This window comes from Parasteatoda tepidariorum, chromosome 8, assembly GCF_043381705.1.
Source record: "Parasteatoda tepidariorum isolate YZ-2023 chromosome 8, CAS_Ptep_4.0, whole genome shotgun sequence".
NCBI classification, from domain to species: domain Eukaryota; kingdom Metazoa; phylum Arthropoda; class Arachnida; order Araneae; family Theridiidae; genus Parasteatoda; species Parasteatoda tepidariorum.
This window is the reverse complement of record NC_092211.1, coordinates 66,983,185-67,111,932: the sequence shown is the minus strand read 5'-3', so window position 1 is coordinate 67,111,932 and position 128,748 is coordinate 66,983,185. Positions and strand designations below refer to the sequence as shown.

Genomic DNA, 128,748 nt, shown 5'->3' with positions numbered 1-128,748 from the left:
CTGACCTCTGTTGTCGCCAATGGCTCAATTTTAAAATATAGTTTTTCTTTTACAAATTTTCGGATATTTTCATATGAAGGATAGTATTAAGTTTGAGAATTAAAAATTTTTGTTTAAAAAAGTTGTTAAAAATTATAATTATTATTAATACTTGACAACAGGAAGTTTTCAATTAAAGGTTGAAAATTTTTTTAATTATGTTATTTTTTAATTCTGTTATTTTTTTAATTATGTTTTTAATTACCTAATTCATATAACAGTATTTAGGAATCTATAAATTTATGCTACGTATGATCGTTGCAGAATAACCTGTACACAATATATGTAAATAAAATATATTTTAAAATTGTGCATTTTCTATTAATTGCATTCATTATTCTTATACTGAAAAAGTATCAAGGTATCTATGACCTCCATAATAAATGAAGTATTTACGGACTTTTATATATATAAAGGAATTGAATCAATTTTTCACGAAGTTTAAGATCTCATCCCATTGAAAAAAAAGTTATTTAATAAATATTTTTTTATGATAAATGCTTCTAGTAATAAAACAAACGCGATATAGGTCATTGAAGAAAAATCCCTTCATTTGTACATTTTTCCCTTCTTGAAATTATTTCACATATTTCTTTTTTCACTAGCGAATTTCCGATTACTTTAAAATTTTAAAAATATCGATTTTTTCATTTGCAAGAAATTTTTACTTTAAAGCGTGATAACATTTTTGAATACTCCAATTTTTTTTCTAATAAATAATATGTTTTGATCCTCTGCAGAGGGGATGGCACCCCCGCTTCGGTAACCCAACGACCTGTACGCGAAGTCGAGCACTTTACGGTAGAACAATTTTATCGAGGACCGATACCGCCTGTCCTCGGTCTCTTCGCAGGCTAATCAAAGTGGTCACCCATCCGCACACTGACCGCAGCCAGTGATGCTGGACTTTAGTGATCTGCTGGGAACCGTGTCTGAACGATCAGTCCACTGCCGGATCAGTGGTAGAAAGATAGATAGTACAATTCAGAGAAGCACAGCGTGAAGATACATCCAGTGTTACAACGACATTCGAACCCGCTACCTTTACGCTACACAGCGTTTAGCGCCTCTTATTTATTGTGTACCAATGTACCCAAAGGCTCGTGTGCATAATTCCATGTGTGACTTTTGTCAAGTTGGAAATTAGATAGCTTACGATAGAGAAAAAACATTACAAAGATTCATACAAATTTATGGGGTGAGTTTGTTCTTGTGTTCTTTCCCATCCGTTAAAAGCACTGTAGCGTCCAGGTCGCGGGTTCGCATTTCGCTGTAAAACTGGGTGTATTTTTGTGCTCTGTGTCTTTCAACTTGACGAGGGCTGATAAACCGTTCTTTGTAAGTGAGCACGCAAGCCTGCATATGTTGATGTAACAATAAATAAAATAAGTACTTTCAGTCATACTCAGACGGCGTAGCCAACGTCTGAGCTAAGGACTGTTTCCTTTTATTCTCACATTACAGCACGGGGACATTTATTTGTATATTCTCCCGCAGTTGGTTGATCCTAAAGACAAAGTTCCCAGTAGAACACCGAGGTGACTGACTTCGGTCAGGAAGCAGGTGGTTGGCCACTTTGATCAGCCTGTGTAGGGACCAAGGGTGTGTGGTATCGATTCTCGTTAAACTGTTTTACCGTACAGTGCTCGACTTCGCGCGTAGGTCGTCGGGCTACCAAAGTAGAGGAGCCACCCCCTATGCCGAGGATCAAAATTGTGTTGTGCTCGAATCATCCTCAGGGATGTTTCCTAGACCATCGCCAATAGCTCATTGTGCAGCTCTAGTAGATAAATAAGTACCTGCCTAATTGTATATCATTGTAATCATATGGTGGGGTTCAAACCTGCTACATCCATGTTGCAGGAATACAGGCTTAAGATTGATCTCAGATATTTTTTTCATAAAAATAGAATAATAATTAAAATAACTAACATTTTCATGATTATATTGCTGAATGAGAATATTACATTGCTGAATGAAAATATTATATTACATTGCATAATTACATTGCTGAATTAAGAACATACAAAATAAACAGCATGGAAATAAAAGTATTAAAATGTAACCATTTCGTGATGATCTATTATTTTGAGCCTGAAAACAACAACAATACTTTATGGGTAAACAAAAAACAAAGATAAAACTTAATATTTTTGAAGTTGCAATACATTATCGAAAAGTTATTAAAGAATAAATTTTTGAATATATATCTAAAATAAAATCATCTATTTGCTACAACCGGTCGATATTTATTTTCCGGATTGCAGAAACCTAAGCATGAACGATTTGTAATCGTGATCAGATGTTTACATTTTATTGTTGTCACGAAAAGCAATAAAAGATTTCTTCAAGGAACGTTTTTACGAAAAACATGTTTACCATTTTTTAAAAAAAATATAATACGAAGGGTTAGGATTTTCTTGTCTGTATTTGTTATCGAATTTATCGGATTCAAATAAAAACATTTTTTTTGAATAAAAAATCTCAATAACAATCTCAAAGGAAAGTAATTTTTATTGCTTTCATTATTGTAATATGGCAATAAAAAAGGGTTTACCTTTTTAAAGAAAATAAGCTTTTTGTCAGGATATTAGAGGGGATTAAATTAGATTTGAAGTTCAGTATAAAATGAAATAAGAAAAAAATATGTGAGGAAAAATAAAGCGAGATAAAATAGAAAAGTATATCCAAAAGTAACAAATGTATAAGATAATTAATTAAAAAAATTAAATGCATAGTAGTTAGTTGTTAATCTTCAATCTGAAAAAACAATGCTTTTTTTATTTATTTATTTAATTGAAGCATTGGATCGAGCAGATTAACAAATTCAATACTTTTCTTATCAAGACATATCTCAAAAAGATATTGATAGACTTCAGGCATTATAATGGTAAGCCACATTTTAAATGGTTCAAGCAATTGTGAAAAATGCCACGATTTCGTAGTTTAAATATTAATTTCCTACCCCAAATATATGTATTTTTTTCTTTTAATTTTTGACAAATATTTTAAGGATATACATAAGCTATCACATTATTAGTTACATTAGTATTTAGTTTTAAAAATATACTTTGGAAGTTTTTATTGTGCAGAGGAAATTTATCGTCAACTTTTCAAGTACCTGTCTGGAAACAAGTCCAAGGAACAATTTCAGGAATCGACCGGCTAACTATATGATTTTTGGGGTTGTATTCTTTCATATACAACCATAATGATATTTGGTCCTGTTCTATAGAAATTAAGTTTAATTTTAAAATTTGTAATTGCGCACTTGTATTTGTACCTAAAACTGATTTTTTATGATTTTTTTTAAATAAAAAGCTTGTTATACTCAAGAAAAATAGTCTATGGTTTTACACTGAAATTTCGTTTCAATCTATTATTGGTAGAAGTGTACTTTATAAGTAAGAAAAGGACGTTTTGTAAGACATAAGACAATTAGTAATAAGGTAGTTTAAATAAATATCATAAAGTAAATGTAAAAAAAATAACTCTTTGCTATTGTGATAAGGCATAATACAATTTTTAGGGGATCATATTAATGTTATTCAAATAAATAAGGAAAAAAATTAACTTTCCTTATTTATTAATACTTCTCAATTAATATTAATAATAATTAATTCAATTACTTCTCAATTAATATTAAATTTGTTTGATTAAATATCATCTAATATGACAAAACCATGAATAATACTTAAGGACGATCCAATCTCTGACGTCATCGCGACGCGTTTCTCGAAGTTTCTACAACACAAAGCAGAAACAGTTGATTCAGTTAGAGTTCCTAGATAGCAAGAACTCTTGATTCAGCAGGGGGGATTAGTTGACAGACTACGGCATATTATATAAATACGGCATTATGGCCTCTGTCATATTTTCCTTTACTTTTCTACGATTATATTTGCAGCATGAGTGAAAGCATCATAATTTTTTGTGATTTATTGTTTTTAAATTGTGTTTTTATGCTTTATTTCAAAAAAATTTTTTATTAAGATTGAATTACGTGAATTTATGATAGTGTGTCGAAAGTTTTTCGTATTATTTATACATATAGAAACATAAAACTTTTTAATCAATTCTAAATTTTTATTTTACAGTTCAGTTACATAATATGTTAAAAGTATTAATCTCTCATATAATAAATTCTATTATAAACAGAGAAAATAAAAATAAAATAGGACATTAATAACATTTTTCCGCAATTTATTTTTTAGCTTAAAATGCGTAATGATGCATGTCAATGTCATTCAAATAAATATGTATTTTATTTAACAGTGAAATAAATTTAAGAACGAGAAAAACGTTGACTTAACAAATCAACATCTATAAGCAATTCATGGAACTAAAATGAAACAAATGACCAAACTATTTTAAAGAAAGCTTTATCAACCCAATCAAAAATAATAAAAGAAAACGATAAATTCATCAATCTAACTGGTAGTTAAGCTTTTCGTCTTAGCGTGGCGCTAAAACCGTTAGGGCGAAAATGTTACCATTTAGTGTCTCAATAACACCTGATCTTTTTATATGCTCTAGCATTAGAGTGGAAATATTTTATATATTTCTCTGTGGAAAAAACTTTAAACTATTGTTATTCGCGATGGCAGCGCTTGAACACGCCCTCTAGCTAGTAGTATGTTTTCAGGCTTTTATTTATTAAGATTATCGTTTTCTTGGTAAGTATTTTTTAATTTTAAATAATAGTTCCAACTAGAATTCAGCTATTCTATTTTTAAGTTACATATTGAAATGCATATCGAGATCTTACAATAATAAAATTTTGTTGTATGGTAAGTCATCTAAAAGTAATGAAGAGATAATCTATGTATGTATTATTTGAAAATAAAATTTTCAAACGAAGAAAATTTCATTTGGAATTCTCCGGATTTATAAAACAAGTGTTATGATTTTTATCATAAAAAATGTGCTACGAATTTTTTTTTCTTTTTTCTAATTTGATGATAGTTCTCTACAGAATGGTTTCCTACGTCTGATGAAGAACTTTAAGGCTAGAAAGAAGAAACAATATGAAAGTTTTTTATTTCAATACGAGGAATTTTTAGAATCTTTTTTTTTATCGCAAGCATTCTTTGTTTTACGTTTTTTAGTTTATAATGATTTTTTTATTGAAACTTTAAATTTCTTGATAAAAATTGTTGTCAGAAAACATTTTTTTGCAAAATTAAATGGTATAACATGTGCTTCTGTATACTATTTGCATGATTTTAATATTTGAAGTAATATGATACAGAAAAGTATGGAATGCAAATTTAAATAGACCTTTCACAGTAGATCATTAAATTTAGCTGAACGATTTCTCAAGTTCTAGGTTTTAACTCTAATTACAAGATTTTTTACAAATATTTTCCGATGTGTTTCGGATGTTTCATTTTTTAAAAAAAAGATATTCCATTTTGTTTTCACTTGCATGCGAATAAAGATGGAACATTACCATGCTACACTGAAAAAAATTTCCAGTGAAACTGATGATCCTGTTGTTCTGCTACCAGGAATTCGTCTCAGATAACAACGCCCCCTATAGATCGTTGCGTTCGCAAATAAGACATAAAATAATCACTTTTAAATTTTTGTTCTAAGACATAATAATGCTACTCAACTATACACAATCAAATAAATATATATATGTAAGAAGCAACCTTTAATTCTTGTTGCATAAAACGTTGTTCTTTTCTTCTTGAAACTAATTATAACTTTATTCAAATAAATAGATATATGTAATGAAAATAAACGTATCTTTTAACTAGCGTTGTAAGAAATCAGACGATTTTTTGGAGAACAAATAAATATTATGAAGTGATCATGAAAAAACTTATCTTTAAAACTTTTTTCACTAAAATGGAAAAGCAAACAATTTAATCAAAACTACTTAACGCAATACGCATTGGAACGAAACACACCTCCAGTATGGCTTAAAAAAACATCACGCGTCAATGGAACTTTTTTTTTCACCACAGATAACAAAGGTATGTATCGTGAAGACAAAAATAAGTGGCGAAATATGGGGATGATGTCTGACGTTTCTAACTTCGTTTCGCACGAAAACGGGCGACTTTTCTTTTACGTCGTGTGGGCGTTTGTGGCAGACAGGTGTTTCCGAGGGATGAAAAGGAAACTCTGACATAGTTATATCCGTATTTGATTCAACGCCCACGCACTTTCTGTATTTTTTTCCTCTTTTTTCTTTTCTGGAAGTTCGCGAAAAAGCGTAACATTTTTATGTTGAGTCAACAAGGAGAATTTCACCTGCGCATGAAACTGATATTGAAAATTGTGGAATTATTAGACAACAGTATTGTTTTACCAAAAGCAGATGTCTGTGATAATTTCTTCGTTGTGAAGCAAAAGACTGGTTTATTTGATTAAATATAAACGATGGGAAGAAATGAGAGAGGCAAGGAATTTTCGATTCACAGTACCTTCCACCAAAGGCAACTGTGGATTACGATGTCTGGAATAACTCCTTCGTTGCTAAGCAACTATGGATTTATTTGATTAAAAATAAATGGTGGGATAAAAAAAATGAGCGGAGCGAGATATTTCGATTCGAGGAAAAAAAGTACGTCTTCTAACATTGAAGTACGGGGCAAAAAAGTACATTAACATTGTTAAAAGTTCAGCAAAATAACACATGTTAAAAGGTGTAACATGGAGAATGGAGTCCTGAGAAATCGAACTTTGAAAATACGACCTTTTTTAAAAAAAATATGGTTTTTCAGGAACTATTCGACCGATTTCATTCAAATTTTGTGCTTCACCATGTTAAATTTCATTCTTTAAAATATATGAAATATTGTGTACCTTACAGTTCAGAAGTTTCTCGACTATCATTAAAGTAAATAATGAAAAATTAAATAAATATTTACTAAAAGTTATTTTTTTGCGTGGAATTATCTTTGGATAAACGAATTTTATAATTGTGATATTAGTTCGAAAGTAGATTATAATTACTACATTATTAAAAAAAGAACCTTGTAATTGCAGTTAACTACATTTATAATAAAGTAGTTGCAGTTTACAACAAAAAAAAATTAGTTTTTCAAACCCCTGCATGGATCTCTAGTAAAGATTTGAGTTGGCAAAATCGTCTGAAAATTTCCTTTGTTGAATTTTTTTACTTTTGTCATTCAATTTTATTTTATGATCGTCGTTGAATATCCGATCCAATTTCGAGTTACAACTACGAATGTTCAACTCTGTACTCTTGTAATTTTGAGCCCAATTCAGAAAAAAAGAGGGAACGAAAAGATCAAGTATTGGGAGAAATTTGCCTTCTCGGAGGATTGCTTTGATGGAACTAACCCGTATTTGCTTTACATGGTGATAAAAGCCACGCAAACCTTACAGCTTAACGGTAAAGGGATTCTAACTCATGATCCGTCTATCACTGAGGATATTTTGCATCAGCACTGTGGTCGGTGCGAGCTGGGTGCGAAATTCGCATCGACCAGCCATGGGTCATCTCATTGGGGGCGAGTGCTTTATCCCCTGAGCCACTACGGCTCATTGTCATTGTATTATTTTCAGTCAAATGCTAGTGGGTACTTAGTTGTGCTTTACAGATTCTTTTTTACCTTAAAATTAGCTATAAATAACTAGGCGGTCCAAAGATTATTACTATTAGAGCTTACCTATTTAATATGTTTCGGTATTATCCCATATTTAAAACACCTTTTCTAGATTTTTAAGCTCTTTTTAAAAATTTTTATTGTTATAATTATCTTGAGATAGCACTATGATGCTTTTGAAAAATTTGCAAATTTGACTGATCCTTAATGATATATGCATAAACGTTAGATATAATAATAATCAACATCATAATGAATCTTTTATTCTAATTTTAATTTTAAAAAGATTGTCTTATATGTATTAGGAACCCTTTTCCTTATAATAAATTACAGCACTTTTGAGTAGTTGTAATATTGAACGCAATACGTAAACTTTCAAACGCCGTTCTCTCAAAACAATTTTTATACTCGCAAATATGATAATTCCTTTATTTTTCAACCGATTTAATAAAAATTTTCATAGTTGTTTATGTTCTTGCAGAACTATCTTATTCTATTATAGTTTTTATTAATTAACTCTTATACCTTACCTTAAAATGTACTTTTTTTCACTGTGCCGCTTTTATTAAAATAAAGTTCTTAAAAAATAAGTATTCAGCTACAATTAAATGCAACACAACAATGACACAAATCCAGCTAATCAACAAAGACATCTTTACTTAATTTATAAATCAAACCATATGAGTTATGGAACAAAATTTTTACAACAATACTTACCTTAAAATGTTAATAATTAAGACACTTTTAAAGGAAGGAAATGGTTAAATTTTATACAAACAACGTAAAATAATTACACTTCTTCGCGTGTTAAAACATCTTGCTGTGCCACGGATTCATCTTCTGAAGTAATTGAAGGAAGTTCAATCGATTCCATGTCAACCACTTCCCCTTGACTATTTCTCCAATCTTCGATTAAGTGGATGTAAGTTCTAATATTAAAAAATAAATTAAATAAATAGAGAAAATTAATAAATATTTTACATAAAATACATTTATTATTACAATTGAACGCATATAACAAAAATATTTTGTTTTATAACCGTCGTTGAACAGCTGACCCAATTTTGGGTTTACGACTATTAATGTTAAACTCCGTAGCCTTGCAATTTTGAACCAATCCAGAAGATCAGGAAGCTTCTGGATCAGTACCCCCAGAGGTTATGAGAACATAGAGGACTTTGTGACTCGACAGATTTTACGTGCATCAGTCAGCATTTACTACACGGGGCGTCTTCGGTTATAGGAGATCGAACCCACTACCTCTTCGACATAGGCCCATTGTCCTGCAAAACCAGGCTATCCCGGCCAACAAAAATATTTTATATTTTATTTTATAACCGTCGTTGAACAGCCGCCCCAATTTTATGGGTTCACTAATGTTCAACTTCGCAGTCTTGTAAGTTTGAGCCCAATCCAGAAGACAAGGAAACTCCTGGATCGAGTATTGGGAGAAATTTGTCTTCGTGGAGGACTTTTTGATGGAGCTAACCCACATTTACGTTACATGGAGAGGAAGACCACGAGAACCTCCCACGTTTAGCCCGACAGCAAGGGGACTCTAACCCCTGATCCATCTACCACTGAGAATATTTCACGTCAGCACTGTGGTCGGTGTAAGCCGGGTGCGTAATTCGTATCGACTGGGATTCGAACCCAGCAAACGCTCTATCCCCTGAGCCTGAGTCATAGCACAGATTTTACGCTTATAAACCTTTTTCAAATTTATTCATGAACTGATTCATATATTCAATGATTTTCGAATTCTTTGATTCAGCCATCATTAGTCGGATGATTCAATATTTATTCCTTAATAGCTGTTTCTCTGGTTCACAAATATGCAAATTCACAAATTTTATGTTCAGCTGATTCATTAAAATGTCAATTAATTGGCGCATCAATTTGATTGTTCATTGTTTCACTTTCTGTCTTTTCTCATTTTTTTTCTATCCTTATTGACTCACTACTTTTATGTTTGTAAAGGTATTTGTAATAGCTGTTGCTATAGTTACACGAATCACAAAAATATGTTATTAAGAGAGTTAAAAACAAACAGTCTTTAAAACAACTTCGTAAGAATTGCATAAACAAGAGAATAAAATTATCCTCATAATATAATAATGGAAAAAGTCAAGATTCTCTGACAAAGTTTTATTAACATAGAAAACCTATCTTGCATTACTTTCATAAAAAAAATTCATTCGCTTAAAAAATATACAAGTTGAAAATAACAGTCGACATTTTTCTAGAGCTCAAAAACAAGCGTCCTTTTTCAAGACTTGCCAGAAGTGAATAAGAAGAAACAAAAGTGATTTGAAAAATAAAAATTAAAGTTGTCTACCAAATATGGAAAAATAAAGGTGAGAAACAGAACAAGAAAAAACACTGTGGCTGAGAGGTGCAAATCATGGTAAAATGCTTTTCCACCCCCTATAGAGAGATAGTGAGGAATCATTGCCGTTATGGTGAAATATGCAAAAATTAAAATTAAGATTAACATTAACGGGTCTAAACTTTGGACTACTCTCCTAACCAGACTGTTGGAACCATATGCTTCCCATATTGCAACTACCCCCTATATTTTCGGAGACAGAAATCGATAAAAAAAAGGCATGTTCATTCCGAGAAAGTACTTGTTTGTGTCTGATTTTGCAACTTAAAATATCGTCTGCACTAATTAACTAGCATATTTGAGGTCCATCCCTCGAACCATTAAGATGGAGTCCTAAAACATAAAGATCCGATCATTAAGTTAAAAGTTATCAAGGGTGGTCTATTTTTTATTTTGTGCAATGTACATTTCGACAAAAAATAGACTAAAAATGTCTTTTTTTTAAAAGCTTATAGAGAAAGAGCGATTTGATTTGAAACCAGCGAAACGTAAATATTTAAGAACTGTTAAAAAAATTTCTTGCAACAGAAAATAGAAATAAAAAATTGTTCTCCTGAATGAAAAATTGTTCTACTTGATTCATAGAAATTGCATAATTTTTCTTAAGAAAATTTTTTTTCGTGATTTTCTGGAATTTTTAGATGTAGTAGATTTCCATAGGATTTCCTAAAAATTCGCACGAATTTTCATCAGTTTATATATTTACAAATCTGAATGATTGAAAATAATTACCATACATAATGTTTTGAGAGACGGAATTCAGAAGAGCTTTTCTGAAAATTAGACAAGCAAACGATAGCAAATAAAAAAATAAATAAAGAGTCTAGAAATTGTGAATCTAATGAGCATCGTGGATGTTTGAGAATAAAGCACAGTTTCATTTATCCTGGACAACTCGAGAAAAGGCTGTTAGTGCTTGATTGGGATATGCACCATAATCTATCCTAATCATCAGATCTTGGGCCTTCAGATTTCCAGCTATTTTATAACGGAAAATACTTCAACTCTTTGATCGAGACTAAAAAAAAGCAGTATAAAATTTTCTCACAGAAAATTCTTCGACTTTTTAGACGGGTGGAGAGTTTTTAAGTGGTCTTGAAGGGGGGGGGGTTGAAATATTGCGAAACAGCGAAGCACTAATAATAACTTTAAAAAAAAGTAAAGTAATTTACTCTTCAAAATTGACCCGAAATTTTCAGACATCCTAATATATGTGTAATTTTTCTACCATGTGACGTAAGATGAGCCATTCAGGGTGTTCTGTAATGGCAACCTTTCATACATAATTTTAGAATCCTTGGTCAAAATGAAGAAGGAAATGCGGCATCAAAGTCACCTGGATTGCCATAAGACGCACAGAGGAGTTTCAAGGTATTTACTAGAAACACTTCCAAGTTTAAGTGAGCAACATCAAACTGGTTTTGATGTTTTCTATTCTGCCCTTCTCACTAGTAATTCAAAAGATTTAGATGGCGTGTATATTTCTCTCTCGTGTCTACTAATTTTAACTTAAAAGGATTATATAAGGATTCTAAGGATAATATATATAAGTATTTCTTAATACATGTAAGAATTCATATAAGGATTCTAAGGATAATATATGTCTAAGGATTTATAAGGATTTCAATATATATATAAGGATTCATATGAGGATTCTAAGGATAATATATGTATAAGGATTTCTAAAGGATTTCTAAATACATATAAGGATTCTAAGGATAAAATATATACATAAGAATTTATAAATACATATAAAGATTCTAAGGATAATATATAATATAAGGATTTATATGGATTTCTAAATACATATAAGGAATTTTCTAAATACATATAATTCATAAGGATTCTACAACATATGCAATAAGAATCCTAAAAATGTATACAATAAGGATTCAAGGATATATAAGGTTTCGAAAAACACATGAGGATTCTGAAAACATATACAATAAGGCCTTTGATTATAACACAGGCTGAATATTCGATGCTCATTATTAAATGTATCAAAACTTTTACAAATCCATAAAAAAAATCTACCTTATGCACCAAATGGTCCATATGATATACAACAAGGCATACGTCAAAATGGATGCGAGTAATATCACTGCAGACACAAAGTGTAGGGTTAACTTGTATTCTTGGACACTGTTAAAAAGAATGCGGTAGAGAAATCTCCATATTAACCATATCAGAACAATGACTGAGGAGGTGAAGGAAGCGAAAGCCAATATGTATTCCATTCGCTTTGTTCTGTAGTTTTCTGTGACAGGATGTACGAACCATTCCAAACAACTCTATCAAAGAAATAGATTTATTTACATGAAGAAACTTCCAAAATTAGTAACATAATATAAAAAATGTGATATGCTTTTAAAAACTGCTCTATGTTCATTAAGTAGTCGAATGGATCAAAAGTATTTGATGACAAGAGAGTTATAAAGTACACGCAAGCAATGAAGAGGGTCAAAATAGTAGTTTTTACTGTTTTAATTATGTTTATCAGAAGATTACAATTAAAAAGAACACATTTACCATCAGACAAGCTGGCGATTTAGCCAGTTTTGATTTTGTTTCAAAATATTATTTTTAACGAAACAATTCCGTGACTAGCAAGCAACAAATTGCTAGTTAAAAAAAGCCAAATCCTTCTTTTTTTTCTTTCTTTTTTCTAATGCCTGGCACTGAACTTTTCCGTCCTTCGCCTAGGAAGATGTCGGAAGTATTAATCATTTAACGTTACCCAGTGGGCACCTGTGAACCTAAGTCACTGAGGCGAGCAACATTACCCACGCCACCCTGCCACAGATACCTGTTTATAGGGTGGGCCACATTCACACATCGCACAATAGAGAACAACACAAGCAGAGAGAAACATCCGTGCCCTGAGCAGGATTCGAACCAGCAGCCATTAGCTTCGCAGTCAGACACGCTAACCGCTCGACCGTCTGGTCGCCAAAAAACCAAATCCTATTTACAGAAAACTCAGTAGCAAAAATTACTAATAACTTCTACCGGTCTGGATTTTCGATCGTTTAATTGTCTTTTATTGTGGGATTTTTCAAATTCCGATATCTTAAATGTCATGTTGTTAGTACGCGCGAATATCGAATTAGAGTTATCACTTTTTGACCTTAGTGATTATCGTTTATTTCTGTTTTCAAATTTCAATATTTGTAATGCAATAATATTGCGACACCCGAAGTTCGAATTAAAGTAATCAAATTTTGATGCTCATGATTCACTGCTATTCTGTCGTTAATCCATGTCGTTTTCTGATCGTTTTCTTGGCAATAATTTTAGCTATTTTTCTCTTTTATAACATTATTCCAATGTCAAAATTCCAATGTCTTTAATAGAATGTTAGCACGAAACGTGAATTTCAAATTTGAGAAATAATTTCTTGACGTACTCAATTTGCGAGGATTTCGTTGTAAATTCCCCTCATTTTAGGAGATATTTATGATTAATTCTTCGGCCTTTTCAATATGATTTTATTTATAAAGAAAAATCCGATTTTTTTCTTAATGCGATGTTTCGACACCTCAATTTTGAATTTGAGTAATGACCTTTTGATGTGCTTAATTGGTGATTTTTACGTCATTCTCTTACTCCATTGCCCGACCATAACAACGATATTTTTAATATATTATTAAGACACTGGAATTTCAAATTTGAATAATCACATTTTGACGTGCTCAATTCGCGACTATGCCGTTGGAAACCAACGTCATTTTTGAATAATTTTCTCGGCACTTATTATAGTTGTCTTACGGCAATTTCTGCACCGTTTTTAAAATCTCGAAATTTTAAATTCGTTATTATTACTACCGACTTATTCGAAATAACGCACTTGAGTATTTAAACCTTCGAAGGAGTATAAATATTTAAAATTGACCATTCGGTGATCGCTTCATTGCAATAAGTCACACAGCAATGATTATGTTGAATTTTCTGCATCGCAAAATGCATTGGGGCACTGCTTTAAAAAATATTTGCATGAAACCTGATTTTGCTAGTTGTATTGAGTATTAACAAATTTTGCTGTTGATTTTGAAAAATGAAATCATGCCCTGTCACTGACAGGGCATGTGTATGGGTAATTGCTCTGATTATGTTAAAAAAAAAAAAAAAAAAAAAAAAAAAAAAAAAAAAAAAAAAAAAAAAAAAAAAAAAAAAAAAAAAAAAANGCATTATTACTATGAAAAGTATCATTACTAATATCATTACTAATCCATTTATTTTACTTACTTTTTGAACTTTTCTAGTTTTAAAAAGATAATGACAAAGCTCACACTTTTTATGTTCTGTTGTTTCAAGCCATAACTCCAAGCACCGTCCGTGGACATATTCTATTGTTCCTGATGAAACAAAATGCAAAAAAAAAATATGGCTTAACTTTGCAAACTTTTTATTCAAAAAAGAAATTGAAACTTTCATTAAATATAGACTTTTTTAATTTTAAATAATTTGTCAGTGTCAACATTCCAGAAAATGTCCCTAAACGTTCATGATAAAATAATAAGAATGGTATCATGATTTATGATAAGTCATTTCTTTTGAACATTCAAGAAAATATCCCCAAATGTTTATGATAAAGTGATAATAATGGTATCATTATTTATGATAAGGCATTTCTTTTGAACATTCAAGAAAATATCCCCAAATGTTTATGATGAAATGATACATGATTTATGATAAGGCATTTCTTTTGAAACATTTCTCAAACTATATCAAACATTACAAGATCCATTTCTAAAATAAAGAAAAATTTTGAGAAAGAAATCTGAAATAAAGTAATTTTCAGAATATAATAAAATATTCTCGAAAATTCGATTCATAAAAAAAAATGCATATGGGTGCATTTTTGAAGAAATAAGTGGCGATCAGGTGGCAACTGCTGACCTTTTTAATCAGATTAAGTCACCTTGTGGCCAGTAACCAAAAGTTAATTCCGCTCTATAGTATCTATACTGTAACTAGCCCTAAACCTAGGATCTAGCAGGACTGGGTTTTTTACATGTGTGTTGAACTGATCTTCACTTTTAGGGTTGCATTCATTTTGTTAAAATATATTTTGATAACAGGCAATTAGAAAGTTTATGAACCACGATGACTGAGTGGAAAAGGCATTGAACTGTTATTGTGTTACTGTTAAAACCAGAGTTTCAAATCCCAGTGGCGGCATGAAACTCTCCCAACTTCGGATCAATGAGTACCAGCTCGTCGTGGAAGTAAAGTTGACCTGTGCGCAATGCTGACCACGTTGACACAATCATGCCATTGGTCGTGAAATCGGAGAACATAAACTTCCCTGGCCCACAACTGGCTCTTGAAGGCAATGCTTTTCTTTACTCTTTGCAAAGTTACTCTCAGAAGAAATAATTGCAAATGCTTGAAAAAAAAGGACGGAAAAAATCACGTCAGCAAGGCTTTAAAATGGTTAAGTATTCAACGCAGTACTACTCTCTCTATCGTGATTGTCAACAAGCAGTTAGTGATAGTATAATTAGTGTCATAAGTTGTACAAAGAAAGGGACAAAGTAAGTTTAGAAGCAAAGATCACAAATTTTTAATCACTACAAATCTAAAATAAAAAGAACAATAAAAGAAAATTGTAATTGAATTGACCAAATTTAAGAATTTTTAGTTCATTTTTGTGATTATAGCTTTTAATTTTGATTATTTTACTCGATTTGGTTAGAGCATCCTAAATCAGCGAAAGCGTTGCCTTAATTTCTTCGTCCATATTGTAAACAAGTTCAACAATGTAGCGATAATCTATTTGCATTGTGGTCAGATTTAAAATTAACATATTTAGCAGAGTTAAGACTATATTTTGAGGCTGCTTTTGCATTATCGTCAAATTAGTCACCAATATGTTGCAACCCGCACAGAATAATATAAAAAAGCTAAGTCGAAATTTTTACTGTGCATATTAGATAACACGGATTCTTATTTTTACGTAATTTCCTTGTTTTATTTTGATATAATATGCATTTTATTCGGATTATAATTTTTTTTATGTTTTACTTTTGCTTTAGTTCTCCTTTGTTTATGTGGTCCCATTTTATTTGGCAGGGTGTTGCACGTAAACACAATTGGCGCAAAAAATATTGCCAGTTTTTGCCAGTTTTTACCGAAGCAGGTTTGCTACAATACTTTAACAAAAAATACTGCAATTTTTATTGGAAAAACAATTAGCGTCCTAAGGTCCACCATGATGTCCATGAGTTTAGTAACTGGGCTTCATCCTAGTATACTTTACACGGAGACATTGGCGCTATTTGGGAAGACGATAAAGTTTGCAATCTGTAGTTGCTGGGTTGAGTTTTAGCCATTTTGCATTTCGGAATTCGTGGTGTGATTTTGCGGTTGAGATTGAAACTTGTAAATTCGAGAGCGTTTTGTTTCGACATTGGCGACATTTTTCAAAATTGTACCAAACGTGTAACCTTTACTAGGATTTTACCCAATAACTGAGACGTACATCCTATAAAAAATACTTAGTTACTTAACGTATTAACCTTGGGCCCTCATTGGAGATAAAACCAGTTTTTCGATCTTACAAAAAGTAAAGCTCATTTCCCAGCAGCATGAGGTCCACTTTCAATGGATTCCGTTCCACGTTGATATCCACGGCAACGAGTTGGCTGACACTCTCGCAAAGAAGGGACTAGACCATCCAGTCCCCTCCACCTCAGAGCTTACATACCTTGAACTTTTTGCAAGGCAAAAGGCCCAGAACAAACAAAAGTGGCTGCTTCCACCTATTCACTACTGGTATAAAGCAAAAAGACCAGGACTCTCTCTATCTCTCCCTGGTGACAGGCAAACCAACACCTGCCTATCCCGACTGGCCAGTGGACACCTGAAAAGTCTCACATTTTCTGCAAATCAAAAGATCTTTCCTCTTTGCCCTAAATGCCAACAAAACCAGGCATCACCTGAGCATATCTTGAACTGTTTAGGGCTGGACTGGAACGACATTCATTCATCTCCCATTCTGGTTTCGGATTTTCTTAATGTCAACGGATTTATTGATCTGGTCTGACCCCGTCAGACCAGATGGGAATTAGCAACAACAACAACAGCGTGTTAACCGATTGACCATTTTCGTCACATCTGATGACCAATTTGGAAGTGGTTCAAATTTAAATATTTCCTCATTTTTGCAATGCAATAAGCTATATTTGTATTTTGTTTATTTTCTTGTGGTCTATTATGTAAAAACAAATTTGAGAGATATTAAAAGGAGTTAGGCATGGTGTTGGCGAAAGTGATCGATGGGATAATGCTTAAGTACCAATATTTGTGGTTTAACGTTAGGAAATACTTTTTAAATAAAAAGAATGCATACAGCGAGATTGGCGAGTGGCACTTTGTAAATGTATATTTTAATTAATAATATAATGTACCTTTGCATTTACACGGTTTCAAAAGTCGGCCAATGTTTGGACCACCATAACAAATCCTACAAGTCGGGTTATCTTCCAGATTACTAGCTTGCAAAGTTGCAGGATATGATATGTTTGGGATTAGAATGTCATGTTCTTTAGACATTTTAAGCTTGATTTCAACGTTTTATTTTAAAAATAAGAATCTAAATACTAAAATCCAAACGTTCGCCCTTTACATTTTTTCCACTTAAAAAAACATTATTTACGAAATTTTAACGAATTGTGTATTTCCAAATTTTACTTACGCTAGCCTTTAAAAATAAACTTCTGCACATGACGGAATTTAAAAAAAAAAATTGTACTTAAATGAACGTTACCAAAGACAATTACTTCAGCTTCTCAACGTGTCGAGGGAGTGACCCTGGTCGGAGTGGGTGAAGTACGTCGAGAGTTTTACTCCTGGTAGGGCCACCCAAGGCGTGAAGGCCACTCCAGGATGCCCAGCTAAAGTCTGCAGGCTCCCATTACCCCACTATGAATAGGTCCACTGAGGTACTCTGGAGGAGAAAAGTGTTTTGTCCTCTGTACCAAGTGCTCTTCGGCCCAGGCATCCCCTGAACATCTACTGGACTGCCTCGGTCTTTTAAAACAAGACCTTATAGAAAGACCCTTACTTATTTTAGACTTTTTGAAGGTGAGCAAACTTATGGACCTTGTCTAGCTAGGCTAGAAATGGGGATTTGAAAGAAGAAGAAGACTTCAACTTCAATTTTTTTGTTAAAATGCCAACAAAAAAGCTACTATCTACCAAAGAAATAAGTGATATTATTTAGTTTTTCATCTGATTAGGGTTGCCAAAAAGTAAGATAGCGTTTTAGTCACCACACTCGGCGATGTTTCTTAATAAACTCCTTTTCTTACTTCACCAAAAAAAATCATGTTCGAAACCTCTCATTTATAGCTAGATTAATGCCGACCGGACTGTGTAGAAGTCAGAGATCTGACCTCACATCAGAAAGGTCCTGGTTTCGAATCTCGGACAAGACATGGATGTTTTTTCATTCTCTGTACTATCTGTCCTTACTGTTGGAACAACATTGGCCCACCTAATATGGTGACCCTGAAAGAGGAGCCAACAAATCTGTCTTACTGATACTTGAATGACGAGTGTCAATTGGGTGGGCATTGGAAAAAAAACAATTTCATTAATTTATTATTAACCTGTAATTAAGGATTTATAAATAATAAAACTGAAATAAATAGTACTTGAATCAAATTAGGCGAAGTGTAGTTTATTGAAAATAATAAATTAACATTAATAAACATAGAAAGTAATTAAAATCACAGCTCCTAAAATAAATAAAAAAAAATTTGAATAATTTCAATTAATTTGAATAATAATGAAGAAAAATTTAATTTAAAAATGAAAAGGAATTTTCCAGTAATTAGTATTCCGATAATTATGGTTTGAAATAGGTAATCTTTAATCCACAAATGGAAAAGAAAAAAATAATGAACATTAAGTAAATTGATTATAATTGTAAGATGCGCGAATATAAGTATGAGCCCAAAATATCAGGAAGTTTAAAAAAAAAATAGGGGTTGGGGGTTAAGATTGAATTGAAAATAGGAAGGAAGTGCTATCTAAATCGATAGAACCAAATACTCTAGAATCATAAATAGGATGCAAATAAAAATTATTATTAATTAAATTAATTCGAATAGTAAGAAACGCAAATTAAAATGAACACCTTTTCAAAAAATAGGGGGGGAGGGGAATTAAATTGGAAAATGGAAGGAAAAATTAGACTTAAACAGATATTCCATAATTCATTAATGAAAAAAAAAACAAATAAAAGTCTGTGAAATTAAATAGAATAGCAAAATGCGCAAATTAAAATATCAATTGAATATTAGTAAGTTAAAAAAAAAATAGGAGGGGGCTATATCGTGAAATAGAAAGGAATTTCTTAGTGCAATAAAAGTAAAATATAAAATTGTTTCTAAGAATGATATTTTATTGAATGAAACTTATTTCTTCTATTTGTTCGTTTGTCGGAAGACGCCTGAAACCTTGACAAGTTTTATTATTCTTTTATTGTTTTACACTTTCTAAAATGAATGTTTGAGAAGAGAATATTTTCATCTTTTATTCTGGAATATTCCATTAGCCAGGAAGTTTTTGTTCACTAACTGTGAAAGCCTCTTAGAAGTTATTTCTTTATCTGATCTATTCAAATCGATGAAAAACGTTTTTGTAAAAATTCGAATAAAATTATTTTTGAAGCGTAACATTCAATTGATTAAATTTCAATTATTCAAATATTTTGCGTGATGGTCACCATCGATCCGTAATGACCACCCTTAAAATTGTTTTTCGAAGGCTCTGTCGTGTTATGATTTGATGTGTTTTTAGCACTTGTTATATCTTTTTACTGTTGTGATTCTGTAACAATTATTTTTAACTGTTAAGAAGCCTTTCTTTCTCCTTCAAATCTAGTCCAGCAGTGCCTAAAGAGTCGGTTCCCAGTAGAACACCGAAGCCGAGCATCACTGTCTGCGGTCAGTAAGCGAGTGGGTGACCACTTTGATCAAACTATGAAAGGACCGAGGTTGCTCGTTCAACTGTTCTACCGTAAAAAGCTCGACTTCACGCGCAGGTCGTCGGGCTATCAAAGCAGGAAAACCATCCCCTCTGCAGAGGATCAAAATTGCAATGGCATGTCTTCGGATAGGGATGTTTCCCAGACAGTCGCCAATAGACCATTGTGCAGCTCTAGGGCCACATAAATAAGGTACCTATCTACCTTCAAATCATAGCCCATTGTGCAGCAGCTCTAGTGCGACGTAAATTAACAACAACAACAACATCTACCTTCAAATCTGTCAAATAGAAGAAGACGGGGAAGGAAAATTTTAAATCTGCATTTAAACTTCTTCATTTAATTTTAGCAAATAAATTGATGATTGATATTTACTATGTTCGCGGAAATTTTCAATGCATGTAAAAAACAAGGAAGTCACTTTATATTCACCTAGAATTCGGGATATAAAGCGTGTGGTATTTTAGATTCTCTTTCGATTTTTTCTGACAAAATTATTCCTAGGAAGTTCCGAAAAAAGCAGTTTTTGATATGCAGTAAAATTGTATGTATTTGTTTCTTTTTAGCTTTTTTATAAATATCTTTGTTTCTGAGGAATTTACGTTATTAAAATTTTTAAGGTAGGTACTTTATTTACGTTGCACTGGAGCTGCACAATGGGCTATTGGCGACGGTCTGGGAAGCATGCCAGAGGATGATCCGAAGACATGCCATCGCAATTTTGATCCTCTGCAGAGGGGATGGCTCCCCTGCTTTGGTAGCCTGATGATCTGCACGCAAAGTCGAGGTCTTTATGGTAGAAATCTATGGGTAGAACAGTTTAACGGGGACCAATACCACAACCTCGGTCCCTTCGTAGACTGATACAAATGGTCACCCACCAGCTTACTGACCTCAGCCAGTGATGTTTGACTTCGGTGTTCTACTGGGAGCCGGGTCTTTACGATCAGGGACTACAATCCTCAAGCATCGTCTAAATCAGCTTTCATTATTTTAAAGTGCAATAAATGTGAAATTTTAAAAATCTAAAAACCGACAAATATATTGTTTTAAATGACTGAATTGAAGCCCTGAATCACGTATTTTTATTGCTTTAAAGTTTTAAATAAAATTCCATAGAAGTTCTAAAAATTATTAAGCTCTAATTTCTCCTCATTTAATTAAATGACTGAATGGAAACCCCGAATCACGTATTTTTATTGCTTTAAAGTTTTAAGTAAAATTCCATAGAAGTTCTAAAAATTATTAAGCTCTATTTCTCCTCATTTAATTAAGTGACCCCTGTTTACTCTAATATATTCATGTTTCTTAATGTCAAATATAATGGTAAGTTTCAACTTACCTTTTTCTACGGTGTTTTCTTGTTGTAGATAGATATTATGGAGATGAGGCGGTGGTATTACATCTTATTAATTCTGAATAAACATTTATTATTTTTAATCCACAATGTACAAAAGATGATTAATTTATTAAAAATGATAATGAATTTCTTTTATTAAAAAGTTAATAACAGTTGAAAGTTAATAACAGTTTATTGCGGAAAGACGCATCTTAAATCTTAATTCCAACCTCCAACTAACTTGAAAGTTTTGAGGGGAAAAAAAGTTATTATTTTTTTTCTGCGATCGCAATGCCATCTGCTGACAGTTTTTATGTGAGGGCTTAGGTCAACCCCTCTATTTCCCAGATTTTTTTTAAAGGTATTGTGCAGTCGAATAATGCTATCTCATCAAAAGTTTGTAAAGTACAAAAAAATGTGAGGAAAATAAAAATCAAAAATTTAAACTAAAACTCAAGATGACGAGAGCCTCTTAAGTTTAGCACATTTTTAGACAGAGCCCTCCATACCATCAGTTCTGAATGCATTGGAACACAACAAATATCTAAAGCCCTGATAACAATAAAGTCTAAATTTAAATTCACCGTAAATATATTAAAGTAAATTTATAATTCTGTCTAGTAGTAGGAATTTAAATAAATTATGCCATATAACGCACTTTTATATTAATACTATTAAAATGTATGTTCTCTTAGCAAAAGAATCAATTTCGGACATGCATGATCTTAACTGAGCCAATGTAACAAAAATAAATGAATAAATAACGTCGATATCTGTAGCAATTGTGGAGAGAGTAGAATTCGACAATGTCTACCTTCATCTATGAAAAGGTACCCCATCATGGAATCAAGTTAATATATCTTATATACTAGGGAATTGTATTTTTGTAGTGGTAGATACACTACAGTACTCCGCCTCCAGAATTATAGCTGTGATAGAATTCGATGAACGGATACCACTAGTTGATTCATTGATGCTTTGTGAGAAGCCGGTAGAGCTGTGCTAAGATCACCGTATGAGTGCTGATTGTGAGAGGTGTATTAAGTTCATGGTCGTGGTTGCTCCTGTGTTACTATTAGCAGTCAAGTGGTATACAGGTCGACGTTGTGTGTGATCGAGACTAAGTAGCAACAGCACGAGGTGGTCAATGTAGCAGTCACAAACAGTAAGTCAACTGTTCAATGTGGACCATCCATAGAAGTAGGCGTATTCAGATCGAAGTGGGCGTTACTGTCAAAATAGACGTGTTTAAACCGAAGTGGAAGTTTCCGTCAAGGTAGGCGTGTCCAAAGGCACATCACGTCCCCAGATCACCAATGTGGTGATGGTAGCTATGGACAATGTCAAACTTCATCTATGAAAAGGTACCCCACCATAGAATCGAGTTAATATCACGTCCGGGTCACCAAAGTGGAGAGAGTAGAATTCGACAATGTCAACCTTCATCTATGAAAAGGTACCCCATCATGGAATCAAGTTAATATATCTTATATACTAGAGAATTGTATTTGTAGTGGTAGATACATTACACAATAAAAATGATAGTATTAAGTATAAAAATAAGACAGTTACTTAATAATCTCTCTCTCTCTCTCCTTATATATNTAAACATAGAAAGTAATTAAAATCACAGCTCCTAAAATAAATAAAAAAAAATTTGAATAATTTCAATTAATTTGAATAATAATGAAGAAAAATTTAATTTAAAAATGAAAAGGAATTTTCCAGTAATTAGTATTCCGATAATTATGGTTTGAAATAGGTAATCTTTAATCCACAAATGGAAAAGAAAAAAATAATGAACATTAAGTAAATTGATTATAATTGTAAGATGCGCGAATATAAGTATGAGCCCAAAATATCAGGAAGTTTAAAAAAAAAATAGGGGTTGGGGGTTAAGATTGAATTGAAAATAGGAAGGAAGTGCTATCTAAATCGATAGAACCAAATACTCTAGAATCATAAATAGGATGCAAATAAAAATTATTATTAATTAAATTAATTCGAATAGTAAGAAACGCAAATTAAAATGAACACCTTTTCAAAAAATAGGGGGGGAGGGGAATTAAATTGGAAAATGGAAGGAAAAATTAGACTTAAACAGATATTCCATAATTCATTAATGAAAAAAAAAACAAATAAAAGTCTGTGAAATTAAATAGAATAGCAAAATGCGCAAATTAAAATATCAATTGAATATTAGTAAGTTAAAAAAAAAATAGGAGGGGGCTATATCGTGAAATAGAAAGGAATTTCTTAGTGCAATAAAAGTAAAAAATAAAATTGTTTCTAAGAATGATATTTTATTGAATGAAACTTATTTCTTCTATTTGTTCGTTTGTCGGAAGACGCCTGAAACCTTGACAAGTTTTATTATTCTTTTATTGTTTTACACTTTCTAAAATAAATGTTTGAGAAGAGAATATTTTCATCTTTTATTCTGGAACATTCCATTAGCCAGGAAGTTTTTGTTCACTAACTGTGAAAGCCTCTTAGAAGTTATTGCTTTATCTGATCTATTCAAATCGATGAAAAACGTTTTTGTAAAAAATTCGAATAAAAATATTTTTGAAACGTAACATTCAATTGATTAAATTTCAATTATTCAAATATTTTGCGTGATGGTCACCATCGATCTGTAATGACCACCCTTAAGATTGTTTTTCGGAGGCTCTGTCGTGTTATGAAAAAACTTTTTAACACTTGTTATATCTTTTTTACTGTTGTAATTCTATAACAATTATTTTTAACTGTTAAGAAGCCTTTCTCCTTTCTTCAAATCTAGTCCAGCAGTGATTGTAAAGACACGGTTCCCAGTAGAACACCGGAGTCAAGCATCACTGCCTGAGGTCAGTAAGCGGGTGGGTGACCGCTTTTATCAGACTGCGAAAGGACCGAGGTTGTGCGGTATTGGTCCTCGTTAAACTGTTCTACCGTAAAAAGCTCGACTTCACACGCAGGTCGTCGGGCTACCAAAGCAGGAGAGCCATCCCCTCTGCAGAGGATCAAAATTGCAATGGCATGTCTTCGGATAGGGATGTTTCCCAGTCAGTCACCAATAGCCCATTGTGCAGCTCTGGTGCAACATATATAAAGTATCTACCTACCTTCAAATCTGTCAAATGGAAGAAGATGGGGAAGGAAAATTCCAAATCTGCATTTAAACTTCCTCATTTAATTTTAGCAAATAAATTGAAGATTGATATTTACGATATTCGCGGTAATTTCCAATGAATGTAAAAAGCAAGGAAGTCACTTAATATTCACCTGGAATTTGGGATATAAAGTGTGTAGTATTTTAGATCTCTTTCAATTTTTTTGAACAAAATTATTCCTAAAAAGTTCTACAAACAGCAGTTTTTGATAGGTAGCTAGATAGTATATATTTGTTTCTTTTTAGATTTTATATAAATATTTTTGTTTCTGTGGAATTTACGTTATTAAAATTTTTAAGGTAGGTACTTTATTTACGTCGCACTAGAGCTGCACAATGGGCGATTGGCGACGGCCTGGGAAGCATCCCAGAGGATGATCCGAAGACATGCCATCGCAATTTTGATCCTCTGCAGAGGGGGTGACTCCCCTGCTTTGGTACCCCGATGATCTGCACGCGAAGTCGAGAACTTTATGGTAGAACAGTTTAACGGGGACAAATACCGCCCAACCTCGGTCCCCTCGTAGTCTGATACAAATGGTCAACCACCCGCTTACTGACCTCAGCCAGTGATGCTTGACTACGGTGTTCTACTGGAAACCGTGTCTTTAAGATCAGTTCACTGCGGGACTACAATCCTCAAGCATTGTCTAAATCAGTTTTCATTATTTTAAAGTGCAATAAATTTGAAATTTTGAAAACCTAAAAACCGACAAATATGTAGTTTTAAATGACTGAATTGAAACCCTGAATCACGTATTTTTATTGCTTTAAAGTTTTAAATAAAATTCCATAGAAGTTCTAAAAATTATTAAGCTCTAATATCTCGTCATTTAATTAAGCGATCCCTGTTCACTCTAATATATTCATGTTTCTTCATGTCAAAGATAATGGTAAGTTTCAACTTACCTTTTTCTATGGACAGCCGTGTTTTCTTGTTGTGGATAGATATTATGGAGATGAGGCGGTGGTATTACTTACATCTTATTAATTCTGAATAAACATTTATTATTTTTAATCTACAATGTATAAAAGATGATTAATTTATAAAAAATGATAATGAATTTCGTTTATTAAAAAGTTTATTGCGGAAAGACGCATCTTAAATCTTAATTCCAACCTCCAACTAATTTGAAAGTTTTGAGGGGGAAAAAAGTTATTATTTTTTCTCTGCTATCGCAGCGCCATCTGCTGAAAATTTTTAGTGTATGAGATTGGGTCAACCCTTTTATTTTCCAGTTTTTTTTTTTTTAAAGGTATTGTGCTTGTCGAATAATGCTATATCATCAAAAGTTTATAAAGTACAAAAAAATGTGAAGAAAATCAAAATCAAAAATTTAAACTAAAACTCAAGATGACAAGAGCCTCTTAAGTTAGCACATTTTTAGACAGAGCCCCTCATACCATCAGTTCTGAATACATTGAAATACAACACCCTGATAACAATAAAGTCTAAATTTAATTCACATAATCTACTCTCGGCATAATATGCTTAATAAATATGCTCTCGGAAATTCTGCATTCAGAATGCATAAGAACATTAAATGAATAAAGAATCATATTAAATACATTTATTTTTAAGAAATTTGAGTATAAAGGCTCATAATTTCACTTCCTCATTAAAAAACGAAAATTTTATGTGCTCACTCTCCGAAACAGTTGAGTACAGACACAATAACTACAACTTTACGAACTAAAAACTGCGTGCCAGGACATTGCTCGAGCGAAATGAATACTTATCTTAATGAGGCTTTTAGTATTCATTTGTAAAAGAGGCGGCAAGGGTTTTAACAACATGTTTTGTATGATGTTAAACAAATCGTAAATAATCTTCAAGATAAGGAGTTAGCCCTTTCTATTCTGTTTCCTAATTGCTCCGTTAAAACTAAAAGCACTTAATAAATTAAAAAGGCTTTGTTTTATGAAAGATTATTGTTTCGTATTTATGAGCGTGAAGGATGATTTAAGAAGTAATATTTTGTATTTAAAATTTTAAAATTTAGTTTTTTTTTGTGACATTGAGAAAACAATATTTTTTGAAATTATTGAATTTGTGCATAAATAAATATACGTTATTAAACCGTTATTTCAATTCTAATGAAGTGAATCAAAATTATTTTGCGCGTGATTATAAAATGTGCTGATCCAAAGATAACTCCATGCGCCAAATAGTTTGTTTATTATCTATTATATCTTATTAATTTATTTAAAAATACCCGAAAAATTTTTTTAAATTGTAAGGTTTACAAATTTTTATATAATTTTAAAGAATGTATTTTTAAATGACAAAATACAAAACCTGAAAGTAATCGGTAGAATAATTTCTGAGTTATAGAATTTAAAAAAAAAGTTGCTTACTTATATTTAAAAGTTTGAGAAAAAAGTAAATTTATTCCAAGAAAGAGCACTTTTATATCTGATATAGTAAGTTAAACTATCGTTTTTTTTTCGTTGTTGAATAATTAACCTATTTAAGTTTAGCTCCTAGAACCATTAAGATTGAGTCTTGGCTTAAAATTTGTAAATGAATGTAAAACTGTACTTGTTTTACACCGATTTTGAATTAAAAATATCATACGGCGCTAATTTAATCTCTGTTGGCAAAAATCGGAATTATTTTTTCTCTTTAAATTTGATTTTCCAGAATGTCTAGTGCAAACTTGTTACAGCAACTATCTTGTTATCAGGCTTTTAACACCTTTACTTTAATTATGGCTACTTTGGGCATTTTTTGTTCTGATGTATTTTTTAGCATATTTTAACCCCTAAATATGTTTTTACACAAACTTATAATTAGTTACATCATCAGTTATAAGCCAGAATAAAAGAACGGATAAACTCTTAGAAAAATCGGTGCTATGACAAACTAAAAAAGCGTGAAAATTTAAATAAACTTTAATTCGGTGATAAATTGAACCCATATTATTATTTTCGCAACTTTAATAAGCTTCTACTTCACCATATAAGGTCATTTAATCTTCAATCTTATATTTATGCTTCAAATTGCTTTCACAGAAAAAAATATATACTTCTTATAGCTTTAAGTTATTATTTCTTAATAAAAATAAGCAACAAAGCACATTTTTTCTAAATCGTAGAGCATGCAAATTTTGTGAAAGCTGGGAGCTAATTTAACGACAACAATAAAAAGAAATTATATACACTGCATTAATGTAGATTTTTTTTCATTGCCTCAATTTCAGACGACAACGGGTTTATACGTAAATATAAAATTTTTAAGAAATTACATATTTTTATTCGTTTTTGACATACGCCAGACTTTATGAAATCTCATGCATTCTTTTATACACCAAAGGTATTCTTTTTTATCGCCAAAGCTCCTCACTAAATTACAATGCAAATAACATTAACATCTTCATTAAATCAACGGCTTTTCATTTTGGAACATTTCGCGTGTCTAAAGCGGCGCGGGTCAAGAAAAATTCTCATTAGCATATTCTACGACCCTGAGCTCTTTCTAGCGGACTCCCAGGAATTATGAATGCAAATGAGATATAGCCCCGAAAACAAGCAGACTGTCGCTGGAAAATTGAATGCATAATCAGACGGTAATCTTCTAACTTAGGTTAAGTTCTGAAGATAAAAAAGGTGAAGGTCTTTGGGAAGATCTGCTTTCTCTTTTTGGATGAATTCACAGAATTGAGAACTGGAGACAGACAAATGCAGATGGATTAGGTGCATGGGTGACGTAAGCCGACAAGTTAAGCTACACAGAGACACATATTAACGTTGGTAAATGGAGATAGATTGGATCGTTGAACGTGTTTGGACTGATAAAAAAGAAAGAACTGGATGAGTTATTTTAGTCTTAAAAAAACAATGAATAAATTGTTATTAAGATATTGATGTAATCTGTACGGTCAATGTTTTAGGCAGGTTATAAATTATGCAAGTTGTGTTATCGTGCTGCGAACAAACGGAAGGAAGTAGAATTTTATTTATTATTTGTGTATAATAATAACGTATTCTGTTTGAGATAATTGAGAATTAACTCGTAGGCGTAACACGCCGCTTGAATTGCAGTAGTGAATTGATAATCATAGCATAATGGAAATGTTAGTTTACCTACTGTAAAAAATACTATTTTCTTTAAAATAATTGTGAATAAGTTGTAATTGTGAATAAATTGTAATTATAAAATTGTAATTAATTAAGATATTGTTGCTTCTATGCACTATTAAAATGAAATCTATTGAAATACACTTAAAATTATTCGGTCAATGTTTTAAGCAGGTTATAAATTAAGAAGGTTATGTTCTCGTATTCCAAACAATTGAAAAGAAGCTGAATTTCATTTACTATTTGTGTATAATAATGTGTAAACTGCTTGATCTAATTGTGAATAAGCTCGTTGGAGTAACACGTCTAATAGGGTGCGTAGCGTTTTTAAAAAGTGCTTAAATATGCTTTTTATATTTTCGTTTTTTAAAAGCCCTTAAAAGTGCTTTTCATTCAAATTTTTTTTGAACATTTCAAATTTTCAAAAACTTAGATTGAACATTTTTCATTAGGTACCAAATATTGTTCTTTGCGAAATTTTGGGAAATTTCTTTTTTAAAAAAAGTTTTTCTCTGTGTATATCTTGTTAAATTTTTAGCAGACTTTTTTTCAAATTTTAAAATTATAATTCTGTTATTAATTGAAATTGCTAAAATATTTTATTTTTATTTTCATTGAATATTTTTAACGTTATATTAAAAACACTTAAGATAACAAAATTAGCACTTAGATAAATCATCATCAGTGTTAGTGAACGGCAGCAAAAAAGGCGATTAGTCCCCTAATGCATTATAAATACTCAAGAATTCAATTAAAATATTTTATTTATTTATATTTCGATCAATAAACATGTCAGGACCGGGATAGCCTGGTTGGTAGGGCACTGGGCCCGTGTCCAAGAGGTCGTGGGTTCGATTCCCGCCGACCGAAGACTCCCCGTGTAGTAAATGGTGACTGATGTACGTTAAGTCTGTCGGGTCACAAAATCCTCCATGCTCCCGTAACAAATCCTACCTCTGAGGGTACTGATCCAGGAGTCTCCTTGTCTTCTGAAGTGGTTCAAAATTACAAGTCTATGGAGTTGAACATTAGTAGTCGTAAACCTAAAAAATGGGTTCAACGACGGATATAAAATATGAAAAATAAAATAAACACATCAATCCCAGCGATGGCTGGTAGCTACGAAATCCGCATCCGGCTTGCACTGACCACAGTCCTGACGTAAAATATCCTCAGTGGCAGACAGGATCATGGGTTAAAGTCCTCTTGCCGTCAAGCTAACCATGAGAGGTTTTTCTCTCCATGTAAAGTAATTGCGGGTTAGTTCCATCAAAAAGTCATCCATGAAGGCTAATTTCTCCCAATCCTGGAGTCCCCTTGTCTTCTGGATTGGGTTCAAAATTACAAGGCTACGGAGTTTAACATTGGTAATCGTTAGGATGGCTATTCAACAACGGTTATAAAAAATAAATAAATAAATAAAAACGTTGAAATATCTGTAAATGTTTTGTTAGTGACTGTAAAATGAACTTGGTATATTTATCAGTTTGCTTTCATTTACTTCCATAAAACCGCGCATCTTGAATCTCATTGAATATAAATATAAAAAGTTGGGTAAGTTGATACATATGTTATCTTTTTTCCCGTTATTTATTCATGCATTTTTATTTTCCTGAATCGAGCTTAGTCACATATAGGAATCCTGTCTATCTCTACCCATCCACAGATATTTCGTTAGCAAGTGAATACTTTATTGGATGAGGTTACCATGGTAACAGCATCGGGACAGCGTGATTAATTCCCTCTTTTCTTGTTTACATTCCTGGGAGCTATGAATTATTCTGTTCGCAAAATTGCATAACACCAATTCCGAAAATTCAGTTCATTCTATGAAAGTTATTAGATTAGTTTGGATACAATATATTCCTTGCCCCTTGGTGAATTAATTTGAAATAGGCAAAATAAATGGGAATTGCTTGTTAAACATTTTTTTTTTCTTTACTGCAAATTTCAGGCGAGGGTTTAGCAATCTTATTGACTTTTAGTTGGAAATGTAACATGACGCTAATACTTTTCTTTATTCGACAAAAAATGTTCTTAAGCGATTAGACTAAAACTACATACGTTCGGTGAAGGTTATTAGACGAGATTTTATAAAATTTATTTTTTGTCCTTGGTGACTGGCGAGTTAATTTTAAAATTATCTGGAGAAATAGGAATTACTTGTTAAACATTTTTGTCTTTTTTATTACATTTTTAAGAAAGGAGGTTTTTAGTAGTTTTATTGTTTTATATAATGGATGAAACTGTAGATGACGCAAATCTTTTTTTTTACCCACCAGGTAATTTCTTGAAATTATTAAATCAAAACTGTATACGTTCTATGAAGGTTATTATGTAACTTTTGATTCAATATATTATTTGCCCTTGGTGAATAAACTTTAATCAATCAAGAAAAATAAGAATTGATATGACAACATTTCGATCTCTTTAATCGCAAATTTCAGGAACAGGTTTAGTTAATTTTATTGTCGTCTATTATAGTTGAAACTGTAGATAATTCTAATATTTTTTTCGGAAAACAGAAAATTATTTAAAAAAAATTTGCTCCAGATTAAAATATTTTAATTTGTAAAGTAATTCTAAGAATAGCACAGCATATATAACATGCTTCATATTTCAGATCATGCTTAACATGCTTCATATTAACATACCTCATATTTCATGCTTCATATTTCAGAAAAAAATCAGTTAAATTTTAATGAATTCAATATTTTAAAAGTAATGAGTTTTTTTTTTCAAATAAAAAATTTTACAAAAATTTTTCTCTTGATCTTCTTATGCCACAAGAATGACCACCAGACTTTTACCAAAGGAATTTTCAGTTTGATCCATCAATTTACAAGAGTTTGTGCAAAATCTGATAGAATTTTGGCTTCTCCAACAATTCTTGAGCAAGAAAGAGGACAAAATATTACAAAGTGCGCATCGGCTTATAGCGGAAAATTTTGTGATATTATTGAAACCAAAGTAGAAACTATATTGAAACCAAAGGTAGTCATTTTGAAATTTTTTAAATATGTTATAGTTTGAAACTTTGACAATGATTTAATAATCGTTAAAATTTTGCTTACTACCTGCTTAAGTTATTTAATTCATGATACCCCGTAAAATCAAGAAAATCGGATTTAGAATGGAACGTATAGAAGCGACCACGAAGCGTTATCCAGAAATATATCACTTTTTTGAAGAATTAAAATAAAATAATGTTCTGATATGATCCAGACATGGCCTTAAGTCTAGGAATTTAATGTTTTCAAACAATGGTTTAAGAAAAAATTCTCTGAAAAGTTCATGTGATTTTAGCAGAATATTCAATATGAATTATTATCTCGACCATTGAGTTGAATTTCTTTTTTCATTACGTAACAGTTGGTCATATGAGGGCATGAGGTCTGGTGCCTATGGTGGAGGGGGTAAAACATCTTTATCAAGCATTAACAATGTTTGTCGAGTTGTTTAAGGTGAACATAGCTATGTATTGTGCTACTGAAACGTTTTTTTATTATTTACTACAAATCTTTCTTTTCGCTTTTTGCAGTCTTTAAATAGTCTAATTCGAATCCCATTGGCCGAAAAATCCCTGCGTATTAAATGGTGACTGGTGCCTGTTACATCTGTCAGGATCCCAAAATCTTCCAAGTTCCCATAACAAATCAATACTTCTGAGGATAATGAATTGGAATTCTCTGGTTCAGGTCAAAATTACGATCTGTGGATGAATGAATGGAGTATGATTGGATCCTCCCTGTAAAACGAGCAGTGATGTGTGGGTGGCTGAAGTCATATTCTTGGTCATAAATGGCACCACTGAAAAAAAAACAAGAAACGCATCTTCTGCAATAAAAATTCGCTTGGTTTCAAGCAGGCTTGCTGGTATGAGCAAGTGGAATAAGTAACAGCAACAAAGAGTCCAATTCGTAACAATGCTTTCCTGAGTTTTATTTTTCAGAATATGTATGCATGATATATTCGAATATTCATTCTGATATATCCATACTGTTCATGTAACACCTACCAAAAGTCGGCGCAAACCTTCCAAACAACCAACTAGAATATTACAACCGCATAATATATACCACATTGTAGCGCTAAGTTGTAGGACACTGATAAGAAGTTGTTAAGATACCGTAGGAGAATGCATGGGAAATTCTCTTTCATCGAGACAAGCAATTAAACATTTAGAGAGATGGAGGGTGTTCCGAGGTTATTGGAACAAACTTTAAGGGGAGATATGAGACATCATTAGGATTCTGAATTGCACGGCCATCGATGTTCGAAAACGCCATGGTGTGGCAGGGAGAAAAAACAAAGAGATACAAGACCGAGAATATCTGAAATACTTATTGGTCAAAGATCTTTGCTCGTGCTGCGATAGATGAAATGTGAAAATGTTTATAAAGATGTTCAAAGTGCTCACCATTGCTAGCGATGCATGCGTTACACCGTCGCTCCATGGATTGGCGGGCTCGCTTAGATACACCTGGATATTGCTGGATATCCACAACAGCGCAGACGACTCTTGCAACCAGATCCATTTCGGAATTCACAGGTGTTGTGTATACAGCACTTCTAAGTGCATCCCAAATAAAGAAATCCATGAACAACAACATTTAGCAGCAAATGAAGGCGTTTCCGACCCTGGGCTGCTATGAAAATCTGAATGTTCTCTCGTTAATTTAATCCAGGGAGGGGTCATGTGTGCTAAGGGGATAGAGCGCTCGCCTTCCAATAATATGCCCCAGGCTCGAATCTTAGCAATGGCTGATTGAATTTTTCATCCGGCTTGCATCGACCACAGTGCTGATGTAAAATATCCTCAGTGGTGGACGGATCATGAGTTAGAGTCCCGTTGCCGTTAAGCTAACCATGGGAGGCTTTCGTGGTTTTCCTCTCTATGTAACACAAACGCAGGTGAGCTCCAACAAAAAGTCCTCCTCGAAGGCAAATTTCTCCCTATACTTGATCCAGGAGTTCCTTTGTCTTCTGAATCAGGTTCAAAATTGCAAAACTATGGAGTTGAGCATTGGTAGTCTTAAACTCATGAAATTGAGTCGACTGTTCAACGACAGTTATAAAATAAAAATAATATAATCATGGGGCATCCTGTATAAGTTTAAGTAAATCTAGACCAAATTATGAAGTTTTAAACGTTGAATTTTTTTTTTCCTTTCCAAATATCAAAAGAAAAAAAAGAAAAAAACGAATGGATAACATAGAGGGGAAGCAATACTGCCCTAATTTACTTATAAACGTTGTCGGGAAATTTTTTTCTCGTCATTTGAAACTTCATGGTTTACTCAAGGTGTACCTGGACTCATATTTCTCTAATCTTTGATTTAAAATTGGAGGTAAAACTAAATTTTCTATGAAAAGTTTCTCCCGGGGGTTATTTGAAGAAGATGCTACAGAGTTGAAGAAATCCTTCTTGGCAAATCCTCTTACGCTTACATTAGTAATTTAAAGTACAGAAAAAATGAGCTTAAGCTAACCCTTCGATACAGAATTTTTATTATTAATGCTTTTTCCATTATTTTGTATTAGTTAAGGTCAAAATAAGTGAAAAATTGTTTTATTTAGCATTTGAATAATTTATGGTATGAAAACATCGGCGTCATTTTTTGCGTTAAAAGCAAAATCTTTCAAACACGGCTCATTTCCAGACAATAATTTTTCATCTTGGCACTTATTTAGATCTAAGAGAAACAGTTATTCATTGTTGAAATTTCTTTAGTTTACAAAATCCTTTATTGATATATTGTTGAATATAAATTAAAATAATTCAAACTCTTTTTTTTTAACTTATATTTTAGTACAAATATAATTCCGATAATCTAACAGATTGTTTTAGTTGCTACTAGAAATAATTTTATATTTAAAAATAATCAAAATATGTTTTTGCTTGCAATTTCTGCTTCAGAAAAAAATACACCGAAGAGCCATTACATTATGACCACCCTGCTAATAACATGTAGGACCACCTTTAGCCCTCAAAACTGCTAGCACCCGCCGTGGCATTGATTCCACAAGGTGCTGATAGGTAGTCTGAGGTATCTGGTACCAAGCGCTCACCAACTGGTCCTGCAATTCCCTCACATTGCGAGGGGGTCGCGTGACAGCACGAATTTGGTTTTCCAAGTAGGACCACAAATGCTCTATTGGATTAAGGTCAGGTGAATTTGGGGGCCAAGACATGACTTGAAAGTCACTGGAATGTTCCTCAAACCAATCCATGACGATTCGACCCTTATGACATGGTGCATTATCCTGTTGGTAAACACCATCCCCCGCAGGAAAAACTGTTGCCATGAATGGGTGAACCTGGTTTGCAACTATGTTCAAGTAGCTTACAGACGTCAGGGATTGTTCTATGAGGATTATGGATCCTAATGTGCCCCATGAAAACATTGTTCCTGGGTGAGAAACCATGAAAACCTGGCTCTTCTGTGCATATAAAAGGGACTCCGGTGTCCCATCTGCGTCAAAGGGGTTAAAGTAGAGCAAACCATTAAATGCTGAAGTTTGTTTTTTCAACATAGTAAAAATGCAAACAAATTATATCTAAGTTGCTTAGGATAACACAGCGGGAAATTTACTCTGCAATATTTTTGCATTTTGATACTATTTTGAAAACATGTTTTCTGCATTTGAAAATTCATTGTTTGCTGTAAGTTTAACTGAACTAATTTTTCTCTTTGCTTTGAATTGTAAATTACTTATGTTGGTGAAGCACACTTTGCTATGAATTGCCGGATCAAGAATCGGGAGAAACTAGCCTTTCGTGGAGGACCTTTTAATAGAACTAAACCGCATTTGCATCACATGGAGAGAAACACCACAAAAACTTTCCACGATTATTCCGAGAGCAAGGTCATTCTAACCTATGATTCGTCTTCCACTGGGGATATTATACGTCCCATTATGGTCGGTGCGAGCTGGGCAAAGAATTCATATCGACCAACCATCGTCGGGGATCGAACCCGGGTCACCTCATTGGGAGTTGGGTGCTCTATTCCCAGAGGCACTCTTTACTTTAGTAATCTTATTTCATTTTATAACCGTCTTTAAACGGCCGATGTTTCTGAATACTAATGCTTCAACTCCGAAGCATTGTAATTTTGAACCCAATCCAGAAGACAAGGAAACTCCTGGATCAAGTATGGACTCTTTGATGGAACTCCTGTAATTTTTGATGGAACTAACCCGCATTTACGTTACATCGAGAGGAACTCCACGAAAAATTCCCACAATTATCCCGACATCAATGGTGATTCTAACCCATGATCCGTCTATTACTGGGAATATTTTACGTCAGCACTGTGATCGGTGAGAGCCGGGTAAGGAATTCGTATCGACCAACCATCGCTTGGATTCGAACTCGGTTTCCTTTATTGGAAGGTGAGCGTTCTATCCACTTAGCCGCCACGGCTCTATTTGAGTAATTAAATTGAACGTAATTTAAATTAAATTAGGACCAGGAAGCATAAATTTGCATTCTCTTACTCTTCAAAAATAGGGGGTGAGGGCCGTCTTAGGATTTTTCTGCATATGTATCAGTTTAACTCAGAATAAATAAAAATTGGTCTGGATTCTAATATTTTCAACCACTATTCCACAATAATTCAACTGGAGAAAAAAAAATTTAGAATTTTTACTTATCAAACCATATGTATCAACTTATCTTCGATTAAACTAGAAAAATGCTTAGAAATCATATTCTTATATTTGCCAACGCAAACAAACAGTTCTAATGGTTTTCATTTATCAAACAAATGTATCAACTTATCCCTGATTAAATTCGAGAAATGGTCAGGAAGCATCTCCTAAATCAGCATCCTGTTTTCCGGCGTCGGAAGAAAAGCTTTTCTCCTGATCTTATTTACGCAGAAAAGTGGAATTCCTATCGATGCCCATATCTTTCCGCAAAGATTCCTTCCATTTGTGGTTGTTCCAGGAACTTACATTTCCATGGTAACAGCTTCTGGATAACAAGATTATTCTTTTTCCTTTCCGAAGAAATTTATGCATTATTCTATATGCAGAATTAAGGGATTTAGTTTCAGGAAATCTATTCTGTCATTTGAACTTTGAAAAGAGGGATTTAAAAGGAGGATGCTTTTTCCCCCATGCATGGCTGTTTTGAACAAAGGTGCAGTTGAATTTTGACTATTGTCTGAATAAATTCATTTTATTTCGGATTGCAGTAGTAATTTTCTATTAATAGCTTTAGACAATAAGCTTTCAGCTTAAACTCAAAATTTATAGTTCTTGACTTAAAGTTCGCATTTTGATTTTGTTATGCAGATTTGTTTTTGCCACGTTACGTATTTTGTCAATGTTACTAAACCGAAATTTTCACTGTTGAATATACGAGAATATGCTGACCTACATCTAAAACATTTTAGCTGGGAGGACAGGTCGAATTTGAGAAAATAAGTTATTAACTTAATTGAAAATATTACCATGAATCTTTAATGCCCCAGAAATATTGATTTGCTATGGGAACTTATAGGACTTTGTGACCCGACAGATTTAACATGCACCAGTCAACATTTACTGCACGGAAAGACTTCAACCGGCTGGATTCGAACTCTCGTTGTCACGAATGTAGTTCAGCGCCCTGACAACCAGGCTGTCCCGGCCCCTGACCGAGTTTTCAGCATAAATAGAGAAAACCTCTCTCGCCTGCCGGTCGTGTCAGTCTCCAAGAGCCCTCCCCCTCTTGGAGAGGGAGGCTCTTAAGCCTCCCTCTAAGAGCACTCAAGCTCAAATGAAATTTTTTACACTCTCCAAACATCTCAAAAAAGTAAATAAACAAAGTATTTACAGGGAAAGAAATTCGAAAGATAACCAAGATTTCATTTCAGTTTGCCCTTACGTATGCTTTCACGTTGCAAAGTGATTGCGGTAAACTTAATAAAAATAAATAAATTAATTTCAATAAATTCTTATTTATGCAGTTAAATTCAATAACATTTAAGATTTATCAAATATTATCGATTTTCTTTATTTTTCACCACTTTTTGACACCGTTTATCCGTCATCTTGGCTGCTTTCCTAAAAGATTAAGGAGACTATTTTACGGTGCTTTGTATTTACACTTACTAGCCGCGTATTTTAGGATGAAAAGTACATCTACCCATCAGAATTTTTGCATGACCCGGGCATCTTCAGCAATATATATTTCTATCCTTGTTATACAGTATTTTCCAGAACATAGAATATACCTTATTACTGCGAAGTACTTTAGGAGGTGTAAAATGTCATGATTCCTGGAAGAGAAGAACAAATTCAGAACTTTATAGGATCTACAAAGATCCAGACATAATAAAACTTATATCAGTACTAAAACTAAAATAGGCAGGACACCTGATTACAACGAATGATGACCGAGCCACCAAAAAGATTTTTGGCACAAAACCATGTGGAGCCCGAAAGACCAAAGATCTGATGGATCGACTGCCTAGAAACAGGTTTAAAAGTTCGCAAGGATATAAAATTGGAAGAGTCTATCAAAGAAGAGAGCAGCTTGAAACTTGATTCTGAAGAAGGCCATGGCCTACGTTGTGCTTGCGCACCATTGAAGAAGAAGAATATACTTTATCGTAGGATATTTTGTGCAATATTTGTTTCTAAACTGAAAATAATTGTGACTTAAATGTGAATTTTTCATACGAAAATTTTGTTTCCCTTAGTAAGAAAAGCATAAGTTATGTTTTGTACAACTTTCATTTTTCTTTACACATTTTGAATAAAAATTTTTTAATGGTACTCTCATTATTTTTCTGAATAACATGTTTATTTTTGAGAAATGCGCATCATTTACGTAATAACCTCAGCAGGACGTTTTTTTTTTCATACTTTGCCTAAATAGCATTTTTCATTCTATAGAATGCCTAGGTATTATATACAATGCCTAGAGAAAGTATCTAATACTTCTCGTATTTTATACCTTGCCTAAAAACATCCGGCATTATATATGATGCCTAGGCATGTTATAGAATGCCGGTGTTTCATACTTTGCCGGTAACATATACAAGCAACTATGATTCCAATGATGATATTTATTTAATTTTTAGATAATTTTAAATTAAAAATAGTAATTCACTTTATAATTTCATAGAGAATATTTTCCATTCCATGATATAAAGGTTCCTTGAACTTTTTAAAGGTCTTTGATTTAAAGAATTTTCAATATTTCCCCTTCCGTCTACTTCCCTCTGTCGGTCTCAAGAGAGAGACCTCTTAAACGTATTCCCTTAAGGCAGTGTTTTCCAAACTTATGACTTTTGTGTACCATTTCCAAATTTTTCGTAATGCTGTGTATCACTAATAAAAAAATGAATAGATTTTTTCTGCACAAAAATTAAAAAGCACAACTGATTGTTGACACCACTAATTATTAGCTGTTAACTCTGCTGAAAATAGCCAATAGAAAATACGTAATCGTAAATTTTCATGGCTAACTTTGTTTTTAAATAAAAATTTTTAAAATTTCGTTTGTTGCAAGATATTTCGCATAAGAACGCGTACCCCCTCTAAACTGTTGCCGTACCCCTGGGGGTACGCGTATCACACTTTGGGAAACACTGCCTTGAGGTAAAAATAGAAGAAAGTTCGTTCATATTTCAATCAAAATGCAGTTAAACATCAGTTAGGCTAAACTCGTGGTGAATTGAATTAAATTTTGGAACGCTTTTCAAAAAGGAAAAGGAATAAAACAAAATTCTAAGCAGTAAACCATAAAGGATAGCTTTTTTTCACAAAACAAAATTTCTAGCTTAACAGCTTTTCTTTTAAAAAATATAGTTCGAAATATGTTTAGTGTGAACAATAAAAAAATGAGATTATCTTAATAACTTTTGACCTGAGGACTGGATTTTGCAGTACTAATATACACAATTTTAGTTATTCGAAAACCTAACCTTAAGCCTGCTGAAGAATTTATGAAAACGTGTAAATAGTTCATGTTATGAAATAACCGCAAAATGTATCTTCTTTGAATAAACATGTCTTTTCTTCAATGACATGTTTATTGAAAGAAAGAAAAATTAATAAGGAATTTTTGGAAGACAAGAAAGTAGTATTCTTGTCTTCCAAAACATGAAGGGGCAGCCTCAATCTTGAAAATATGGTTCTGAACATTTAAGCAAGAGGGCGGATGTAACTTTCTGGCCCCTTAATTTTGATGTAACACAATTATGAAACTTGTATATCCAAATAAAATGCTACGTAAAGAATAAATTTTTATAATCATTTATAATTTTTGAATATTTTCTTTAATAGTGATAAATAAAATTTGAAAATACGGGATGCGAATTTTTACTTTGTTTTTAACTAATTCAAATGACGAAACCGAAATTTGAAAAAAATTGGTCGTATAGTTTTTGAGGAATAAAAAATTTAAAAAACTCACTCTTATGATACTCAACTTCGACTCTTCAACGACTCTCTTCGATTTCAGTGTGACAAAAGTAGCTTCAAATAATCCAAACTTTCGACTGTTTTCATATCCATATCCCATAGTCGTACATCCCATACTGTTATACCCCATACCCATGTAGTCGTACATCCCATACTGTTATACTCATACCCGTATAGTCGTACATCCCATACTGTTATACCCCATACCCATATAGTCATACATCCCATACTGTTATACTCCATACCCATATAGTCGTATATCCCATACTAAACAGTCGACTACATCCCATATTTTATCTTTTAACCGGCGCAGAACAGCAGATCCATTTTTCGGATTTACGACTTGTGTTGAACTCTGCAGCCTTGTAATTTTGAACCGAACACAGAAGACAAAGAAACTCCGGGAATGCATTGGGACAAACTATCCTTTGTGGAGATTTTTTTTATGGATAACTAATCCGCATTTGCGCTATATGGTGAAAAATAAGCGAAAACCTCCAACGTTTATCCCGACGGCAAGGGGATTCTAACCCATGATCCTTGTAACACCGAGGATATTTTATGTCAGCCTTGTGGTCAGTGCGAGGCGGGACGAAGTTCGTATCAACCAGCCACCACTGGGATTCAAACCTAGGTTACATCATTGGGAGGGGAATACCATATCCTCTGAATCACCTTGGCTTTCAGAAGGGATATAAAAAGATTTCAAAGTTCGAGTGTTCAGCTATAATCTTACTTATTCATAATCCTTTGAGTATATTTTAAAATATTGAGACACTGACACACTTTAGAAGCGGGAGGGGGAAAGAAATTTTCAAGAATGGTCCAACTCATTAAATATTTGATAAATCAAGTTCTTTGTTCTATGCGACGGGTATTACAAAAAAATTTAAAAAAAAAGATTAACATTAGCTTACACAAAAATAGAAAATCTTACCCTTCCCAGAAATGTTCCATATATTAGTATCTATTCAAGAAAATTCTTTTCCACAGATACTTGGTGTCTCAGCCTTGATTAATGTCTTGTTTCCTCCCTTTTTATTGACATTCTGAGAAGTAATGAATTGTATTTGTATTCTTAGTGGAACGGTGTAAGAATTCTTCCAGAATTTGGTTACTTTCCAATAAATTACCCTTAAGTTACCAAAATGGTATTTTCTTTGAAAATCAATTGATTTTGATACTCACATCATCTTAAAAATTAGTTCGGATTTATTTCAAGCTGAATAAATTGTTTTTTGGAGAAAACAAGTTAATTCCCTGATTAATTATAGCTTTTTATTTGTATTTAGCTAAGAAGAGCATTAGTTTTGGAGAATTTTCGTAAAAAAACACATGTTGTTGTTTTTTAAATTTTTTTATTTTATTATTTTTATTGCAGGGCGAGAGAGAGCAGAGAACAGAAAGAAAGTACTATTTCTTTTAAGAGCAGAGAAAGAAATTTTATAAAATTTTCTTTTGCGAATGATGAAAAATAAGGCGAAGCAATCGGTTAAGACGTCGCTTAGAGCTGAGGAAGTGAGTTCGATCCTGTAGGCCGGCAAAACAACTGGAGCATATACGCAACGAGATTCACATTAAATCTGTCATAACTGAAAATCCTCTCGTTGCTTGTGGTGTAGAAGTTTGGAGAGAGGAGTACAAGCTCAGGCACTATCCGCGTCGTCTGACCAGGATCAAAATTACGTATTTTACCATGACCGTTAAAAGATAGAGCCCTAAAAATGGAGCTAGGTGCTTGGTCATGCTTGGGTGATGATGAAAAAATAATTGATTGCTAATATTCTTCCCGAGGGTTGATTTAGTTCATTAAACCACCTACACGTTTCAAAGATCAAATTCTGAAATTGTTGTTGTTGTCCTATGCCACTTGTCAATACTGACAAACCTATTTTAAGGCAGAAGGGGGAGTGCTCTTCTTCTTGTTTTCCAGTGTCTCCGTCTATGGTCAGGTCAGTGTGCGGGTGGGTGACCACTTGGATCAGTCTGCGTAGGGACCGAGGGTGTGCGGTATTGGTCCTCGTTAAACTGTGCTACCGTAAAGTGCTCGACTTCGCGCGCAGGTCGTCGGGTTACGAAACGGGGGTGCCACCCCCTCTGCAGAGGATCAAAATTGTGATGGCATGTCTTCGGATCATCCTCCGGGATGTTTCCCAGACCGTCGCCAATAGCCCATTGTGCAGCTCTAGTGCGACGTAAATTAACAACAACAACCGTCTATGGTCAAGAACTTGACTTCTGCCACACACATGCGTCACAGTCCGTTTTACAAGGAGGATACAATGACCCTCCATCCATCGGCCGATCGTTATTTTGATTAGAACCAAAGCATGATCAATCTCTGATCTAGTTTCCCCAGTTAGGACTCATCATAAGAACCCATGCTCGGAATTGTAGTACGGGTCTTGGGGCTCTTCCCTATTATGACTTGTTCAAAACCACGGGTAGAAATAGTTCATTAGAGAAGCTCCCCTAGTGACGTCGAAAACATTTCTGCGCATGTGTTCCTTTGCAATTTTAATCCTGATGATGTGCTCTTAGAAGTTTGTAGCAATATTTATGCAATACCCTGTTCTATGTAACGTTTTTAAACTTGTACATTTTGACGAAAAATAGACTAAAAACGTGAATTGAAAAAAAAAAGAGTTGTAGTTTGGAGAGAGAAACTGATTGCAGATTTGAAATCAGCGATACCGAAGTTCAAAATCTCACGCAACAGGGGAAAAAAAGAAGAAAAACAATTGTTCCGCTGTGTTATCGAGGCAACGCTGTAATTTTTACTCTTAAAAATAATTTTTCATTCACGTTGTAAGTTTGCAAACAAAATAATAATTATAAAAAAAGCGGAAGCTCGACGATTAAAAAACAGTTGCGCTTCGTCCAAAATAAACCCTAAATTACTAATGAGGCTGACGACCCTTTTTAACTTCCGACACCCCCAGGGGAGGGCTCCTTTTTTTCTTTACTCTACTCCATCAAAACGGCCATTTGTTTGTTTTTCTTAGAAAAACAGGTGAAAAAAAGGAATGACGGAATTTGAAGTGACAACTAGAAAAACACTTAAGACTCATAGAATGCTTCTTAAAAGCTGTTTTGTCGTTCTGAAATAGATTTCCGAGGAGCTCATGTTGACTGACTGCGGATCTTGTCAAGTCAGTTTAGTTCAAGCAAAGAAACATGCTAACTGGATTTGACTGCAAATATCGCCTCATGAATTTTGTCAGGTGAATAAAAACATAAATAAAGTGTTGGAAAGATTCAATCCCACAAATAAATGGGGGAAAAATAGTGTATATATCCGATTATAAGCCTATCTGTATACAAGCCAAAAACACGCTTTTCCTTCGAAAATGTACCCAAAATTCAAAACCTACATAAAAGCTGACGTAAAAAAAAGGCAAAAACACGCTTTTCCTTCGAAAATATGCTCAAAATAAATTCAAAACCTACATAAAAGCTGACTTAAAAAACTCTATCTTCATAGAAAGCCGACCAGTGGCCTAGTGGTTAGCGCGTCTGACTGCGGAGCCGTTGGTTGCTGGTTCGAATCCCTCTCAGAGCATGGATGTCTCTTTCTCTCTGTGTTCTATGTCCTTTCTCCTTTGTGTGTCCTTTTTCCTTTCTGTGTGACCCGCCCTATAGACGGGTTTGTGGTTGTGTGACGTGGACGACGCTGCTCCACCGTCGTGGCTTCGCCACAGGTGCCAACTGGGTAACGAGAAGAGAGTAAGCAGTACTGGCACTTTCTGAGTCCAATGGACAATAGTTCCAAGTGCCCACCATTAAAAAAAAATCTTGATAGAAAAGAATTCGAAATATTTAACGCAATTGAAAATAATAACTGAAAATAATACTTCCTGTGGAAAAACGCGCTAAGCAGCTGAGAATCCAAAAGGACTTGAAACAATGAAATATGAAAAAAATGAATAAATATGACAACAAAAGCTGACGTCTTCAGGGGGTACAAGCTCAGGAAGTCATAAAAGCAAAACTTTTTCTATCGAGAGAGCACGGCAAAACAGGGTACAGAGAGAGTAATTTTAGACATCTGTCGTGCTCTCTTGATAGAAAAAGATTTGCTTTTATGACTTCCGGAGCTGGTACCCCCTGAAGACACCAGCTTCTGTTGTCATATTTATTCATTTTTTCATACTTCATTGTTTCTTTTGTTTCTATTTTTATAGATAAATTTTCAACTTCCTCTTTATACTTCCCAGCATTTAGATTTGTTTACTTTAGTTCAGAAAGTCCCACGGTGGACTGATTTAAGACATGGTTTTCAGTAGATCAGCGGAGTCAAACATCACTGACTGCGGTCAGTGAGCGGGTGGGTGACCACTTCGATCAGCTTGCGAAGAGACCGTCGGTGAGCAATATTGTTCTACCTCGCTGAACTGTTTCACCGTAAAGAGCTCGACTTCGTACCCGAGTCATCGGGATACCAAAGAAGGGGCCCAAATCCCCTCTGCAGAGAATCAAAGTTGTGATGGCATGTCTTTTGTTCATATCCAGGGATGTATTGCAGACCGGCGCCAACAGCCAATCGTTCAACTCTTGTGCAACCTAAATAAAGTACTACTCCTTTGTATTATGTATGGATACGAATTTCACATCCGGCTTGCACCGACCACAGTGCTCACCTGAAATATCCTCAGTGGTAGGCGGATCATGAGTCCCCTTGCCGTAAGGCTATTTGTCTGTAGATTTCGTGGTTTTCATGTCCATGTAACGCAAATGCGGGTTAGTTCCATCATTTAGGCTTCGTAGTCCACTAAAATAAATAAATAAAAAATTAAAGCAATTTTCTTTTGAAGCAGTAGGGAAGAGTGGAGTCGATTGTAACAGAGCAAATATTTCGAGTGTCGGGTTCTAGATTTGGTTCCTAGGTGGCGCACACAGTGTATTTAATAAATCTACATTTACATTCCTTCTGGCAACCATTTTTATGTACTTTTGAAAGAGTTACATCACAAAAGACATTTTCACGCTACGTAAGTACTTTTTTCGGTATTAGAATATTATATTGTAACAAAGTAATTTTGTTTAAGCAAATGAAAATTAGTAACCGAATATGTAAGTGGACACCTTAATTAACATTTCAAAAAGAAAAAAAGATTAGTTTTGTTAATTAACTAGCATTGTTTTTAACAAATGAATCTGAAATTGCGTCTTGGGGACGATTGTAACAATAAGTAAAGGAACGATTGTAACAGCTGAAAATAAATAATCTTATGTTTACAAACCATTACTTAACTCTTTAAGAACCACCAATAGTTTCCTATATCATTTATATTATGTTGCATGTGCANTACTCTACTCCATCAAAACGGCCATTTGTTTGTTTTTCTTAGAAAAACAGGTGAAAAAAAGGAATGATGGAATTTGAAGTGACAACTAGAAAAACACTTAAGACTCATAGAATGCTTCTTAAAAGCTGTTTTGTCGTTCTGAAATAGATTTCCGAGGAGCTCATGTTGACTGACTGCGGATCTTGTCAAGTCAGTTTAGTTCAAGCAAAGAAACATGCTAACTGGATATGACTGGAAATATCGTCTCATGAATTTTGTCAGGTGAATAAAAAACATAAATAAAGATTCAATTCCGCAAATAAATGGGGAGAAATACTGTATCTATCCGATTATAAGTCTATCTGTATAAAAGCCAAAAACACGCTTTTCCTTCGAAAATGCACCCAAAATTCAAAACCTACATAAAAGCTGACGTAAAAAAAAGGCAAAAACACGCTTTTCCTTCGAAAATGCACCCAAAATTCAAAACCTACATAAAAGCTGACGTAAAAAAAAGCCAAAAACACGCTTTTCCTTCGAAAATGCACCCAAAATTCAAAACCTACATAAAAGCTGACGTAAAAAAAAGGCAAAAACACGCTTTTCTTTCGAAAATGCACCCAAAATTCAAAACCTACATAAAAGCTGACGTAAAAAAAAGGCAAAAACACGCTTTTCCTTCGAAAATGCACCCAAAATTCAAAACCTACATAAAAGCTGACGTAAAAAAAGGCAAAAACACGCTTTTCCTTCGAAAATATACTCAAAATAAATTCAAAACCTACATAAAGCTGACGTAAAAAACTACATCATCATAGAAAGCCGACCAGTGGCCGAGTGGTTAGCGCGTCTGACTGCGGAGCCGTTGGTTGCGGGTTCGAATCCTTCTCAGAGCATGGATGTCTCTTTCTCTCTGTGTTCCATGTCCTTTCTCCTTTGTGTGTCTTTTCTCCTTTGTGTGTGACCCGCCCTATAGACGGGTTTGTGGTTGTGTGACGTGGACGACGTTGCTCCACCGCCGTGGCTTCGCCACAGGTGCCCACTGGGTAACGAGAAGAGAGTAAGCAGTACTGGCACTCTCTGAGGCCAATGGACAATAGTTCCAAGTGCCCATCATTAAAAAAAATCTTTATAGCAAAGAATTCGAAATATTTAACGCAATTAAAAATAATAATTAAAAATAATACTTCCAGTGTAAAAACGTGCTAAGCAGCTGAGAATCCAAAAGGAATTGAAACAAAAGAAACAATGAAGAATGAAAAAATGAATAAATATGGAAGCTGACTTCTTCAGGGGGTACCAGCTCCGGAAGTCATAAAAGCAAAACTTTTTCTATCGAGAGAGCACGACAAAACAGGGTACAGAGAGAGAGAGAGTAATTTTAGACATTTGTCTTGCTCTCTCGATAGAAAAGGTTTTGCTTTTATGACTTCCGGAGCTGGTACCCCCTGAAGAAGTCAGCTTCGGTTGTCATATTTATTAATTTTTTCACACTTCATTGTTTCTTTTGTTTCTATCTTTATAGGTAACTTTTCAACTTCTTCTTTACACTTCCCAGCATTCAGATTTGTTTACTTTAGTTCAGAAAGTCCCACAGTGGACTGATTTAAGACGTGATTTCCAGAAAATCATTGATGTCAAACATCACTGGCTGTGATCAGTGAGCGGGTGGGTGACCACTTCGATCAGCTTGCGAAAAGACCAGCGGTGCGCAGTATTGTTCTACCGTAAAGAGATCGACTTCACGCGCAGGTCATCGGGCTACCAAAGCGGGGATCCAAATCCCCTCTGTAGAGAATCAAGTTGTGATGGCATGTCTTTTAATCATACCCAGGGATGTATTGCAGACCGGCGCTAACAGCCATTTGTTCAACTCTTGTGCAACCTAAATAAAGTACTACTCCTTTGTATTATCCATCGATCCGAATTCCATATCCGGTTTGCACCGACCACGGTGCTGACCTGAAATAGCGTCAGTGATGGTAAACGGATCATGGGTTAGAGTCCCCTTGCCGTAAGGCTAATTGTCTGTAGATTTCGTGGTTTTCATGTCTATGTAACGCAAATGCTGGTTAGTTCCATCAGTTAGTTTTATTTTTATTTTTAGGAAATAACTGAGTTTATTTCAAGTGGGACAATATCAGGCTTCGTAGTCCATCAAAATAGATAAATAAAAAATTAAGACAATTTTCTTTTGAAACAGTAGACATACATCATGCTACTTTTAAAAAGGGCAAATGATCATCTAAAAAACAATATAATTTGTTCTACTTAAGTGCAATCAAGGAAAAATTTGTCTTCCATAATAAAAAAAATACTGTTTTTCATTTCAAAACTACTTTATAAACTCTTAAAATATTTTAGCATTATTTATTTAATAGAGCACTGAACAATTCCTAATAGCTTAATGCTAATACGTAGAAATTTTTTATAGTAATTATGCATAAAAAGAATAAACAGCATAAGTTAGTCAATATTCTTTCATAATAGCAATCACATTTATTCTAGTTCAATACTTTCTTAGATCAAATATAGTTCAATACTTTCTTAGTCAAATAATATTAAAGTAGGGTTTCAATAATCTTAAAGGGAAAAAAAATTGTATTTTACTGAATTATCGCCCAATTCACCATTAAAGAATTCCATGATATGATTACTGTGTTGATAGTAACCAATCATTATTAAAATCAGATGAAATAAACGATAGCTCTAGAATTACGTAATTATTTGTTGCTGGATTGGCTGAAAATAATAAATAAGTGCATGAACTTGAATTCATCGCCATAAAAATTTGATTGCTTAAAATTGTTAATTGAGCAATCAAATTTTCAAATTTATTAATTCAAGTAAAATGATGTTGGATTAGAAATCTATATTTTTCTATTCTTCGATTTGAATCCATTATTTTAAAATGCTTGTTTACTTTGGTAGAAAATAGTGTTATTTCAAACATACATGAAATTCAGGAATATCAGGGCAAAAAGAGTTGAAAGTCAGGAAGAATCACGACAGTCTTATTTAGCAGAAAATCTGGGATATCAGGATAGTTACAAACCTTGCAATATAGAATGCATTTTATGCTACGTTATACTTCTCTTTCAATAGTACTTATGTTATAATCATTATCATTATTTTTTCTTTTTTTTAGTATTAGTTTTCCCTAGTGCTGTTCTGTCACTGTTCTTTTTTGATACCGTTCTTTCTTACACTTTTCTCTATAAATACTGCTCTTCTTGATACTTTTCTATAGAAATACTGTTCTTCCTGACACTTTTCTTTAAAAATGTTGTTCTTTCTGACACTTTCCATTACAAATACTATTCTTTCTGACACTTTTCTCTATAAATACTGTTCTTCTTGATACTTTTCTCTATAAATACTGTTCTTCTTGACAATTTTCTCTATAAATACTGTTCTTCCTGACACTTTTCTTTAAAAATGTTGTTCTTTCTGATACTTTCCTTTACAAATACTATTCTTTCTGAAACTTTTCTTTACGAATACTATTTTTTTGACGCTTTTCTTTACAAACACTATTTCTTCTGACACTTTTCTGAACAAATACTGTTTTCTCTGACACTTTTCTTTACAAATACTGTTCTTTCTGACACTTTTCGTTTTGAGAATGACGGTTTATCTACCCAGTTCTTTTCGTCATTTTTCATTTAGAGTACTGTTCTTACTGATACTTATCTTTGTTATTACTGTTTTTGTTGACTCTTTTCTTCGCGAGTATTGTTCATATTGACACTTTTTGAGAGCACTGTTCTTTCTGATACTTTTTTTTTCTAAACGAGCTCTGTTCTTATTGGCACATTTGCTTGCGAGTTCAGCTCTTTACGACTAGTACTTTTTTCGAAAGGATATTTTTCCAATCCTAACTTATTCTAAATTTTTTCTTCTTCTATCCCATTTTATTCCTTAGCTATCAATAACAGTCTATATCGAAAATATTTCGAAATGTTAGAATAAATTAACGTATATTTTCTTAGCAAAGTTAAAAGGAATATAAAGCAACGAGGAAGCCTTTTTTGTAATAAACAGAAAGTATTAAAAAAAAAGAAGTCAAAACTGATTTACACCTTTACGAGAGCAAATAAATAAACCTTTGCTTCTTGTGAACTCCATGAAATCGATGAACTCAAAACATACAAATAAATCTTCTTTTGTTTAACTTTAATCCGTTTTCTAAGTCATAAGAGTCTGCATATGACGTCATTCAAGGATTTCATGACGTCATAGTATCATTATTCGACTCCTTGTTCTCATTCTGTATTTAGGTTTAAATTCAAGGGGAACTTACAGTTTAATCGCTTCTAAATTCGGCTCCAATCTTTTTTTTTTCAATTACCTTTGCATGTTTCCTGAGTTCTGAGAAAGCATTTAGGAAGCACTTTAGAAATTGCTTTAAGTCAAGTGCTTCCATAAATCACTTCAGCTTTTTCAACGTTGTTTGGGTTGTAAACACATAAATTAGAAGCACGGCGGTTAAAAATCGATTTAAATGAGGTTTAGTTTCTGACTGTAATATATATCCCGAAATCTGTTAGAGTTTAGATTGTATGATTGCTGATTAATTTCAGTAAAACCGGGAACGGTACATTTGATTGCGTACTATTAAAGTTAATTAGAATTTTTCACAGAAGAGATAGAAAATTTACAGTTGAATTCCATATATAATACAATTTTTTCTCTCTCCCTTTTGGCAGTTTTTCAAAGGTTCTGTTGTCACATGAAATAATGCATCAGCGCTCTCTATGTTAATTCAGAAAATGGTGCACAACGGCAATATGAAACTTTTATGATTTCATTTTTTAATGTTTAAAGAATTACAGCAACGCAGCATCATTTGTACTTCTAAAATTTGCAAATATTGAGAATTATTATTGATTTCGATAAATTTGATCTGGGTGGAAAAATGTCTCTAAATTGGGGATTTTTAAAAAAAAGTTTATTGATTCTTCAAATATTTCTCCGTTTTAAAGTCCAGATAATTCTTGACGACAAGATGGTATTTATAGTATAAAATTTAAGCTTAACCTCAACTGTAAGGCATATATATCCCTTGCAAAAGAACTTCCAAAAACGTTATCAGTAACCCGTAAATCCAAGTAGCGTTGTTAAAAATGGAATTTCACGTAAAAGCCGCCTATACTCTGTTTCAAGTTAACGAAAACCCATTATCCTATGGAGAGATCCTGTTTGCATCTAAGTGTAAGCCAAAAGAATGCGAAGCTCCCAGCGCGAACATATATCAACATCGTCAACTCTTAAAACAACGTTGTACAGCCTCCTTTTTGTACAGCCTCGTTTTCTTAAATCGTGTGAAATGGGGAAAACAGAACTTAAGTTTAGCTATTGTTTTGGTTATAAGAGTTAATAAAAATGTTTTCCAAAAATATGCGTCTTTCTGTTCGCATTTAAAGAAACTGATGGAAGAATAATAAATTTTGCTTCTCGCAGACGATTTTCTTTTACAGCTAAACAAAAAAAAAAAAAAAAAAAAAAAAACTTTATCTCCCATTTGATTTCCTGTCAGTATAAAACGTGCCATTTTTAGTGGTCCAATCAAACACAATTCTCTTGCAACGTCATATAGTTGTTTCTTTTTCAAGAACGAATGCTCTCCTTGTTTAACGAAATATGTCGCCAAATCTAGCAGTCCAATAGGGCTACGAAACTATAACCCTTTTTTATTAATTCTATGATATGTATCGTAAAAGATAACACGAATAAAGATAACCGAGTTTAACTTTTAAAACCTTTAAAATTGTTTTGAAAGCATACTAAATAAAACTACTAAATAGAACGGAACTATATGCAGTGGTGGATGATTACTTAAATCACTGTCCGCAATGTCTTTTCTTAACTTGCAACATAGTATAGTGACAAATTGTTTATTCTACAAATGACGAAAAACTGAGAATGATGACTAAGAGGTCTGTGCCAAAACTGCTCAATAGTATGGTAAACTATAAAAACATTCTACTGTAATAGGAATCAAATCCATAATTTGTTCTTCTTCTGTATATTTCATAAACTCTCTGTTCATCACAGACAAAAAGAAAAAATATTTTGTCTCCCTTATAAATAAATCGTAGTTCCAAATAGTGTTATTAAAGATTTATCCTTCACTACCATTTTATTATCATTTTATACGCTATTCAGAGGACAAGGGAACTTTCGGGAGAAAAATTCATTTTCGAATCCTTTTCACGAAAAAAAATATTTTGTTTTACGCAGAGAAAACTCAAAATATTTCTCGCTGATCTGCTGAGAAGAGTTTGATAAAATCCATTGATTTTCTCCATTTCTACTAATTTCTTGACTATCAAGGCCCACGCTAAGGACATCTAAGGACAGTAAATTAGCCAAATATCAAAAGTATTCGCCAATTTTTAAAAGCCTTCGCCAAATGCAAATCTTAATGATTTTTTGTGATTTTTTCCCATAGAAGACTATTTTACGATAGTTTGTTTCAGGCTTACATTATTTGAACCCAATTCTAATTGGTCTACCGAAAATTGCATTTAATCGAGGGAAAAAATACTGATTTGTTAAGAAAAATTCCTTTTGACGTAATTTTGAGGATCGAGTTAAATCAACACCTCCTAGAAGTAGGAAGGCCTCAGCACGGATCAATTTAGTAGTCCGATGTGACGAAGTTAACTGCGCAGTTGATGAAATATAAGAAAGATGTCATTACGTTCGGGGTACTAAGCTGCGCAGTGGTTGAAAATACGAAATATGTCATTACGTTTGAACTACTAAAGAATATTTATGGTAACCCGTGCAGAGGCCTACTCTTTTCTTGGAGGTGTTGGTTAAATATGCATTTTTCTTTATAGTGGAAAAAAATCATTCGCCAAAACACAATTTTATTCGCCAAATTTACGATTTTATCGCATTTGGCGAGGTAGCGAATACTTAGCGTCGGGTCTGACTATGGCTGCCAAAAAACGAATTTGCCGGAAGAAAAATTTGCCGTAAAAACTATTCGGTGTCAAATCATTAGTTCTGGAAATAATGAAAAACTGAGAACTCTGACTACTTTTGAGCTAAAACTATTCCAAGTAAACAATACTCAGTTCAGTGAGAACTATTACTGGAAGAAACATAATATTAGGATTTGCTGCTTATCGCCAACATTGCTTTACATCTGCTGATTCCTCTCCGAGTCGGCAGCTCTTTTCTTATTTTCATTAATCAGTTTAGCACTGATTGTGGTAACTTTGGCATCAATCAGCCAAAGGTAATGCCAAGTGGCTTAGTTTACTTTTATTATCAGTTCTGAGTTCTGACAGTGCGAAGTATACAAAAACATCGTACTGTGATAAGAATCAAATCAGTAATCGGTTGTGAACATTTTATATCGCCAACATTGCTTTACATCTGCTGATTCCTCTCCGAGTCGGCAGCTCTTTTCTTATTTTCATTAATCAGTTTAGCACTGATTGTGGTAACTTTGGCATCAATCAGCCAAGTGGCTTAGTTTACTTTTATTTTCAGTTCTGAGTTCTGACAGAGCAAAGTATGCAAAAACATCGTACTGGGATAAGAATCAGATCAGTAATCGGTTGTGAGCATTTTATATCGATGCCCTTTTCATCGCAGACAGTATAAACAGTATTATTCAAAGTCTTAGGAGTCAGTATGTTATGGAATGGGGAGTAAAATTGCTACTTTTTGCTTCCTTGAAATTACGCGAAGAGAATTATTATTTATTAAATAAGAAAGAAATAAAATTATCAGAAGTATGAGATATAATTTTATAGCATAGACGAAAAATGCTTGTTAAATCCACATTACTAGATTAATATTAAAATAAACGTTTCTAATTTCAGAAAATTTAGATGATTTTTTTATTTAAAAGCAATCAGATTTCTCCATTTTGAAAAGAAAAGTTACGGAATTAGGGGTGTCGTATATTAGAGAACCATCGCATATTAGGTACCTTTCTTCTTGATAGAATTTGGAGAATTTTACTTCAAATCAAGTTCTACTTCTACAGAAAACACTATTGAATTTGAAATTTTTTTAAATATTTTTTTCTGAAAAGACGCATGCATTAAAAGCTAACTAATAATGAGCTAACATTCCCAAAATGCATTAAAATAGTTAAGAAATATTAAAATAATTCTTTTTTTGTTTGCTTTTTATTTTATTTATGAGAAAGAAAACATAAGTTTAAATTTTTTTTATCTTGCATTTAAAAACAAAATCATTATTATCAAAGTTCTATTAAGTATCTCGCTAAAATAAATATTAACTTCAATTTTAATCTTTTTTTTCTTAGAAAATAAAACCACATCTTTTTGGGTTTAATAAGTGCATTGATCCTTCGTAATCCATAAAACACTTCCTCCAGCGGATGTTTTATTGTTTAAGACCTGAAGTTTTATGAGTCTCAGAAATTTGATGGTCTCTAAATAAGAAAAGCTGTTGTTTTTAAAACTCACTCCTTGTCCGAAGTAATGAGACCACAAATTGCAAACCATTCGAATCAATTGTCCAGTAATACTGGTGCCTTAAGAAGAAATCGCTTTTTACGAGCTTCTCCAAAAACTCAGACGAATTTATTGATTGTAGTCCGAATAATAAAAGCTCTTCTTGTTCTTTTTATTTTTCTTAAATTTAAATATAGTATCCTGAGTAGAAAAAGTTAAAAATGGTAAAATGGATGTCGGTAAATTCTTTTTCGATATCTCAGTTTTTACCAAGTATTTTAAAACTCGTATTACTATTTCAACAGCCCGAAATGATGAGATTTTTATTACTATGGTATTGATTTTCCTACCTTGACGAAATGGAGTAAGTTTCTTTATGACGTAGACTAAATTTAGTATTTCAAAACCGGAATAATTTTTTTTTGGGGGGGGGGGATAAGAAGAATCTTGCTTGAAAAAATATTAAAATCTGAACAAATATTTCAGACCGAAAGAAAACGTTATTTAGATCTTAGATCGAAAAAAAAATAGGTTTGATTAACACGTTGAATGCCACGCTAATTTTAATTCATCAGATACAAAGGAATTAAATTCCATAATATAATATTTATAACTTATTTTATCGGATTTTGAAATCTGGAGTATTGTCGTGTCATTAAATTAACCCCTGCCTTCTCACTCCAGTTAAAATGCCATTGTGAAGTCTCCCCCCATCCCTATTTCACTTACCCGTGATATTTTCCGGGCAAGTGAAATAGGGGGCTGAAGTGCTCAAAAGTAAGTCCAGATTCACAAACAGTTTGGTCAAAAAGTTATTAATTTCTTTCTAATAATGATATCGGATTAATTGCTTCATTAGAGAGCTAATAGAAATAAAAAACAAAGTAACTCCAGATTCACAAATTATTAGGTCAGAAATTTATTAATTGTTACTAATTGCTATATTGAAATAATTTTTGTGAAAAACAAGAGATCCAAATGAAATAAAAGTCCAGTCTCGGACCAAAATTCAAATATTATGTTAGTTGTTGTATATGAGAACCAAATAAAATAAAAAGTAATATTCTAATGTAGTTTTTGTACACACTATGTACCACATGGAATAGAACTGAAGTGATGACTGAGCTAAGTTCTTTTTCAAATCGAATCACCTACATTAGTCACAATCAAATGTATTTAGCCATTTTTAAATTTATTTTTTATTTATTTATTTATTTATTTTTTTGCAAATTGGCTGACTACATTCTTGCACAAAGCCCCTCAAATCATAAATATAATTTCTATCAGAATTTAGGTGAAAATATCGGATCTTTTTACGAATGGATATAAACTTTTTCTGTGCCTTCAAGCATCCCTGGATTTAAAGCCTCCGAGTGAAATCTCACCACAGTGACACTTTGTGCATCTTTGTAAAACCCTTCTCCAAATTATGCTTCAACTTGGCAAAGATGAGGAAATAAGCTTGCACATGAATGAGTAATAATAAATAATTAAACATCGATACATGAATAATTATACTTATTTTTCTCGTATACATTTGCACATTTGCGATTAATTTCCGAAGACATACTATCCAGCTATCACGAGAACACCTCCAAACTTAAGAAGCCTCTTCCCTCGCTATCTTAAGGCTTAATTTAAGATTTTAATTCATTAATTTCTTTGTACGTAACTAAATTTTGATAATATAACATTATTCGACCGCAGAATACCTTTAAAAAAAGATGGAAAATAAAGGGGTTGCTTAATTAGTTTAGAAGAATTAATATTTTTTGAAACTTCTAAGGAACTTTCCTCAAAACTTAAAAGAAATAAAAATGTGCGAATCGTTGTTTTGAGTCAGTCATTTAAATTACTCATTTGTCAGTTTTCAGATTTTTTAAAATTTCAGTTTATCACAGTTTAAACTGATGAAAACCGATTTAGATGAAGCTTAAAAAATTATTTTAACGTAAAATGCATAAAAACAAATATATTTATCAAAAGTCTAAAAATCAACAAATGTATGCAGATTTGTATTGGTACAAATTTGTCAAAAAAAATTAAAAGAACAGAACACAGTCAGATTATTTGTTAAAATTTAAATAAAGATGATAAATGGAATTTAGAATTTTCCCTCTCCTTCTCCACCCCTTCGAGAGAGGAATTCGATCGAAAGGTCCACTTAAATTCAAAGGTTGCCTGCTTCTCTGAAAATATGAGTAAATAACATTAACGGTGGTAAGTTGTTGGAATAGAGATATTTTCCATAGCATTTGTCTTACGGTTAACGGAGGAACCGTAAAGCTTTGCAAAATCTCTCTAATCACATAACTCTCACAAACTAATATTAAACGGTTAAACCTACATCGCTATTCGAAACGAAATAACGCACCACAATAACTGCTCAACCATCAGCACGCCAACCTGGAGAAATTCTCGGAATAGCAGGACAGTATTTCTGTTGAGTTAAAAGATCTTTTAACAAAGCAAACATATAGACCGATGTGAACAGAAGATTAATAAGTTCCCGAACTGTAATTAAAAAAGGAAACGTGCCTGCAGCTGAAACCGGACTCTAGGACGCAAATCTATGTGGGAAACGCAGCACGGATTAATAATTTAATTAAAAAGGTCGCTGGTTTTATTTTATTTTATAACCCACGTTGAGATCAAATATTGGGAGAAATTTGAATTCTTGGAGGACTTTTAGAGGGATTTAAACTGCCTTTGCGTTACATGGCGAGAAAAACCTCGAAAACCTCCCACGTTTTGCCTGACGGCACTGGGATTCTAACCCATGATCCGTCAGCACATTTTCCAGATTGAGGATGATGAATTTTGTGAAAGAGGAATTCAAATCCGTCGAAGAAAGGTAATTTTATTCAGAGAAAGAATGTTTTTGTGTCTGATTTCGCTATTGAAAGTATCGCCAGCGCAAATTAATCACCGTATTTGAAATCACCCCCGTGAACTATTATGTTTGAGTCCTATCACTTGATAGGAAAAATCGATCATTAGATCAAATGTTATTTAGAGTCTAGTTGTTTCTTCGTTTTTTCTCTCCCTCGCACAGTATTCCCCCCCCCCGAAAGTTGTCTATTCTTGACCCCTCAAAATAAGGGCAAGGAGTTTCCGCTATCTAGAACGTGTCTTCTCAAATGTTTGCGCTGGTGAACGGTAGAGAGTTTATCTTATTTAATGTTTATCTTATTTAATAAAAAAATATCGTACATAACTATATGACCCTTTACATTTTAATTTTGTATTTTGTCATTTAATACTAAATAATAAAAAATAATGTAAAAATGTGTGTACCTAATAATTCAAAAACTTTCTGCTCATTATTAAACTAAATAATAAACAATTACAAAATTTATTTTTTTAACGTAGAATTCATTATTTTTAGATACATGAGTTTTATAATTGCATGACAAAATTTATTTATCTTAAACAGTTCCCGAGGTAGTAAAAAATACACAAGAGGGTGAAATTCACATTTAAGAGCCCAAATGTTCGACCGGTTGCCTGCCTAAACAATTAGAACCATGTATTCTAAATTGTGGGTACCTCCCATATATTAACGGTCAAGAATCCAAATGAGTAAAAAAATAAAAGAAATAAGAAAAAATTATTTTTATTCTAGAAAGTACTTTCATATATCCTCAAGTTAGGAGTCAAGTCGTTTTATTAAATAAGGGAGTAAGAATTGGTTCACAAAATCTGGATGTACACTTAAGCCATTCATGTTCAAATTTAATCTTTAAATAAATAAATGAACGAAAATTGAATAATAATTATAGTAAGTTTATTAAAACGTTTTGAATTTACTACACGTTTTATTTTTATTGTTACGATTTTTGTTTTCTCTTTAACTTCTAATCTTTCACTATAAGCCTTTTTCGGTAAACTTTGAAACTGTAAGCACCAGTTAGAAGGGGAAAAAAGACACAATAGAAAAAAAAATGTGTTAAAGTGCTTAAAAGTAATGCTTTCGAAAAAAATAAATTCTTATTTTCAGATTATGCAATAAAATAATTGTTTATTTTATCTAAATTTTTATCAAAATTAAAAAATGAAAATTCTGAAACTGATGGGATTTTTGTTTCCTTTTTTGCTTCAATTCCTTCCATCTAAGTCTATTTCCATACATTTTAAATTTATGAGCTTCAGTTTGAAAAAAAAAGTGCTTTAGAAAAGAGACAGGTGAAAGTTTTACGATGTAAGGATTTTAAAAGAGAATATATTGTTATTTTCAGATTATGCAATAAAACCAATGTTTTTATCTGAATTTTTTATTAAAATTATGAATAAAAGTGGTATTCTGTTGAAAATGTAAGTTGAATTATTTTCTAAACAACATTGGAATGTGAACTTGTAACTTCCACATTTCGCTGTCAATATATACCCCTATTAAATTTTTAATGATTAATTAAAATAATATAAATCATGATAATTCAGTTAATAAAACTTTTTAAGATGACAATTCAATAAGTAAATGTAAATTTAATATAATTAATGAAATAAATTATAAATTACACAATTCAAAATGATTAAACAAAAATGAATTAGCTCAGTGATAATTACTGTAGTTTAACGTAAAAATGATCTAATTAGAAAATACTATATAATTACTTATGAAAATGAACACTATAGCAAATACTTTTCATGAAAATAAAATTTTTACAGTTCCGGTTTGAATTTTACTAGATTTTATATTTCCTTTTTAATTGTCATCATAGTAAAAAGAGTATAATAATCCTTCCCCTTCAATTGTATATTATACATCTCTTTCTACACTCTCAATACCCTTATCATAAAATATTACATTTAAAATTAGTAAAATTAGTAATTTTAAATTAGTAGTTAATTAGTAAATGTGTTTCAAACAAATAAGTTGATTATGTTAATACTGATTCTAATTGTTTCTTATTTGATAATTAATTGCAGAAAATGTTATCTACTATGTACTAATTTATTATCCTGCAAAAGATGAATTATTCTCGTGCCATATGAATGGAAAATAAAATATTTGTTTGATTTTAAATCTGATTATGAAAAAAACTATACATTTAAACTAGGTTGGAAAATAGTTGAAATATTTTTTAGCATTTCGTACAAATATCTTTGAGTATTACTAGATATTTTTATAAATGCTCGAAGTCTAATCGATTTTAAAGAAATAATGAATAATAAAATTTATTTATTTATTTTTCTGTGCAGGGAGCAGCAGTTCAATTTAAAAATTTAGTGGTTACAAGTTTCAGGTTTGAAGCATAGATGGCAGCACCAAATTTTAAGTACTTCCATGATAATAATGGCGGGAGCTTTCGATACTGACAATAATATGTTAAGTTCACATATTTTGGATGAAAAAAATGGAGCTTTTTATGTCTTTCAAATATGACCAGCTGTAGACGAAAATTCTCACTTATAAAACATATTTTGAAATCAACATAAAGGATTATTCTTTCTGTAGTGTCAGTATTTCAAAATCATATTTTTTTTTATTATTTAATATTATTATTTAAATAATTTTATGCAGGAGCCAGGAAGACTCCTGCCAGGAGACAGCATGACTTTGAAATTATAATAAATTAAATGAGTTAATTTAAATGAGAAAAAAATGTATAGGAAAATTGAAATTTAAAATTTTCTTTCCAACTTTTATGGAAAGTAGAAGATTCTGTTGACTTCTTGTTCGAAAAATAAAAAGGGGGGGGGGGTTACTTTNAAAGGGGGGGGGGGGGTACTTTATGAAGAAAAATAATTCAAAAAATATTATGCGCAACAACTATTTTATTTAATATTAAATCGAAAGTTATTATCAATCATTTTATATTATTCTAATTTCAAAATATTAAAAAAAACAAAAACAAATACAGATATAATTATATGAAAAAGCGAATTTTAAAAAGAACATCAATATGCATTTTAATGTTTATAACATCGATATATTTTAATATTTATCGCATAAATTCATATATAACAATGAAACGTTATAGTAATATATAATTTTATCAAGTCTATGGCACATAGTTAAATAAAATGTCCCTCGAATAATTAAAAATATGAAATATCGTCCTGAATTATAAATAAAAGCATATTGTCGGTAAGTTTTTAAATCTGGACTCAGCTCAAAATGCGTGTCATCGAAAATGGGCGTAACTTAAAATACACAGCTTAATGTACACAGCTCAAATTACGTGTTTACGGCAATGGAAACAGCCCGAAATGCATGTTTACGAAAATGGATACTGGTCGAAATGCGTGTTCTTTGTAAAATGTCTTTATAAAGCCGAAATCCTATTCAATTTAATAAATATTTTGAGTTATTATTGCATCTTCATCCGGTCTTATGATTACTTATTACGGCGTCAATCCTAACACGTCAATCCTATTATGGATCACATGACATGAAAGAAATAGTAACTATACGTTTCAAGCAAAAAAAGTGCGCACTTGTCTTTTAAAAATGTAGTTGTGAGCTTCTGAACCCAGAGCTTCTGCTTCATGTACAATAATTTCTTTAGTCTTTTCTCTATAAATGTTTAATAAAAATCATAGCGGAATCATATGTATAGTGAATGTACACTAATTTACGATATCATAAATTATGGTTTTAAAACTATGGTCTGGAATTATGGTCTAGAATTGTGGTTTAGATGAATTCAGATCAACGACTGTGAATATAATGAGAGAACCCAAGTAGTAAAAGTGTTAAAAATTCGCAAAAAAAATGTTATTTTTCAAAATTTTATGTAATAAAAGCAAGTTTTAAATTTGTTTTCGATTATTTCAATACATTTTATTTTCAATTTTTAGATATACATTTATTTTTCCTCTTAATCTTAGTATTTCATATAAAACGTTTCACCGACGAGCTTTAACTAAAACTTTGGCAACCCTCCAAGAATAATTTACTCTTATTTGTTATTTGCAAATTACTTCTCTTGATCATTTTTTTCAATTGCTCGCAATTGTCTCGCAAAATACCATGTCCTGAACCCTTTGTAGAAACCATCCTTCTTGAAAATTTTGAAAGGACTTGTACGCTCCGAGTGTAAAGTCCAAACTGGTGGCCCTAAATCGTCATTTTGGCCTTCAACATACGAGCTTCTCCAGTCGTCCTCACTGACACCTTTGATTTTCTGTACAGTAAAGTAAGTTCTAAGCCAGTTTTTTCCAGTAATTGGCACGACATTTTCATTTACTGGCTCCTCAAATTGTGTCTCTTGTCCGTTATCTTTTGCAATGTCCTCGTTATTTTTCAATTGTTGACAGGGATCTTGCAATGTGTTGGGAGCAGTGATTGATTGCTGTAACTGTTCTTTTAGTCTTTCTGTCTCTTTATAGATAGTTTGGCATTTTTCTATAGGGATATTCATTTCAATCTCAGCATTTTTTGTGCCTTCCACACTCGTTTGATTTTGAAAAAGATTCTTCGTGGACCCACTATCCGGAATTTTATCCTCTATTGGGCAATTGTAAAGGTCATTTAGTGTCCCACTATCTGGAATATTATTCTCCAATGGATTTTCGGAAAGATTCTTCGAAGTCTTGCAATCTGGAATATTTATGCCATTTGGAGTACCACAATAGGGAATATTTACTTCAATTGGATGTTTGAAACCAACTTTCGGAGTCCCAAAATCAGAATTACTGACCTGTTTTGGGTTGAACAAATCATCTAGAGTCCAGTATTCTCTAAAATTTTCTTCACTCGAATTTTTCAAAGTACTTTCTGGAATTTCAGAACTCGGAATATTTTTATTTCTCTTCTTCGAATCATCGGAATTAACTGCTCCAAGCTGTAACTCTGATGCAGTTTTTGAAAATTCCTCGTGCTGGGTTTTTGGAATGTCTGGTTTACAGTCATAAATATATTTCAACTCTTTCCCAGCAGGAAAGGTGATGTTAACAACTGTTTCAGATTCAATATCTTTCACATAACTGTTCCTTTCAAGCTCAACTTCCGCTTCAAAATCTTTAACATTTCTTTCTGTATTTTCATGAAGGGTAAGAGTATCTGATATTTTCTGAGAATCACTACCTTCATCGCAATCTTTAGTAAAATTTATCAAATCTCTGTTCGTAATATCTCCGAGCTTCATTTCAAGACTTTGTCTCCCTGGAAAAATCATACAGCTTAGTGCATCAGCTTGTTTTGAATCATATTCTTTTTTAAACAAATTTCCTTCTGCTGTCTTGCAGGTACAGGTTTCACATATACCATGTATTTTACCACTGGCCAAAGCTTGAGAACCAGACACTTTAGTTTCAGGAACTGAGGTCATAGTCTGGGCATTAACGAGATCATTATCTATCAATGGAATTATGGGATCGAATGTTAACTTCTTATTATCTTGTAATTTCATACTTGGATCTTTCCTTACATCATTCTGGTTGTCCATTCCTTTTAAATTTAAGTCTTCCCGGTTGTTCGTTTGTCGATTGTGAACTACTAATTGGGGTCTGTTCATTTCTTTTTCAGAAATTAAATTCTCGTGATCAATTTCATCAATAATATTGTCTTGTGAAATAATAATCGGATTTGTCAGCACTTTTTTGTCTGTTTCCTCAGAGGTTGCAAAGCTTTTTATGTTATCGATGTGTGTTTGTGTGGAAGCGGTTTTGTTTGGAATGATCCTTTGAGATGATATTTCATTTGAATCTTGTAATTTCCCAAGAACTTCTTTATTTGTCGAAACCTTTTTTCCTAAATGTTGTCCTGTTTCTGTCTCTTTAGTCAAATTTTCCATTAGGTCTATCATTACTGATATATAATCGGGCAGTAGATATGAAAATTCTTTTATACTTTCAAATGTTTCCGACTCTTTTTGTTCCAGCAACAAACTTCGCGCACTATGATATTCATTGTTTTGTTTAGGCTCAGAAACTGTTATCCTTTCAAGATTAGGTGTGCTGCTTACTGTAATTTTCTTCTGTGGGAGATCTTTTAATCTATGAGGAGTTTTCGGATCTTTTAGGAGGAATTTCATCTCATTATTGTGGCTAAATTTTGGAACTCTGCTATTCATCATATTTTTATCAGTCTTTTTTTGTGAAGCGTATCTTTCTTTAGCCAAATGAGCACGTCCTACGATAAAAATTCATGTCTGATTAAGGTAATAAATAAGAGTAATTTAATTAGCCCATTTAAATCTGAAAAGATACCAAATAATGTTTCAATAATTTTTTTTATTGTTGCTTGTCATTGGACTATAGTTGCTCGTTACTAGGTTGGGTTTTGTAGCAATTCACTATACATCTGAAGACCCACCCTGATTTTAAAAAAAAGTGAAAAGTTACCATTATTGAGAAATTTTGAAATAATGTTTATTTGTAATATTTGCCGTCTTATATGCGATGATTAGTAATTTAGAGTTATATCATATAATTGTTTTTTTAGATGATTCATAATTTAGAATTGTTTTATATAATTGCTCTTTAGATGAATAACTATTGTATATAATATGAGCATTTCTTTTTTTTACCTCAGACATCTTAAATAATTATAAATTACGTTAAATTTGAGTGTAATAATTTTGCTGATTTCTTATGTCTGATCATACCTGTGAAATGCGAACACACAATTATGCTCTTCTATCTTTGTTTTATTCTTAAATGATATTAATTACGTATTTTTTAATTTGTGATTATTAGTTAAATTTGGATTTATAGTTAATTTATAATTGATTTCTCTGCATACAATTTACAATTCAAGTGCAATCCAAATTGTACTAATAACGGATTTTGATTGCGAAGAGTGCCTACTCTACGAAATATTTCCTAGATATTTTGAAGCAATGAAACATTTTGTTAAAAAAGCACTGTAACAATTTGAAAAATTGTACCGCATTATTAAATAATTTTCCTGTATTATTAAACAAAATAATAAAAATATCACCTATTAGGAGTTATTTCTTATTTGAAATTATATTTCGGGAAACAAATTTTAAAATTGAGTTCTAATTTTTTAAGGGTGAACATTTTAAGTCTGTAAAAAAAATTTTATTCATATTTTTAGAAAGTAAGAGTTAGATCCCGTAACTTAAATATTACATAAACAAAGAACAAAAACTGGTCTAGCCGATTAAACCACTAAAAATGTAACTTAATGTACGTGAAAATTCAATAAATACATTAAAATTCAATGAACATATTAAAATTTTTTAAGTGTTACTTATTTGTTACTGAAATATGAATATTTTTCATTAATGTGACAAATTGAAAGGAAAATTGAATATTGGTTTATCAGGATTCTTGCTTGTCATGGTTTTGGTTTGCCGAGATTCCAGCTTAGCCCATGATCCGTCTACCACTGAAGGTATTTTACGTTAGCACTGTAGTCGGTGCGAGCCGGGTGCGGAATTCGTATCGTCTAGCCATCTCTGGTATTAGAACCCGGTTCACCTTATTGAAAGGCTAACGCTCTATTCCCTCAGCCGCCATGGCTCTGCAACATAAGCTGAATAAATTGTTCGAGTAATAAAAGTCATGAACTTATTTTCCAACAGCACCAATCAAACATTTATAAAAAAAAAAAGATTACTTTTCCCTTTCGCTGGTTCAAGCAAATTAGTAAATTCAGCTATTTTATCTTTTTAAAAAAGCTATTTTCAGCTATTGTATTTTCAGCTATTGTATTTATTTTTAATTGTGAAAAGTAATCGTGACTAAAAAAAATAATAATAAAACAAAAATTATAAAAACAGTTTACTTGCTCCCGATGACTTTACATTCGCCTGCGTCATCAAAATGAAAAAGTACCGTAATAATAATAATAAATAAATAAATGAATAAATAAATAAATATATTACCGTCCTTTTCCCGTACTTTGATTTCAAAATACCTTGCCGAGAACTTATATATATCAGCTGCATCCTCAAGTTCGGCATCAAGTAGCTCTGTTAGATACGGCAGTAAGAATTGGTCCACAAAATCCGGGGGGAGGCATGCTCTATTCATCTTCAAATTCTATCCTTAAAACGAAAACAAAATATTCATTGTTAATTTACAATATCCATTTGAAACTATTAATCATTTCATTTTTATTGATATAACTGAAACATTTAACTGAAACATTTTTTATTGATATAACTGATTTCATACAAGCATTTCAGCATTCTTTAATATTTCATACAAGCATTTTAGCATTCTTTAATATTTCATACAAGCTTTCATACATTAATATTTCATACAAGCATTCTTTAATATTTCATACAAGCATTACTAATGTTTTATTATTAATGGTCTAATGGATTTTAGAGCATTCCTGCATGAAAAATTAGTTCTTCATTTTTTATGTAGATGGCAGCAGCTCAATTTTGATTTTAAAGATTATAGTTTTAATTTTGAGGTATAGATAGCAGCACCAAATATTGCCTTCTATGTGAACTGTTTCCATGGTGATATTCGAAACATTTCATTTTGTTGTTATCAAACTAACTAAACAATGGAGGAAGCTTTTGAAAGCGATGATAAAAGTTCAGATACTTTGGATGAAGAAAAAGGAATATTTCATGTCACTCAAATATTACCAGCTGTAGCCGAAGCTGAACTGATACCAGATTTACCGGATGCAGAAACTGTTGAAGAACAAATTGAACCAGGTGAAGACAGTTGTACGTATCAATTAAAGCCGGATGTAACTATAAATCGCCAACAAATAAATGTGAAAGCAAAAAGCATTTTAAAAAAATTTCTCGCCAATAAAACATATTCCGAAATCGACATGAAGGATTATTCTCAAAGAATTTCTGTTGCTCTTCGTGAGGAATTGAAAAATATGGGATTGAATCGTTACCGAATAGTTTGCCAAGTGACAATTGGAGAAAAATTGAATCAAGATGTAGTGATGACATTTCTTTGTTTATGGAAACATGATTTTGATCATTATGTTGTCGCCAACTATGACAACGAAACATTTTTTGCTACAGCAGTGATTTTTATTGTATACAAACAGTGATTAATAATGACATTAAAATGTGTTACTTGCATTTTATATTCATAATATTTTATGTTTATATAAGAATTATTAATACAAAATTGTTTTTTTAAATCATTTATTTTGGACATGCCTTCTGAATATATAGTATTCTATCTCGAAATTTTATATTTCACTTAAAACTTATGCATTATATTTTATACTTTAAATTATATATACTGTCCTACTGTATATATANCTTATGTATATATATATAAAGATAGAGAGGAGGGGGGTGCAGATCACGACAGTATCTATTCTGAAATGGTTATTTTTTCCATTAAATAATTAACCAGTTAAGCTTGTAAAATTAATCTTTAGGACCTGAATTATTTTTGAAAAAATTAAGTATGGTTTGAATTTTTATTTGGTAAGTTGAGAAATATCATTTTATTAATTAGTTATTTAAAATTTTATCTATTTTAATTTGAAGATCATTGTATACTTTTTTTATCATTAAACACTCTTTTAATACTGATTATTGAAGTCAAAGCGTTGATTCGTAAATATAAGAGATGTTTCAGGCATCTATTTATTAGTATTATATGCATTATTTTTATTATTATTATTTGTATTATTATCTTTTTAAATTATTTGTATTATTATTAGTTGTTGTAGGAAAGACATCATTGGTACGACAGAGAAGTTATGAAATTGTAAGCAAACTTATGGAAATGTTTTCAAAACAAATGTGAACATTCAATGCAATAAACAATTCAAGTATATGCTTAAATATCATCGAAAATAAAAACAAAAATAATGAATTACACATAATGACAGATTAATAAAAAGTATTTATGCTCACATACTTAATTATATAATACATTTTGTGATATTTATATAATTTTATAAATCACACTTACGTTTGAAAAGATATGTCTATTGTCTTATAGAGGTGTCATTTAAAAAATCAACAACGCATATTGCTGATTATGATGCCTTTTTTCCCTAAAGAATTTCTATAATATTTAAAATATCTAATAAAAACATCTTTTTAAATAAATAAATTTTTGAAGGGTTCTTTAAGCAGGGATATCTTTCGTGACCTAAGAAGCAACAATCTGACGTCACGAATTAGGGAAAGGGCTTATCTGGTTCACTTTCAGCTCTCAAAGTGAAATAAAAAATAATCTAAAACATTAAAATAATAACATAAATATTTAAAGGAAAGAATGTCTTATAAAATGACTGTCTTTAAAGACCATTTTTAAAGGAATGATCTACGGACTTTCAATCTTAACATATAAGAGTGAAAGTCCGAACATTATGATTTGCATCGATTCCAATTCTGCATTCAGAATTTTTAGGGATTTCTGAGAGCATAATTGTGATATGCATATTTAATATTAACAATTTATGTATTTTTGGAAGCATCTTTGAAACCATTTTATTCGCTCAAGAATAGAATTAGTAAATATGCAATTCACTTTAATCTGAATAAACATTTGAGAAATATTTGTAAAATTTCCACTCTAACACTAAAGCATGCAAAATGTGAACAAATTTTCTTTTTTTTTTTTAGAATAGAAAAATGGCAACACCATCCGACCAAATGTGTACATATACAGCCCCCCGCTGCGGTTATAGACATAATTATTCGCTGCCGATTTGTTTACTTCTTAAAAGAATAAAACAAAGAATAATTTTACACATTTTGTTTTTTTATTGTTGTTTTTATATTTTACTTACTTATATACTTTTCTTCACATATTTTTGCTTTTATATTTTTCACCTTCAAAATTTCGCAACATCGTCTTAATTTTAAAATTTTTATTGGATTGAAGGAAAAAAAACTTTACTATATAATAATTTTAGCATTAACAAAAAATGAACGAAAGGTTGCATATATAGGACAAGGAGACATAATTATAAATTCTCTTCAAATCCAAAACATGAACAAACCACTTTCTTTTACTTCTATAACCACCAATTCGAGATATAGGAACTCGAAAAACTTTTGTTTTAAGTATGAGAGCAAAAAAAATATCTAATTACTTTAACAATGTGCTTCGAATTATTTTTGATAGTGCGGCACATACATAATCCTTATTTCCTTGATTAAACTCTTTTTTTTACCCCCCGCAGAATTTAGAATTCGATTAAAAGAGAAAAACAAAACTAAACGAAATAAAGATTAATATGTAGTGGCGCCACCTGTTTTTCATTTGTTCCTAAACAAATAATGTGTGAACCAGTTGGAAAATAAATATTATCAATAAAAAAGAAATTAAAAAAATCAACCTGGGGAAAACATTTAATCTAATATAATCTAATATAAAACCAAAAACAATTTCATTATGCAATTCTTTCCTAAATTAGTGGATCTTGGTTCTTCTTAATAAAAAAAAAATGTAATCAAAATATTGCAATTATGACAACCTAAGCCTAAATAACATAGAAGAATTTAATTTTCTAATCGTAGTACGAAAAGGTGTTGTTACAATATTAACACTTGCATTAAAATTATTTTTAAAAAAAAATTGAACATTGGATATAACTAAAAAGCATCGAACTTTTTGTAAAGTATAATTTTATTAATCTGATAAGAAATTTTATTCCGTCAACCTTCACATTCAGTAGAATTAGCATTTTTTTAAAAATGAGTGTAAATAATAAAATAAATAATAACAAGAGTATTCAGATTAAATCAGATTATTTTTTCTATATTAAAAACGCAAATACATTTCCAATTACTCAAATACAAAACACAAAAGAAAGAGCAAATTTAAATATGCAAGTTCAGACCGAAATGAAAGTTAGAGAGAAAAAAAACGAAACAACTGTTCGTATTTAAAATGAACAATTCGTTTCGTTTTAAATACGAATTTATTAATTTAGTAATTAATTTCTAATTTAATTTAATGAAATTATGTTCATAGTCATAATTTTTAGTACGGAATTTCTGAAAATAATTTTTTAAAAATTCCATATAAAAACATGAGTTAATAATAAAGCATATAAATTTACGAATTCAATGATTTCTTTTTTAATTATTTAATAAATACATATCTACATTTCCTCTTAGTTCCTTGAAATAAGAAATCGTAAAACAAATACAATAAAATATCAGATATTAATATTCGAATATTCCCATATATATGTGATATCTAAAATAATCGCTTAGTAGAATTAAAGGATCCAAAAACTAAACCTAAAAAGAATCATATTTTAATTGTAGATTAGCCCTTCTTAGCTGATGAGATCATTCAATAATCTCTTTCACCTAAATCATAATAGAATAATTCCCGTATAAATTATCGTTAATTAGTTAGAAATGCAATTGTTATTTATAAAATGAATCCATATTGTGCAGCAAAATATCTTTATAAAACCGAAATATTTAAAATATATATTTTGAGATTTTAATACTCTTTCATCCGGTTTTATGATTACTTATTATCGCGTCAACACTAACAAAGAACTCTAGATATTATGGATCACATGACATGAAAAAAATGACAACTATATGCAACATGTGTACAAACATGAGTACGTGTCTTTTGAAAATGAAGTTGTAAACTTGTCCTCAGGAGCTTAATGAAACGGTATCTTTCTGATTAAAAATGTGCAGAAATGAACGTGTCATGACATGTAAATTGCAGAATTTAAAGATCAGGAACTAAAATGTCTGAGAAGAGGTTGTTATTAGAATATTAATGAATATCTTTCTGCTTAAAAATGTGCAGAAATGAACGTGTTATGACTTGTAAATTGCAGAATTTAAAGATCAAGAATCAAAATGTCTGAGAAGAGGTTGTTACTAGAATATTAATGAAAAGGTATCTTTGCCACTAAAAATATGTCGAAATGAATGTGCTTTGCCATGTAAATTGCAGAATTTAAAAATCAAAAATGTCTTCAAATAGGTTGTTATTAGAAATATTAATGAAAAAGTATCTTTCCGATTGAAAATATGCCGAAAAAATGTGTTGTAATTTGTAAATTGCTGAATTTAAAGATTAAGAATTGAAATGTCTTATCAGCATGAAAGAGTTTTCCGTTATAAATATTAATAAGAAAGTATCTATCTGATTGAAAATGTGCCGAAATAAATTAATATGTAAATTGCAGAATTTATGTTGATAAAAGAAAATATTGAAATGTTTGATCAGTATGAAAGAAGTTGCTATTATAAATAATAAATGAGTCTCTTCCTGATGAAAAATAAGTCAGAACATATAAATTGCACTTGAAAAGGTTCGAAGAATGTCTCAAGATCAGAATAATATTTATGAGAGTGTAAATTATAAAAAATGAAGCTTTTAGTTTATTGTAGGGTCAAAAATTTTTTTTCTTTCTTTCTTCTTCTTTCAAATCCCCATTTCTAGCCTAGCTAGACAAGGTTCATGAGATTGTTCACCTTCAAAAAGTCTTTTAAAATGTTCAATGAATATTGAAGAGTTTGCTACAGGAGATACCATTATAAAAGTTTCTTTCCGAATGAAAATATTCAAAAAGGGAGTATACATCATAACATTTAAATTACATTGAATATGTTAAGATTTAGACAGTTCGGAAAAAACCCGGATTATTCTGTATAACTTTTGATCTAATGAATGGATCTCCACTTTCTAGAACTCAATCTTAATAATTTAATGGTTAATGGGGGTGACCTCAAATAAGCAAATAATTTGAGCAGATGATATTTTAAGCTAAGAAATCACACACAAAAATCTATTTTTTTCTGAATAAACAAATATCCCCCCCCCCTGGAGGATTCGGATTTCTGACCCCCAAAATATAGGGCGCAGCAGCACTCTGGGTATGTCCCAGAGTATGGGGGCAGCAGCACAATGGTATATAGGGGGCAGCAGCACAATGTTTAGACTCCTTAATGTTATTCTTGCTTTTTACGTATTTCATCGTTTTAACTCGAGAATTTTTTAAGCGAATTGAATAATTTAGGCGCCTAATTATAAGATTCGTTTATCCATGCAAATAATAACATTTAGTAAATATTTATTTGAATTTTATCATTCCATTTAATAATAGTCGAAAATTTTTTTATGATTCTAATGAATAAAATTTTTGCATGGCAAAGCATTATATTTGATGGAAATCGGTTGATTAGTCCCTGAGAAATTGAACTTTATTTAGAGTTCTAATTCTCAGAAACTAGTCTTCCGATTTCACTTACATTTGGTATTTTGCCATGTTTCTTGAAACAATTCAATTCTCCCTCTTAAATCACTCCCATTTCCTTGAAAAAAAGGGAGGAGGATAGATGGAGAGTTTTCATTAATCATTTATGAGGACATAATAAAGTTTTTTTATGTAAAAATATCGTCAGTATTAATTTTTATGAAGAAAAAGTCTAATTTTACTGGACTATCTGTTTATGAATGTAAAACTCTAGCATTATGTGCAAATGCTAACTTAATATTTAATATGTGACCATTCAAAGAATACGAAAGCACGTATATGTTAAGGGTTTTGTGATTTCTGATTTACTTACAAGGGGGTGTAAAGGTATGTCAGATACTTTTGGGTAAGACACTAAAATCCCCTTAATTTTTTTTCTTTCTCAAAGTTAAGAGTACAGCAAACAAATTTAGAAACATATTAAACTTGAAAAGTTTTACACTTGTAATTAAATTTAAATTCGGGTGGGAACAAAGATATAAAAAGTTAATAAATTTTCGAGGTCAAGACTTTTAACTACCGAAATAAAAAATAAAAAAATTTCCTAAAAATATTCCTTTCATGGTTTCGTAAAATAAGTGAAAAAGTAATTTTGATTTTAAGCAAAATTACGTTATTTATTTAAATTTATTTCTAAAATTAGGAAGTAATAGTCACAGTAAAGCTACAGTAAAAGCAAAAATTATGGAGAGGATATTGGGAATTTCTCTCGAATGCAGAGGAGGGGATTTTATTTATTTTATAACCGTCTTTGAACAACCGACTAAATTTCGTGTTTACGACTACGAATGTTTAACTCCGTAGCCTTGAAATTTTGAACCCATTCCAGAAAACAAGGGAACTCCGGGATCAAGTGTAGGGAGAAATTTGCTTTCGTGGTGTAATAAATTGAAATTTATTATAAGTTTTTTTTTTTTGTAATACTTTTAAAGATAGATTATTTGTCTGTAGATGGCACCACTACGGTAAAGTTTAAATTCAATCATAATGATATTTTCTTTAGAAATTTTGAATTAGTCTTTTAAAAAGGGATTTTTTTGGGTAAAATCTATGTAACTAAATTTATTAATATTTATTGAAGATGGTATTATAACTTGTATAGGGTATTAGTGGATTCATGACGGTTTTTCTCAGGGATCTTTTTTTTTTGGTTCTGACGTCCGCCGGATGCGGGATGACTCTGGACGTGGTAAACAGGTCAGTCTAGATTCTTTCGCCTTGTTGACGGGAGGATAAAAGAGAAGCGATGAATGTGGCTAGTAGCAGTTGCAGTACCAGTAGTAAGCAGTTAATCAGAGCAGTATCCTGGGGATACGGAGTTTGTCCGCTGAAGGAGTGGTTCGTGACAGTATCTCGGAGATGGTGGATCGTAACCTTAGGGAAAGCTAAACTGAAGTCTCTAGCGGGAAGGACTACCGGGATTAGCCAAAAGCCGATATCTTTGAGACGATGGGCCAAGTCCGAAGGAATCTATGCTGGACGTCCGGTGTCCCCCTTCTACATGCCTAAGTCGCTTGAAATTAGAATAGCTGGAGAAATTTCGAGATCCTAGCCGAGGAGTTTGTCCATGAGTTCATCTACCTTTCCGGTGGGCGGTTCCAGAGTGAAAGCAGTAAATTCCGTAGGGTACTTATAAAACTTTAAATTTTATTTCGTTAACATTTTAGAGGAATCATTTACCGAAAATTCTGAACTGTTATGTTGTGTTTTTTTTTTGTAGGAGAACAATCAGCATTTAAGTGTAATTTATAGATATCATAAACCAAGTCTGGGTTTTTAGAAATGTTAAATGAAGTTTTTATTTTATAAATGTCTTTTTTTTGAACTGTAGAAGTTGAAGGTTATGCTTGAGTGTTTTAAGGTTGCATTTTTGTTTTAATTAATGTATAAATGTTTATTCCCATGTTGGCATTTGGAAATGTGTGAAATTATGTTTTTGAAGATTTAGAGGTGCAATAAAAATGAGTTTTAAATGTTGAAAGTTTTCTGTAATTCATTAGATATTTGTCTACTAAATAACCTGGGTAACCGTTACTAAATTTAAATTTTGAGATCACAGCCAAAGGGGTAACGGTACAGTGGAGGACTTTTTGATGCATCAAACCCGCAGTTGCGTTAAATGGAGCGTAAAACCACGAGAACCTCCCACAATTGGCCTGACCGCAAAGGGACTCTAAACCCTGATCCGTCTATCACGGAGGATATTTCACGTCACCATTGTGGTCGGTGCAAGCAGGATGCGGATTCGTATCGACCAGCCATCGCTGGGATTCGAACCAGGTTAACCTTATTAGAAGGCGAACGTTCTATCCCCTAAGTCGTCGTGGCTCAGAGGAGGGGGTTTGTAATTTTCTTATTTTGCTGTGATCGGGAACAAAATTACCGAAAATATGTCTGCGCTATATTTAAACGACCACTTTTTAGTTTTAGTTTAAAAATAAAAACGTTTCCTGTTTCAGAACTAGACATTTTTACTTGAATTGTTAACTTGCCGCTGTAATCAAAATTTCTCCGTTCATCGAAAAATCGGTGAAAATGATCATAATTCTTCTAGTATTATTATATTTTTCATACGACGCTGCGACACCTGAGTTTAGGTAATTTAATGAATCTTGCGATTCTTTCGTTAATTTTTTATTTTATAACCGGGTTTGGAACAGCCGACCCAATTCTAACTTTACGATTATCAATGTTCAACTCCGCAGCCTTGTAATTTTGAACCCAATCCAGAAGGCAAATGAACTCCGTGGATCAAGCATTGGGACGAACTATATTGCAAATTTTAAACAATGATAATAATTTTATTTTTTAAATGAATTAATATATTGTAAAGCTTTAATAATGAAGCTTTAATATGGGTTAAAACTAAGTCTCAAGTTGTTTCATTAGGAAATGTCAAGTGCGAGACGTTGATCGATTTTTCCTAGTGTCGCACACATGACGAACTAATGACAAATTTGAAAAAAAAAAAAAAAAAAAAAAAAAAAAAAAAAAAAAAAACATGTCTTGCAAATTGAGGAATCGTTGAGGAACTATTATTTTTTTAAGGATTAACACTATACTCAAACACTTTTAAGAAAGAGAGAAAAATAAATAAAGAAAAACATGAAATTACTCGATATGGGTAAGAATCCGGGCTGGGCTGTCTACACGCGCCCACCTGTCCGAAAATTCCCGGTTGGTGTTTTTAGAAAACCCAAAAAAACCCAGATTTGCGAGGTTTTTTTCCTAAGAAGTGACAAAAAAAGAAGTTGGTTTGGCATCTTTTTTTTCATGTTATTACTGCATTTAATATTATAATATCACACATTTTTGAATATTTTTTTCAAATTATTCTATCATTTTTAGGCAAATAATCTTGATTATATTCTAAAAAGTTGACCAAATTTTTTTTTAATCTCAATAAAATCCCATAATATTCATTATATAAGAAAATTCATATTCTGTAATTAATGATAGATTGACAAAGTAAAAATAAAATGAATGCCATATTTCGTTTTTAAGTTCTGTAATAGACCCTTCTGTTTTTGATTCACTCTTTAAAAGCCTAAAAGCTTTAATAAGCTTCTTAGCTTTTTTTGAGACCTAAACTATTTTTCAGTTTGGACCAAATAAGTCCACATGTAGAAAACATCCGCTCAACAGTGGCCGAGCTTGCTGGACAAGTAGCTAACTGAATCATTTTGTATTCCTATTTGAGCAGGCACTCCACCCTCTGGAGAAAGTGAAATGCTTACCACACGTTCGCTAAATAATCGGTGTAGGTAGACACTTGGATCTTACATTTTGAAAAACAAAGCTGGAATTAGCTTTTTCTTCGAAACACAATCCCTTGCCTCTTTTCTAATGTCTTCAGAAAGTCTTTTTCGATTATATTTTGGATTCAGCATATTAGCTGAAAAAAATGGAAATGAGTAAGGGCTTGATTACGCCTTTTTTCAATACTTTTTTCATATGGTCTCTCATTGTCTATCAAATCCATCAAATACTCAATTGCATCAGATAGATTTGATGTTTCATACTGAATTTACAAAAGTACATTTTCAACAACTTCAAACTGTTCTGCATGTTCACAGCTTTCAGTAAGGTGATTGCATTTCCCAAAATGTGATTTATGTTGGCAGGGAAATCCTTTTAAATAATTAATCAAATGCAAAAATAATCATGTATGTTGCTCTTTTTTTGTTGTTGTTGTATTTTGTGAATATAATTTAGCATATGCGTATCTGGTAGTAATATTTAATGTTTCTTCAAACATAAACATGTAAAATTTAGGAAAAGTTGCGGCCCGCCATTTGACTGGTGTTTTTAATTGCGGCCGCCGGTCTCATGTGAGTTGAAAAACTCTGATCTAACTTCTCTAACCATTTCACAGGCATGCCATCTTTTTCTTTTTTTTCTCTCCTTCTTCTTTATTTTAACCAGCAGTGTGGTGGTTTCTAAAGTGCTTGTGAACTTCAGATAGTTTTTTGCAATTTTTATTTTTATTTATTTGTTCATTTTACTGATTTCCTTGGCAAGGAGATAAAGGTACCGGCAGAGCATCCATCCATAGGTAAGCAGGTTTTTATTTTTCTCTGGCCACTATTCTCCTGCTTTTATCGTTTCGTTTTCGGTATCAGTACAGATTGTGAAAATACTGATCCCAAAATTCTGATTACAATACTCTATTGATTCAGAGGCGAGATTAACACAATATTCTGCAGTTTTTGTGTTAATTGCGCAATTCGAAGCATTGCGAAATAAAGATGCTATAATTGGTTTATTTTTTATACTACTCAAACCATTAACAAGTAGAGCAGCAGGTGATCCATTTTTACATATTTGTTTTTTTTAAAACTTGATCAACATCCAACGATGCAGCATCTAAAAGTTTCCCACCTAAATTAAATCGATTGGAGCCAAATTAATTAAATCTAAGAGCTTGTAACATTAATTTATACTCTTTAGTACTCGCACAAATGCAATATTATTGGCATAAAAATTCTAGCTATTTTCATACCTTAAGATTGACATTTGACTGTCGGTTATTCTTACTACAAATTCTGACATCATTCTTTGCCCTTTAAACTTTGGTTCAGAGCATACGGCTGGTCGGCTGATTCTCTCCAATTTCAAAGTTTGTTCATGTTTAGCAGTTATTTGAAGCACTAGGCAATTCTTTTTATGAGGATTTGTTGAGATGTGATCTAATTCTCTTATGTAATCACCCAACTCCCCACCCTCCCAAAAAAAATAACGAATTAAACCTCCAAAAACCCTAGTTAAACCAGAAAGAAATCCACCTGTTTTTTTCTTTTTCATTCTTTTTTTTCATTTTTTTTTTCAAAGCCCTAGTAGGGTTTCCATTAGAAATACATTAAAATCTGAGTAAGTTGACCACTTGTGGTTTTATTGCTTAAATGCAATGTAGACAGGGGGTCAAATTATAGAGGAGGATAAGTGATAATTTTATTAACTTCTTACATCATGGTATTCATATATTTCTTTTGCATAACCAATCAAAATAGAGATAATACTAATTATGATTTTTTAACATGATCTTAAAATTTTATTTCGCAAACACCTCTTTATATTTTAAGACTGAGTCTAATTACAAAATTAATTACAATTTGTTAGATAAAACAATTAAACTGATTAGTTTAAAAAAAACATATATGGTTAATTTGCAAGTGTTTCTTCAAATGTGTAAGGGAATTACATCTAACTTGCATTTTTGAATGGAATTACTTCAGCAAAGCCAAATAATTGACTACTAGTTCATTTATTGATTATTCAATTATAATTCAATCATTATTTTGGTCAGTTTAACAAATAAATTTAAGATTAAGCAAAAAATCCATCGTCTATAATTCGTAAAAAGTACTTTAATTAAGTGGAATTACATCAGAATTGCATGTTCGAATTGAATTACTTCAGGGAATCCAAATAATTGATTACCAATTTCTTTATCGGACATCATTTTTTAATTATTCAGTTAAACATTAACCATTATTTTGACCAGTTTAAAAAAAAACTAAAAATTAAACAAATAATCCATCGTCTATAATTTGTAAAAAATACTTTAACTTTTAAATAGAATTACATCCAAATTGCATATTCACAGGGAATTACTTAGCAAACCCAAACAATTGACTTCCAGTTCGTTTATTAGACTTACTTTTTTGACTATTCTAAAATAATTTAGTTTTTATTTTGGCCAATTTAAAAAATAAATTTCAAATTAACTGAAAAAAAAAATTCAATGTCTCTAATTTACAGCAAATGCTTTAATTTTCAAAAGGAATTACATCGGAATAGCATATTGAAACGGAATTAATTCAGCAGAACCAAACAATTGACTGTCAGTTTATTTATCAGACTTCACTTTTTGATTATTTTATTATAACTTAATCCTTATTTTCGCCAGTTTAAAAAAACAAATAAATTTAAGATTAACTAAAAAATCTATCGTCTGTAATTTATGTATAAAAAATACTTAAATTTAAGTGGAATTACATCCAAATTGTATATTCGAATGGAATTACATCAGCAAAGCCAAACAATTGACTGCCAGTTCATTTATCAGATGTCAAGACCAAGTGTTCTCCCGCTTTTCGTCGAGTGTTCGAAATTATTCAATCGTCTGAAAGCCAACACGATGAAATGGAATGTCTACTAGATTTTTCGATAACTCGAAATGCTCAAAGCATTTAAAGATCCCTTTTCTGAAACTCAACCAAGCAAGCAGATGTTTCAAAAGTAGCATTAATTTGTTACTGAGTGGCATTGCCAATGAATTATTTCGTACAGTTCGTTAAAAGCTTTAAATGTTTGTATCATTATTGTTAGAACTTTTGAAGTTGAATGAATTTTATATTGAATTCAAGTTTAATTTGAATGGAAAATATTTATAATAATATTAAAATTTTCCTAGTGTATTAAGTTTTGATAGATTGATCCTCGTTAACCCTTTACTTTATTGGACTTAGCAAACTGCCTATTTCTCTTTGCTAATTGATTATGATAGGTTTAAGATATTTGTAGACATTCAAAACAAGGAACTTTAAACTCAAACTGTTTGCCCTAAACAAATTGTTTTAGTTTTAAATTTATTTCATCAAAATTAAATTTTGTTCACAATGAAACATTTTAATTTAATATTATTAAAATGCATTGGAAAATATTTCTCAAGTATTATGATATTATTTTGTTTCACAAAAATGAATCGAAAAATAGTTCTAAAGTGCTATAAAACAGTTATGTAAAATAAAACTAAATTGGAAAGTATGCCTTAAGTATATAATACAATTATGTTTAAGAATTGGAAAATGTGTTTTTGAATATTATTATTATATTTAAATAAAACGATAAAAGTAATATTACAAATTAATGTTTAAGAGTATTATTTGCCAATTGAACATTCAATGAAAATCATCAACAAAATAAGCTTTAGTTTTGTTTTTATATTTTTAGTGTTTCATCACAAAGTTTTTGCAAACATAGTTTGTTGTGCAAATAGATCAAACCGAATTTGAGATTTAACTGTTGTGAGTATAAAACAATATTTCTTAGAGAAAAAAAAAGGGGGGAAAAAACTTTCCATATTCGAATTTAAACTGTTACGAGTATGAAACGTGATTTCATGAAAGGAAAGGGGGAAAAACACATTAAATAATAGAATAATTGATGTACGGACGAGCATTTTAACAATAGACTATACTAACATTAATAATATGCAATTAACAACAACGCAAAATAATAAATTTTTTACGTAAGCTTGGAATGTTTATATATATTTCTAGATAAACAGAGTTCAAAAAATGGAAATTTCGAAAAGTATTTCGAAAATGAGACATTTAAAGAATCGTTTAATTAAAAAAAAAAAATACTTCTTTCTCACCCTTTTTATCAGTACATATAAGAAAACTTTTGATTTTCCAAATTTGTTTTTACGACAAAGATATGTAGCTTGCGTAAAACAAAATCTTGAAGTGAATTTTAATGTACATAGTTCTTCTAATCTAGAATAATAAAAGTTTGTGTTCATGTGTGTTTTTAATTACTCCAGAACCGTTTGTACTAGTGTCCTGTAATTTGGACATCAGGTGAAGGAAGTAATTTTAGCTCCCGATCCTAAAAATTGTTCTTAATTATATTGTTCGAGAGAGACGTTTGGAAAATGGAATTATTTCCTTTGTCGCCACTGTTTCCATGCCATAACGTTTCCATGCCATAATCGTTTTTAATTAAGCTATAGATACTAATTCTAATTTATAAAATATTTTAGACGATTACATGATTGACGTCTGCTAGCTGGTAGCTCCCATTAATAAAAAAAAAGAAATTTACTGAACGTTCTGTAATATTTAATTATACTTTATTCATTATGTCGGATAAATTTGAGAGAAAGTATTAGTGGGCTATATACACAAACTAATATTTATAATGTATCTGTAACAATGTGTTTATTTTATTTGTTATGAGTTTAAAAAGTATTTCTATAAATCTAAATAATTTAAAATCAACTGTAAATAAAATTTAAAAAAATATAAAGTACTTGCTAAATGCAAAATGCAACGCGCAGTGAACTGATCGTTAAGACAAGGTTCACCGAAGATCACCGAAGTCAAGCATCACTGGCTGCGGTCAGTATGCGGGTGAGTGATCACTTGGATCAGTCTGCGCAGGGACCGAGGGTGTGCGGTATTGGTCCTCGTTAAACTGTTCTACCGTAAAGTGCTCGACTTCGCGTGCAGGTCGTCGGGCCACCGAAGCGGGGGTGCCATCCCCTCTGCAGAGAATCAAAGTTGTGACGGTATGTCTTCGGATCCTTCTCAGGTATGTTTCCCAGACAGTCGCCAATAGCCCATTGTGCAGCTCTAGTGCGACGTAAATGAACTACAACAGCAAAATTTAAGGAAAAATGGCACACTGTTAGAAATTTCTCGGAAAACAATGCATAAATAATGATTTATTTCACTGTTACCTTACCATATTCAAACAAAACAATCAAATAACCATGAATAAGATAGTATTCAAACTGTTAACTGTGAGAGAAACCGTTTATTAACTACTTTCACCTAATGCGATTAACCACCAGAATTTCTATCGCACCAACTAGGCTCACCTAATGAAGCCACTTAGTTTCTTACAGATGGATATAAATTATATCCTAGAGGGCTAACTTGTTTATCTCATGACTGATAGACAGTAGGCGTTGACACCATAATATTTCCTCCTTTCCCTTCAACTCATTTAAAATTCCCAATATCCTACAATCCCCAATTTTCGATCCTCAGCTGTTAAATTATTGAAATTTCATGTTAATTGAGTTAAGAAAATATTAACTTTCATGAGAGTTAACTTGAGAGTTAAAAAACATTAACTCTCATGTTGCACTCTCTGTTAAAATATTATACTCTCTATTATACTCTAGTTATACTCTCATAGATGGCAGCATCATAAAGCTGTTTAACTATCTGCAATGTACAAATAAATTTTTTTTATGCGGATTTGAAACCATGCTAGTTGTAAATGGTTAAAAACCATGTAGTTTTTGTATTCATAGTTTTTTAAACCATACAAGTTAAAAACGGTTTCAAAACTATAAAGGTAAAATTTATTATTTACCATAAACTTTGCGGTTAATGGGATGGCCAATTATTTTTCCATAATTTACGAATGAAGATTATGACAGTGTTCTAATTCATTTAAGAAAAGTGTAAAAAATCATAATGCTACTAGTGACACCAACGTTTTTTAATTAAACATAAAAATAAGCTTCGAACGAAAAAGCAAAATTAATAAAAAGAAGGAACTTTTTCATTTAAGGGAGCCAAAAATAATCGCTATTCTACTATTGACGCCGATGTTGCTTATTTAATTTTAGTAAGAAATACTAATTGAAATTTAAAAAAAATATTCTATGAACCAAAAAGCAAAATTGATGAAAAAATGGTACGAATTCTTTAAAGAGAAACATAAAAATCTCCATATTATTATTGGTGTCAATGATGCTTAATTAATTTCAATAAATGTACAAATTGAAACAAAAAGTAAAAGCTAGGATATATTAAAAAGCAAATTGTAATGGAGAAATAGTACTTAGCAGAAACATAAGAAAACACCTTAGTATTTTTGACGCTAATAATGCTTAATTAATACTATTAGTATCATGGTAATTGATTCAGTTTTAATAGGTACTAAATATACTAGTACAGATACAAGGTTTTATGTTAGCATAATTGGTACCTATTAAAACTGCACCAAAGTAGCCATTCGCAGGCCCCATCGAAATGGATAAGAATAGGAGAAAATCGCATGGTTGCAGAATTTTGAAAATCGTGAGTCGACCACAAGTAAAATCATCATGTCAAATGATACTGAATACATAATCTTTATTGTTAACAGATAAACTATTAAAAATATTTTTCATTTAATCTAATAACGGAAAGTCACTGGGGAAAGGAAAAAATTAATTCTGTAGAAAAGAAATTTAAATTATTTCAACTTTATTTATTGTTTTGGCACACTTTTTTCAGTTTGGAGTATCATTTTGTAGAGTTTAAGTATTTTCTAATTCTATATTCTAATTCTATATTTAGTAAATTTCTGATTATTTACTTTTATCTTCACCTGTATGAAGAATGGTGTTCATTATGTATGATATAAGCATTAAAAAGTTACGTTGAATAATTTTACTTATTTTTAAAAAACATCTGTTGTTAAATTGCAAGTTGTATTATCCAAAAATTATAAGGATGCTAAGTTTTTTAAAGTTAATTTAAAAACAGCGTGGTTTCTTTCGCCAACTTTACTTTAATTCTTAAAAATTCACTCAGTAACTCGTAAAATGAAATATCTTTCGCCCTGTTAATGAATCTCTAATGAAAAGTCATTAGGAAATTTCAATAAAACTGTTTTTAAACGATTTTAAAAACAAGTTCGTAAAAAGTCATTTGATTAAAAAAATCGAACTTTTAAAATTCTCAAGTTTGTGAAACTACAACTAATACTTAAGTTATGTAATAATAATTACAAAGTGTTTTTTAAATAATTTTGGTACCTATTCCTCAACGCCATAAACAGGTACTCTTTAAATAAAACATTTCGATGTCTATAATTTTATGAAAAGTCACTACAGAACTGTTGAAAAGACGAAAACAGTTGCCCATTAATATCATAAGCTAAGTTTAAAATTGAATTTTAAAAAACGATTTCCGAAACAAGATGTTTAAAAAAACTCGTTTGAATGAATAAAAACGAAATCCTTTTTTCACTTTATAAAGTTCTTTTAAGACATATTTAAAACCTATTGTTTTTAAAATATTTATTCAACTTTTTATTGAATATCTGTAGCTGAATTAAAAATGCTGTTATCCTTTAAAATTATGTAAAATTTTCTAATGCCCAATTTAGTTACAACATGCTTTTTTTGCCCAATTTCAGCACTTATTTTTCAAAATGCAATCAGCTGTCACTCTTAAAATAAAGTATTCTTAACCCTATCGATGAAGTTATAATAAAAAGACATTGGAAAATTTAAAGAAATCGAGTTTTAAAACGATTTCAAAATCACGTTTTATAACAAATCGTTTGATTAAAATAACAAAAATCACTTAATTAAACAAAAGAACTTCTCAAAATACTAAAGTTAGAAAAGTTTTCTAAAGTTGCGCAATAATAAATAGCGGTTGCTTTTTTTTTACTATTTTCCCCCCATTGATAATTTAATGAAAATTTTTTTAAACAATTGTTGAAAAGAAGAAAAGAAAATAATAAAACGTCGAAATAGTTCGTTAAGTTAACAGACGGAATTTCAGATTGAATTTTTGTAAACGACTTTGAAAGCATTTTCACGTTATCTATGAACTTAGAAATAAGAAAAACTTATTTTTCTAACTTAAAAAAAATTTCTTAAGGGAAAATAAGGAAACTTTATGTTTTAAAAATATTTTTTAAACTTTTTAATGAGCATCTGTAGCTGAATTTGCAAAAAGTTGTATGAAATTTTCTAAATTTAAGTTCAATCTTAAATTTTTTTTTTCCAGCTTATTTCAGCACCTATTCTTCAAAATTCAATCAGTCATTCTTCATATTATCTCTCTCTATCGATGAGCCTTTAGCAGAAGTCATTGAAACACTTAGGAAAAAAATAACAAAAATAACTCCGCTTATTTCATTATTGAAATAAACGGAGTTTTAAGTGAAATTTTGAAAACGATTTCAAATACTCATTTAAAAAATCGTTTGAAATTTAAGGGAAAGAATAGGAAAAAAAGATGAAAAAAAAAACGTTTTTTTCTCTATCTTCAGAGATTTTTTTTTTTAAATATTTTTATGCGTATTCAAAACTTATTGGCTTTAAGCTATTTTTTTAACTTTTCAACATTAATCTGTAGATGAATTAGAAATCCTATCATCTTTTGAAGTTCAATTAAATTACAAATTGTTTCTTTTCGGCCAATTTCAGCCAAATCAATCTCTTTTCAAATAAGGTATTTCTCTCCATATCGATGAACCTTTAACGAAAAGTCATTGAAGCATTTTGGAAAAGAACAACACAGTTCATTACCGAAATAACGAATTTCTAAAATAAAATTTAGAAAACGATTTCAAATGCACCTTATTTAAAAAAAAAATCGTTTGAGATTTAGGGAAAAAAAGAAAAAGAAAACGATTTTTTTAAAGCATACTTAAAACTTTTTGTTTTTAAACTATTTATTAAACTTTTTAATGACTATCTGTAACTGAATTGCGTTTTTTACCATCCTTTAAAATTCAGTAAAGTTTTCTATAGCTCAATTCAATTACAAATTGCTTTTTTTTAGCCAATTTCGGCGCCTGTTCTTCGAAATTCAATCAGCCACTCTTGAAATAAGATATTTCTCTCCCTATCGATGAACCTTTAACGAAAAGTCATTGAAGCATTTTTGAGAAGAATAACATGAGTGTTCATTAATGAAATAAATGGAGAAAGAATTGAGAAAAGAAAAGAATTGAGATAGATGGATTCTTCCATATTTGCATCCGAGTGTTTCCGTGCCAAAAAGGAAGGAGAAGAAAAAACCATATTCCACTAACGGAAAAGAAGCTGAAATTCATTTCTCTTGACAAATGGCATACCTTGGCGAAAAAGGAAGCAAAAATTCCAATCCATAATTCACCTTAGCCAACAAGCGGGAGCAGATTCGGTTCGCGTGGCGATCATCGGGGCAGAGATTAAGGCAACAAAAGAGATTTTTTGGGTTGCAAAGAAACTCGTCTCTCGTTTAGTTGCAATCAACTTTCAGTCAAATACATCATAGATTCATAATGCGGTAGCAGCAGGCTTTCTAGTTCACACATAAAAATCCGAGTATAATATAGAAAGCCAAGGTCTAGGAAAACGGAGGCAGATCTATCATGAAAAGTAATTTCGGAAGCAAGGAAAAAATCTAAACGGGGGCCCACGACTTTCTTTTCTCTTCGCTAAGTGCTTTCCTTTTCTTAAAAGGGATTCTCCGCTAATGGACAAATCCACGATGCTGAGAATAACAATTGGAAATTTTTAAATGATCCCTTAGATCAAAAATTATTTAATTTTTTTAAAAAGAAGTTTATAAATTTATGTAAACTAGATAAATTTAAATTAATTAATTGAAACAGCGAAAATTCTAACTGTTCCAACTGAATATTGCAAATGAAGAAACTATTCCTAACTGAATATTGCAAATAAAGAAATAATTAGATTAAAAAAATTAAGAAAATAAATGGTCAAATAATGCATAGCTGTCAAATAATGTATTTTGTTGCAGGTTGTCTTCCACCGTGTTTGACGTAGATGCTCCTCTAATGGACAAATCCACGATGCTTAGAATAACATTTGGAAATTTTTTAATGATCCCTTAGATCAAAAATTATTGAAATTTTTTGAAAGAAAGTTTATAAATTTATATAAACTAGACGAATTTAAATTAAATATATGAAACAGCGAAATTTCTAACTGAAGGGAATACTACAAATAAAGAAATAATTAGATAAAAAAAGAAAGAAAATAAATGGTCAAATAATACATAGCTGTCAAATAATGTATTTTGTTGCGGATGCTCCTTCGCCGTGTTTGACGTAGATGAAGAATAATTTAGCTTTTTTTCAATAATACGTAAATATTGCGAAAAAAATTTTAAAAAATGTTTTGTTAGAAACAAAAGTTCAATGAAAACGATTCAGAAAAATTGCTGTATTAGCATCAAAAGTTTTTCTGCTATCAGTATTGCTGTATTAAAATCAAAAATTAAAAAGTTCTATGAAGGTAATTCAGAAAAATCTTTGTTGTATTAAGAAAAGAGAAACTAAAAAGAGCAAGGAAAACGATAAAGAAAAATCTTTGCTATATTGAAAACAGAAGTCAAAAAGTGCAATGAAAACGCTTCAGAAATATTTTTGTTGTATTAAAAACAAAAGTTAACCAGCTCAGCGAAAATGATTCAGAAAATGTATTATTTAATATTGCCGCTCTTCCAAATCCATTCTCTAGTCAGACGTAAAATTATTTTTGTGATAAGTTGTGTCAAAATGATGTAACATAAAGAAAATTCGATAAAATCTCGTGATATTTGATCTGAATATATTTTGATAAAATTTCATTCCTCTTTTCTCAAAGAGTATATCTATATATTTACAAAAAACGATTTTATAAAACGATTCATATACTTCAAAATCATTCTCTTCCCAAATCCGAACGTAGTTTCGAAATAGATTTACTCTAAATCTACAGTAATTTAGATAAAATATTCAAATATACTTTAGGTAGACCACTGCAATTTTTATGCAAATAAAATTTTCGCTATAATTTAAATTCTTAAATTTCGTTTAAAAAGATGCATAGTTTAAAAAAAAAATTTTTTTCAAAGCATATGATATGGTGGACATACAAAACGGAGAAAAAAATAGAATTTTTTAAAATAAAATATAGTTTTTATCATATTTTATCATATTTTTATCACATATCAGTTCCATATCTGTCATTTGTATGGGAAATCAGCATAATTCGATCAATTTGTTTGTTTTTAAAAATAAAAATCTTTTGCTTATTCTATCGCTTGCATATTCACTTTTTTGGGTGAACTATTTAATAGCCAAATAAATGTGCTCCACACTTAAAAATCGTTTGGTTTCTGATTCGTTTAGTACTAATTGTCTTCTTTTAATCATAAATTGTCTTCTTTTTTTAAATAAATAAATAAAAAAAAGCCCATCTAAAATGAATTATTTAAGATTCCAATGAATCTGTGACTTGGTCATTCTTCTGTGACGTTAGATTAGCACTTCTTTAATACGTAACCACGATTTTTGAAACTGGCAACATCTGGCGATGCATTGTTAATAATGCATTAGATCGCCAAGTTTCTGTCTTCAATAAGAAGGCCGGCCCCTTTCTTTTCAAGATGGAAAAGGAAATTTGTGCTTACATTTGGATTCACCCAAGGGAGGGAAAAGGACGATAATAATCGTTTTTCTCTATTTTCTCTCCGATTTTTTTTGGCCCTTCTCGAGAATGTTCTGGAGCATGTGATGACAAGCCTGGGAAAGTTAGCTTCCGTTGTTTCGCTCTCATCAATCCAACCTCAGCTCATCATTAAGTTTCCATTCTATCTAAACTATATACGATTCGACATTTTACTCGCTTGAGAAAAAGCAGCCCTTCCTCCCCCAATCCCCTATGTACCCATTTACCTACCATCAAACTTAATCGAATTTGGAGTTTTCTTCGGTAAGTTTTGCTTTTCTAAGCTCAATTCTGTGTATAAATAATCTCAGCTAACAATCTTAGACGTTTGTCTTTTTTTTCCCTCGCTTACTTCTGGTTGTCTACAGCTGGTCAATAGAAAGTGAATTTTCTTTGGCTGTAAGAGCGCAGTGCCATTCTGAAAGACGTAATGCTTTGGGAATAAAGGCGTAATGCCGTTAAGTCAGAGTTCCACATTAAACAAACTAATTGAATTATTATTTATTTTTCGTGCCAGAGATTTCATTGAATTGGATTCTTTTCTTTTGCCGCTGAAATCTATCAGAATCAATCAAATCAACAAAATCTGAATTGTTTGATATTGCGTTAAGTTTTTCGATTTTCTTGGTCAGTTATGCATATTCGTAAATAATCTATGCTAGCGTATATATAAGTTTTTTTTTTCTTCGTATTTTGCTTGCTTGTTGCTCGCCATAGAAAATGGATTTTCTTTGCTCGTAAAACGTAATACTATATTAAAAACACGTAGGGTGAGTTAGGGTTACTCTTGAATATTTTTATTTCGAGTTGTAATATATCTCCTTAAAAGAATTAAGTTAATATTTTCACGGTATAGGCCAGGGTGATGTTTTGAAGGGGGGGAATCAACCTTTTAAGTAACATATTTAGGCTCTTAAAGGCGTGGTCATAGTTACTTTACTGAATTTTTGAAAAAACGCGAAAATTTTTAATTCTGACCACACGTGAGGGAATTATAACTATTAGTTGATACACATTCCAGATTTGTTGTTGTCTCAAGGTCAACATACAGTTCTAGAATGCATACAAATACTCTTCCCTCTTTTCACCTATTCCATAAACACGGAAGGGGTGGTGATTGAAGGTTCTTTCTGACGATAGTTGTTTTTTCACTTTATAATTGATTTCAAATTTTAGTAAAAATCTTAATACAATTTCTAAATTATGTTAGAAAAGCGCAATGACTGGTGACTAGGCCTTGGCTTTATCCAAGGATAACAAAGACATCTTTTCATGAAGCCCATTAACCAGTCCTTTTTTGGTTGACCATATTTGAAATAGAGTTTTCTTCAACGTAAGATCCAACACGATGCCTGTCCCGAATATAACCATGCTTTGTTTTTCTAAGAAAAAATTTGCAAGTTTCTATTGTTCTTTTAAGTTTCTGTTTTAAACGGCCATCTCCGTGTTACTTTTTTTTTAAAAAAAATTTAATTTTTTTTTTCTAATTTGTAACTGTTCACTGATTCAGTTTCCTCCCTTTAACCATTGTAACAGCTTTTTGTAGGGAAGAGAGTAAGAAAAATGATGCTTATTTTTTATGTACATTCTAGGCTTTTTACCTCAAAAAAGGCAGTATATGCCCAATTTTCAATTAACATAAAGTATAGTCATAATTACCCAGTACTGGTAAAAAAAATGGGGTAATTATAATTATATATGTAGTTCATACTATTATATACTTTCAAATTTTAATACGAACAGAAAATAATAGTAAAAAGTGGAAGAAAACATATTCGGGCTTAGTTATAAACCGATTCACGCTTATCACAAAACTTTCTTCGACAATTGCTCTGAATCAATACGTGTCAAAAACCTTTTACAAAGATTGAGATTAAAAAAAAAATTCATTTGAATATTGGAACAAAATTTTTATCCAGGAACGATTCACATATTTCCTAAACAAAATCTACGCTTAAATCTTGATGAAACATAAAATTCTTACACTGGTCAAGTTTTTTAAAAATACCGTTAGTCACAGTTGCACCGTAGTCATAATTACCCCCACTTAACTCTAAATGATTTGGTAATAAAGGCATAATACCGCTCAAAGTTACGCGAGTTACACCAAACTGTCTTCTTATTTATTTTTCTTTTCAGGAATTTCATTCGAATTGAATTCATTTCTTTTGTAGCAGAAATCAAACAAAATCAATTAAGCATAGATTTTTTTGATATTGCATAAAGTTTTTGATTTTCTTGGTCAAGTGTAAGTATAAGTAATAGGTCAGTTGGAGTCCGCTGCAAGCTGTGACAATACCGTTTGGGAACAAACTGAAAAGTTTAATCGGTTTACTTCTTAAAATAATCGTGGAGATATCCTTTCCGTTTCTTTTTCTTATAAATAAACAATTTTGTGTCGAAAATAAATCTTTTGTTTCAGCACAAAATATTTTCCCGAGTTGCACCAGCAATATTTTTTTGTCACTTTTTTTTAAAATTTATATTGAACACACATTTAGAAATTAGGAATTTGATTGGTGCATTTAATGTAGAACGATCAAGCCACATTCAGTAGGAATGTTCCTTAAGTTTGTAAAAAGCTGGAATTTCCTAATGTTTCAAAAAACATTAACTAATATAACATTTATTTACTTTAAATAACAATTTATTTACAGTTTGTCTTTTCTTATTTTTACGTTTCTGTTGTTGCAGCAATTTTGACATTTTTAAAATGTTTAAAAAACTCTTATAAAAAAAATTTTGTTTANAAAAAAAAAAAAAAAACGCTTCTCTAAAAATTTAAATAAAAATTAATCTACGATATGTTCTTTTATTTTTGTGAGTTTACAGTAACATTGTCATTTATAAGGTGTTTAACAAAACTGTTTTCTTATGATTTCTTTTAAAATTAAATTTAGAATAAGCAGATTCATTTATAACACATTTATAAATTTTTACTTTGTATATTTATAAAAGAAATGAGTTTTAAAATCTCTTCTCACAATAATTGTAAAATTCTTTTCTCATATATTTAAGAAAGAAATTAAAAAATTGAATATTCAAATGCATTATAATAAGTTTATTTTTAGTTGAGCGTTGAGGTATTTATGCCTTCGAAAATTAGTCTGTTAGGACTCTAATTTAGATAAAAACCCATATAAATCTACAAAGCCTCCCAAATTGTTTGAAAAGAGCAGATGTAATCAAGATATAATTCATTTCCTCCACGATAAGAATGAAATTTGGCGAGCTCTTTCTAAACCTCATTCAGTTAAACTGCGCCATCCACAAATTGCGTAACTAAGTTGGCTCCACTAATGAGACCACCTAAAAGGAAACTATTGTAACTGTTTAAACTAAGAGTCTTTCATACATTAGTGGAGCGTGGATGTATTCCAGTTTAATGCCTACCGTTGGCACAACTTCTAGAGTTTCATAAAAACCTGATATCCAATCAGAGTTGGAATTTAAATCAGCAATTAGGGCTACCAAAAGCTGCCAAAGCGTTTTTTGGCTAGATTAGTACGGGGAAAAAATTGGTTGCTCTAATTGGCTCTCGTTAAATCTTTAGCGTCATGCTCGGTTGCGGTGGCTTTTTGGGACCGCTAATTGGTAAAAAAGTTTTTCAAGGCAACCAATAAATAGTGATATGATAGGGCGTTCACTGTAGGAGGTCTTCGTTAAATATTTCATTTATTTTTATGCATCTGGTGCTTTTTTTTTCTTTATTATTATTATTATCACGCTAAGAGAAGATATGCTTCCGTGGAAATTATTCTCTTTTTTTTTATTCCAAGTTCTAGAAGGAAAAAAAAAATGGTTGGCATTTTATAGCCTTTTAAAACCTGCGCAGAATATTAAATTACCCTACTGTTTCGTTTAATGTAAGAGTTGATTAAATTTAATTTGAATGTAAGAAAAGTAAAGAAAATAGCATAAAAAGCTTGAAAAAAGCTGAAGCAGTCAGAGCCTTATTATGGAGCGTGGGCCCTGGGAACCGTGTCTGATGAGGCACAACATTTAATTTTTATTTTTAACAATATTCTAAATTTCTAACTCTGAAAATAATAAATGGCATATTTCTAAAGAAGTCACTAAATCGATGTTTGGCCCTGGGCNTAAATTTTGTTAACATATGTGCTAGCTACTCCCTCATGTTTTTGTTACTATAAAGCACGTAAAGAAGGGTCCACATGATTGCATAAGATCTCTGCATTCCTAATAGTTTTCACATGGTTCTTGTCTCTCTAAAATGTATTGTTTATGGGCGAAAAATATCAAAAGTTTCTTTTGCTCAAGTTAGGGGGCCCCAAAATTCTATTATGCTTCCCCTATTTTCAGAGGTTAATCGGGCCCTTGGCCCAAGTTCACCATAGTCGGGGGCAGGGTTGTCAACCAATAAAAAACACTATTGTAAATTTCTTTAAACGAAAATAATAAATAGGAATGCATGTAGAATGCATAGAAATATCAAGGAGCCATTTATAAAACTAGAAATGATCTTAAAATTTGCTGAGTACCGAATATTATACCCAGGCGTGTTAGGTACCTGCTCGGTTTTGGTACCCAGTAATGCAGCATTTATGCAAGAACCGTGGTGGTTCAGAGTATGGAGTTTTCGCCTTCCAATGAGGTGAACCGGGTTCGAATCCCAGCTATGGCTAGTCGATAAGAGTGCCGCACCGACCGCAGTCCTAACGTAAAATATCCTCAGTGGTAGGTGGACCATGGTTCAGAGTCCCCTTACCATCGGGCAAACAGTGGGAGGTTTTCATGGTTTTCCTCTCCATGTTACCCAAATGCGGGTTGGTTCCATCAAAAAGTCCTTCATGAAAGAAAAATTTCTCCTAATACTTGATCAAGGAGTTCCCTTGTCTTCTGGATTGGGTTCAAAATTACAAGGTTACGGAGTTGAACATTAGTAGTTGTAAGCCCAAAAATGGGTCGGTTGCTCAACGACGGTTATAAAATAAAATGAAATGAAACATTCATGCGAGCATTACAGAAATTACATTATTTCCTACCGCACAAATATTTTACAAAATCTTGTTTTAAGGAAATTTCTTGCATTCTTGCATAGATAAAAATATGCTTACACAGATAGTAAATTTTTTTAATAGATCTATGTATTGATCAGCTAATGTAAATCTTGCCGAGTACCCGGTACATCCACATATATAAAAAAAAAAAATTTTGTATTAAAAAATATTTTATTTAAAAAGTTGTTTAAATAATTATATTCTAAACATAGAAATGTCAGCAAATGATCTTAAAGTACTAAAAAAAAGTTGAAAATTTAAAAAATTTCAATGTTTTCTTCTAAAATATTAATACTCTTTGAAGAGTTGTAATAGTTACACATATAATAATGTATCAGATTTATCTACTATTTAGCCGTATTACTTTAGCCTCATATATTTTACTCTCTAATATGATAGTTCATTAATATTTTTTTACTATTATTGTCCTTTTATTTCAATTTACTTTCAGATTATTGATAATGAATTTTAATTTACTTATATTTTGAGAATTTTTACATTTAAATTGCTCATAAACATTTGTGAAGTAAAATAAGTTTCTTAGTACAATATATAATTACATATAAACTAATGTATGTTAACTTGTATTTTTTCAATTTTCAGAATATTTTATTTTATAATAACTGAATATTTTATACATTTCTTAAATTAATTTTGAAGATTTATTATTTATAAACATAATTTTCTTATTATTTATACCAAATCTATTTTTAATTCATTTGTAATTTTAATATTAATTATTTTACTCCTAAACACTGTTTTTGTGACCTAAAATAAGTTTGTTAGTCTTATTATTATTATTTTTAATGTTCATTGCTTTTTTTCTCATAAAGTTTCTACAATAAAAGCTCTTCTTCAATGTTTAGATTTTAAACATTATAAGCTAAAATATTCTACAACAATGCATTTTTCGAATATTATTTTGATAGATTTACATCTTGTTTCTAATAAGATTTAATTATTTATTTTAATTCTATATTATTATTGTTATATTTCGTACTTGTTTTTGATTTTCAGCTGAATATTACTTTTGAGAACTGTAATTGTCAACAAAAAAAAAAGTTCTTTATTTTACAAAACTCTATTGCAAATATTTTTCAGTAGATATTAAATGTATAGGCAACTATAATCTATTAATAACTTATAAGTTGCTGTTTGAATCATTACATTCAAAAATTTAAACAAAAAGTTATAAACTTATCCATAAATTATTATTCATAAACAGCAGATGAAAAAAAAATATTATAAGCAATCAAAAATTATTGACTTCCTCATAAATCATTATTTATGAACACTTCGTGAAACAAATTCAAAATTATAAGCAATCAAAACTCATAAACAATAAAAAAAATTATAAATTCATTCATAAATCATTATTTAAAAATAATTATTCAGAAACAGCAAGCAAAACAAATTTAAAATTATATACTATCAAAAGTTATAAACTTATTCATAAACATCACGTGAAACAAATCAATCCCCCAAGGCAATTTCAATAAATCAATAATTAACTCAAAATTATAGTTTGATTAAATCTCTTCATCTAAAATTGTATATCAAGAAGAGTATGTAATCGACGACAAATTGAAGAAAACTTTTACGATGCCAATGAATGTTTTAAAGAAAAGAAATAAGATAATTTGCGTAAATTTCACTTACCACTTTACCCCCCATTGTTCAATCAATCTTCTAATTAGATAATTTAGCAAGTATTTTCTGAAACCTTTAATGGTGGCCGTTTAAATGAAGGCCCGATTATTTGGTGATAGTCAATTAAATCGCAGTAATTCTAATTTTCCTGATGATAGTCGTTTTTGCTGGATTGCCATCATTTAGTTTTAGAAAGCAAAGCGTTTAATGATTGGATTCTCCATTATCACAAACAGTTTTTCAAGATTAATTCCAATTTTTAAATCCAATTGAATTTCTAATGATATCGTGCTTTTTATAGGCAATTTGTTAAATATCTCAGCAAATGTTTTGTAGAAATTTTACTGATTGTATGCTAAATTGAATTGTGATGGATTTTCCATGACTTTCTATAATTTATTTAAAAGTTCAAATATTTTTCATGCTCTACACAAAATCTATTTGGAAGTATTGTAAGAAGTATTTTATTTGGAAGTATTTTAAGAAGTATTTTATTTGGAAGTATTGTAAGAAGTATTTTATTTGGAAGTATTGTAAGAAGTATTTTATTTGGAAGTATTTTAAGAAGTATTTTATTTGGAAGTATTTTAAGATATTAATTTAAAGTTAAATGTAAATTTTTAATTTCTCTTAACTTCAATAATAATTTTACTGACACTGATTACAAATTAATTTTAACACTTTTAAATTTCAGTAATAGTTTTTCTTTTTTTTAAAATAAAGTTTACATATTAAAATTACATAAAATTGAACTTAAGTAACTATGCAAAATTGAACTTACGTAATTACTAAGATTTTGACGTATTTTAAAAAGTTCAGTAGAAAACAAAAAGAGTTTTACTGTTTAAAAAGAGTAATTAAAAACAAGTTTTACAGAAAAGAGTTTTGTTGATGTGTTTCTTATAGCCATCGTTGAACAATAGACATAATTTTGGATTTACGACTACAAATGCTCAAATCCGGAGACTTGTAATTTTGAACCCAATCCAGAAGACAAGGGAACTCCTAAAGTTCATTGTAACCCAAAAAGTATCCAAGTATGTCATTATTATTCACTAATATACACGCCTTTTTTAATAAAGTAAAGATAATAAAAAAGAACGCACTGGTTTGTAACGAAGATTCTATAAGTCAGAATATCGTTTTCCAATTTTCTATTTTAAACTTCATTTGAATTGTATTAAATTATTCACCTTTTGAATCGTATTAATTTGGGCTAAAATTTTAATGATGCAAACGAGAAGAAACAACATACTTCTTAGTGGAAACCATTCTACACAAAGAGCAATCATTTTCTAATTTAATAAATTTAATATCATTTTTTTCATAACCGTTCTTTAAATACCGACCCAATTTTGGATTTACGACAACTAATGTTCAACTTCGTAGTCTTGAAAATTTTGAACCCAATTCTGAAAACAAGGCAACTCCTGGATCAAGTATTGGGAAAAATTTGGCTTTGTGGAGGACTTTTCAGTGGAGATAACCCACATCAGCTGTAAAAGGTGAGGAAAACCATGAAAACCTTCCATGATTAGCCTGACCGCAAGGGGACTCTAATGAAGATACCACTGAGAATATTTTAGGTCAGCACTGCGGTCGATGCGAGCCGGGTGCGGAATTCGAATCGACCAGCCATTAATGGGATTCGAACTCGGTTCACATCATTTCAAAGCAATCGCTCCATCTCCTGAGCCACCACGACTCTTTCACTGATATTGAGTTTAAAACAACTGGCATCAACAATTTAAATATTTTTAAAGTATTTATTTTTGAAATTTTCAACCTCCCTCTCATCCCTTGTCAGCAAAAACAAGCAATCACAAACCCCCTCTCATGCTTATGTAGGGAAATTGCAACACCAGCATCCCAGGCTTTTACTTAACTTTAAATCTAAGAATCGAATATTAAGATTAAATTAAAAATAAAGATGTAATTGCATCAATGCATATTGTGCAATCTTTGCATAAAACAAAATTTACCTTCTAATGCAATTGATAAAATTTTAGGCAAAATATTCCTTTATGAGTAAAATATTCCATTTTAAGTAAAATGTTCCCTTGTGTTTTTATTTTGTGTTCAAAATTGTTTAAACCTCAAACTCTTCAAAGAAATGTTTCACCAATTTTTTCTCTTTCCCAGAGTTCAAGTTATATTTCACATTTAAAATTTTTCCATTTGTGTAATTTTTTATTTATTGAGCTTTTAGAGAAAATTTTGAAAATATGAGGATTTTAATGTCTTACGTAAGCATTGCTCATACTCCTTCATAGTCGTCAGCAAAAATTAGCTAATCACAAGCCCTCTATTATATCCCTCTGTGCTTAATATTTCAATAACTCCTATTGTACATTATACCATTTTTTGAAAACGTTAAACTTATACACTGTACACTTTAAAATAATTTGAAGAATACAGTTACTTTAATATTATTTATGAGACCATGCAATGACCCTTCATTGAATTATTTATAATACATTTTTAAACAATTTGAACTACAATTAGTTTACCAAGTCTAAAAAGTGCCTCTTTATACGACTGTTTCTGACATAATTTAAAATAACTTAAACTAAAGTTTGTTTCCAATAGTTAAATACCCATAAAAAGACTCTTTTTTAAAATAAATCTTTATTTCGAAGAAAATTGAGAAATACAATTAATTTACTATAACGCATAATCCAAGAAACGCCTTTCTACCAAATTGTTTCTCGTATACTTTTACATAATTTAGCAACAATTATTTTACAGTAATTATATGTTCATAAAACGTTAGCTTATTGAAATGTGTGTTAGAAAATTTTAAAAATTTGAATTATATCATTAGTTTAATTTAATTAAAAAAAACAATAGAAATCTCTTTGCCGAATTGTTTCTAATATATTCTTCTAATCATTTTGAACTAAAATTAATTTCCTATCATTCAAGAATAACAAAACATTTCTATATAAATATGTTTACAACATACTATGTACTTTTAATTAATTTGAAAAATACAATATAGTTTGCTTTACCTCAAAAACCATGAAATGTATCTTCATAAAAAAAGTTTCCAGAACTTTTAAACAATTTGAATGATACATTTTGCTTGTGTCATAAAAATTTAATTTTCAGGTTCATTCATTAATAAAAACAGATAAAGCGTTTCGTGATGAAAATGTTAACAATACAATTATTTTTATTTTATTTCAAAAACCTTAAATCTTCTTTTAATTAAAACCTTTCCAATACCTTTAGACAAATTAAATAACAAGTTTAGTTTTTTTTCCTCATCAAAATAATTGTTCAGGTTCATGTATATATAAAGACAAAAAGACAAAACGTTTCTTTACTGAAATGTTTACAATGCAACTATTTTTTCATTTCATAAACCTTAAAGCTTCCTTTAAATGAACCTTTCCAATACTTTTAAACAATTTAAATAATAACTTGAGTCCCCCCCCCCTTCAAAATTAATGTACACGTTCATGCATATAGACAAAACGTTTCTTTGTTGAAATCCTTTTAAAACAATTATTATTTCATTACAAAAATCACAAATCCACTTTTATCTAAAATCTTTCCAATACTTTTAAACAATTTAAATAACAACTTTAGTAAGGGATTTTTTTTTTGGATTAAAATTATTGTTCAGATTCATTCAATGATAAAAGCAGATAAAGCGTTACTTTATTAAAATATTTACAATGCAATTTTTTTTCATTTCAAAAACGATAAAACGTTTTTTTACTAAAACGCTTCAAATGCTCTGAAGCGATTTAAATAACAACTTTTGTTTGTCGCATTAAATTTCAATGTTTAGGTTCATTAATTAATTAAAACACATAAAACATTTATTTTTTAGAATGTTTACAATACAATCAAATCGCTCCATTTCAAAAACCGTAAAAGATTTCTTTACTAAAGGGTTTACAATACAATTATTTTGTTTCATTTTAAAAACCATAAAAAGTCTTTTTACTAAAACGCTTCCAATACTCTGAAACAATTCAAGTAACTTTAGTTTGTCTCGATAAAATTCAATGTTCAGGTTCATTCTTAAATAAAGACACGTAAAACATTTTCTTAATAAAATATTTACAACACAATCAAATCACTTCATTTGAAAAACCATAAAAGGTTTCTTTATTAAAGGGCTTACAATACAATTATTTTGTTACATCTTAAAAACCATAAAAAGTCTTTTTACTGAAACGCTTCTTCTTATTAAATCGCTTTCAATACTCTTAAACAATTTGAATAACAACTTTAGTTTCTTTCATGAAAATTCGATATTCAGGCTCATTCATAAATGAAGACACATAAAAAGTTTCGTTATTAAAATTTTTACGATGCAATCAAATCGTTTTATTTCAAAAACCATAAAAGGTTTCCTTATTAAGAGGTTTACAATACAATTATTTTGTTCCATTATAAAAACTCATAAAACGTCTTTTTACGAAAACGCTTTCAATACTCTGAAACAATTTGAATAACAACTTTAGTTTCTTTCATTAAAATTCAATATTGAGGCTCATTCATTAATAAAGACACATAAAAAGTTTTTTTATTAAAATTTTTATGATGCAATCAAAAAATTTCATTTCAAAAAAACATAAAAGATTTCTTTACTAAAGTGTTTACAATACAATTATTTTGTTTCATTTTAAAAAACCATAAAAAGTCTTTTTACTAAACTGCTTCCAATGCTCTGAAACAGTTTAAATAACTTTAGTTTGTCTCATTAAAATTGAATGTTCAGGTTTATTCATTAATAAAGACACATAAAACGTTTCTTTAATAAAATGTTTACCACACAATAAAATCGCTTCATTTCAAAAAACATAAAAGGTTTCTTTACTAAAGTGTTTACAATACAATTATTTTGCTTCATTTTACAAACCATAAAAAGTCTCTTTATTAAAACGCTTCCAATACTCTGAAACAATTTAGATAACTTTAGTTTGTCTCATTAAAATTCAATGTTCAGGATCATTCTTAGATAAAGACATATAAACGCTTCCTTAATAAAATGTTTGCAACACAATCAAATCATTTCATTTCAAAAACCATAAAAGGTTTCTTTATTAAAGGGTTCACTATACAATTATTTTGTTTCATTTTTAAAAACAAGAAAACGTTTTTTACTAAAACACTTTCAATGCTCTGAAACAATTTGAATAACAACTTTAGTTTGTTTCATTAAAACTCAATATTCAGGTTCATTCATCAATAAAGACACCTAAAACGTTTCTTAATTAGAATGCTTACAATACAGTCAAATTGCGTCATTTCAAAATCCATAAAAGGTTTCTTATTATCAAGTGTTTACAATACAATTATTTTTTTTTCACTTTTTAAAACCATAAAGCGTCTTTTTATTAAAAAGTTTCCAATACTCTGAAACGATCTAAATAACAACTTTAGCTTATTTCATCAAAATTCAATGTTCAGGTTCATTCGCTAATAAAGACTCATAAAACGTTTCTTTAATAAAATGTTTACAACGCAATCAAATCGCTTCTTTTCAAAAAACATAAAAGGTTAATAATTGTATTGTAAACACATAAAGTGTTTACAATAAAATTATTTAGCTTCATTTTAAAAACCATAAAATGTCTTTTTACTAAAACGCTTCCAATACTCTGAAGCAATTTAAATAACTTTAGTTTGTCTCATTAAAATTCAATGTTCAGGTTCATTCGCTAATAAAGACTCATAAAACGTTTCTTTAATAAAATGCTTGCAACACAATCAAATCGCTTCATTTCAAAAACCATAAAAGGTTTCTTTATATTAAAGGGTTTACAAAACAATTACTTTGTTTCAACTCAAAGATCATGAAACGTGTAGCTCTCTGAATTAAGATTTACACAATTCCGATGTATACAAATTTAAGAGTTTCATTTTCAATACCGTTATTATTCAATCTAAGCGGAGACAACATGAGGCGTCAATCGCCTCTACTAGGTAGGGGGGGTTGGCAATTCGAAACAATTGTTGATCTGTCCTACCATAAAGTGATACTCGATGACGGTTTGCGGGGAGTTTAGGGCGTCTCCTTTTTTATAAATGAGTGCGAAAACTGAAGCGTGCATCTCAGCGTCCGCCTATCCCCTGCAGGTACATAGGTATGTTTGAATATGTAGATGAAATGTGGGCTGATCACGGCACGCCAATGTATAGGCCGACATAATTAGCCGGAACTCGGAACCCCGCGGCGGAACTTGGGTATTCCTCATCAAGCATCTGCACAAAGTACCCAAGTGAACTTTTAAAAAAAAAATAGATATTATGGAAACGATTTTATTACTTTTGTATGGTAAAAATGCCGGCTTCTTTCTTTAATGTTTTATTTCTTGAAACAATGGGTTTCTTGAAATTAAGTCTAAATGGGTGTATTTAGTGGAAAACGTGATTCTAAGGAAAGTTTGTGGGTTGGAAATAAAGTTTGCAGCCGGCAATGATGTTTAAATAATACTTTTAACCCGGGAGGGAAAATGCGTCGATTAATTTTTTTATTAAGCTGTTTTTGCCAACAAATTCTTATTACCAAAAAGGGAAAAAATTGTTTGTTATGTAATGAAACTGTAATGGTTAATGTCGACATTGATATACATGGTAAATGTAAACACTAACGTGGAGTGCGTGAAATATTTTACGAATGTTGATATTTGCATAGAATGTCTAAAATATTACTAATTATTTAAAGTATTCTATGTGATTACATTCACATAGAATGCTTGAAATAATTAGTAAATATTGGATATAAAGTTTGCAGCTGGCAATGATGTTTAAATAGTACTTTTGACCAGGAAGGAAAATGCGTTTCTTTACTTTTTTACTAAACGGTTTTTGTAGAAAAATTCTTATTACCTAAAAGAAGAAAATTTTTTAGTTATGTAATTAATGTTAGTTATGGTTAATGTCGCCATTGATATGCATGGTAAATACTGGTATTCACAAAGAGTGCATGAAATATTTTACGAATGTTGATACTTAAAAGAATGTCTAAAATATTTGGTGAATGATTACATTAACATAGAATGCTTGAAATATTTGGGTAATGTTGGCATTCACACGAAATACTTGACAAGTGTTTAGTACATTCATTAAAAAAATGCTTAAAATACATGTGTTGCATGTTGACATTTACATAAAATGTCTAAAATATTTGTAAATGTTTATATTAACATAGAATTCCTGAAATATTTGGTGAATACTGACATTTGCATGATTTTCTTAAAATTTTATTTTCATAAATTTAAATTTATATCGATGCATATCTTCCAAAAAAAGAACAATATATGTATATATATATATATATATATTGTGTGTGTGTGTGTGTGTGTGTGTGTGTGTGGGCACTTTTCGACTGTAAACTGGTCCCGTTTTTAAGTGAAGAAAGGTTCCTTGCTGCCTTTGGATCAGCTATAGGATAGAAACTAAAACTATTAAAAACTAAAACTGATACTAAAATAAGGTGGATGATTGTTAAACAAAATTTTACAATTTTACAAAATAAAAAAATTTTACAATCTCCCACATACGCCACCACTCCAAAAATTTGAAGTACATCATTTCGATTTTTTTTAGTTTAAATAACTACTTTTTGCAGTAAATTATTAAATGGAATATTTATTTAGAAAAACATTTATTTTCAATGCAGTTGCTGAAGAAAAAGCATAAATAAGGAGTATTGTAGTGCCCTTAAAGAAATAAATTAAATTTGATAATTGCAAATGGAATAAAATTCCTTCTTGTGTGAATAACTATGTTTCAAAAGCAATGACCTCACGAACCAGTCCACAGTTCAGCGCCTAAATCTCGAGAAATGGTTATCTATTTCAAAAATAATGATTGACAAAAATAGACAGTATTGAGTGTAAACATTGTTCATTGTAATTATCCGATAAATTTGCAAAAATAAATAAATAAATGTGAATAAAGAAAATAAGCACTGTGTCAATGTTATTTCACTATGAAGGGCCGTTCGAATATTACGTAAGCATANGTGAAGATAGGTTCCTTGCTGCCTTTGGATCAGCTATAGGATAGAAACTAAAACTACTAAAAACTAAAACTGATACTGAAATAAGGTGGATGATAGTTTAACAAAATTTTAAAATTTTACAAAATAAAAAAATTTTGCAATCTCCCACATACGCTACCACTCCAAAAATTTGAAGTACATCATTTTGACTTTTTTTTAGTTTAAATAACTACTTTTTGCAGTAAATTATTAAATCGAATATTTATTTAGAAAAACATTTATTTTCGATGCAGTTGCTGAAGAAAAAGCATAAATAAGGAGTATTGTAGTGCCCTTAAAGAAATAAATTAAATTTGATAATTGCAAATGGAATAAAATTCCTTCTTGTGTGAATAACTATGTTTCAAAAGCAATGACCTCACGAACCAGTCCACAGTTCAGCGCCTAAATCTCGAGAAATGGTTATCTATTTCAAAAATAATGATTGACAAAAATAGACAGTATTGAGTGTAAACATTGTTCATTGTAATTATCCGATAAATTTGCAAAAATAAATAAATAAATGTGAATAAAGAAAATAAGCACTGTGTCAATGATATTTCACTATGAAGGGGCGTTCGAATATTACGTAAGCATATTTTTGAACTGCCCCTTCCCTCTTGTCAGCAAAAACAAGCAAATTATAAATCCTCTTTTATACTTACGAAAGAAAGTTAGGAAGCTAATTCATAGATTTATGCGAATAATAATGTCGCGAGTGACATTGATTAAAGATTCCATTTAAAAACCATACATCGATATTTTTTTTTAATTGTTGAGTAGCCTTATCCATAAAAGCAAGGCCAAAAACGCGCATCAGACCAAGTTAGCATAAAATATTTTCTGCTGAAGTTGGCGGTCGCCAGAAGAAACATTATTTCGCCAGAAATTTTACGACTGAGCATATATCATAAGGACAAGAAAGGATTTCTTATTCTATGTCTTACATTTCTTAACTTCCGAATTGGAAACTTTAGATGCAAAAAAAAAAAGAAACATCCTTAAATTAACTCGGGTAAGACTATCATAAAGTAGAAAAAAAGACCACCCATATTACGAAAAACTAAAAGAAAAACTACCTCCAGTGTTGAAGTGTCACATTAGTTACTTTTGACGTTAAAAAAGCGTTAACACAAGACTCTTCTCGAACAGAAACTAAAGTAACATTTTGAAACATATGTTGCTTGTTGTTCTTTCAACTTACATTTTAACAGAATTCCGACGTATACGAACTGGTTTAAAATGTTTATCTGTTTTTTAAGCAGACTAACAAAGGAATTTCTAAGCTGACCTTCAAAGAATTTAAATAATTGTTCTTTTTTTGTTTTTATAATAGCATTGAACAGCTTTTGAGCTTTTTTATCATTCAAATTTTTACGAAACTTGCTCTTTAGTAATATAAAATGTCCATTCGAACTGGTAATATTTTATTTATTTATGGAAATTATCAAAAAAATAAAATTCTCTTTTCGTCAGAGAAGTGTGGATAAAAGGAAGAAACGTTGAACTTTTATTTTACTTTTTCAGCTTAATTAACAATTTCTGTTTACATTACTCTATTAAAAGGAAGCTATACCACGGGCGAAATTCTTAACTGCAAATTCTCCTTTACCGTCATAAGCAATTTAAAATTTAAAGTATAGAAAAAGTGAGATTAGTCAATTCTAGAAAAAAACCATAAAGTTTCAAAACTGAAAAAAAAATTTCAAAATTTCAACACACAAATTAATTATGCCAGAATTAAAATTACGCAGCGTGGAAGTTATTCCGCAACAGTTTGTTTGAATTTTGATATTTCATAAAAAAATTTTCAGCTCTTCAAATTTCAAGGTTCACCTGAACTCACCGTACTCTAAACTTTAAATTTTAGAATAATAATTAAGGGGAAATAGAACTTTACATGAAAAGTTTCTCCCATGACGCTGTCATAAAAGGCCCTTCCTCATTTCAAAATTTTTTTTCAGAATTTCAAACTTCATGATTCACTTTAGTTTTACCTAAACTCACTGTTCTCCAAACTTTAAGTTTTAGAACATCAATGGAGGGAAAATAGAACTTGACATGAAAAGTTTCTCCCGCGATATAGCGCCTTCATAAGAGGCCCTTCCTCATTTCAACATTTTTTCAGCTTTTCATGCTTCATGGTTCACTTTAGGTTAACCTGAACTCACTGTTCCCTTAACTTTATATTTTGTAATACCAATGAAGGGGGAAATAGAACTTGACATAAAAAGTTTCTCCCGTGGCATGGCGTCCTTCTTCAGCATTTTCAGTTGCATTTTGCAGCATTTCAAACTTGATGGTTCACTTTAGGCTTACATGAACTCACTGTTCTCCAAACTTTAAATTTTAGAACACCTATAAAGGGCAGATAGAACTTGACATGAAAAGTTTCTCCCGTGGTATAGGCCAATTTCACTATCATTACAAAATCAAATTTATAGTATACAAAGTATAAGTTCTATAGTTCCTTGAGTAGTGAGCAAATTTGAAAATATATCACCTTAAATAGTTTTTACAATAGCTTTTACAGTAATAAATAACTTAAATAATCAGCAAGAAATATTTTTCTAATTTAGAAATTTAACAAAACCGAAGTGAATAGAAGTTAAATATTATAAAATTATCTATCACGATTCACAAATTTAAGTAAATCTTATTAAGAGCATAAATATATTTATCATACAACTGAAAAGCATACATACCTTTTATAACAGTTTACATGAGTAGTTTGTCAGGTCAATCCAGCAACAAGATTAAAATTACTTGTCAAATAATCGACCACAATCAATATCCCAGATCAATCAGTAAAAGAAGATTGAAACTTACTTGGCATTAAATGAGCTATGATCAGTTTGCCAACTCAATCCATAGCAGATAATCGACTATGATCTTGGAACTTGTTCTTCCGCAGATACTGGAATCGATAGCTAATTCTACACTGTAAAACATTCCTAATCAAATTATGGTAAAACTAGCAGCACTCAACAGTAAAATCTATTTTTATTATTCTTGCTAAGATTTAATTACACTCTTTAAAATGTGTATGTATAATAATTATTCACATAATTTTTTAATTTTTTTTTTTAACGTCAATTCAATTCACACAATGCTTAGAGTTTTTCAATTCTCATGGATATTACACCAAATTTTTTACAATGTAGGATTGCTATTAAGCATTAAGAATTTTGTTTAAAATATGATATCTGTGACGTGATAATTCTTGATGATACCGATTTAATCCGAAGTTATTGCACGTACTTATCAATGATTATTCTTTCTTGATTTCTATGTCAGGTGAATACAAGTTAAACTGCTTAGATATATTTCGTTGTATATAGGAACATAGTTTTCGAAATAATATTTTTAAAGCTATTAGAAAGCATTTATACTTTTAAAACGCCTTTCTATTGACATAAATCAATATTGACATAAGTCAAGCAGGAATTAAAAAGGATAAATTTGAAGGGCTGTGCTCTAAGTGTTTCTTTACAGTGCATTTTGATAGTTAATACTGGGACAGTTTAACTGTCCCAGTATTAACTGTCAAACAGTTTTATTAATAGACAGTTTTTACTGGGGCTGTTGAAGATGTAATTGGTATCAAATCATTTTTGTCAACAAAAAAAAATTTTTTTTGTCGAATTTTCGTGGTTAGTTTGTAATAAACCTATATATCAGCTGTTATTTTCAATTTGTTTTTTTAAATTTCCTTATACTACTTTAGATTTCACTTTTTAAATGTGTTTATTTCTATAAACTTAAAAGAAAAGAATTTCTGAATTCCTGCTTACCATTTTCATTATCTTTTTAAATTACGTTTTCGTAAATATATAGGAAGAGCATACTCAATGAGTGTTATTACATACATGCATACATATTCTTCTTCACTCCGAATTGAAGCATAAGGCTTCTATCATAGCTTTCCATCTCATTCTATTTGTGGCCAGATTATTTTGCCTCTCTCCATGTCTTTCCTATTGTTTTCAATTCACTTACTATCACCCTGCACTAAGTATTATTTAGGTCTTTTTTTTCTATAGCACTGAGGGTTCCAACCAAAAATTTGCCTTCGTGGAGGACTTTTTGATTTACCCAATCCGCATTTGCTTTACATAGAGAGGAAAACCACAAAAACCTTACACAGTTAGCCTAACGGCAAGGGGATTCTAACCCATGATCCCACTACCACTGAGGATAGTTTATGTCAGCACTGTGGTCGTTGCAAGCCGGATGCGGATTTCGAATCAACCTGCCATTGCTGGGATTCGAACCTGAACATCCGAATTTGAAAAGATCAAGCATAGCTGATCAAGCAATATTGATCAAGTTAATTTGGCAAGATCAAGTAGAGCCGGGATAGCCTGGTTGGTAGCACATTAGGCCCATGTACAAAGAGGTCGTGGGTTTGAACCCCACCGGCCGAAGACTGCTAGTGTAGTAAATGGTGAATGATGCACGTTAAATCTGCCGAGTCACGAAGTCCTCTTTATTCACATTGCAAATTATACCTCAGGGGGTCGAGGAGTTTCCTTGTCTTCTGGATTGGCTCAAAATTACAAGGTTGTGGAGTTGAACATTAGTAGTCGCAAATCCGAAATTGGATCGGCTGTTTAACGACTCTTATAAAATAAAAAATAGAAAAATATCCAGTATTTGTATAAAAACAACGAAACATTTGTTCCTCCCGGTAATCCTTTCTACATGACCCGAAATTAAAATATCACAAATTTTTATTGTTTTCTTACAAATTGCTCAATCCATTTTCAAAATAACTAAAAATATAATTAAGAAATCCTTAATTTTGGAAATATATTTCATTTCAATTTTTTTTTCTCCACTTCTATTAGTTTAATTAAGAAATTGTGTAAAAGTACTTAAATGTAAATTTAATTTTACTGCAAAATTAAAATTTAATTTAAATTTATTACTTGTTTTTAAAAATGAATGTCTCTCAGGAAGTAGTAAAAATTTCTGAAGATAAACTTGATTAAACCCATTCAGTCCGAAACCCCAAATTTTTTTTTGCAAATTTTGAGCAAAATATTCTTTAGGAATTTTCTATATTTTCCTTTTGTGTTCAAAACTCTTCATGTATGGAATTCTCCAAAGAAATATTTTGCAATTTTTTCTGAGCGCTTGAATTCATCTTTCATTGCAAATTGCATTTTTTTATATTGCATTAAAAAAACTGAAAAAGGCCTTTTCCAATATTTTAATGCCTAAAGCTGCATTGCTCACTCAACTCTTATCCCTTGTTAGCAAAAATAATCAAATTGCATACACCCTACTCCCGCATAGACCCATATTCCTATATTCTCAAAACTGATTATGGTATGAGTTTTGCATGTAATGCTAAGTATATTTGTAATTTGGAAAAATATGAATATGCTGAAAATTTTACAATAGATACTGCTTTTTTGAAAAATACTGCATAGAAATTTTAAGAAATATAAGAAGAGGATAATTAGACAATTTTGGTCAATATTGCTATTAATATACTGCCAAATAAGTAACGTTTAAAATAAGAAATAGTATTCTAATTATTGTATTGTATTGTTAGAATTTAAATTATTCTTTCATCCTCAGTCACCCCCTCCTAATACTTTTTTTTAACATAAATTTTCTTTTCTTTAAGAGCACATTGAATTTCTCACGCTATTGTTTATTTTACAATTTCAAAAGCAATCCTTTACTTTGTTTATTTTAGTGACGTCCAATAGATGGCGCTATCAATGCTTTGAAAAAGACGAATTCTTATCGTTTGTATTTGAGTTGTGCAGGAAAAACATATTTAAGGAATTAGAACATCTCAATGCGCAAAAATAGCATTGATTGATTTAAATATTTTTAAAAACAATTTTTAAAATTAAAATTAAATGTAATTATTATTTTTTATTTAATTTGCGATATTTTGAAATATTTAAAAGGAAGCAACTTAGAAAAATGGAAATGGGAATGATTGATTTGATATCTTCTTCATTTCTCACGGAATAACACACTTAAATTTTTTTAAAAACATATTTTTGGTTAAAAGTAGAATTTTATAAATAGCAGTTTTCATGTAAAGTAAAAAAAATCAGGTAATGGGATTCTCAATTTTGACTTCATTCAAAAGAAATTGATTTAAAGTGTTCTTAAATTGCATTTATGTTGAACCATTATGTAAACCTTTTAAAAACTATTAATGATATTGAAGATTGTAAGTTGAATATAACGAATATATTTGAGATTGAATCGCTAAGTGAAGAAGAATCAGCCACTTAATTTGTATAGTCATCTTAAAATTGTTGTGTAATGAGCCTTAATATTTTCTTAGTTTAAAAGTTATCTTTAAAAAAATGGACTGTGCTAAAATATTTAAGCGGGTTCTTTTCGTTTTCTTTTCTTGCCTCGATATTTTTTCTCGTGGTGCGCATGCAATTATTTCCTTAAAAATAGTTAAAAGAGTGTCTTATTAGTTTCCATTTTCTTTTATGCAGCAAAATCTTGACAAACGTATAAAAAGTCTAATTTTAACAATCATTAAAAATCCTTATCATTAAAAACCACGGTAAATAAGTTTCCAAAATTCATTAGAAATATTATTTAATAAAAATAAAGATAAATAAGGGATATCTTTTAAAGTTTTTAGAATCAAGAAAACACAAATATTTATTTTTCTAAACAACAGTAATTCGCAATTGAACTAAGACAACTTTTGCTGGCGAAGAAGACTTGATAAAGTTTTTGCAAAAGATTTTTTCCAGTAAATCCAACTTTCTGCTTTAGCAATTGATTTTTGGTATAATATATGAGATTTAACATAATTTTGATAAATAAATAATGGAAAAATGGCCTGATTATGATCGTCATGATTAAATTCTCGAAAAATTAAAATTGTTTGTTGAAAAACATTCAAGTAATCATTGATTTTTAGTAACTGAATAGTTACATAATTTTTTTCTTCCAATTACAGTGCATACTAAAAATAAGTTTGTATATAATTATTAGCACATTTGAATGTATTTTTCAAATCATTGTGAAATAAGGCTGTGATATTGCGTTGTAAAGTTTCGATAATATTACTGATTATCAGCCAAAACTGATTACTGTTTCGTGTAGTTTCTTTTTAAACTATTGGTTTGGTAATATATTATTACATTATATATATATATATATATATATATAATGTAATTGTAATAAATGTTTATTTCAATTTGACATCGCTTAGAAGTGAATGTAAACCTGAAAATGTGCATTGTTTGTGGGTAAATATAAATTGAACGATTGTATCAGTATTTTTAGAAGAGTATAATGCAATACTTTTATGAAAATCTTTATCATGCGATAAAAATTACTCTATAAAAAATTTAATCGTTCCATTTTTATTAAAAAAAACATATTTTAGGTAAATTGAAGTTCTCATTGAAACTCAANTTAGAAGCTTTAAAATTTTTTTAAACAAAAGCAGTCAGATAAGTAATTTAAAAAATACATTTGAAATAAAAAACAAGGGGAAAAAATTACTGCAACACAAATATTATAAAAAATTTACTTACGGTGTTGTAATTCGTAATTAGGAAACAAAACCGACAATATGAATGGGTAAAATGTTAACCGGTAGCACAATGTTTTTGAAAAATCGTGATTTCTGACGCAGCTGGAATAAAAATTAAAACTGTGTTAGATTTTTTGGAATCTTAACTTAATTGTGAAATAATTATGAGATTTTATTGTCGAAAAACGGAAGTTCTTCCACCGAAGAGAAAAATAAAATAAAAAACTGTCTTAATCTTGAAGTAAATCTATAATTTGATATTACATAAATACCATCTTAAAGTAAATAATTATTAGGACTTTAAAACCGACAAAAAGCTAAAATATTTCTAAAAAACTTTTCAACTCTTTAAATTTTCCAAAAACATCATTAAAATGCTTTTATTTTCGTTTATTTGTTTATTTTTATGGATATATGCAGTACAGTATTTGCGTAAATAGATCAATTGATTATACGAAAATCATGTTCGCTTTGAGCTTCAATAAAATACAACACATTAATTAAAAAAGGGAGATTCACCATTTATGAAATACGTATTCATTATAACCGTCTGTCAACGTTTTAGAGTTGTTTACCTATTTGGCGAAAATTTTTGCACCAAGAGGAAATTCATTTAAATCAAGAAATAATTTTTAAATTTTGCAAACTATACAACGAAGTTTTTTTCCAAGAATTTGTGTCAATAATATTTAAAATAATACTGAAAATGCTTTTATTTGCACAAATTTATGACTCTTTTTTTATTGACATTTTGCTTCATTTCATAATTAGTATAGAAAAAGTTTGCTAAGTACCAACACCCTAAGTTCCGGTACTTTTTAACATAAAATTCACTTTTGATATAAAATTTTACGGCACAAAGAATCTGAAATACCATATTTTCTACAGTAGCATTTACTAAAAAAATCACTGAAGTACTAAAAATATTACTACAAAAATTACGGTATGAAATTTTACGAAAAAAATGGATTTTACGGATAATGCCTTTTAAAGAGCCGATACTTTTTACCGTAAATTGATATAAAATTTTTTACAGCTTGAAATAACTGTTATAAACGTGCAGCAATTATAACGATTACATATTATTTACTAATTGCGTTATTTCATGCGATGATGATTTTCATTTTATTAAATAAATAAGTGAAATTTTCGAAGCAAACGTGTACTTAAAGAGCGGAAGAAAAAAAAACAAACTTTTGATCAAATATCATAACGTGACAAAATGCTATAGGTATAAATAAAAAATAATAGATTTGTAAAATTTTATCTAAGTTTATATCAAGTCGTGGTCTCTTATCTAAAAAATCTAAAAGCAACCAATCTTCTTCATGAAAAATACTTATCACTTTTTTCTTTACATGAAGAGGGAAAAACAATTGCCATAACAGGTTTTGAACGTAGCCTAGGCACCGCCTTTGTGCTGAAGTACCTCCCATTTTCTACTTTTATTTGTTTTATTTATTTTTTTCTTTCCAACCAAAATGAAGGAAAATCTTGATAGCGTGACTAAATCGGCAACTTCGGACATAGAACAAAATATTCTATGCCAAGTTCTCAAGTATATTTCATTCCTCAATTATACTTTGACAACTTGTTATTACTCAAATAAACTGATTCAATCCAAGGCGCAGATTATCGCCAAACAGTTTGTGGTTGTTGTGTATTTAATTAGAGTGAATTTATTTTGTGCAGTCTGCAAATTTTCGTAAGTTTCTGAGTTAACTAGTTGAGAGATTAATTAAATTATTTCGCTGTGTCTTTCTTTTTCTTTTCTTTTTGAAATTACGTTCTAATTTTCCTCGAGATCGAATTTGTGAAATCCATGGAAAATGTGGAGATAATAATTCAGGAATTAATCATAGGCTGTGTCAAAAGTAGAATTAGAAAATAGCTTGATATAATGTTTCGTGATAACGGTGCGGTTCCAGTTATGTTTTAATTTATTCGTTGTTTTAACAGGGTTGAGATAAAAATGTTAGAAAGAGGTCATACAAATTAACTCCTTGAAATAAATAATAAATAAATAAAGTCCAAATGTAGTGTTTTATATAAAATTGGATGATTGACTTGATTTTTTTTAATAAAAAGAAAATCATAAATACACATTTGCCTTACGTGGCACCAAAATTACGACTATTTTTTTTCTTAGTTGGCAACACTTTAGTGCTATGCATAAATGCTATAAATAAACTTTGTAAATGTATCACATACTAAAAAAGAAAAGAAAACTCTGATTTTGAATTAGAAACTACTTTGCCGTACCCCTTCCCTTTCCTTCTTTTTGAAATGGCGTTCTAATTTCCTATAGATCGAATTTGTAAAATTCGTTTTGTGTAGATATCAATGCGGGAATCAACAGAAGATTTAAAAAATGGTTTGTTTGCATAATGTTTCGGGATAACAGTCGGACTGTCGTTACGTTTTAATTTATGCGCTGTTTTTAATAAGGTTAAGAGAAGTTATTTGAAATAACTCCTCATGTAAATCATCGGACAAATAAGATTTTGTATATCAAGAGTTAAAAGATATGATTAGATTTTTTAAATCAAAACAATGTTTATTGCTGTTATTGCTATTATTATTATTAATAAAATAATATTTTTTAATTTGGAAGGAAATTTCAAATTCTGAAGGAAATTCCAAGGATTACAAATTTATTCATCGAAAGAAAATGAAGTTAAGAGACAAAACAACTCGAAAATTTTGAAAGAAAATTTTTTTTTTCTTCAGCTATTGAAAGTTAAATGATGTCTAAAAATTTAAATACTTGAATTCTGAATTACTGCATAACTTCTAAAAGTGTATCCAGAAAACTTTACAAGCGAATTTCTCGAAAACTACACTATTCAAATCAGCCGAATTCATAATCTGAAAAAACTCTTCTATAAGTGTTATAAGAATATCTAAGAACGCATCATTTGTACAAATCCCTTTATAGGGTTATTTATGCACTCGAATTCTGAATTATTTCATAGATTCTCACAATTTATTACGTCTATCCAGAAAACTTAAAAAGCGTATTTCTCGAAAACTAAATTTTTCAAGCCAACCGAGCTCATAGCTTGAAAAAAATGTTCTAAATGAGTACCTCAGTGATATAAGGATATCTAAGAACTCATCACTCGAACAAATCTATCTTATAAGTTAATCTAAGTATTCGATTTCTGAATTATTGCACAACTTTGCACATCATTGATCCAGAAAACTTCAAAAGCATACTTCTCAAAAATTACAGTTTTTCAAGTCAGATAAGCAAATTTTCCCTGAGTAGATTCAAATTTAAACCGTGCGTTTAAAGTCACTCTAATGAATGAAAATACGTTGAATAGTGTTATTATTTTTAACTTCTAGCTGATTTATTTATAAATTTAAATTTTTCTTCTTAAAAAAGTTGCTGTTTTTATAAAAAATAGTTTAATAATAACAAAAACAAAAATATACCTATACACATATTCTGAAAAATATTAATTGCAAACAGTAGGTGCCGTTAGTTTGAACGTAGGAGAAAGGTTTCATCGAAGAGAAACTGAACAGCCACCATTTTGTTTCATATATCTTCGGAAAAAAAATTTTTTTATTGTTCTCTAGCTGTACTACAATAAAAGATTTTTTTTCAAAATTTTGATTTTTTTTCTTCCTATTACCAAACTAAAAATTTTCAAAATATACCTATTATATTTTGATTTGTTTTATTAGCTATCTAAAAATAATTTTCAAACTGAGCTTGTTATATTTTAGTTTATTCCATTTTTAGCTGAAATACTTTTCAAAATGAGCTTATTATATTTTGATTTATTCCATTAGCAAAAATTATTTTCAAAATGAGTATGTTATATTTTAATTTATTTCTATTTGGAATGGATAAAAATAACTTTCAAAATGAATTTATTATATTTCTTTTTTAAATTTATTTCATTAACTAGACGAATACAATTTTCAAAATGAGCTTATTATATTTCAATTTATTCTATTAGATAGCTAAAAATAATTTTCAAAATATGCTTCTTATATTTTGATTTATCTCATGAGCTAGCTAAAAATATATTTGAAAATAAGTTTATTACATTTCAGTTTATTCCATTGCCTAGCTGAAAACAATTTTCAAAGCATACTTCTTACAAATTTCCGCAGTGAAAAGTCCCCTAATCTCTTGATAAAAAGAATATTTTGTTATTCTGATTATTATTACAAAAAAATCTTTTTTCAGGGAATATATTTATTAATAGAGATTCCAAATATTCCTTTTTATAAAGTTATTACTGCACTTCTCGTTGGCGTATCAAAGCATCATTAATAAGAGAAATAACTTTAATTCTTGAAAAATTTTTAAATGGGTAATTATATATATGCTTAAACAAACATTACAAAACATTTAAAGTAGAACATGAACAAGCAAAATCAGTAGGCGTTTTGTAATAAATAGCATTGTGTAATGAACATATGATACAGTTGAGAAAAAATCTATACAATTATTCAGTTCCTTTTGATTGAGTTAACCACATTGAAATAGGCTTAATGCTATTATACCTGACTTTCGATTGGGTAACATTTAATTAGTTGAATGCTGTTCATTCTTTGGTCTATAAGCACTAGTGAATCTAGATGTTTAGACTGTTAAATTAAGCTGTCTGATTGCCATCGTTTCCCTAGCGATTACCAAAAATATTGTTACTGTTTAATAAATTATGTGTTTATACATTTTTTATTAATTTACAAACTCATCGACCGCTTAGATCAATGCTGATTAGCCAGGGCCGAGGTAGCCTGGTCGGTAGGGCGCTGGGCCCATATCCAAGAGGTCGTGGGTTCGATCCTCGCCGGCCGAAGACTCCCCGTGTAGTAAATGGTGACTGATGCACGTTAAATCTGTCGAGTCTCAAAGTCCTCCATGTTCCCACAACAAATCAATACCTCTGGGGGTACTGATCCAGGAGTTTCCTTGTCTTCTGGATTGGTTCAAAATTACAAGGCTACGGAGTTGAACGTAAGTAGTTGTAAACCCATGAAATTGGGTCGGCTGTTCAACGACGGCTGTAAAATAAAATAAAATGCTTATTAGCCGATTCAATAGTACGATGATTGTCTGATTCGTTGATCCGCTCATTGTGCGATACGATATTATGCCGATTCACAAATACATTAATGCGTTGATTCCCTATTTTATCTTATTATTATTTTTATTTCTACATTATCATTATTTGAAATAATTTTCCAAAATTGCTTGGATGACTTACATCGTCAAATAGAGAAAACATAAGAAGTAATCATCGACAACAAATTCTAACAATAATTTGTTTTAAAAAACTGGTAATTTGATAATTTAATTTTCATTTTGTTTCGTCATTATGGAAACGCAGAAAATCTATTTCTTTACAATGAAATGTAGAAGTTTTCCAGGTAGTATTTTACGGGTTTTTTAGAATTTCCTGTATATAACAGCACAAAACAAAGAGGCATCTTATTGCCTACATATAAATCGTGGAGTTATTTACCCAAAACGCTCTTAAAAACTCTCATCTGGATAATTTGAGAACGTGGTTTATTATACCCCTTATCCGAAACCTCGCTATGTAAAATACATCCAAAAAACAATTATTTATTACATAAAAACAAATTAGGATTAGGAAGAATAGCTTTTGGGTTAAGGACGAGTTTGTAATACTTACCTGAAAATCGCGATAGAAATTTATTATCTATATCATTAATAGCATGATGTCTGTTAATTTGTTAGCGTTGTAACTCCTCCAAAAGTCCATATGACTGAATATTATAATATAAGCTTCCAGAAAAAGAAAAGGAGACAAAAAAGAATAACGTATCCTTTGGAACAGTCAAAAACTCCCTTGTAGAACATGCTCTCTAAAAATAGAATTAAAAAAAAAGTGATTTTAGAAAAACGAAATCCGTATTATTATTTATAAATTATTTATTATTATTTTAAAAATAAAATCTGATTTCACTTCATTAATGCCTAATTGATTTTTATTTTCAGTGATGTTTTTAGATAGCATTGAAAAATAGCGAAAACATCTAAAAAAATCTTGCTTGATTTTTTATTTCTCTTGAATAATAAGAAAACACTGAAAAGTTCCCTTAAATTTAGTTAATGTAACAAAAAATAAGCGCTGTGAGGAAAATTAAAAAAAAACGTTGTTAAAAATTATATAAAGCAACTGTGTCAGTTTTGCAGTCGGTGAGAACCGTGGGCAGAACTCGTACGAGCATTCAACAGGGGCAGTTATAAAATAGTAAAAAAAAATTAATTTCATTCTCAGAAATAAAACTCTCACTTTTGACGATTCTGCAATCCTTGAGCAACATTTCATTAGTTTTAAGAATCGTTCCGGCACAAAATCGCGTGATTTATGATGAAACGCGAAATCTCAAATATATGACTAAAATGTTTTCTCAACTCCAAACCTCATCCTTAACTAGAATGACGAAACTAGAATAAAGACTACACAATCGAAAATTAATTAACAAATTACGCCGACCGACTTGTATGAGGGACAAGGAGTTGGAGTTGGTACCAGTAAGATACGGGGTTCGAATGCCACTTCGGGCATGGATCTCCTTATTCTATTCGTCCATGTAGTGTTGTCCCACCTATACGGTGCCCATTATAAAGTGATTATTAAGGAAGGTGGATACACTTGGTACTACTAGTTATTCCTTTTTTTTCTCTCTTTTTCTTTTGGAAAAAAAATAGAATGACGATAGATTTCTTTTTGACGAAATTCGTTCCCTTGAAGAAGTGACGATAGTTATTTCGTCACTTTGACAAAATGATCACTCGGTGACGAAATGTTCACTCGGTTTCACTCAAAAATGACGAAAGTTTCATGATATTTGAATATTCATTTTTTACAGTGTTTATGTGACAACAAAGATCTCGAAGAACAGCCGTAATGTGCAACATGAAAGCAATTACAAAATAGATAAATGAAACCAAACTTTCTGGATGATCAATTTTTAACAGCAAAATGATATGTCAATCAAACAATGACGCATTGTTCTGAGGAGGAAAATTTTTCTCGGATATAAACATTGCCTTTTTCCTGATTCAAAAAAGGGTCGACCTCTATTTCCATAATAATGAGCAAAACAGTGAACTAGGTGTGTCTGCTCTGACAGATGAGCAATGAGCTGTAAAAGGGAGGGAAAAAAAATACTCGTCCAATGAATTCGTGAAACAATGTATTAAAATTCTAACTATTGATGTCTGATATAATTTTAATAAAGACATCAAATCTTTATTCGTGACTAAATTAAAGATGTTAGTAATTGATGCGCATGTTATACACGGTCTTAACTCACTAATAATATGGATTACATTGACTTCTATATATTTTATCTGAAAGCAATGCATATAAATAGAGAGATTCAGGATACATGGTCATCTTAATTATTTAACTAAAAGATCGAGTGAGTTAAAGAAATATTTTATTAAATAAAAATCTGTTTGATTTTCAACTAATGGCTTAATTGCTTACTAATGGCTTAGTGCTTACTTTGGCAACTAATGGCTTAACTGCTTAATGGTTTGATTTTCAACTAATGGCTTCAACTAATGGCTTGGAATTAGCTTTTATTTTCTGATTGAAACGCATATTATAGACAATATTAAATTACTAATGGTAAATATAATGTTGAATTCTCCATTTTATCTAAAATCAATTCATATAAATAGCGAGGTCTTACGTATTTGGTTACAGGGTCATTTTAGTTATAGGGTTAAGTGCGTTAAAGCGATCTTTTATAACATGAACAGCTGCTAAATTTTTAACTAATGCTGAAGATTAGTCAGTTTTAATTTTCTAATTGAAATGCATATTAAGTACAGCGTAAAATTACTAATGATAAGTATAAGGTTGATAAATATAACTAATGATAAATATAACGTCTTCAGCTTGTCTGCAATCATTGCAAATAAATAAATGTTTTTATCTATTTATATGATCAAGAAAATTAAAGGAATCATTTATCAAATGAGAAGCTAAAAAAATTTCTACTTATATTGAAACTAATGTTTTTATTTTTATTATTTTCTATTTGAAAGGCAGATTATATATAACATTAAGTTAATAATAAATATAAATTTGTCACCTTTATTTTATCAAATACTAAAAATAGTCAGGTTTTAATCATCCATAAGATCAGGTATATTTCTGTCCTAAGTTTATTTTAAAAGTTGTAAGATGGAGTAAAAGTTTCCTTTTCTAAATTTACATCAATAAAATCTTAACTAAGATAAATTTTTACTAATGACTAGATAGTAATTATCAACTAAAATAATAATTTTTTGCCTAATTTGATTTCAAAATGTTTTCAATCATGATTTCAAAAAATTTTAATCATTTTAAGATAAATTTTCGCGGTTTTTAGAGGATTATTTTCTTGCATTTTTAAGAACAGTCTTTTATGAACTTGAATGTCATCAACACCTTATTCCTTAGTTATAACCATATTTCAGTATCAGACAATGATTAAAATACCAATTACGTACGAAAATTAATTTAGAGTAAGACATTTTTCTAGGTTGTCAAATAATCTAGACAATTCATTTCCCTCTCCGCTAAGCATCATGAATATTCGTAAAGCATGCCAACTAAATGATTTCGTGTCATCAATTTATCCTCAGCTATGCATTGAATAATCTCTTTGCATATAATCCAGGTAGTGTCATAGAAGAATGCGAGGCAAAGGATGAGCGCCCCAACTGATGAGGTGATTTTTTTAGAGCAGCCTTTGCACAAAACGGCCTCTTTTATTTGTTGGCAAAAGTCAGTCGGCGAAAAGGCAGAGCAATTAATACAGGAACGCCTCACAAACGAAGATAAAAGAGCCATTATGTGCCCAGGCACACAGCTCGAGCTGTCAACACTTCTCACGGCCACTTAGTTCTTTTGCAAAGCGAAGAAACGATTATTTACCTTTTGCCTTTGTTAGTCGACTAATTGGTAAAAGCGACTCTTTTGTAGCTGAAGCCTTTTTTTAATCTCTATTGTAGGAGTAACGCATAGAGTGTGACAGCTGAACGATTAATCAACGGTGTTAATAAGAAAGCTTCCGCAGCGATTACTTCTCTAACATGTTCGGTGGTCGAACAACTGTATACAAACTTTCTTTCTTTTACCAATATGGAATCAAAGGATTAAAAATGACTTTATTGAATGGAGTTTCTTAACACTAAAAGATTCTTTTCTTAAAAGATAGAACTAAAAATGCGCCATTTTCTATCGTTATGTTGTCGCAATCAGAGTTTGATTTCAGCCAAACGCTGATTAAATTGCCTGAGACCTTCTGGATCAGAATGGCGGAATCTTTTATTAGTATTTAAATCATGTCCAGCGTTGAATCAAAGGATTAACTGCGACTTTATTGAATGGAGTTTTTTAAGTGCAGAAGATACTATTTTTTAAACATAGAACAAAAACACGCCATTTTCTATGATAATGTTGTCACAGTAAGAGTTTAATTTCAGCCGAACGCTGAACAAATTGCTTGAAGCCTTCTAGATCAGAAAGACAGAATCCTTCATTATAATTAAAATGCATGTCCAATGTAGAATCAAAGGATTGAAAGTAACTTTATTGAAGGAAATTTCTTCTCTATAGAAGAATATTTATTGATAAAAAAAATGAGCCATATTCCATGGTTGTGTTGTCGCAGTCAGAGTTTGATTTCAGACGACAGCTGAAAAAACTGTTTGAGGCCTCACTGTAATAGAGGGTTTCTTAAAATTGAACAAAAATGTGTCTAAATAGTTCCTAAACAAATAAAGTCGAATTTGGAAACTCCATGCATTCATTATTGAATTTAGTGAGATGCTCAGAAAGCTCAATAATGAATAATTACTGTTTTAAAATTCGACTATATTTGTTTTGGAGTTATTTTAGCACATTTTCTCCCAATTTTGAGAAACCCTTTTTTACAGTTCGACGTCAGAATCTTCTATGATTATTAAAATCATATCCAATATAAAATCAAAGATTAAAAGTTTCTTAACGCTTAAAGTTTATTTTCTAGAAATAGTATTTAAAAAACAAATCTCCATTTTCTACAGTTAAATCCTGTAATTGCAGTCAGAATTTGATTTTAACCAAGCGCTGCATAAATTCTTTGAGCCCTTCGAGGACAGAATTTCAGAATCTTTTAATATAATTTAAATCATGTTCAATATGAAATCATAGGATTGAGCGCAACTTTATAATAAAAATTTTCTAAAGCTTATTTGCGAAAAGAAAAAAAAACAACATTTTTTACGCTTAAATTGCGTTATTGAGCCTGTACTTGTAAACATCTTGATCAGAATCATTAAATAATTATTAAATCTTGAATTATTATTAAAATCGTGTCCATTATTATAAGAAATTAAAGTATTAAAAGTGACTTTTTAGGGAAAAAAATCATTTCTGAACACTACAGGTTTTGTTTTCCATATAATAAGATAAAAAAAATTTGACATTCTCTATGAATATGTTATGCCAAAATTTTGCCATTTTCAATGACTATTTTAATAAGAGTCTGACTTTACCCAGACGCTGAAAAATTATTTTGAAATGTCCTAACTTAGAATGTCAGAATCTTGTGTTGTTATTTAGATCGTGTCGTAAATGAAACACTAACATTGCTAAGAACAAGGTGCAAAAAATTGATGCATGCCTATTAATGTAAAACTAATGTAAAGATTAGCTTAAATTATGAAAAAATTTCAGAACAAACATATTTATGCACTATCCTGTATTCATGCTCTTTAATCAAACTCTGTACCGAATATTCAACATTCTTCTCACTTATTTAATGAACATTGGCTCAAAAACTGAAATCTGAAATGTACAGGCCTGCAACTTCTTTAAGTAAAAAAAAATAGTAATGAAACATGCATTTTATATATTACGAAAATGCTCTCTAAAACTATTTTTAAAAACTACTAAGACTATACTTAATTATTAATTTATGATAAAGTATTAATTTACATTTAGCCATTATTTTTCGTTTACATTAAAATATTTTGGGTGGTAAAATAATCATAATCCTCTAGTATTTCCATAAACATTTAAATGAAATTTATTAACCTCATAATTTATTTAATAAAAGGTATTATATGCAACTGATTTTTGATGATATGCTGATCAGAAACAATTCTTAGAATCTGTTTAAAATTTATTGTATTATTACCATACAAGTAGATTTCAAAACGTATTGTATTTCTGCGTAACAGCAGGAAAATACTATGTTAAAAAATTCCGATTATTGCCATTATTTTGAAGATCAATAAATAACTTTAACTTCAATTACTTCGTTCATAGACAACAAAAGAAGATACGGAAACAATTAAAAGAAAAACTACCACAGCGATGATAATGCTAACATTTTCCTATCGGAAATCCTCAATCACATCTGACGCTGAGTCACACATACGCATGACATGGCTACCTAATCACTTTATTACCTCAATACAAAAGTGTCAATGACGGAATTTGATTACTCTTATTTAGCACTTTCTGAAATCACCATTAATATTCTGTAGAAGTATCTTCATGTCATCACCTGACTTCAGAACAATTATGTTCTCGTGGTGTTTACGAACCACCTGCCTGTGTTCTTCTAATGACTCGCACCTGGGGCACTTCCACACCTGAAGGCGGGAGAGAGCATAGTATGCCAATTATCGAGTTAGCTTTTATATCGAAGAAGTCATAAGTATTATCTTCCTAATCAAGGGTACATACTTCGCCACTGGCAAGGATTGGCTTCGTAAATGTTTACATTTCTCCTTCCCTTTGGCTGCATCATACAAAATTGGCGAAGCCTTGGAAAATTGTTATCGTAGATTGCAATCTGACAGATGTTTAATGTCCCATATACTTTTCTGCGTGTTTATGTGTTATTATAAATATAGAATCTGAGAAAGCATTATAGGGAAAAAACATTTGTAGTTATTTTGTGAAAGATAAGAGGAAAATTATGAAAACTCCGAACACTTTTTCTTCGTTTAAAATGTTCAATAGTCCATATTTATCTGCTTAATTATTTTTCAGTAACTACTTCCGTAAGTTCTATAGAAGTCATGTAGAAGAAGTTCCGTAAGTTCTATAAATTGATATGAATTTATCACGAAATCACTCGAATTTATTTCAAAATTTGTATGACTAAGCTTGGCATAATAAAACATCTATTCGGTTAAATATACTTTTAAGTTATGTGTTCCTTACTAAATGTATGGTAGTAAGAACTATCATTTTGAAAACCGGAATTTCTGATAAACTGTTATCATATGAACAGAAACCGTTGATAAATGGTTTAAATACCGTGCATTTTGGTTTCATTACCAGAATTATGGTTTTCTTTAGAAGAATTAGCTTTGCCAGAATTGTTTCCTCTGCGTATGTATCTCATTTTCTTAGACTGCATGATACAAAATTAAAGCAGCCTTGGAAAATTGTCATCGTAGATTGCAATCTGATGTTTAATGTTCCATATACTTTTCTGCCTGTTAATGCACTAGTATAAACATTGAATCTGGGAAAACATTTTAGGAAGAAAAAAAAACGGGTAAGGTTATTTTGTAAAAAATGGTAGGAAAATTATAAAATCTCAGAAAACTTTTTCTTGATTAAAAATGTTTAATTGAACTATTTGTCCGTTTAATTATTTTTCAGTAACTACTTTCGTAAATATGTCCCACAAATTGGTATGAATATTAGTTTATAGTAAATCACAAAATCACTCAAATTTTTCTTCAAAATTTGCATTATTAAGCATGGCATAAAGTACTATTTATTCAGTTAAATAGTATATTGTACTTGAAAGTTATGCGTGTTTTACTGAGAAGAACTATAAATTTATAAGAACTTATTATTTTGAAAACCAGAATTTCTGTTAAACTGTTACCATCTGAATGGAAATCATTACTTTGTGAAGGCTTTAAATATCGTATATTTTGATTTTATTATCAGAATTTTGGTTTTCTTTACCAGAAATATCTTTATCAGAATTTTTTCATTCGTGTATGTTTCTCATTTTCTTAGACTGCTTGATACAAAATTGGTGCGGCATTGGAAAATTGCTGTCCTAAATTAAAATCTGATATATGTTTAATGTCCCATATACTTTTCTACGAGTTTATGTGTGATTATAAATATTAAATTTTAGAAAAAATTGTGGGAATCATTACTATTTAATTATAGGAATGCATTATTTCCCTAACAAGGATTTTAAAAATCACGTTAAAAAACCCAACACGTTTCTTATTTAGTCAGAGTATTTATCAGTTAAAATAATTTTTAATCAACTATTCCGTAACATTGATTTTATTAGATGATAAATTAGTTCCAGATGGAATTTTGCTAAAAATTATGCAATCATCAACATCATCATATTTGGCCAGACAGCCCAATATGGGCCAATGCCTTTCTCTGAAGATTTCTCCATAACGACTTCCAATTTATATTTAATCTCCAATTAATTTAATTAATTGCAGAAAAAAACAGACTCCAAGTCAGTCCGTCTTAGCCACGGCCTTCTCCGCTTTCTTGTTCCAGTGGGTCTAAAAAGCAATGTCTTTTTTATTGTACTGTCATCACTCATTCGAATCCCGTGGGCAGTCACATTCATTCTATTAATTTTTGCGTATTTAATAATATCGGGTTGCTTATAAATCTTGTACAGTTCAAAGTTAAATCTCTTTCCCCAGTAATTGTTCTCATTTACACCACCAAGTGTACTCCGCAAAATCTTTCTCTCAAATATTGCGATAAAATTTTCCCATTGCCCAAGCTTCAAAAGCAATAAATTGTGTAAAAGACATACAAAATCTTTTGAACGCGTTCATAATGTATGTTTAGAGATTGTATACATTGAAAAAGTTTTTTTTCTTTCAAGTTGTTTCACGTGAATTCTAAAACCAAAGTTTCTTCTCACAAAAAAGAAAAAAAAAAGAGAATAGTTATTGTTGCACAAATTTAAAAAAAAGGAGAAAATTATGGACTTTTTATTGATCCTTTTAAGGAAATGCAAAAAGAACAAGAAAAAAAAAAGATTTGTAAGAACTTGAGAAAGCAAAGTTAAAACTTGAAACATCAGACATAAGAAAAGTTAAAATTTGAAACAAAAATTAAATGAAAAAAAAAATGCTAATGGTGAAAGAGACCCTTATTTTTTTTGTCGTTAACATCATTTCTAAAATTTCTTACTAAGTTTCTTACTTACTTTTCGAGTCATTTGATGAAATTACATTGAGGAAATCTACATTTTCCTAATTTCATAAACAAAACACGTTTCGAATTCAAATGAGTTTAGTTTTTATGTAGTTTAAATATTAGAAAATAAAATAAGTGCTTAGTCTTGCATATTTACTTTCTTTTATTTTCAGATAAAGGATTTATAATCTATGCTTCAATGAGCTCTAAGAGGTTGTGGAATTTAAGATGATTTTCTGAATTCAAGTCTCTGGCGACCATGGAGTTATGAAGGAAAGATGGAAGTAAAACGGATATAACTTAGACCATGTCTAGGTTTTAAATTTCCTAATTTTTAAAAGTAAAATTAAAAGAAATAATAAAAAGAAGCTTCTAAGTGAAATAAAAAAAAGAAGAAGTTTCTAAGTAAAATTAAAAAAATAATAAGAAGAAGTTTTTGGGTGAAATAAAAAAAAATAATAAGAAGAAGTTTCTAAGTAAAATTAAAAAAAATAAGAAAAAGAAGTTTCTAAGTGAAATAAAAAAATTAAGAAGAAGAAGTTTCTAAGTAAAATTGAAAAAATCAATAAGAAGAAGTTTCTAAGTGAAATAAAAAAAGTAATAATAAGAAGTTTCTAAGTAAAATTTAAAAAAATAATAATAAGAAGTTTCTAAGTGAAATTAAAAAAAGCCAGTTGCTTGATATTGTGCTTTAGATGGCTGGAGATATGAAGAAATAGTAAAAACAGAAACTTTGATAATTTTTGAATAAAATTGAAAGACACTTGAGTTTTATTTTTCGCAGTAAAAGTAAAACACAGAATTAATGTATAGTTATTTTCTCTTTTCCCCAAAGATTGAATTTAAAAAAAAAATAAAAAACAGTAAAGCAGAATTAAGGAAGAGAGAGAACTTCGATTTTATTTTAAAAAGAAGAAAAATGAGTCATCGTTAAAGATCATTTAGATTTTATACGTCAACGAAAATGTGAAATATCGTATCAGTTCATAGATGAAGACGTGAAATTTTATTGATGAAGACCATAACTTCGATTTCATTTTTATTCTTCGGAGAAATAGTTAAACATCGATGGGCCGTGAAGTATGGGATTTTAATGATGAAGACCATAACTTCGATTTAATTTTTATTCTTCGGAGAAAAAGTTAAACATCGATGAAGCCGTGAAGTATGAGATTTTAATGATGAAGACCATAACTTCGATTTCATTCTTAAAGGAATTATTCATCAATGAGGGAAACTTCGATTTTATTCTTTATAAAAACTAAAATATATAATTATTCATCAATTACGATCGTTTCGAATTTATTCTTCGGGGGAAAAAGTGAAATAAATTTAGAATTCTCTTATTACTAATGAGATTTTGAGAATTATTCTTAGCATACCTGAGACAAAATTAATTCCATAACTAGGAACTAGGCTTTGATAAACCCTTTTTTTAAAAAAAACATTTTACGCAGCACATTTTGATTTTAAAACGTAAGATATTTTGGAATTTACTTAATAAAAATAAGGTATTATAGTCCAGTGTTGTTGAGTTACGTAAAGCAGAATAACATATTAAATTAAATTTTCTTTTCTGTTTAAAAAAATATAGCTTATACAATAAATTTTTTTCTATCGATAATTATTGCATTCAAAAACTTATTCATAACACAGTAACTTAATATTTTATGCCAACATCAAGCTATAAGTTATAATTCAAACTGAAAAATTATGTATTTTCAAATTGTGACTTAGCATGCTGTTGCATTTAGCTATATTTTCACGAAGTTTATATTTAAGAAGAGTGTTAATATATGCTCCTTTTTTTTTTTATCCATTTTTAAATTTTTACACTGTAAAAAATACTTATTGTTTTTTTTTTCGGAATTTCTCCGTTTTTCACCCGCATCACAAACGGGTTAAAACTTCCAGTTGAAATTCTCATTTTTGCTATGCATTTTTAAGTTTCTTAATATAGCTTTACCTTTTCTATACTCATTTTGCGATTATGAAACTTCGATAAATAAATTAAACTGCGATTTAACTTTACTGTCAAATATTTACAATATTGAAGCGAAATTCTCACTATCACAATTTCTTCATAATTAAACGTCTTGAGCAGCAGTGGCTCAGAGGACAGAGCATGAGCCTTCCAATGAAGTGACCCATGTTCGAATCCCAGCCATGACAGTTCGAAGCAACTCTGCAAACATAGAAAATTCACATCTGGCGAGAGTGCAAATTTACTATGTAACTTTCACATGGAAAATGTATTCCCATACGGCAAAGATATGTTTAGACTACAGATTTATTTTCGTTCTTGAAACTTGTTTTGTTACAGCAAAAAAATCATTCTGATTACGGATTTTTTGTCCAATTTTTACGAAAAAAATTTGTTTTTGCATGGTAAAATTGTAGAGGCTACGGATTTACTTCGCAAATTTCAAGCTTTTGCATAACCACTCCGGCTGCCAGTTTCGAACTATAAATTTTACGGGATTATTTTTTTTTTATACTCTCGTTATTTTTGTTTTAAAATCTGAAAAATTATTTAACTTAACACAGCTTAAAATGCAGCTTAGTTCAGATGAACTAAAAAACCCTTCGACAAACTTATATAGCGACAGTATCTTAGAACTAAAGTTTAAATAATTTCCATTACTTTAGTAACAATTCACTTAATCAATTTGGAAAGAATTCTCAATAATAGCTGAAATACTAAATCATTTTTAAACAGGCAAGATTTCGAATAAATTCATAGAAATCAATGAGCCAACAATTTAATTTCTCGCCAAGAGTCAGAAATAAGCCCGTCTTATGGCACTCAACATCTCAAACTAAATGTCACGAAACTCTGCTATAAAGTAAATAATTCGTTCCGCTTAACACTTCGACGCCTCGCAATTATTCAAAGTTGTTTTGACACTTTAATTTACAACGGAATAAGTCTATGCAATTAATTTTGCCACGGTGTAACTTCATCGAGAGGGGGGAGGAGACAACGTGTAACGTTTCCCCTTAATCGAACATCTCTGCGGATGCGTGCTTAATTCACATTCTAAGCAGTCGAATTCGAATGACTAGTGAATAAGGAGTTAAGTTATTCGAAATCAACTTGGAGTGTCTCCGTTTTCACTTCACTTCCAATAATGCAATCTGAATAAGCCCTCCCCCCCTCTCGCTATTTCACCACCCCCACATTCTCATTACGCTAACGAGATGAAGGCGATTTGCGATTCTAATGTCAGAGCTTCCAGAACTTGTCAGGCACAGGCTGGAATGTTCCAATGCCGCCAAGACTGACCATGGCCGCGTGACTTTCGTGCAGGATGTGGAGTTTACGAACGATAAATGCAATTTTTTATGTTTTTTTCGTAGAAAAAGTTGCCTGCAAAACACGAAAATATTTTTCCATCTTGGTTGTAAAACAGCGTTCGCAAACTAAGTTTCGTGCGTTGAAACTGAAAGCTGAGTAGCCCAGTAATTAGCTTTAAATGTCTTAAGTCAGTTAATGGACTGCTTTTCTTGTGTATGGAAGGTTGAAAAAAAAAGTTTTTCCTTAATGCACCCCAGCACGAGAATTAAACATCGAAGTAACTAATTGTACATTTAAACCCGAACGGGAATGAAAAAAACCGACTAAAATATTTTGATTGGATTCTGGAATAACATTTCACCAAAATGCGGAAAAGGTAAAAAGTAAATTGGGAAAAAAATAATTATTCTTCCTAATAACAACAGCAGGGTCGGGAAGAAAGCTACTTCGATTAACTGTGCATTAAGAGTCTTTGAGCTATTTCAGAATGCCCATTGAAATGCTAAAAACTACTGAAGAAATGATAAAATCCTGATTTTGGACCTAAAAAAAAATATGAATGCGAGAACTAGAATCGTTTTAGTTTTTTGCCTGTAAAATGAAGATTCTTTAATGTACTAGTTAACTTTAAATGTTTTAGTTAAAAGTGTATAAAAAGTATTAAAAATAAGATGTGTGAAATTTGAGCTTATAATTTTTTTATACAGCTACTAATGCTTTCCATTATTTTCTAAAAAATATATTTTTGCATTAATTAAAAGAATGTCTTTCAAATATCTTATGAATCGATTGATTAAAATAAATTCCTCAGAAATAGTGTTTTTGAATAATTTAAAAGTTATTTTAAAAGTTATTAAAAAGTTATTTTATTAAACACATGCGCTGCAGAAATTTTTTGATCAAATTACTATATGAAGTACCGGCACTTTGAGTGCATCATCCCTAAAATTAATTTTACCATAAAATCGATTTTTACCGTTAAGTACTTTACCGTAATTTTTACAGTAATATCAATTTAACGAGAGTGATTCAGTGATTTTACGGTAAATATTACTGTAAAAATTGCGGTACATAAAATATTTTGTTCCGTAACATGTTCCGGTAAAAATGCATTCCACGGCGAGAAGTACCGGCACCCTGAGTGTCGGTTCTTTTTACCGTAGTTTCTTCTGGAATTTTTTACACGGTAGCTCTAAATAATTGAATGTGTAATATGGTAATTTTGAACAGCAATTTTATCTAAAACAAGAGTTCAAATTTTTACCAAACACGTATCCAACTTCATCCAAAACAACTTTTCAATTTTTGTCAAAACAACTATCAAACTTTAATCAAAACAAATATTCAATTTTATGCCTGGAAAGTATTTTTTATAAACAAAATCAATTATTCTAGTTTTATCACTTGCTTTTAACTTTAATTTATCTCTTTATGTGTTTAGTTTATTTTATTCATGCTTTTGCTAGAAGTTGCTAGACGATTATTTTTTTATATTTTTAGACTTTATAGCGGTATCCAAAACTTCAGGTCAAAAACTAGAATTTGAAATGAACAGCTTTAATTTGTTTATGATTAAGGTAAAAAACAGCGAGAAACCGTTTTGTGAGCGAAACAGCTTTAAGCCGTCAAATATATGGAAAAGTCCGTAAAAAGAACGGCAATTTTTTATAATGTGAAGATAACCGTTAAAAATGGAAAAAAATCTGTATTTTTCTTTAAACAGTTTTTTTCAGTANGATTAAGGTTAAAAACAGCGAGAAACCGTTTTGTGAGCGAAACAACTTCAAGCCGTCAAATATATGGAAAAGTCCGTAAAAAGAACGGCAATTTTTTATAATGTGTCAAAAAAAAAATCTGTATTTTTCTTTAAACAGTTTTTTTTTCAGTAAAAAATAAGTTTCTTTTTTCTGTAGAATTTACAGTTATTTTCTCGAAGTTTTTTAAAATATATCGGCTATATTTGAAGTAAGTATTACTGAAATAATAAGGAAATATTTTAAAGGTAATATTGCATAAATATTTCGTTGAACCAAAAAGAAACGTTTACAAGGTTATGTTTCAGAAATATTTCAAAAATTATATGTCAATTTCTGAGAGAATTTTTTTTATATCTGAAACGTAATTGCTATGTTTTATGCTGCATCAACCATCTTCAAATGAACACATTGCAATTTAAGAACCATTTGTTAGACTCGAAACTCAAATTTACTATATTGACAAAAATATACCATTCTATTTTTATTACTGTATTGAAGAAGAAAATATACCACTAAAGAACTTAATATCACCGTGACTTTAACATTGTGTTACTTTTCTGATACAATATAGAATATTCCTTTTCTATAGTAATTTCATAAGCAATATTTTGAAACACGATCACGAAATTGTAATTTTATTATAAATTAATTCTTTGACATATAACCTGCTTCTTCTATTCAAGACAGATTACAAACACTGAATATTAAACAAAAGAAGGCTTTAAATATGGCTACACATTCATTTAAAGAATGAATTTTTTGTAACAATTTTAACCAATTTTGTTTTGTGTTCGGGAAACAATGTAGCACCAATTATTCCAAACTGTTACTACACCTTTTAAAGAAACACCCATTGGTGAATATAGTTTTATTATAATTACATAGTATGGGTAACCCCAATAATTTTAAATTACAATCTTACTCTCGCCCTTCAATTGCGATGGT

General features: G+C 30.7%; 2 protein-coding genes across 3 annotated transcripts; one reads left to right on the top strand and one right to left on the bottom strand.

The window, feature by feature from the left end:
• Window positions 1-8,268: 8,268 nt before the first annotated feature.
• On the bottom strand, window positions 8,269-108,646 carry LOC107443599 (E3 ubiquitin-protein ligase MARCHF3-like). Of its 2 annotated transcripts, XM_043047002.2 has the most exons (6): window positions 108,546-108,646; window positions 103,834-103,945; window positions 64,546-64,707; window positions 14,260-14,369; window positions 12,049-12,305; window positions 8,269-8,554 (listed from the first exon to the last, which is right to left on the bottom strand). In XM_043047002.2, exons 3-6 carry the CDS (start codon window positions 64,691-64,693, stop codon window positions 8,416-8,418), a joined length of 654 nt encoding a protein of 217 aa, XP_042902936.1. In that variant the 5' UTR covers window positions 64,694-64,707; window positions 103,834-103,945; window positions 108,546-108,646; the 3' UTR covers window positions 8,269-8,415. The 2 variants fall into 2 exon arrangements, with proteins under 2 accessions (XP_042902936.1, XP_015913003.2); XM_016057517.3 differs by lacking the exons at window positions 64,546-64,707; window positions 103,834-103,945; window positions 108,546-108,646 and adding an exon at window positions 17,427-17,659.
• LOC107443603 (dynein light chain Tctex-type protein 2B-like) lies at window positions 65,181-65,693 on the top strand. The gene has a single exon (XM_016057527.3). It carries the CDS (start codon window positions 65,181-65,183, stop codon window positions 65,691-65,693), a length of 513 nt encoding a protein of 170 aa, XP_015913013.1.
• Window positions 108,647-128,748: the final 20,102 nt, after the last annotated feature.

What these genes read in the sequence shown, in the direction of transcription:
- LOC107443603 (XM_016057527.3), top strand. Translation starts at nt 65,181, where the DNA reads ATGGAGGAAGCTTTTGAAAGCGATGATAAAAGTTCAGATACTTTGGAT.
- LOC107443599 (XM_043047002.2), bottom strand. Translation starts at nt 64,693, where the DNA reads ATGAATAGAGCATGCCTCCCCCCGGATTTTGTGGACCAATTCTTACTG. An exon ending in CAAAGTACGGGAAAAGGACG is followed by an intron (nt 14,370 to 64,545) that starts GTAATATATTTA and finishes TTGTTTCATCAG; the next exon opens with GAACAATAGAATATGTCCAC. An exon ending in TGGACCATTTGGTGCATAAG is followed by an intron (nt 8,555 to 12,048) that starts GTAGATTTTTTT and finishes TTTTAATATTAG; the next exon opens with AACTTACATCCACTTAATCG.